Source organism: Cucumis sativus, chromosome 2 (assembly GCF_000004075.3).
Source record: "Cucumis sativus cultivar 9930 chromosome 2, Cucumber_9930_V3, whole genome shotgun sequence".
Taxonomy (NCBI): domain Eukaryota; kingdom Viridiplantae; phylum Streptophyta; class Magnoliopsida; order Cucurbitales; family Cucurbitaceae; genus Cucumis; species Cucumis sativus.
Window position 1 is genome coordinate 4868677 of NC_026656.2, and position 131929 is coordinate 5000605.

The 131929-nt window shown below is 30.6% G+C and overlaps 11 protein-coding genes, 2 long non-coding RNA genes and 3 other non-coding genes across 26 annotated transcripts; 10 read left to right on the top strand and 6 right to left on the bottom strand.

The window, feature by feature from the left end:
- Positions 1 to 7641: 7641 nt before the first annotated feature.
- Positions 7642 to 13998, top strand: HA2 (plasma membrane ATPase 4). The gene is given in 16 exon segments (NM_001305767.1): positions 7642 to 7928; positions 9712 to 9831; positions 9923 to 10159; positions 10251 to 11012; positions 11111 to 11233; positions 11332 to 11436; positions 11530 to 11674; positions 11762 to 11926; positions 12017 to 12255; positions 12366 to 12398; positions 12504 to 12585; positions 12699 to 12859; positions 12949 to 13122; positions 13218 to 13400; positions 13491 to 13672; positions 13767 to 13998. Coding segments are annotated over 16 exon segments (2865 nt in total). The 5' UTR covers positions 7642 to 7871; the 3' UTR covers positions 13864 to 13998.
- Positions 13999 to 17995: 3997 nt separating this feature from the next.
- On the bottom strand, positions 17996 to 18766 carry LOC101204154 (transcription factor bHLH146). Its single transcript, XM_011650633.2, has one exon. The coding sequence runs from the start codon at positions 18603 to 18605 to the stop codon at positions 18048 to 18050; it is 558 nt and encodes a 185-aa protein (XP_011648935.1). The 5' UTR covers positions 18606 to 18766; the 3' UTR covers positions 17996 to 18047.
- A 9039-nt stretch (positions 18767 to 27805) lies between these two features.
- On the top strand, positions 27806 to 29779 carry LOC101221328. The gene is made up of 3 exons (XM_004148277.3): positions 27806 to 28064; positions 28172 to 28345; positions 29325 to 29779. The coding sequence occupies exons 1-3, from the start codon at positions 27913 to 27915 to the stop codon at positions 29569 to 29571; spliced, it is 573 nt and encodes a 190-aa protein (XP_004148325.2). The 5' UTR covers positions 27806 to 27912; the 3' UTR covers positions 29572 to 29779.
- Positions 29780 to 30115: 336 nt separating this feature from the next.
- Positions 30116 to 30187, top strand: TRNAE-UUC. The gene has a single exon. It is a non-coding gene; the product is annotated as a tRNA-Glu (tRNA).
- A 76-nt stretch (positions 30188 to 30263) lies between these two features.
- On the bottom strand, positions 30264 to 32393 carry LOC101221087 (nifU-like protein 3, chloroplastic). Of its 2 annotated transcripts, none has more exons than XM_031881213.1 (4): positions 32094 to 32393; positions 31938 to 32016; positions 30845 to 31143; positions 30264 to 30620 (listed from the first exon to the last, which is right to left on the bottom strand). In XM_031881213.1, the coding sequence occupies exons 1-4, from the start codon at positions 32205 to 32207 to the stop codon at positions 30414 to 30416; spliced, it is 699 nt and encodes a 232-aa protein (XP_031737073.1). In that variant the 5' UTR covers positions 32208 to 32393; the 3' UTR covers positions 30264 to 30413. The 2 variants fall into 2 exon arrangements, with proteins under 2 accessions (XP_031737073.1, XP_004148324.1); XM_004148276.3 differs by having other exon boundaries at positions 30264 to 30605; positions 32094 to 32389.
- A 2057-nt stretch (positions 32394 to 34450) lies between these two features.
- On the bottom strand, positions 34451 to 42050 carry LOC101220852 (putative glucose-6-phosphate 1-epimerase). Of its 2 annotated transcripts, none has more exons than XM_011650634.2 (9): positions 41695 to 42050; positions 40931 to 41005; positions 39609 to 39665; positions 39362 to 39522; positions 39090 to 39230; positions 37153 to 37255; positions 36968 to 37067; positions 35561 to 35811; positions 34451 to 34714 (listed from the first exon to the last, which is right to left on the bottom strand). In XM_011650634.2, the coding sequence occupies exons 1-8, from the start codon at positions 41812 to 41814 to the stop codon at positions 35597 to 35599; spliced, it is 972 nt and encodes a 323-aa protein (XP_011648936.1). In that variant the 5' UTR covers positions 41815 to 42050; the 3' UTR covers positions 34451 to 34714; positions 35561 to 35596. The 2 variants fall into 2 exon arrangements, with proteins under 2 accessions (XP_011648936.1, XP_004148323.1); XM_004148275.3 differs by having other exon boundaries at positions 34451 to 34805.
- A 5118-nt stretch (positions 42051 to 47168) lies between these two features.
- On the bottom strand, positions 47169 to 58915 carry LOC101220614 (villin-4). Of its 5 annotated transcripts, none has more exons than XM_011650638.2 (23): positions 58592 to 58915; positions 56700 to 56814; positions 56436 to 56535; positions 55262 to 55330; positions 54946 to 55182; positions 54682 to 54859; positions 54469 to 54601; positions 54008 to 54170; positions 53772 to 53919; positions 53555 to 53655; positions 52455 to 52610; positions 51409 to 51477; positions 51252 to 51320; positions 51028 to 51165; positions 50639 to 50767; positions 50175 to 50325; positions 50042 to 50052; positions 49496 to 49636; positions 49029 to 49154; positions 48886 to 48951; positions 48247 to 48577; positions 47926 to 48158; positions 47169 to 47834 (listed from the first exon to the last, which is right to left on the bottom strand). In XM_011650638.2, the coding sequence occupies exons 2-23, from the start codon at positions 56753 to 56755 to the stop codon at positions 47721 to 47723; spliced, it is 2919 nt and encodes a 972-aa protein (XP_011648940.1). In that variant the 5' UTR covers positions 56756 to 56814; positions 58592 to 58915; the 3' UTR covers positions 47169 to 47720. The 5 variants fall into 5 exon arrangements, with proteins under 5 accessions (XP_011648940.1, XP_011648941.1, XP_011648938.1 ...); XM_011650639.2 differs by having other exon boundaries at positions 50175 to 50322; positions 58592 to 58914; XM_011650636.2 differs by having other exon boundaries at positions 47926 to 48167; positions 56700 to 56789; positions 58592 to 58844.
- A 3037-nt stretch (positions 58916 to 61952) lies between these two features.
- Positions 61953 to 63241, top strand: LOC101220228 (60S acidic ribosomal protein P3-2). Its single transcript, XM_004148272.3, has 2 exons — positions 61953 to 62271; positions 62848 to 63241. The coding sequence occupies exons 1-2, from the start codon at positions 62074 to 62076 to the stop codon at positions 63013 to 63015; spliced, it is 366 nt and encodes a 121-aa protein (XP_004148320.1). The 5' UTR covers positions 61953 to 62073; the 3' UTR covers positions 63016 to 63241.
- A 2275-nt stretch (positions 63242 to 65516) lies between these two features.
- Positions 65517 to 70360, bottom strand: LOC101219989 (nitrate regulatory gene2 protein). The gene is made up of 5 exons (XM_004148271.3): positions 70137 to 70360; positions 67500 to 68911; positions 67067 to 67281; positions 66633 to 66856; positions 65517 to 66535 (listed from the first exon to the last, which is right to left on the bottom strand). The coding sequence occupies exons 2-5, from the start codon at positions 68785 to 68787 to the stop codon at positions 65821 to 65823; spliced, it is 2442 nt and encodes an 813-aa protein (XP_004148319.3). The 5' UTR covers positions 68788 to 68911; positions 70137 to 70360; the 3' UTR covers positions 65517 to 65820.
- Positions 70361 to 71336: 976 nt separating this feature from the next.
- TRNAV-CAC lies at positions 71337 to 71410 on the top strand. Its single transcript has one exon. It is a non-coding gene; the product is annotated as a tRNA-Val (tRNA).
- Positions 71411 to 80117: 8707 nt separating this feature from the next.
- Positions 80118 to 82751, top strand: LOC101203905 (pentatricopeptide repeat-containing protein At2g34400). Its single transcript, XM_004148290.3, has 2 exons — positions 80118 to 81028; positions 81550 to 82751. The coding sequence occupies exons 1-2, from the start codon at positions 80121 to 80123 to the stop codon at positions 82499 to 82501; spliced, it is 1860 nt and encodes a 619-aa protein (XP_004148338.1). The 5' UTR covers positions 80118 to 80120; the 3' UTR covers positions 82502 to 82751.
- A 2082-nt stretch (positions 82752 to 84833) lies between these two features.
- On the top strand, positions 84834 to 88862 carry LOC101219834. Of its 3 annotated transcripts, XR_180853.3 has the most exons (5): positions 84911 to 85291; positions 85396 to 85862; positions 86328 to 86463; positions 87688 to 88016; positions 88173 to 88862. It is a non-coding gene; the product is annotated as an uncharacterized LOC101219834 (long non-coding RNA). The 3 variants fall into 3 exon arrangements; XR_004214550.1 differs by having other exon boundaries at positions 84834 to 85291; positions 85442 to 85862; positions 86328 to 88016; XR_004214549.1 differs by having other exon boundaries at positions 84843 to 85291; positions 86328 to 88016.
- Positions 88863 to 100334: 11472 nt separating this feature from the next.
- Positions 100335 to 106976, top strand: HMA3 (putative inactive cadmium/zinc-transporting ATPase HMA3). Of its 2 annotated transcripts, XM_031880458.1 has the most exons (10): positions 100335 to 100378; positions 101279 to 101544; positions 101791 to 102048; positions 102254 to 102351; positions 102490 to 102745; positions 103431 to 103568; positions 104329 to 104656; positions 105158 to 105363; positions 105461 to 105675; positions 105778 to 106976. In XM_031880458.1, exons 2-10 carry the CDS (start codon positions 101319 to 101321, stop codon positions 106717 to 106719), a joined length of 2667 nt encoding a protein of 888 aa, XP_031736318.1. In that variant the 5' UTR covers positions 100335 to 100378; positions 101279 to 101318; the 3' UTR covers positions 106720 to 106976. The 2 variants fall into 2 exon arrangements, with proteins under 2 accessions (XP_031736318.1, NP_001292705.1); NM_001305776.1 differs by lacking the exon at positions 100335 to 100378 and having other exon boundaries at positions 101376 to 101544; positions 105778 to 106719.
- A 592-nt stretch (positions 106977 to 107568) lies between these two features.
- Positions 107569 to 109446, top strand: LOC116402214. The gene is made up of 2 exons (XR_004214673.1): positions 107569 to 107987; positions 108700 to 109446. It is a non-coding gene; the product is annotated as an uncharacterized LOC116402214 (long non-coding RNA).
- A 198-nt stretch (positions 109447 to 109644) lies between these two features.
- LOC105434721 lies at positions 109645 to 112144 on the top strand. Its single transcript, XR_004214682.1, has 3 exons — positions 109645 to 110478; positions 111629 to 111855; positions 112007 to 112144. It is a non-coding gene; the product is annotated as an uncharacterized LOC105434721 (transcript).
- A 3429-nt stretch (positions 112145 to 115573) lies between these two features.
- LOC101203419 (defensin-like protein 182) lies at positions 115574 to 118996 on the bottom strand. Of its 2 annotated transcripts, XM_004148288.3 has the most exons (3): positions 118556 to 118996; positions 118386 to 118464; positions 115574 to 116171 (listed from the first exon to the last, which is right to left on the bottom strand). In XM_004148288.3, exons 2-3 carry the CDS (start codon positions 118426 to 118428, stop codon positions 115819 to 115821), a joined length of 396 nt encoding a protein of 131 aa, XP_004148336.2. In that variant the 5' UTR covers positions 118429 to 118464; positions 118556 to 118996; the 3' UTR covers positions 115574 to 115818. The 2 variants fall into 2 exon arrangements, with proteins under 2 accessions (XP_004148336.2, XP_031736571.1); XM_031880711.1 differs by lacking the exon at positions 118556 to 118996 and having other exon boundaries at positions 118386 to 118506.
- Between the last annotated feature and the right edge of the window lie 12933 nt (positions 118997 to 131929).

Sequence of the window (131929 nt, forward strand, 5' to 3'; positions counted from 1 at the left end):
TATTGACAAATTAAGTTGGTTTTTAAAAATTAGTGTACATTTTGTACACAACTTACCTACCACTTTTTATTCCCCCTTTTCTCATCATACCTAACCCCTTTTGTCTTCACACATTTTCTTTTTTAATCTTTTCTCAATTGCAATAGTTTTTTTTTCTTCCCTTTTTTCTTTTTATCTTCATACTTTGAAGGTGGTTTCTGAGGAGATTTATGAATTTTATAAATGTTGAATAAGTGGATAAATTTGAAAAGGGATGGATTTATTGGAGATTTTTTTAATTGATTGGAGGGGTAAATGTAAGCATTTAGAATGTTGAAAGAAGTGATTTTGTGTGTGTGTGTGTGTGTGTAGCTTTTTGAGATCTCAACCTCTTCCTAATTGTCGTTAAACATCGTTTTTGGTTTCTTTAGACTTTTCATGGGAATATGCTGACCAATTTCACATGCAAACTTTTATATTTTATATTATTATGCCTTGGATTTTTATGTTCTTAAAACAAAGTTTTATCTTTTTAATCTTTCAACTCTATACAATTTGTTTGTTGGGTATCTCACTATTTAAACTGATGTTTTAATTAGTTTTTGAAGTAATTATGGATGGATTTGTTAGGAGGTTTTAAGAATATACTTAAAAACTCACCACTATTTAATTTTATCTATTCGGTCTTTTATTTTAATTATACTTCGTTTTTAAAACCCACTTATTAGATCCATATATATTATTATTGAAATTAGGTTATAATTTTTATGGAGACCATTCTTTTTTTTTTTTTTTCCAATAGACGGGTGGTTTTTTTATGAAAAGAAATCATCAAATTTTTCAATGACCTAATTATCAATGGTTAGAATCTAAATTTAATTTGTGTTCCTAACAAAGACTAACAAAACATTGTTTGTGAAAAACCACAACTTTATTTAAGGAAAATTGAAAAAGAGAGAGAGAGAGTATTTATCAAATGACTCTAAAGGTAAAGCCTTATTTATTTATATATATATATTTTATAATAATACAAAGAACTCCAATTCAAAAATCCCAATAACCTTGTTTGATTAGGAAATGTCACAAATTCAAATCTCACTATAGTTTAATGAGAATTGATCGATGATAGTTGGTTTTCCAACCAAATCACCATCGGATCAACCATGATTGATTTAGTAAATATTTAAACGGACTTGACCACGAAGAAGTACAAACAAGTCGTTAGTCGGTTGATCGACCGATTTAGGTCAAAAAATACAAACTAGCCTTTGATTTTTTTAAAAAAAGTTGTTGGTTTAGATTTTTTTCCGAATCGACACTAATTGAACCCTTCTTTAATCTTCGACCAACCATGTTGGATTAAGTTCATCGACTATTATGATCACCCATCACCCCTACTCTCAAACTATTTATTCTTGAAATTCTCTTAAAGAAACCATTTATTCTTAAAACACAATAAATGTTGTTATCATGATGAATGATTGGGGGAAACATCCTTAGAAATAACAATAAGAAACAAAATAAAACATCCATCCTATCAAGCATGAAAATTAAAGCACAAATTTGTCTCAAAAAGATTAATTAATAAAGGAGGAAAAAGAGAAAGCACTTGATAGAAAATTGTCATTAACCTAATTAATTTATTACCCTTTTCTCAATGACACAACACAACTTTAGACTCTTTGCAATCTCATTTACCAACATTACATAATGGAATTTTACATCAATACCAACTTCCATAATTATAAGATTTTTCTTGATTTGTATATAAATTAATCCCCACATAAATTATTTATATCTTTCAAAAAAAAAAAATTATCTCATTCTTAAATTAACTAATTTAACTATGCTTTACAATAATTTATATTTTTGTTCTTTTAACCTTTACCATTGTTTTATTAATTTTAATCCATAAATCCTTTCTATTTTAGTTGATTACATAATTTGATACAAAAATACCATCTTAGTCAATGAGGTAGTGATAGTAAACGAGAAATAATGTCTTAGTAAGTTTTCTAAGCTATATTTAAATTAACCACTTTGGAAAAGACTCAATATGTTTGAGTAGCAATGCATTGCAATTCTATTAATGCTTTTTTTTTTCTTATACAATATCATCATTCTTTTCTAAGGAGAAAGAAAAAACAATGTCCCTTTTAAGGTGAAAAGAAAATCTCATTGATTAAATATAGAATTACTCCCAAGCTATCATCATGCAGAATCAAGGGTAAATCAAGTCTAAAGTGGCATTTTTTTTAATGTCACACTCAAATTAAAGGAAATTAAAGCAATAATTATAAGGTACATAAAAAATCTTTCTTTGTTTATACAATAATGAATCAACATTGTCAAATAAGGAAAAACAAAATATAAAAATATATATATAGAGAGAGAATTGACTGCATAAATGTGTAACAAGCAAAGAATGTGCTTGATTGAATCATTATCAATTAATAAATTCAAACCTATTATAGGAAAAGTATATCTTTTCGAGAGAAGAAAAAAAACCTCAATTTGATCAATTTCATTTAAATTCAGTAAAAAAATAGAAAAATGAATATCTAATTTATGTATATATAAATAATAAACTTCCCAAAAAATTATTATTATTATTATTAGCAACATTAATTGCATATGCATAAGTTTTGGCTTAGATTGTTGGAGGTCACTATTGATTTTAACTAAGGGAAGAAAGAAAAACTTTATTATTATATTTACTAAAATCATTAGTAATTTCTTTTATTTCCATTAGTTTCTATTTAATATTTTGTTGGGGCTAATTTAGGAATTGTGTTTAAATTTTTTAATTTCGTAGCTTTTTGAATTTACAAAAAAAAAAAAAAAAGTATTTTCAATGTTTTCTCTCTTCATGAACTGTCCATTACCATAAAAAAGTTGGGTTATTCTTTCCTTTGAAATTATAAATTTATATAAAAATAGATTCAAAATTTGTTTATTTGTTGACAATTCTTTAAAAAAGAAATAATGACAACATGTTCCCAAACATGGCCTTTTAAATCAAGTTTAATGCATAATTTGTACTAGAAAACATGATTATAAAATTCTCAATATTAATATGCATCTCTAACCCTTTTGTTTATTTTTTATTTTTGGTGCTAAAGCCTTTCATCAAAACATTAAATAAAAGTATAACCTAAAGTTTAAAGACAACTGCTTTTTCAAACACGTCTTCAAAAATACAATATTTGAATAAATTTTATAATTTAGCAAAGTAATTTTGACACTTTTGATACCATTAATATATATAGAGATTTGTTAGTTCATGAACTATCATTTGTGTATATTTAATCGTCAAACCTTAAAGAATGTCCAATGAGTTTTAATTGGCTTTTAATTTTGCATCAAAATAGATATCTAACGCTTCAATTTACACATATATTTATATATAGAAAATAATTAAATTTAATTCTTTTAGTATGTTAAAATATACTATTAGACATAAACTAAACGGTTCCGATAATTTATTGTAAGAAATTCTTAAACAAAAATTTTCAATTTCAATGATATATAATTAGGTAAAAGTTTGAAAGACTTTCGTGAAAGTTTAAAAATTAAATCGACGCTTATAAGTTAACACTACCAAATGTATAATTGGACAACCAATGTATTGATTTTGATTTTCTTCTTTTGTCATTTGGATGAAATTTTGAGTGTGGTTTTTGGATTAGAAAGATGAAATGCAAAATAAAATAAAGTTGAATTGCTTTCTTGAATTAGATTATAGTAAAATTGTAGGGAAGAATATGAGTTGAAAGTACAAAAACTACGAACGATATTTATGAGTAATTATGATTCTAAAGATTAAAACTGCTAAAAATATTTATAAATATAAAAAAGATTAGGTTCTATTCATTATAATTATCGATAGACTTGAAATTTTTCTATATATATTTTTACGTATTTGGATCTATTTTGTTATGTTTGAGAAATGTTATGGTTTTTTTTTTTTTTTTGCAAAAACATTAATATTTATTATGTGCAAGTTTTTATAAAATTCATATTTAACTCTAACTTCTTTTGATAAAATTTATATTGGAAGTTAGATTTTATTGTAATTGATAGTACAATAAAAACTTTACTAAAGAAAAAAAAATTACATTATAAGGTTGAGTATATAACTTTATTTTAAAAAACAAAAAAAAATCGCTACTCTCAATCTATAATAACTCTAATCAAGTGTATTTAAAGAAAATTAGAAAATTGTCAAAAGTAATAAAATCGATGAAATATTTACACTTCATATAAAAAAAACAGACGTATTACATTTAATCACTTTTTAACTAAAGAAAAATTAAGAATAATAATTTCAAATGACAAGTTGAAGATATATTAAACAAAGTAAAATGTACAAGTAATAGATAGTATAGACCTCTACAAGTGTCTGTCGTGAAATTTTGCAATATATATTTACTCATTTTGTTATATTTGAAAATATAAAAATAAAAGTAACTGATAATATATTTTTTTTAAAGGTTTCTCTCACTTTTTTTCTTTAAATAATAATAATAAAAAAAAAAACCTTTACTGAGAAGGCTTTTACTAAAGAGATTCTACATTTCATTTCCCAACCTAAGACCAATTTCTTTTAAAAATTATTCTTCAAAAAGACCTTTATGAAACCACTTTTTATAATAAACATAATAAATAAAAATAAAAATATCATTAAATTTACTAACATATGATATTACAAATACGTTTATTAAGTGAAAAATGAATACAACTAATTCAAAAACTGTGAGATGTTTTGTCTTCATTAAATAGACATTTGTCTTGATAATATAAACGTTAATTAATCGAGCATCTAACTTATACTCTAATTTAAATAAAGATAAAGTTGGACAAAATATAATTTAGTAAATAAGATATCAATTATGATTTGAAAAAAGAGAATTATGGAAAAGGAATAAAAGTAGATGACACGTGTACAATTACAACCCGTCCCATATGAACAAATATAAATGATTAACTGAAAAATACTAAAAACGAAAAAAAGAAAAAAGAAAAAAGTTTAATATTTTCATTATTTAAAATAAGTTTATAGAAAAACTAAAAGACAAATTAAAGAAAGAAAAACTTAATTAAGGACCTCAATTTCCCATAGGCCGTAAAGAGTTGACTACCTTTTAAAGCAATCCAACGGTCATATTGGATTTACCTCTTTCTTTCTTTCTCCATCTCTTATTTTATTTCATTTTTCTTTCATTAATATTCCCAATTTCCCATAGTGCTCTCCCTCTTTTTATTCTTATTTTTAAAAATAAATTTCCACATTTTCTTAATTTTTTTTAAAATTTAGAAACACCATTTGTAGAAACATTACAAGTGAGAAGACTTTGGGGGTACTATTATTGGGGTTCCCACAATCCACTTAATTAATCAAATTTCAATATAAATCAAATAAAAAAATTATTCATAAAGTCAAATCCCCTATTATCTTTTTATTTTCTTTTGCTATTAAACAAACATTTATGTTCTATTATTATTGCTCAATTTTTATTTATTCTCTCTCTCTCTCTCTTTGTAGCTAAAACATTTTTTTAACCCCAAATAATTTGATCCTCCATGTGCTATAATCTTGTTAATTGGGATCATTTTTTTAAAATTTTAGATTCCATTTATTGCTTAATTATCTCTTACTTTATCCTCTCTTATTTTCTATATTCATATATTTGTACCTTATCCATCCTTACCTTACTGTGCCACCTTCATTTTTGTTTTAAATTGAGTTCGTCTTTTACCAAGTCCAGGGCCAAACAAACGGCCTAAATAAAAAACTTAAAAATAGCAAAATTTCATATTTTATCAATGTCACTTCCAAATAGGAGTACAAATTTTACATCGGTGTGCTATATTTTTTGTATTTAAAATTTTTACAAAATGACAATTTAAGTTAAAAAAAACCTTTAAATTTTAATATTTCTTTTAACATAATTCTCTTTTGGTATTGGTTTTATCTAAATATATATTCAAGTTTACTAAGAGGTACACGTCATATTTTACGATTCCGTTTTCCTATTTTAGATATATAAGACTATTTTAAACGAAAGTTAACATCGGAATGAATCTTGATATGGCACGGACCGTATTATATATATTATGAAATAAAAATTTACAGCTACACTTTGTGGTAACCAATGTTGGTTCAAATAGACAAAGGTACAAATCCTAATAATAATTTTGTTGTTACTTATAGAGAGAGATAATAAGATTTTTTTGTCTTGCTTATTGGAAAAAAAAAAGTACAAAACCAAAAATGCAAATGCATGGGTTATATCAATCATAAAAATTTAAACAAACAAAAAAAAAAGGTTTAGACAGATCATTCATTGGTTATAACATAGTGATCATTGGTTATATCACAATAATGATTTCAACTAAACATACAATACATACAAAAAATAAAATAAAGCAAAATAAACGAAAGAGAAATGAATCCATCTCTATGATGATAAAAACTCATCACTTGATGACTGCCACGTGGATTCTCTGAGACCTTTTCTTTAGTGGAACATTAAATCCAACGGCAACTAAGAAATCACCGCCCCCCTCCAAATTAAATTAACTATGGGATGAAAATAATTGTTAGTCCCATTTTAAATTTCAAAATTAATCTGATTAAGTAGTAATTATACTTCATACCTAAGTGAAAGTAGAGTTTTTGTGAAAATGAACAATAGGTGAGTACCATCCGATAAATACTAAATTTAAGATTTGTTAAAAGTATAAGAACTAAAATTAAATGGTCGATTTAAATCCTTTGGTATACAAGAGAGAAATCTATAATCTTGATTATACCTATATATAAATACTAAGTTTCTAAGCAAATGATCATTATGGACCGAACTCATTTTCTATAAATCTATTATCTATTCCATAATAGTTGAATAATTTTCTATGGACCACTTCATCGAACGACAAAAATTGTATGTCACAACGTTTTAAAATTTAATTTCCATAGTTGAATATGTTGTGGGTGAATTTTAGTTCGACAAGACAAGACTTTGCTTGAAATTGCTTTAATTTTCAAAACAATTGTTGGTAATTGTATTTTTAGAAAAATGAGCTGATTCATGTTTTGTAAAATTAAATTAAAAAAAAGAAGGAGCAAATAACAAAAGTTTGACAATATGGCTATTACTTAGTGATTATAGACAATATATTATTATATATTATTTGGTTGAGTTAATTAATTATAATTTTTAAAATCAATTTACAAATGATATAATTTGACTTCTTTAGAAAAAAAACAATAATTGTTATATAAAATTGAAATCAACAAATGTGATTGGAACTGATTGATTTTATGAATAATTTGAAAGAATTAGTTGACATATATATGGTGGAGATTTTTTTGGAGGTGATTTTAGAAAATTAAAATAAGATAAGATAAAGATAGAGTGGTAAAATAAATGAGTTTATAAGATAAAAAGATGATTAAGCATAGGTAAATAAGAAATTTAGAGTTATATAGACTATTATTATGTAGTTGAAGAAGAGGTGAGAGGTCATTGGTAAATCTAGAGAGAGGAGAGAGAGAGGGTGGAGCCCACTTGGACTGCGTGGTAGTCACAATAAGAGTGGGGGGGTAAGCCTTAGGAGTTTTATATAAAAAGCCAATTGCATTTCGACGCCAATTCCTCACTCCTCTCTTTCTCTCTCACACACACACACACCCAAACTCTCTCTTTTCTCCCCTTCCATTTTTCCTTTCTCCCCAAACACCTCTTATTTTCCCGGGAATCTTATTATTTTCTCGGGAAAATCACCCCTCCTTCTTTCAATGCTTCTTCTTCTTCCTTAAAACACCAAACCCACAAAAACAAAGCCCCCCTCTGCTTCCATCTCCTTAAGCTACAACTAAAACAATCAGGATGGGAAACGACACCGCTTTAACTCTCGAAGAGATCAAGAATGAAACTGTTGATTTGGTATTCATTTTCTCTCTCTCTTTCTCTCTCTTTTATTTTTTTCTCGGCAAAATTCCCCCCTCCTTTGAACTTTCTCCTCCCCCAAACACCCTCCCCTGTTTTTACCAAAATTCCACTCCCTCTTTTGTTAATTATTATTGTTATTATCTTGTTTTCCCCCCTGATCATGATTATGATTCTAATAGTTAGATGATTTAATTTTGAACTTTCGGAGTTATAGTATTAACGAATCAAAAATTGATTTATTTTGCTGATTTTTCTCACAAACCAAACATATCTTTTTTTCTCGTTTCAATTATTTTATCATATATGGTTGGCTCCTTAACTGGATCTGAGCATGTGCAATACAGAAAAGAAAATAGGGTGGCTGTTATTAATTTATTTAAAATATAAATTAAGTTTATTCCTTTATTTTTTTAATAAAATTAATTTAATGAAAAGATTGAAAAAAAAAAAGAAAAGAAAAGAAAAGAAAAACTGGGAATTTTTGGTACTTCTCCGTGGTACTTTTGACTTTTCGTTCATATTTTTTTTAAAGGAAAACTCAACGTTTGGGTTTATTTAATTTTGAGTTATGCTAAAAAAAAAGGCTTTTGGTATTCTTCAACGTGTGTGACCCCACCTCTTCACTTAACTGACCCTTCCTTGGATTCAACAATTCGTTTCCAAATACTTTCCTCTTTTACCCTTCTCCGGTGGCGATATTTACGCCGCCACCGCAGGCGCAGTTGGCGCGTGTTTGTAGACGCACCAGTGACCCACCCACCCACCCACGTGGTGGGGTCCATTTGGGAAAATGTTTGTAGTCAACGCGCCTTTCATTAAGGATTTTGTGTTTTCATTTTTCCGTTCCCTCAAAATTTAATTCTCTTGTCGTCTGCTTTCTGAGTCTCTCCCACTCCCTAACTCGGCGGTGACTCGCTTTCTTTTTTCTCTTCTTTTCATTTATTACTTTAAATCAAATATAACCTTTCATCGATTTTTCTTTTTTTTTTTTCTCAAATATACAAAATTCGTTCCTCACTTTTTAAAAGTATATATTACGACTTCATTCCACTTTTCCATATTTGAAAAACGATTTATGCTTCATTTTAGGGTCAAAGGTTTAATATTCATTTTTTACATTACTTTTTTTTAAAAAAAATTATTGCTTATTACTTTTATTGAGCTTCGTGTATTAAAAAATTCATTAATTTTTTTACAATAAAAACTAAATTGTTGGGAATTGTAAAGTATAAGAACCCAACTTTAATTGAAAATAAACATCATTCAATTTTAGGATTAAATTGTTACTTTTGGAAAAGGTTGTTTTTAATATTTTTGTTTAATTTTTTTAATTTCTATGATGGGTAGGTGGGATGTATGTGAATTATTTCTTATTTTTTCGTTTTATTTTGATGGTAATAAGGAAAAGTCTTGGAATCTCATTATCTCATTTAAGGGGAAGTAAATGATTCTTCTAGTTCCCATGTTTGACTTGAACTCATATTTATAGAGTTATTATTATTTTTTTTATTTTTGTCATTGAATGTGTCTAGTATTAATTGATAATTCACCAGGTAAAACAAAATAAAGATTTGGGTAAATTTTAATTAAAACAGCAGAATTTTGGTTTACAAAAGAAAAACTTGATTAAGCAATTGAAGTCATCCAATGAAAACATAGCCTTTGGTTAATAAGATTTAATGAATGGAAACTTTAACCAAGCTCTCATATTCATGAGGAACATTCCCTTATCATATGAATAAACATTTATTTTGTGTCGTTTTTTATTTGATTGCAGGAGAAAATCCCCATTGAGGAAGTGTTTGAGCAGCTGAAATGTACAAGAGAAGGTTTAAGTTCTCAAGAAGGGGAGAATCGTCTCCAAATCTTTGGTCCCAACAAGCTAGAAGAGAAAAAGGTTTGATCCTTTGTTTATGACAAAAACAAAAAGTTTTTTTACTTTAAAATTTTTCTTTTTCTGATATGCATTTGTTACGATATGAAAACAGGAAAGCAAGATCTTGAAGTTTCTTGGGTTTATGTGGAATCCTCTGTCTTGGGTCATGGAAGCTGCAGCTATCATGGCCATTGCCTTGGCCAACGGTGGCAATCGGGGACCGGATTGGCAGGATTTCGTTGGTATCGTCTGTCTTTTGGTTATCAACTCCACCATTAGTTTCATTGAAGAGAACAATGCTGGTAATGCAGCTGCTGCTCTTATGGCTGGTCTTGCACCTAAAACCAAGGTAACTTGAACTTGTTCATATTCATTCCCTAAATTTGCTTTAAAATGTGTTATAAGTACAGATGTAAAGTTTTTTGTGTGATGGTGTTTAGGTTCTGAGGGATGGAAAATGGTGTGAACAAGATGCATCAATTCTAGTACCAGGAGATGTGATCAGTGTGAAATTGGGAGATATCATCCCAGCCGATGCTCGTCTTCTCGAAGGTGATCCTTTAAAGGTTGATCAATCTGCCTTGACCGGAGAATCACTTCCCGTGACCAAGAATCCAGGGGATGAAGTTTTCTCTGGTTCCACTTGCAAACAAGGAGAAATCGAGGCTATTGTTATTGCTACTGGTGTGCACACTTTCTTTGGTAAAGCAGCTCATCTTGTTGATAGTACTAACCAAGTTGGACACTTCCAAAAGGTTCTCACTGCCATTGGAAACTTTTGTATTTGCTCCATTGCCATTGGTATGTTGATTGAGATCCTCGTTATGTACCCGATCCAACACCGTGCCTATAGAGATGGTATCGACAACCTTTTGGTTCTCTTGATTGGAGGCATTCCAATTGCTATGCCTACTGTCTTGTCAGTGACTATGGCTATTGGTTCTCACAAGCTGTCTCAACAAGGTGCTATTACCAAGAGAATGACTGCTATCGAAGAAATGGCCGGTATGGACGTACTTTGCAGTGACAAAACTGGAACTCTGACTCTTAACAAGTTGAGTGTTGACAAGAACTTGATTGAGGTGTTTGTCAAGGGTGTTGACAAAGAACATGTCATTCTGCTTGCTGCAAGGGCATCTAGGACTGAAAACCAGGATGCAATTGATGCTGCCATGGTTGGAATGCTCGCTGACCCGAAAGAGGTACAGTTATCTTTGATTATTCTTCGCTATTCATTATGCTGAGAAAGCCCTGAATCAAAATTCTGACTATCGAGTGGTTTAAATATTTTGTAATGTAGGCAAGAGCTGGAATTAGAGAAATTCACTTCTTCCCATTTAATCCTGTGGATAAGAGAACTGCTTTGACTTACATTGATTCTAATGGAAACTGGCACCGTGCTAGCAAAGGTGCTCCTGAACAGGTAAATATCTTATTCGTATTCAAATGAGATGTAAGGACCGAGCAATATCGTAATGGTTGTTGATTATCAATGCCTTATAAAATGATCTTTGTGAACAGATCTTGACTCTTTGCAACTGCAAAGAGGACTTCAAGAGGAAGGTGTTTTCTGTAATTGACAAGTTTGCCGAGCGTGGACTTCGATCTTTGGCTGTTTCTAGACAGGTTTGAATCCTGACACTCATAACATAGTTTGTACTTTGAACTTTGATGATTGAACTGTCCTTGAGATTGTTGTTTTTCATAATATGTTAACAGGAAGTGCCTGAAAAGAATAAGGAAAGTCCCGGTGCTCCATGGCAATTTGTTGGTTTGTTGCCCCTTTTCGATCCTCCTAGACACGATAGTGCTGAAACCATCCGCAGGGCTCTCAACTTGGGTGTGAATGTCAAGATGATTACTGGTATATTTCACACGTGGAAGTTTCTTGTATATTCTTCTCATCCTGTTCGATAGGCTAGCGCTTGACTCCGATTGATATTTATACCAGGTGATCAACTTGCTATTGCAAAGGAAACCGGTCGAAGACTTGGAATGGGAACGAACATGTATCCATCTTCTTCCTTACTCGGTCAGCACAAGGACGAAAGCATTGCTGGCCTTCCAGTTGAGGAGTTGATTGAGAAGGCTGATGGATTTGCTGGAGTGTTTCCAGGTGATTCTCGCCTCTAGTTTATACTTGAGGATCAACATTTTTGTTTTCTGTCCTCTGACATTTTTTATTATATTTTAATCCAATATCTAGAACACAAATACGAAATCGTAAAGAAGTTGCAAGAAAGAAAGCACATTTGTGGAATGACTGGAGATGGTGTGAATGATGCTCCTGCTTTGAAGAAGGCAGACATTGGTATTGCTGTTGCTGATGCTACTGATGCTGCACGAGGTGCATCTGACATTGTTCTTACCGAGCCTGGTTTGAGCGTTATCATTAGTGCCGTGTTGACCAGCAGAGCAATTTTCCAAAGGATGAAGAACTATACTGTAAGTCACCGTACTCCCCTCATAAATAGCTAACTCAAGTTTATGTGTAATTGGGAAACCGCTAGCTAACCTTTTCTCCTCTCTTTTCTCCTCTCTTTTCTCTTCTACAGATTTATGCAGTCTCCATCACTATTCGTATTGTGGTACGTGTGCAGTCAATGGTTAAAACTTGATTTGATCATTGCGATCGTCTGTTCTTTAAATGTCCTAATCATACTCTGTTTTCCATGTGATTCCTTTTTTTGCAGTTTGGTTTCATGTTGATTGCTCTCATTTGGAAATTTGATTTCTCTCCCTTCATGGTTTTGATTATTGCTATCTTGAACGATGGTGAGTTTCTGATAAATTATGAATTAGTAGTTATATTCTTCTTGTCTCCTTGATAGCTCCACAAAAGCAAAACAATCAAATATTGATGGGCCTGCATTGTTGTTTCGTTACAGGTACAATTATGACCATCTCAAAGGACAGGGTGAAGCCATCTCCATTACCTGACAGTTGGAAACTAAAGGAGATTTTCGCAACCGGAATAGTACTTGGTGGGTACTTGGCTTTGATGACGGTTATATTCTTTTGGTTAATGGACGGAACAAATTTCTTTTCGGTATGTTCCTTGCACACTAGCCTATACTTCTCAGGATCAGTTGAAAGATAGTTTGATCCAACAACTTACGTTCTTGCTTGTTCATGCAGGATAAATTCGGTGTTAGATCCATCCGTCATAATGAAGATGAGATGATGGCTGCTTTGTACCTGCAAGTCAGTATTGTCAGCCAGGCTTTGATTTTTGTAACAAGGTCGCGTGGCTGGTCGTACGCTGAGCGACCTGGACTTCTATTGGTCGGCGCTTTCTTCATTGCACAGCTGGTAAGAATGAAGCAGAATAGTTTTCTCTAAATGTATTGAAAATGATCTTGTGAACCAAAGTCTGAAAAGCTAAAATGTTACTCGTGTCATCTCAGGTTGCAACCTTGATCGCAGTATATGCGAACTGGGGATTTGCAAAGATCAAGGGAATCGGATGGGGATGGGCCGGTGTCATCTGGCTTTACAGCATTGTTTTCTATATTCCACTCGATGTCATGAAGTTCGCTATTCGATACATATTGAGCGGAAAGGCATGGCTCAACTTGTTAGAAAACAAGGTACGCTTTCTTTTCAGTATTTTGACAAAATGAATGAACAAAATTAGTTATTTAGTGAACTCTTATTAAACTACATTGTTATTGCAACAGACCGCTTTCACCACCAAGAAAGACTATGGAAAAGAGGAAAGAGAAGCACAATGGGCACTTGCTCAAAGAACATTACATGGACTTCAACCACCCGAGTCGACAAACATCTTCTCCGAAAAGAGCAGCTACAGAGAACTCTCTGAGATCGCCGAGCAAGCTAAGAGACGTGCCGAGATTGCAAGGTGTGTAAACATGAAATGAATTAGTAGTGACTTACAAAACGAATGAAATATTATTAATCCATCATTCTGAAATTCTTTTCCATCGTCGTTACAGGCTCCGAGAGCTGAACACACTCAAGGGACACGTCGAGTCTGTGGTGAAGTTGAAGGGACTCGACATCGACACCATTCAGCAGCACTACACAGTGTGAGAAAAGTATTATTGCTTCCTCATATAAAATGAGAGATTTTAATGAAATTGTGATTTCACTTTGCTGTGCCAAGGAAAGAAAAAGAGAAAATGTTTGAGAAAGAGACAACAAAACAAACATTTAAAAAAAAAAAAAGAAGGAAGTTGCTAATTTGCCAAACCTTTCCAACATACAGAGAGATTGTGTGGTGCCTTTGCCTTGTAATTTTTCCTAGTTTTTTGCTTACTATTTTTCTTCCATATGTATTTGCAATGTTAGTAAGATAAAAGAATTGTGTTTGGCTTTGACAAACTCCTAGTCCTCACCATCATCATAATGCAATTTTTAAGCATTCAAATCAAATTTTAATACTCTCCTCTTTGATCATTAATATTCAAATATTCAATCATGTTTCTCATATGGCTTATAGATCACAGGCCAGCAATAATGGCTTCAATGAAATCAACCCCCCTTTCTCTTAAACAAAATCCTCCACTAAATAAAAAGCAAATGCCATCAAAATATTGCTGGCCAGTGCTTGTGATGTTGGTTGGTGCCAAATTATTGCCACTTCCAACTTAACAACTGCCTCTTTTTATATTATTCTTTCAACGCTCTCATTTTTATATATATATTTTTAAGAATCTTATGTTACTTTTTCTATTCTCAACCAAACCAACGTAGGGCTTGTAGTTTTCAATTTTGAGATTAGAAATTTGATTCTTTACATATACCCTTATTATTCCTTTAATTGATAAATATGGAAATGGATGAATGAGAATACGGTTCCCATATGATTCTAATTGCATGTGACTATACGCTTAATCAACCATAAGGGTAGGAATGATGTATCATGTCAACGCTAAGTCTAACTTAATTCTCACATCTTGTTTAAAATGACTAAAGGTTACAAGACAATATTCCCCAACTTTTATAAAAAGTAACATTTAAATTATTCTTCTACTTTTATGTTTGGAATAGCACGATGGTAGTTGTAATGACATGCCATAGTTTTAGTTATGAAGATTGAACCATTAAAGTTATATTTGAGTTTTTAATTGTATCAAACTCATAAACAGTGGTAGGAATTGGACGATTTTTTCAATTATTCCAGTTTGCATTTTTAATAGCAGCACAAATTTGATGGCTCAATTTTTATGGTGAGAGTATAATTGCAAAAACCATTATTTCAACTATCACCCAAAAAAATTTGAGATATAAAAGGAAAGGTATCTATTCTTATTCTCAAATCTATGGGCCTCACAAACGTATGTATGTAATTTTTTATTTTTTTTGTAATTGATTAATTTAATACTTTTATTTAGATTGATTTTCATTTAGAATCTTTGTTAACAAAATAAATTGTAATGTATCGCTTTTGTTAATTCTTATTCCAAAGTAATATTTTCCATATGAACTTTGATTTGGAATCTGTTATTTGTTTTTATGATAATTGGTTTAATTTCCATGGAGATTCTTAATGAAAATGACTAATATATACATAATAATAATAATGATAATTTATTTTTCCCATTTCATGGTCAACCAAAAAGAGTACATCACTAATAAGTAATAATGGGTAATAGGGAGAATTTGTGTGGCTTTAAAGTAATTTTTAAAAAGAGAATCATAATTCATTAGTAATTAGTCAATGATTTATAACATAAGATTTGATGTTGTCAATTAAGAGTTTAGTTTAAATCAAGTGCATTTTAATTTTTTTAATATAGTATTAATTTGGTTGAATTACAGTCAAGTTTGGTCCAACATTCATGCACAATTACTGGTGGTACATTTTATTATTTTATTGATATATTTATAAATAGTTGGGTTGCATTTTAGTCCTAAGTTTTTTTTTCAATTTGGTCAATATTGTTTAAGAGTATTAATTTTTGGTCACTTATGTTTGAAAAAAATGTTAAGATTGTTTAACAATTGGTATAGTATATAAATGGCTGAAAATAGAGTCGTGTGAAATACATTATACTACGTTAAGCTAAATTTTTGTTGATTTATCTCTGCTATTTGGTAACAATATTACTTTGGTACACGGTTGTCAATCTGCATTTTAATTAATAACACTGGTAGACAATTTAAATGATCAAAATTTATAAAATTCAATGGATTATAAAAAATATTATAGACAAACAAGTGCACCATCAATTCTAAACCAAAATAAAAATACTTTTTAAAACGTATGAATATTAGAGTTTTTCTTTTTGTTAAGAATTAATTGCAAATATTGGATCATGTTATAAGAAAAATACTGTGACAAAATTGTTGAAAATATTTACAAAATAATAACAAAATTTGAGATTATTAGTCTCAATCATTTATAGAATTTGAAATGGAGAATTTTCAAAAATAGCAAATTTTACAAAATATTTACAAACTATAACAAATTTTATAACTGATAGTCATTGATATGCTATAGTGATAGAAGACTATTAGTGATAGAATCTAAAATTTTGTTATAACTGGTAAATATTTTAGTTTATTTTGCTATTTTTAAAAATGTCTCATTAGAAAACGTGATTCGATATATTAATTATTTGTCAATTTGATGACCTTCAATTTTATCATGATTTTCTTTTTCTTTTTTGGAACTCTTACAAAATTACCAAACAAGGGGTAAAGGAAAGGTAAAAGGGAGAGAATCAACACATAAATTTATACATAGTTTATCAACAGTGAGTTAGTTGTTATATAAATATAATATAATAAAGAAACTAAATTAGAAAGTATAGAACCTAGCTAGAATATATATCAAATAAAAGTTGAGTCCAATAAATTCACGACGTCTCCTTAAGACAATTTTACTCATTCTCGTGCTTAAGTTTGATAAGTAATTGAGAACAAATTAACTTTCTCATTAAAACAACACATTGTCCACGAGATCCAACAAACTATACTCTTTAGAAATAAACCCAAACTCGAATAAGTTTACAAAAGAAATTGAGAAATATATTTTATGAGGTTGAAAAATAATGGTGAAAAAGTTCTTCATAGTAGCATGAAGAAAATGGGTATTTATATATTATTTGTGTCAGTCAAATAGTTCTTTTTCTTGTTCAAGTTAGTTATTTTCTAAAAAATACAATATGTTATCATTTATAAAACAATGCAACTCCATATGAATGATCCCATACCATTTATTCTAACATTAGCTATGTTTATAAAGGAGAGAGATAATAATTATTTTTATTAGAAAGAATGTTACAAAATTACGTAACGATGACATGGCTACTCGATATTCAAACATTTCAATATGATTTGAAGGGTTGATTTTTGTATGTTATAACAAAGACGTGGATATTGGTTGAAATATTGAATAAGAATAATGAAGATGGTGGGTGTATATATATATATAATTTGGCACTATTTAAAAAGTCTAATTTCTAAAGAGAAAAAGTCTGTTAATTAGTTTATAAAATTATTTAGACATATTTGTGATTGGTGAGTAAATGAGGTGGACAAGAGAGAATCCAACCACACACACATATTCTTTATACAATTGTCAAAGGGGTTGACTTGAATATCATATTTTGGTGAACACTAAACCCTTCCAATTTTGTGGTTCATAACTCATTGGAATCCAAACTATTCTTTTTATAATAATCTTCCAAACACCTTTAAATACCCTAATATATAAATAAATAAATAAAATAGACTTACTATTAAAAATAATATACATTGTATTGAAACATAACTATTAGTTTATTTTTTCTAACATTTAATCTACAAAGAAATGTCGGTTGCTTGATTGAATTCAAATTTGAGAGTATGAATTTATATTCATAAATCGTATATAAATCTAAAAGTAATAATAATATAGAATGAAGAACAAATGTATTGGTAGTTTAATTCGAAAATTGGACTCACGTAATAAAAAATATTCAACCTAGAGACTAATGAAAGAAGTGGGTATGACAATGGTACAAGAATTATTTTCATTATACTCGCTTCTTATTCTCGTTTGAGTATTACTTCTAGTTGTTGAGAATATAATACATGTTAATTGCTATTACATTATCTTATATCATTTTAACTATGATGTAAGTTAAATTCAAATGTTCGTAATAATCATTATTATTAAATTTAGTTGAGTGAGAAGATAAAAAGAAAATTTGATAGATGAAAATTCATATATATATATATAAATTATATGGCTAAAAAAATGTTTCAATTTTCCACAAATTTAAAAATTAAAAAAAAGTGTTTGTTTCAACCAAACCTCTAAGAACATTGACTTGCAACTCAAGACATTTTACATAACTTTCAGTTTGTTTCAACAAATCATCTTCTTCATCCAAATTACCTCCAATACTAAAATTATCACCACCTGGAATAATTTTCCTCAGCTTCATCAACCCATTTTCCATTTCTTCCTCTTCTTCTTCTTCTTCTTCATGATGATGATCTTCTTCTTCATTTCCTAAATTTTCTTGAGAAGTTTTCTTCACTGTTTGAACAGAAAAGTCAAAACCATTTTCATTGCCATTGCCAAGGACTTGTTGATCTCTTTGAAGAAGCTTCTTTTTTAGAGCAATTCCCCAACTAAATTCACTTGCTGATTGAGCCATTGCCATGTCAACTTCAAACTTCACAAGTTTCCGAAAATTTTGTTGTTGTTGTTGATGAGAAATTTTGACTAAAGATGTCATCAAATGTTTCACATAGTTTCTTTCAAACATGGTGTATGCAACTTTGCTTGGTTCTATGGAAAATACCCTTCTTCCTTTCCTCACCATTTTCCTTACCATTTCTTCACACAAAATTTGAAGAAATAGCAAGAAATTAAAGAAAAACTATATCGATGGGTTTTGGAGAAGAGAATAAGGAGTACTCTCTTGTTATGTTACAAAAAAAAAAAAAAATTGAAGCATATAAAAGGAGAGACTTTGAAAGAGAATTTCAAACAAATAGAAAAGAGTGGTGGTTGATATAGTTGGAAAAAAAGTGAAAAATCTTATCCAAAAAAAAAGAAAGAAAGAAAACAGTAAACAATAGAAAATCCACACACAATTAATTTAGTAATTTGTTAGCAACGTCGACGTAAAAAGGTAGAATGATCTATTATGAGAGAATAATCGATACCTTCTAAAGTTAACAAAATTTATATAATGCACTTCTCTAAACACTAAAGTTAAAATTTAATACTTTTAAAACATATTCAAACAAAATTTCCATACTTGATCAATGGAAAAGTGTCGTCATATTTTAGATTCAAGACATTGAAACAATTTCCTCTAGAAAATATGTAAAATAAGTCACTATAGGAACTTATAAAATTAAGAAAATAAATAGTATTTAAACGAATTAATATAATTAATTTGATGGAGAAAATGTTGTGAAAGAAAATACAGAAACATGTTATATATTTTAGAAGAATTTTATTTTATAATAATAAAAAAGAATTCCCTTTTTAATATGGAAAGAGTTTCACATGGCTTCACATGCATGGCTTTTCCTTAGGGTTCTTAAACCTACCTGAAGAGGGACCCTTTGGCCATGTGCATAACCAAACAAAAACACCATTACCCCACTTTAAATGCCATCACATGATTCTCTCAATATCATCAATTCTTCGTTTTTCTAAAAACACAAACTAAACTTCTATTTTTACGATATTTTGAATCATGAATATCGAATCTCTAACTTTGAAATTGATACTACAACACTTACGTCGGTTCAAGTATATAACATATCTATAGCTTTTAAATATATATATATATATATTTTTTGTTTACTCTTTCAACCATGATTTTCTCTCTCTCCTTACTCATTTCAAATCAAAACAACTCATTTATGCTATTTATTTATGCTATTTCATACTCTTTTTTTTTTTACCACAGATTATATGTATATATCTTCTCTTTCTCTTTTTCTTTCAAATTCTTTTCACTAAACTTTGGTTTTGGGTTTTTCTCATTTTGTGGACTTATTTGTTTGTCCTCAATCAACACTTTTGCAAAAGGGGTTTGGTCCCGACTTTAGATTGTTTGATTACAATTTTCGTTTCTATGAAACGTTTTCTTTGTTTTGTAGTCTTTGTATTGAGTTCGTTGTAATGATTTTGTTTTTTAGTTTTTTTCCTTACATTTGTTAAAGGTATCTTACATTGAAAAAGTTAAAGCTGCTTTCATACTTTTTATATGATATATATGAGTCATTTCTCTTATTGTCGATTAGTTTTAAAATGAAACGATATGTTATCTAATAGATATCAAAGTCTAAAAAGTTGAAAGAGATTTTCTATTCATTTTTAAAAATTGGGTTTCGATTTAAGAATGGTGAACATAAAAAAAAAACCATTTTAAGAGGCATATTTTGCATTTTTTTTAATACGAAGGATGTGAGTTATTTCTTTCGTTGCTAAATTAGTTTTTAGGATGAAACTAACGCTAATTATGAGTAACAAATGTCAAGGAATATAAGAAATTAAAGAAGGAAAAAAAATATTTGATTTTATTACTATTATTAGTATTACTTTCTTGATGAAAAAAAATGAGATAGAAGTAAAATTGTTATCGAAGTTGGCAAAAATATTAATGAAACACCAAACCTTGCTAGGTACTTTTTTTAAAAAAATAGAATTTGTTGTTTCTTCCTTCTTTTTTTTCTTTATTTTAACAACTTCAAACTTCGTGTTTGAAAATACAAATTTTTTGAATCAAGCTCAGTATTACAATAAAATACATCAAAGTTTAAGTTCTTACCATATTATATAATATATAGATTTAAAAATATGCCAAACATATTCGTTTAATTATAAGAGAGTGAGACTCAACATATCTCATATAATCTTCTTTTTTAAACATTATTATTTTTAATTAAATTGCCGTGTTAAAATTTAAAAGATTTTGAAAAGATCGTGACTAAAAGTAATTCTTTTTTTTTTTTAATCTTTTAGTATTAAAATGTTAAAAGATAGATATATGTGTTTAAAAAAATTTAAATTATGAAGTCATGATCATCTACCAATATATTTAAACGTGATTAACATAATTTATACGTTGAACTCTTCAATAGTGATTCTTTTTATGTTTTAAGTAGCCATTTTAATTAGTAGCTATTTTCCAAACAGAGGTGATACGGTCTTGAAGTGGGTTGTAGTCTAGTAATAATATAGCATAAATTTAGCGTTCGGGCATGTGTTAAACTAATAAAGACTAAGGTTATTTTAACCCATATACTATCTCTCTTCAATGAGTCTAATATAACTGATAACACATTCCATTAGTGACCAATTGTGATGTACACTTTTGACAATCAACTCTGATAATCACCTTTAACAACTAACTTTGCACAACTACCTCTGGTGTACACAAATTAAGAAATGAGTATGGTCATTAGTGATGTAGTTGACAAAATTATCGATCATAGTTTAGTCTTTACTCAAAACGTAAATTATTATAATCTCATACTAATAACCAACTCATCTCCCTTAACAGTCCTTTAATATTTGATCCACCAACTTGAAATGTTGATGGAGTTGGGTGGGTTATTTTAAACTACTCTACCCAACTCGTCTCTTATTTACCTAAACTTGGCTCAACTCTCTCTCACTCCAATGTACGTAATTTCTAATAATTATATCAATTGATCACCACGGGCGGCCATAGTCGCTTGCTCTGTGACATACCTCAACAACCACCTTCAAGAAATCAATTTTGAGGACCACCTCCGATATATGACAACTCTAGTAAATAACGCATCTAATTATCAACCCTCGTGCGGTGAACTTTGACCAACCAATATATGTAATTCAATTTGGTCATTATACTTGATTTGTGGCTATAAAAATACTTGCAATGAGTTTTAAAATGTTGTTGTATTATGTATAACTATTTCAATTGTATTTAACCATTTCAACATCCAAAATTAGCATAATTTAATTGGTTAAAAGACTAGTACTATCCATCTCAAGGTCAAAAGTTTGATTTTTTCTCATATTATATATAAAAAGACTACTACAACACTTTCACAAATAACGACATTGCAACTTAATTGTTGTAGCACCACTCTTTTGTAGCGATTAACAAAAGTGTATGTGAATATGTCTATTCACAATCATTAATAAATATGTTGCTAAAAAATAATTTGTAATTTTACATAGAAACACAACCATTACAAAAAAAAAAATAAATGAAAGGAATAAAATTTCTACAGCCATACAAATAGAATTCAATTTGAAAAAACTATACAAAATACAAATAATACATAAAAAAAAGCTTAAAAACAAATTAAACCTATTAGCATACTTTTCTAGAAAGGAAAGAAAAAAAAACAAACCTACATATAGATTTTTCTATTTTCATGTAAATCACTCCCAAAATGAAGACAACCAACACTGGATTCTTCTTCATTATTCTCGTGGTGTGAATCACATAGAAGTGTGAGCTTTATGTGATTTTGTTCTGGGGAAGGCTAAAAAATCTTCCTATTTCTTTTACAGAGATTTTGCAAATCATTATTTTCATATAGATCTTTCAAAACGTACAATATTATTTTCTATCTATACATCTTAACAATTGTAAGAAGGATTGAGGAGGGAAGTTATCAAATAACCCATTTTCTCCATTAACGTGAAAATAACTCCAACCCAATTATTCCATTAACTAAATTTATATTAATTAATATATAAATTTAAACTATATATTATATCATCTAATATAACTTATGGTTTAGTTATCTTATGACTTATAGTTTTAATATAATATGAATCAAATTCATATTAATTTTAACCTATAGTTTATCTATGAATCTTATTCATTTTATTATTATTATTTTAATTATATTCAAGTATTAATTTCTTTTGTAAAAACTTTATATCATAATATATCGAATTTATTATACTAATTATTGGATCATATACAAAGCTATTCTCGTTAATTAATTTGAACAATTCAAATTGAACCAAAATAAATTTGATTCTCATTTATTCTTATTATAAGCGAACAAGGGGATCTTATTGATCTACATATTTAAGTTCTAATGATACAAGCTTAATTAATTAAACTCTTTAATTAAATTAATCTCATTCATTAATTATAAGTCTTTCCATTATTAAAGACTAATAGTTGCACTCTTCATATTTTAAATATTTTTCTCTTTCTATTAGATGTAACCAATCAACAGTTCAATGACCCTTCAAAAATCGCTCGTAAGTACAACTAGACCAAAATTACTATTTTGCCCTTGTAGTTACATCTAACTCCTTAAGTACCACTGATCCCTCTAATGAATAGTAAGTTATAGTCCCAGTATAACTAAACTCCTCATGAGCCAAGGGAGGATATGGCGTCACATTCTTAAACCCCTCAAATCAACCCTTAAAAGAGCTCTACTTATTCTATCATTTAGAAAAAAAATGAATTTCTTCTTGTGTAGATGTGTTCTCAACTCTTCAATTAAATGAATCCTCCAAAATGGTAGAAATATATTGAATCGGTAACATAGGTCACTCTTACCCATGCATATCAAAGGATTGCCTTCATAAACAAGAGTTCACAACTTACTTAGGATTCAGGTCAAGTCACCGCCTATATGGTCATCCTAGTGAAATGTAATCTCTTCTAGTAAACGGTGTTAATAAGAGAGACTATTCATTTCATGGTATGAGCTTATACAAACTTTTTGTATAGAATACCTATGCTCTGATATATCGACAAGAATGATCAGTATCATATCATTTGTATTACTAATTTAGAACAATTGTAACAACTACAAAATGGGTCGTATTCATAGTCTTATCCTATCTACTATAGACTATTTAGGTTATCATTTAAACAAGATTCACATGTATATATGTCTCCACATATATGTTTATGTTACAAAAGATAACATTGGATATTAGTTTATTGCTTTTATGGGTTAATACGACTAAATGTCAAATAAAATAAAGCACTTTAATTTTATTAGATAAATAAAACGTTTGTACAATAAAATCATTGCAATACATAGATCTATAGTAGTTTTATAACATTACTAGAAACCAATATTGACATAAAAAAATAATCACTATAGACGTACTTTTAGTCTGCACTATAATTTTAATTGTTGGAATACCTTGAATTTGTTATGTGATGCTACAAAGAACGAAGTACGATGGTCTCGTTTGTATTCTGGAAACATTATGTAACTGGGCTAGTGGTGTCATTTGAAGTCAGAAAACATTCTCTAATGATATAGTTCTCTAGCTTCTCCATGGACATAACTAACACTATTAGTGAACGACATATATTTGTATATATGTTGATCTCTATATATTTTTTTATTCCTTAATTGTTGATTTCATAACATTAAACCATTATAATTTAATCTAAATTGTATGATAAAACTTCACAATCAAATAGTCTATGAAAGTTTGATAAAATCGTGGTAGCAAGAATAAAAATATATTGTTAGAGGAAGAGGTAGGGCAGTGGATAGGCTAACAAGTGTGGCTCGTAAACATTTGAGAATTAAATGGAAGTTTCAATAAAAATATCCCAATGTCTCTTCCACATGGGACCTTTAAAGGGAAGATCCAAGAGAGGAAACAAAATCTTTGAATGATTTGGGGTTAAACAGAGAAATGCATGTGGGTAGTGGTGGCCACTTTTTAGTGTGAAAATAAAAACTAATGCACACAAATACACACATACACCCACAAAAATTCATTGCAATAATGTTACATCCTACCAGCTGCATTCAATTTTTAAGCCTATTTTGGATATGCTATGATTTGGCCCATCTAATATATTTCAATCCAATGGGGTTTCTCTCTTCTCAACCATTATTTCTTGAATTTATTGCATCCTTTCACTTGCACGCGGTTTCCTTTTTGTATGGATCATATTGTGTGTCTCAAAATTATAGACGTGTCTAAGATTCTAGATTGATAATTAGGTATTCTCATTCGTAGATGCTTACTTTATATGGAAAACTTAACTGTCAAGATGGTGTGATCGTGAAACAATTAGAGTAAGCATGTTTTTGCAAGTGAACTTTTTTCCAATCAAAGTTATGAATGTTTGGTAAGCTTATGTGTACTTCGACTAATCTCTCATTCAACACTCCGTTGATTCTATAATATTCGTTAAAAGTATAATATGTTAGAGTTTTTTTTCCTTGTGAATTAGTTGGCATGAGTGATTTTGGAGAAGTACTTAATTAGGACCTCCTTTTAGGATAAGACATGTTTGATTTAGTTGTAAAATTTCCATTGGAGGGGTGTCCTCAAGCGTACCACGTCGTTTCATGAGAATTTTCACCTTGGAAGGGGACATTCAAGGACACATTTCAAAGTCTCTTCACATTCTTTCATATATTAAAACTAATTATATCATTTAATTAAAAGCCAAGAAATATCATATCATATATATATATATAGAAATATAGAAATATGGATTATCCAAATTTATATTAATTAAAAACTCGAGTTCTTGTAAAATTACTATCAAACTAAAATAACAAAAAATATTATGACCTTGTTACCAAATCATTATTGGTTGGTTGATTGTCAAGAGAAATGAGATTTTGAAAAGGTTTTAAGAATTGGCAACTTGGGTACAGAATGATAACAATTTTTGTTCAACTAGTTAGTGATGGTGGCAACCCACACATGTGGAGAAAGATTGTACCCTACCACAAAAGTTACATTTTCCATCCATTACTTAGTGTATTGGAATGCTTTAGTAAATGAGTAATTATGGTTGGATAATAATTTTAGAAGTAATAGTTAAGTATATAGAAACCATTTTTAAAAATTGTAAATACAACAATGTCTATCAATAATATACTTTATAAGAGATTCGCTACACAATCAACTTTTTAAGATGTTGCGTATATACTAATATTTTGAATCTAATTGGTATGTTTGCAACTATATCTAAATATTTTAATCAACTCGAATTCTTCCAATGTGATACAAGCCATTTTTATAATGGGCCAAAAGCCCAAATCTTTCTCAAAAATTAGTTGACTAACAATTCATCTTTAATTCCTCCTGCTAGAACAAATAGAGGTGGAGGATTTGAACTTTTTAATATAAAAGGTGGAGGAATTTGAAACCGAAACATTTTCTATCGTAGGTATACCTTAGATCAATTAAACTCTATTTTGCTAGTACACTAAGAATTCAACAAGTGATCACTAGCAATATTAATTTGGGGGTTATTTTTGTTTCCGTGTCATATTAAATATACTGTCTACTAAATTTAAACTCTATTACTGATAGTCACTTATATGTCATAATAATAGAAGTCTATAAATGACTAACATTGATAAAATCTAAAATTTTGCTATAACTTGTAAATATTTTAATTTATTTTACTATATATTTTAAAAAATGTCCCTAATTGATACGTATTGTTTCTTTCTTTCAAAGTTTGGGCTACCCTCATGTTTTATATTGAAGAAAATGGAATATATCTTTTAAGCCACATTTACCAAAATCATAATGAAAATTGGTGAAATCATAGTTAATGAAATTTGATTGATTAATGAATTTGAATACAAATGTAATTGGATTGCATTCGATCATGTTTACTAATTAAAATTATTACTTTTTTCATATATATGGCTACCTCTACGTCTTAAGGTCAATTGATCACGGAAACAATAATGGTAAAAATGTAAATTGATAATTTTTCAGCTGTAGTAGTAATAATAATGGTAACTTAACAAAAACTATAATGGTAATTGTAACAATATATAACCTAATTGTGATGCGAAATCAGATTGTGTTTTTTCATTACAAATTTTAATACGTAGAGCACAAGTAAATGACACCAAAAGTAATTAGATGTGGCCGAATCTTTTCATTCCCATTTATCCATTGGTGTTTTCACTTGCATAAATTTGATGTCAATTAGAAAGTTTGAATTATAAATATGTATAAAACCAACTAGTCTTATTTAGGTGCACTGATGTCCATTCAATTTTTTTCGTGCTTTTATATTTTTTTGTACTAAAATATATAGGGTTTACAGCCAAATTCATATTTTTGCTAAAAGTTCTACGTTTGCTTTTGGTACTACTCCAAAAGACCTTAAATCAATAGAAATAATTTCTCTTACTTACTTAACCGATGTGGGACTTTGGTCACATTTTTAATAGACCTGTACGTAGGTCTCTATTTTTCGCTCAGAAGTTTGTGAGTTATGAACTAAAATATTTGATTTCTCCATATAGATTTGTTAGTTAAGGAAATGAGTATTTCATATAAAATGATTTTAGTGACTCGATCGACTTAATCCCAACTATAATTTGAGGGAGTTTGTGGTTTGATTTTGAAAGGTAAGAGTGAGTTTTGTAAGTATTGAAATGAGAATTTTAAGTAATCATAAATCACCATATAAATAATATGGTTTGGAGTTAATTATATGTAATCATGTATTTGAAATTGAAATTGTTCTTTCTCCATGCCACTAGATTGAACAAACGAGCTTCAACTTCATCCAATTGGGTCATAATATTTGGGCCTCAAAAACAAACTCCTTTCCTCCAAAAACTAGCCCAACCTAAAGTTGAGTTCTCCTTCACATACATTGTTTAGAAGTTAGAAAGCCCAACATTGAATTAGAAAGAATTTAACAAATATTAGATTTTATTAACTTCTTGAACATTATAGTGAGGGTTGTTCTTGAAGACTAAAGTCTATTGCATATAACAAATAGTATTATAAGATTTGAATTACTTCAAAGCATTCAGGCATTCTTTTTTTCAAGAAAAATGCACGCATTACCAGAAAAAATCAAAGGATGAAAGGTTAGAAACTAAACCACACCATATGAATGGATTTGAAAGCAAATCTTCATACATATATTCACTAAAAGGAGAAAGATGGAGATAAGAATTGAAAGTAATTGAAGAAAGTCTCAATTTAAACATATTTTAAATATGAATGGTATAGAAGAAATATTATAAAATCATAATGAGCAATTGAAATCCTTCCACGTGTAAATCTCACAGTCATGAAATTTTAGAACCAACAAAATCTTCTTCTTCATTCTCCTTCTTCCTCCATTCTCTATATCTCCAAAACCAAAACCCACCCCCAAAAGAAAATCTCTATCCCTCACCATGTCATTACCTTCCTCCCAACTCACCTTTCTCTCCACCGCCTTCTCCTTCTCCTCCTTCTCCCCCCCTCCACGGACCCACAACCTTCGTCTCCTCCATTCCTCCAATCCCCTCATCTCTTGCAAGCTCCCCCCCCCTTCCCATGATCCAAAGTAAGTTCGGTCCTTGCCTCATTTCTTTTATTTCACTTTTCACTCACTTTAGGTTTCTCATTCATTCATTGATTGGTAGATTGTGATTGTGGTGGATTATTGAACAGGGGAAATGAGAATCGGGTCGCGAACCTTGCGATTGTTACTTTAATGGCTGGGGTTCTGACATTGGGATCGGTTCATGATGCTTCCGCCGCCAAGACTGGCGGTCGAGTCGGCGGCCAGGCCTTCCGTTCGGCGGCTCCTCGGCCCTCTTCCCCGAGAATCAACAATAATTCTAGGTAAACAAAGACTTGGTAATTAATATTTTGGCTTTGAATTGTGTTATAGTTGAAGGAACTGACTCCAACTACATACTTTTAAGCTCCTCCATTTAACTTCAGTCTCTATAGTTTCAATATATCTTATATACTTTATCCTAATTTTTAGTGAAACTGGTTAAGTAATATTACTCATTTTTAGACAATGGGATATGATATGCTAACGGGTAAAGAGAAATTAATAGCAAATTAATCCTAAAACACTAAATTTAAAATATATGAAATAAAATTGAACGGATCTCAATTGCATTAACCAAAATAGTATTGGTAAATATTTTCAAACGTCTATTTGAAACAATTACTTTACTAAGAAAAACCTAATAATATTCTTTTTTTTTTTCTTTTTAGATTGGGTTAAATTAATATGTTAGACTTTGTTTTCTTTTATTGATTTGAATTTAGTTTCTTCCACTGATGGACGTAAGGATTTGGACATAAAAGAGCATGAGACAATTTTTATTGAACTAAGTCTATGAAAGTAACTTTCAACCTAGAAACCAAATTGTTATGAATCGAGCCTAAGTTATCTCCGAGCATTTCAAACCCTTGCCAACAATTAACTATTTTCAAATGCAAAAGGACTAGTTTCTTATATAGGTAGGTTGATTGATGTATATGATTTTTATTGAAATGTCTTGAATATGTTATATACCAACTTATAGTCAACAAGTCGAGTCCACGGATAACATGTTGTGGTGGAGGTTGAAGGATGACTCCCTCAAAACCTATTTTGAATATGTATTTACCATATTTATATTATTTACATCTTTTTTTTTCTATGGTTTAAAGAACTGCACTGTTTAAAGTCTATTGCCCTCCCTCTGTCTGTAACGTAATTACTGGCATTATTGTTAGTAAACCAAGTAAATGTCTGCTTGTTTCTCTATTGCTATACATTCTTTGTATTTCTTTATTTATTGATTACTCAACAATTTTACAGGACAAATATATACATAAATCCAAGAGTAGCACCACCATTAGGTGGGTATGGGTATGGATATGGTGTACCATACTATGGTGGTGGATGGGGATGGTCACCATTTTCATTCTTTGCACCTTCCCCAGCAGTTGCTGTTGGCATTGGAGGAGGTCTTGATGTTCTTTTCTTCTTCATATTGCTTGGTACTGTTGCAGCTTTTGTGAGAAGAATCTTTGGAAGAAGGGAAGAAGACGATGATGATTATTAATAACACTCAAAGTCCTTGGATGGAATGTTGGGTTCACACTTTTAAACTTAGCTTCTTAGTGGGAGAGTTTTTCTTCGTCCTATTTGTATTAGAGGAGATGCTATGTAATTAAAAAGCTTAATGTATAAAATGTATAGCCATTTATCAAAAGTACACTCACTAAAAAAATATTCTAAATATTCAAATACCTTCACTTTATTTTTTGTTACCTTTAAATAATTGCTTGTAAAAGTATATTTGAAAATGAAATAAGTTCTTCTTCAATTATTTTATACAATCGTAGATAAAAAAATCTTTGTAATGAGTTTTCCATATAATTTTGATTCCTATGTTTGATAACGTTATCAATTTTACTTTGAAAATTTGTGTTTTGTGTCAATTGGTTCCTAGAGCTCCAAGTTTTTTAGTTTTCACTCCTTTCTATCTCATTTTTTTATCAAACAATTAAATAAAAGTTATCATCAAATTTAGAAAATCGCTTTTGAAGGAAAGTTATGAATCAAATGATAAAAATTGATTGTTTTGCAACAATCAAACAAGAACATCCGTTGTCGTCCAGCGGTTAGGATATCTGGCTTTCACCCAGGAGACCCGGGTTCGATTCCCGGCAACGGAAGAACTTTTTTGTTTTGTTTTTTTTTTTAACACTCTTTCTCTCTCACTGAATGTGATGTAGAAAGTAATGAAACAGAGAATCCCAACAAAACAGAACTCTTCATATATATTAACATTTACTTACCATAACAACAATCTCATTAAAATTGTAAAAAAGATTATGAAGTAAAAGAAAGTGGAGAAGAAGTTACAAGTTTAAACTCAGCATCTACGAATCAAAGCTGATTCTACTCTATAAGCTGTACTGCTGCAATGGCTGGTATTTTCTCTCTCAACTTCTGTGTGAGAGCAACTCGAACTGTCATAACCCCTGCTGCAGGTCCGCTCAGCCGCACCTTAACCACATAATCTTTTATCTCAATAACTTCCAAGATTCCACCTCCTGTTCCTGCTAAGTATGGTCTAATTTCTGAAAGTACCTGATATGTTTCATTCTTTATGACATCAAAAATATGTTGAGAGGTTAAAAATGTAAACGCAACATACAAATTTGGTCCAAGTATCTCCTTGGTCCCTACAGTTTCAAAATGGGCGCTTTTGTTCCTTGAAGTTTGAAAATTGTTTCTTGCAAAAGCAATTCTATGATCATCTATGCAAGTGTTTTAAAATGTAAAAAATTACTTTCTACATAGCAGAACATTGAAAATGAGAAACAAACCTTTTCAACATTTTCCTCGTTGAGTTCAAGTCCTGTTTCAGTGTCCATGATCTGCTCAACTTCCAAAATTTCAGGAATTTTGTCTCTAAGTCTTGTCTCAATTCCCATTTTGAGCGTCATTGTTGAGCTTGGACAAGAACCACATGCTCCTTGAAGCTTCAATATCACAACAAGCCCATCTATCTCATGCAAAGCAACATTCCCTCCATCAGCCATCAACCCTGGCCTTACTTCATCCAAAACTTTCTCCACATTTTCCTCAGTCAATGGAAGAACACAACTGGGTGATACCACATTCCCTTAGCAACAGGAAAACCCGTCAAGTAAAAACTAATCTCATTACACACATTGCAATGTAGTGAATTAAAGAGTTCGTTAGATAGTTTTAGTATCAACTAGTCATGTTTGTTGATAGTTTCGTACTCACAACTTTGATAGGAAAATTGTCAGAAATAATCTCAAAGTGTTTTTGTGCTTCCGGATCAGTACTCCTTTTAGCAATTTGTTATAATACTTTTTCTCGGTCCTTCCTGGTCGATTCAAACTAAAAAAAAAAAAAAATTGGGTTTCTCGGTGGAATCTCGGCCAAAACAAAGATCAGATTGTATGTGATCTTTTTCAAATCTTACATAATCTCAGCCAGATGAGTTTTGATGGGCAAGAGGTTTTACTTTCTGCCATTAATATCGATGAATTGGGGCAATATCTTAAAAGAAAATCAATACAGGAAAAGATTACATACATTCTCAGTCTTTGTCCTGGTCGAGACTCTATCAAGAAAGCCTTAAAAAATCGCGAAGTTGATAGCGGATACAATAAGCCCAAGAAAGAAAGACTATTATAAGGAATTGCCAAAAAGATGGAAATAAGAAAACATTTTAGAGATTTTCAACAATTTCCCATGGATAAGCTCAATTAGAATGGAACAAACCCAATGGGTTAAGATAAAACAAGAATTTACAAGGGAACATAAGTTGCTTCTAACATTTGTTTGCCACATGATCTTTTTAACTCAACTTTTGCATTAGAATCAATCATCTAAAAACTCCAAGAATAAGCCAGATTTCGTAGGAGCAAAATCAAGAAATGCTACCTAAATGACGTATCCGAGTACAACTTGAATTGAAGCGAAGAAAGTGCCGGCTACAAAACTGACCTCTAAAGAACGAACTCTGATTCAAATAATGCCAACCCATCAGTTGAATACTAAAAAATTGGTGAAAATTACAAACAGAACCATGAAACCAACCTTGAAGAAAGATAAATAGGAAGGTGAAGCTGGGTGAGAGGGTGAACGATAGAGAGTTGCAGCTATTGGAGTTGATTTGAAAGGTTGAGCTCGAGTTGAGAAAGTGGCCACCATTGAAATGGAAGTGGAAGGAAAAGAGTTGAGTTAGGCCATGGGGATTTATGTTATGGTTTGCTGAAGGGAAACGCAGCGATTGAGTGATGAAGATGAAGAATGAAGATCATCAATGGTGTATGCCAAAGATTATGTGGATGGAAATTGGGAAGGAGAAACGGAAGAATGTGGATAAAATTAATCATTTTCATTTTTTTTCCCTCTCTCTTCTTGCATTTTTTTTTTTCTTTTTTCTTTTTTGTTTTTTTAAAAACTTTTTTTTTTTTTGTTATTCCCTAATCTCGAACCCTATACTTTTAGTCTTCAAAATTTGAAAAATAGTTCGTTAAAATTACGACTAGTTTATTGATAGAAAATAACACAACAATAACAAGAAGGTCAATCACTTGACCATTGTTAATTTTTGTTAGTAGTGAATTTTAACTCAATGTCATTTTAAACTATTTTTCAAATCTTAAAGATTAAAGTGTGTGGTGTTTTGTAATTTTGATGGTAGAGTAGATACTAAGTTCAAACTTTAATTATTAAAATTGTATTTTGTCCATTTTTTTTACATATAATTAGAATATTGAATTTCAAATGGAATGTCAATAGCCTTTCATTTTGTAGGAAAATAATGCATATAGATTATAGAATGATGCTTCCATCCAGTGGCTTTGCAATGGGCAAATGCAATAGTAAAAAATGCATAGAGTGGGAGATTCAAACTTTTGATTTTGATTACATAGTTGAGAATATATATTTTAAACTAAGTTATATCTTTTTATTAAGAGACAAGTGGAATCATAATGGAATTAGATATAAAAGAAGTTACTAATAATAAAACCTTAAAACTATTCTTGCAAGTAGAACCAACAAATAAGTAAATAATAATAATGTCATATGATGTCTAATTTGAATCTAAAAATGCATGACTTTTGTTTAAAGAAATCAAAGAAGGAATAAAAAAACAGGCATGCATTCTCCCATCCAGACAATTATATTGAGCTATGTATCACATCATAAAATCAAATTAGATCAACCCAACTTAATTCATGCGGTTTGAGTTAGATTATTTACTCATTTGGGTTGGATTGAATTCAAATAAATACGAATTTTATGAGGAGTTGAATTAGTTGGTAGATCTACCCAAATGACTAAACAAAACTAACCCAAACTTTTTATTAATTTTAAACTTAATATTTTTTCACTCATTGTACAAATATATATTATGCCTATATTCATTTTAATTTCATTAAGTTTGATAGATTTTTAATTCTTCATTTTTCAAATTATTAAAATGATTTTTTTGCACTTTACAAAGAAGATATGTCGTATTAAAAAAATTTAACTCAATTTGAATTGATAATCTTATTTCAATATACGAAAATAATTACATCATAGCATTTTACTTCTTTACTTAAAGTAACTAAACTCAAATGTTTCATGGTTAAATTAGATTCATTAAAAGTCATTCGAGTAAATGAAGTTTACAACTCAAACAATTGCGGAAGATCTAAAAGATCTTTCAATCAACCCACAAATACCCCTAATAGGTGAGTTATAATTAACATGCACTCATTCCCTGTTATATTCAAAAATATCAAACTAACAAAATGTAAAATATATAAACTAAACAAATCAACTACATTTGATAAACAATTGAGAAGGAGAACCAATCAAACCATAACCACAACCACAACCACCCAAATCTATCTCATTGCTTATAATATGTTCCTAGAAAGTCTTTTTAATCTATCAGATTTTGTTGTTGGACAAACTTTAGTTAGAATCTCACTGTCAACTTCTCAAGCCAATGTAAATAACAATTGTAAACAGTATTAAACTTAACACTCTAATAACTACAACTTTCTATTTCTTTTATACTTTTTGCATTCACAGACAAAAAACCTTGATAAATCACTTTCTTCTTCTATTTTTTTCTCAACTATATATATATAAAAAAAAAAAAAAACGTACAAACGCTACATGTCAAACACAAACTTACTTACTCCAACCTATTAACCCAACCCCAGACTGGTTAACTTCACTCAGTAGACTTGGGTCAAATATCCAAAATGAAACTAAACCCTAAACTATTAGAACTATGGTGAAACTTTTAATACAGAGACCAAATTGAAACTGTATGACCAAGTAATTTAACCTTTAAAATGATTCAGATTCTCCCTAGGAAAGAAAACATTGCATAACAATTTACATCTACAATAATCTAAAACAGATATACCTCAATAGATACGATATGGTGACTCTAAAGTGGCCAAGTTCAACACTGAATAGAATATTTGCTGATAAAACTAGTGACATAGAAATTTTCACTGAATAGAATGAACAATCGAAGAAAGTGTTCACCAGATAAACTGACTTTATGACAATTGTCAGTAACCATCTATAAGAAAATATACTGATTTGTGTTCAACCACAATGCTAGTTTTCTTTCAACTTATGAAGCCATAGCCATCCAAAAAAAAGCCACATACTGTTGTTCAGTTTACTCTCTTGTCCAAAACCTATCTCCCAATCCAAAATATGGAAAATAAATAAGAATAAGAGAGGGCAAATTGTCTTGCCAAGATCCACTAGTTATTTAAAACAATTTACCTGCATGTCAAAAGAAAAAAAGATCGTTATCATTTAAGTATTCAAAATAGTAAGGAGTCAGGATAGATCTTCAGTGCATAAATAGAATATCAACAGGTCATTGCAAATGAGTTTTCTACTGTAAGACACAGAGAGGATTTGAACAAATATATTAAAGTGAAAAAACTGACGGAAGCTTGGGTGAGAGGTACTTCTATCCACTCCAAAATTTCCAGTGTGGTTAGATAATCATAAGTGGTTTTTTTAAAAAAATTAAATCATGTCATTTAAAAAAAAAATAATCACAAGTGATCCAAAATTTCAGGCATTTTCTTTGTACTATTTCTATTTTTGTTCTCTATTTTAGGGGTTTTTTTCTCTGTTATTTTGAGCTTCGTCTCTTAGAAATTTTTAGAAAAATTGTAACTAAAAGTAGTCAGCTTTTTTATCTCTGATTAAACAAGTAAAGCACTGTCCATAAGGTGTTTAAATCGACTGGATATCAAAGTTAAACAAAAAATCACATTGTGTTACACAGTGGTAACTGGAAATATTTCTTAGATCTTTAAGCCCCATCCTTTATAATGTTAACAAATAATCAACTTTTTGCCCTAAATGTTTGAGGTGAAAATACCCATTTTTCTAATGTTCTGTTCTGTTTAGTTTCATCTTTCTTTTTTCTTGTTGCTGGAGCAAGACTCGCTGAAAATATTCACAGCCATGATAAAGCAAAGAAAGTAAAATACATATTGCAAAGAAGACACTCAGAACAATACCTGATACATGTGAAGTAAAACAGAATGATGAATTTTTCAGATGCCATGGAGGACTTTCTGAGGATCAAGTTGCCCACTACAGTAACTTGAAGGAACAGCAGAAAGTTCCAATCTTCCTCTCCATTCCTCACCTGGTTTCAGCGTAATAGGCTTTTCAATAGCTGCAGCCTCCACACACAGCATATACTTGTACTCTTCATCTCCAAAATCACTTATTGCCTTTGCTCTCTTATCCCAAGGATTCCATACCACTGCATCAATAAAATAACAATATAATAAGATTCAAACATGGAATATCCCATCTGTCTCTAAAAAAAATGTAATATTCTACTACTACTAGAGAAACCCATATTGAGGGACGCAAAATCAGAACAGAAGCCATTAATTCACGTTGATTTTCAGTTAAAGGAACCCCCAAGCAAATATAAATAGCTAAAATCCTTCATAAGTATTTATCCTCAAACTTTGTCGTAAGCTGAAGTCCACATCTATCTCCAAGTTGGACTCATTTGTAAGGAGAATCTACTTAACCCCTCCTCCTCAATGAATAGAACCCGTTGATAAGCTATACTCAAGCAGGACCCGGCCCCATCAGAGGGCTCCTCGGTATTTTACTTGTACTGATTAATTAGTTTAATAAAATTAAGCCCCTCGAGTACAAGATATTCAGTCAGGAAGATTTAGGTTGGACACCCATTAGTACTGCAAGTTCTTGGGTGGGGAAACCCTTTGAAGAAATTGAAATTCCACCTTCCATGTAACTAGCATTTCTAAGTCTCCAGCTTTGGGGAAAATTCAAATATTGGGACATCGATATCTGATCTTAAAGATTTTTTATTTTTTACGTTATTATTTTCAAAAATAGCAGAGCTCAAAGGTGAAAGGCACTTTTAACCTTGTTACTGGGGCTTATGAGTGTGGAAAGTGATTGCTAAAAGGATAAAAATCATATTACACCTTTCACCAGCTCTGCACTTAAATGAGCTTCTGTATGCTAAAAGGATCAAAATCATATTACACCTGCTTCACCAGCTCTCACTTAAATGAGATTTTGTGTGCATGCAGTAGTAGAGATGTCCACAGGACGAGGCCAGGACGGAGATGGCTGCATAAAACTAATCTCCTAGGATCTTTTCTTGAAGTGAATGATAATAAAATTTTACCAATGCACATCTGCTTGAAGAGAGAGTTATGAATTGAAGGGTTTTTAGGATTTTATCTGAAGTGAATCTCTTTCTGGGATATCTATCCTCCCAAATTAAAAACAAAGATTGAGATCCAGAACCCTTTTGGGAAAATCTTGAAAGGGGAACAAAAAACTAAAGAAACTAGATTCAAGGGGAATCGTTTGTCAAAATTACACAGGAAAACAAAAAGAAAAACAAGACAGGCTTGAGAATTTCTTACCCGCATCTGGAAGTCCTTCTTTTCTAACCACAAAAGTCCTCTTCTTCTCATGATCCAGAATTGCTATTTTAGATGGAGTGCTAAGATATATCTTGTCCACCTGTTCGACCCAAACACAAAGGAGATTGTCTTGAATACAATGTAGTGACTAACAGAACATAAAGAAATAGAGTACTTGAACTCACTTCTGATTCAAAAGTTAAAGCGTCCCCCTGTTCAGTAAAACGTGCTCTACTCTGCAAGTTGTCAAGATAGTCCAAGGTCTCCAGACCTTCCACCCGAACTTCACTGGCCATAGGCAAGCATCTCTTTTAGATACAAAATAAAAGAACTTTAAATTACTTTTAACAAATTTTCAAGTTGTGTTCGGCCAAAAATTTAAAATAAAACTCCAAAATAGATCGGATAAAGAAACAGAGGGGGAGAAATCCTTCTTTCTGTAAAATATTAGTAACTTGGTCAGAATTTTATTTATTTGAAAAAAAAAATTAATTCTCCAAAGTCCAAATTAGCAAAATTTTACATGGAAACCTCAACTGGAATATATTAACATCAATATCAATGCTAGTATTTTATGATGAGGAGGAGGAGGGTGACTGATGAATTGGATTCACTTTTATCAACAGAAGCTACCTATGTTTCTTTTGTCTACCGTAGGTAGCTTCTGTTGTTATTTTGGTTGTTACTTTGGTCTTTTCACAACTTTAGTATTTTTCTTGTTCTTTGTGTTTTGGATATGATGAGGGTACTATGGGGTGTCAACCTAGTTGAGATGTTCGGGTGCACCTACCGATTCTCTCTCTCTCTCCCCCTTTTCTTGGCTTCCCTATTATTCTCATTATATAGCTCTCTTGTACTTTGAGTTTATTAGTAATAAAGAAGCTTGTTTCCTTTTCAAAAAATAAAAGTTTTGACCTTTGTGAAAGCTTTTACCCTTAAAGCACTAACATGTGCAAAATGGTTAAATGTTGTACACCAACACGTGCCTGACATGCTATTTTGCATGTCCATTATTTTTTTTATTTTGGATATGTGAGGACACTCATAGGATAAGCTGTCGGAAACTTAGTTACCATGAACATGTGTGATGGTATTTTGAGTTGCTTGCCTTTACTTGGGAAGAAGAAATTTGAGGAAGAAAAGTTGAAGAAAACAAAAAAATAAGGAAGTAGGAGAAGAGAAGGTGGAAAAAGGAAAGGTGGGAGAAGTTTGCCTTCCAAAGCAAGGAATAAAGATAAAACTTAGGGGGAAGCAAGGTTGCACAAAAGATCAAAAACTGAATTAAAAGAAAACCTTCAGAAGAACAAGGGTCCAAAAAGCAAAAATCCCTCTTCCTAGGACTAACTAAAAAAAATCCCTAACCTTGAGATTTACTGCATCAAACATTTCCGTAAGAGAGAAAGGATGTGCAAAAACAAGAGACAGCAAGGAAAGACACTACAACCATGGAAAGCAAGATAGACACCACCAAATTTAACCTCATCAAGGATGAACGATACAATTTAGAAAAATGGATACACAGGCTTGTCACAGACAGTGATCCTACCTGACTAAAGTTCTCGTTCCCAATGTTGGATTTCACAACCTACCCATCCAAAACATTGATTTATAAAAAGGCTTGTTCAACAGCAAAAGAATCCCCAAAATGGTCTTTATTTTCTTCTCTAACTAGATATCACTTAACTTCTCTCTAACCAAATATAGCTCACAACACAGCAAACCAAGATTTCCCCCATAAAAATCTTTTCACCTGAGAAATGCACACAAAATATGATTTGTGCATGAAAAAAACAAAATGACAATCCATCAACAAGTCTCCCCTGCTTCATTTTCAAAAAAAATCAAACTATAGTAAACCAAGAGTTGCATAATTTTAATGGTAAAAACCACACTGATGGCTGGAGAAGACAATTAAGCTTCAACTTGCTTGAAAAATGAGGTAAGATTAAACATTTTCAAAAGTCTGATGATAGAAACTGCACTTATGACCTCTGCTTGTAAGTCTTATTTCTTATAGCACAACTCCTTTTGACTGTATTTATTAGATAAAAGCTGAGCACCTCATGAACAATTTATAAATATTTGGAAAAAACAGGCAAGTATTAGGTCATGTTGCCAGTACCTTATATCCGACACTGAGAAGTAAGTGTGATAAGCAAATGTGAATGAGAAAGGCTTTCCATCTGCATTGGTATTCCTAACACGTGATGTCAACGATAGCTCTCCAGCAGGTCCTAGAGCCACCCTCAGACGATACTCATAACTACAATTTAGTAAAAGAACGATATTATTGACTGAAGCATGGAAATTTTTTCGTAATCGAAATGGCGCTGCTGCATGAACCCTATATGGAATTATCAGAAAACAAATGTGAGTAAACATGTTTCATTTTACCTATGTGGCCAAACCCTTGTATCCTCTTCAGAAGGCTTTAGGATTAGATCAACAAAAGTCTTGCTGGTGGTATTCGTTTGAAGAGGAGGTGGATTATTATCGATGCTCCAAAATTTGTTTCTAGCAAATCCATGTGCCTCAAGTGGACCAAGATTTGAAAACTGCAATGAATGCATAATTGTCATGCAACAGAATGAAATCAACATAAGATCCATTCCATGCATTTAACTTGCAAAGAAGAACATACTTGAGGAAAACATATTGGAATCCCTCCACGAATTGGTTTTGGAGGCTTGAAGATAGCCTGCACAGCAACAACAAATTTTATTGATCATTTTGATAAAGCAACCTGAAATTACAAGAAACTTAAGGGTCAAAGATAAACTAAGGGCAGCAACAGCAATATGAATGTCAAAGAAAAATCAGGTTTGAAATTAACAGAAATTTCAAACTCACTCTTAGCAGAATTTTATGATTTTAGTAGAATAAATTGTACACCATAAGTAAAAAGATTGAAACATAAGGTTTAACATGATTTTTTTTCTACAAAAGACCAACTTTATTTGAACAAAAAAAAAGAGAGTACAGGGGCATTACAAAAAAAAAAAAGCCCACAAAAAGAGTGCTACCCTACAGAGATGGCCTCCGATCCAACAGAATATGATTTAGTGAAGACTAACAAGGTAATAGAGTAGGCCAATGATAATTATGATCGTAAGAATGTTGAAATGGAGAAAACATATAAATAATTTTTTAATGTTCTTTGAACTCCTCTAAATTTTTTTATAAGAAGAACAATTTCAAGGACAACCCAAATAAGTCACAAACTAATGGTCAAGGTAGAGAGACCACCACCAAGTAACACCTCCAACGTCCAACCAAGGTTAATCAAAAGAATATAGTGATTACCAAAGTTTTAGTCCTTTTGGAGAATTATATTACACCACAAACAGGGGCAGGGGAAAATGGGGACTGAATTCCCCACCCAGGAGGGATGAAACTGTAAGGTACCTAGTTAGGGATTTTGGTGTGTTGTTAGTGAGGGGCATATGGATAATTAGACAGAAAGTATATTAGGGTATCTCGATATAAATAGAAGCAGAGGGTTTGAAGGAAGGTAAGAATTTTGTGGAGTAATCTAAGGCTTGGGTTAGCAGTTAGCGTACTCAAGAGGGGTGGTTCTAAGTGCCTTGATACTCAGTTTATAACAAGATACCCTAACTAAGTCTCTATCTAATTACCCTTGTGCCCCTTACTAATATACTAATATCCCTAACCGGGTACATTACAGAAACACTGCCACCAAGCTAATGAGCTACCTATGAAAGTTCAATTAAAAAAGAATTTACTTTGAAGGGCACTCCAGGAATGTTGGAAAGATAGTTTGTTTTGCTCTTTCTATTGTTCTAACCACGAATTCTTCCATTATGTATCGCATACTCCTTCCGGCAACCAAATATCTTTTATTCCATTTATTGTGATAAATTTAGATGTAAGGGAGCTTATCAAAGAAATGACAATGATTCAGTTGGCTTGAAAAAAAGAACTAAAAAGAAAATTCAATAGCACCTTGCTACTAACAAAAAGCATCTCTTCCCCATGGTCATTCTTCCAAGATGTCACATGGGCCCCATATAAATAGACCTGGAGAGAACAAACATTAATCATTAGCCACAAAGAAACAAAATTATTCTGCGAAAATCTAAACAACACTATGGAAAAATGAAATTCAAGAAGTCAGTAGAATGATAAGCAATGAGTCATTGAGTAATAAACAGTCTAGGATTCAGAATTAACAGGAGTTAATGGTCTTTCAAAGTCACAGGATTGTTTTCCCTTCATCCCCCCCACCCCCCTTCTGAAGGAGGAAATATTGTCAAGCAATATCCAGTTCCTGGAATTCATTACAGTAACTAAAACCTTGGATGCACGTGAAAATAAGAGATCAGAAATGTCATACACGTAAAACGAGAAGCCGATGTAGGATTAAAGTTTACATATATTCCACACAAACACACATAGCTGGAAAATGGCAGAGCCCAAGAACCTCATGACAGGCACAAATATAAAAACAAGAGCAGATCAAAAAATTCCAAACCGAAAGAACATACAAACAATTCAATCCAGGAATCCAAAAAACGAATCAAAGCAAACAAAGAAATTAAGATCCCAACCAACTCCACACCCTCGATTAAAATCGAAAGAAACCGAAGACCCACAGTCCAAAATCAGATCAATTCCACATTTCAACAAAGCCCTCAAAAACAAATTCACAAGATAACGGAAACTGTAAAATTAAATTCAAGGCATGATCTCAAATCCTAAAGCAATACCTCAGCAGAACTACCACGTGGGTCGCGAAGAAGGACTTTATCGAGACCATTGATGCCCTTAACAACATCTACAGAACCAGAAGAAGGTCCGGAGGATGCCGCAACCTTTTCGCCGCTCATTTGGAAGGCCTTTGTTGTTCGAATTTGGATTATTGTTGTTGATTCAGATCGGAAATCAGAGCGTTGTTAATATTAATCCATAGCCTTGGAGCTAGAGAAGTTGTTGGGTTTATATTGTTGTTGTTGGCATTTTGATTAGAAGGAAGTCGATAACAGAACAGTCATCATCAAGTCAGTGCAAATCTCGGAATCTCGTGAAACTCCTTTCTATGGATTGCCTTTTGCTTTTCTTTATTATTTCTTTCTTTCTTTCTTTCTTTCTTTCTTTCTTTTTTGTCTTTACATTCAATTTTGTTAATTTTTCAAAAAAAATACAAATGTTAAATACTAGGATTGAAATATTCCATAAATTGGAAGTTTTTTTTTTAATCTAACGCCACTTCCGGTTGATAATACATATTTAACGTTAATTAAGTTTTAGAAAGTTTTGATGTTAGTAATAATAGAAATGCTCTAAATTTTTACTCAATGTTATCATGACATAAAAAGTAATGGAATTGAAAAACTTAACGTCACTATAATTAAATATGTCACAATTAGGCTTTCTTTTCGCATTATTACAAAAAATTAAAAAAAAATGGACAAAATTAATAATAAAAATTATGACTTAGTTTTTGAGGTAAATATTTTATATTTTCTTTTAATTTATATAGGTTTTGAACCAATTAAAATGATAGAATTGATGTAAATAGTTCTAGCTTTTTATAATATTTAACATATATGTAAAATGAAAATCTCCACCCCAACTTTTAATCTTTGGTTAAATATATCATTTTGGTATTTGTATTTTTTAATTTCATTCTATTTTAGCTTTCTACTTTCATATCTTCATTCATACACTTTTAGTTCTACAAATAAACGATGCCTAATGTTTAATTTTGAGTTTTTTAGGAAAAAAAAGATTGGTTGTCATTCCTTCTATAAATTTAGAGGATATAGTGTCACATTGTGTCTTTTTCATACATGTAAATTATTATTGTTATTTAACAAATTTAAAGTTTAAATTAATCATGATATGGTACACCTACGATTTATAAAATATATATAATCTAAATTTAGATAAATGAACGCGCGTGATCGACTAAAAATAAATATAAGACACAAAGTACTTGTTAAGATTTTAATACAATTTATGTTATTTGTATATACAAACTAATTTCCTAATTTTTATTAGATAGCATTTAATCATAGGTTCGTCAATCTAAACATATCACAACCCTCAAACATAAGTGATAGAGATTGCTTTCATTTGGTCGAAAGTTCAAATCAATATATCCAATTTGTCAACTTTATTCTATTTATGTTATTTGAAGTTTTGTTTGGATTTAGTCGACAATAAAATCTCATCACAATTAAGTGTCAACATTTTTAAATACAATAAAACTAAATAATTCAAAATCATAGATATTTATATGTTAGTTAAGGTAGACTTATTTTGACAAATTATGAATGTAGGTAAGTTAATTAAACGTGTTCCAAACAAAATATTTGATATCTAATTAATTTATTGATCATGTAGTTAAGAAAATATTAAATTGTTATAAAAGTTATACTTTAGGTACTAAGACTACATTATTATCCAAAGGTTTTGATTGATTAAGACCTCAGAAAATAAAATAAAAAAAGTAAAGAAGTATTGAATTGATATATTAAATAAATTTATTCTGTTTTGGTTTTATTTGCCTCGCTGTTACGCTACGCTACTTCAATTGCGTTTTTTTTTTCTTTTTTCTATTTTGTCTCTTTCTAATTTATTCATAGTTCAATTTAATTACTTAAAAACATATATTACCAATAAAAATGTTATGCGTTACAAAAAAAAATATGTATCAAGTTAATTCCACCTTAATTGTACACAATGTAACGAATTTTCAAATATTATTAAGTCATTTTTTAAAAGAAAAAATATTTATAAATTATAGTAAATTTGATTGCATTTAAGAGTTTTTTATTAGAAATAATTTAATTTCTTTATTCATAAGAATTTCTATCATTTTTATTATTGTTTTAAATACTAACTTGTTATTTTATAGTCAAAATATTATTTAATAATTAGAAAATTATTAAAAATGTTTTAGTAAAATTTCATATTATATCGTTCTATTAATGTATATTGTTATTGTTGATTGATATGGATAGAATCTATTAGTGTCTACCATTTATATATATGTATATATATAATTTTGTTACACTTTATAGATATTTTTGTTTATTTTGTTATATTTGAAAACATCTATAATAATAATAATTAATTACTCATAAATCATTAATTTATTTTCAAGAATAAAAATGTAATTTTGTTTCGGGACAAAAAATATTGTTTGACTCAAAATTAACCTAAATAAATACTATATGTATACACACCGATGTTATTAAAGTCACTTGGGTCCATGAATTTAACAATTTAGTGCATGTTTGTTTCGGTATAGTTTAGTATTTAATTTATTGGGTGTATTTATGGTTTATTAAAAAGAAATATACACGTTTATTTTTTCATTTACCTTTTGCTCATCAAAGTTTAATAAAGCATAGGATAACTAATTAAGAAATTACTTTACTAAAAGTCGGTTCAAGTTCCCATCTTAATTATTAATTAATTAATTAACAAATATACACAAAAAAAAAAATTGAGGTTCAATTTGAAAGTTATGTGAAAATTAATTTAGTAGTTTTGGATGAGTTTTTTTTTTTTTTTTTTTATCTATTAATAATTTAATTGAGTTAAATTCGTCCCCAATTTTAATTTTATTTTAATTTGTATATTTGTTAGAGTTATTATTCTATGAAAGGAATTACTTGTTTCTTTCTAATTATGCTCTCCTTCTTTCTTTCTCTTTTATCTTGAGTTGAGTTAAGAGTAAATATCGAAGAATTATGTCATATTGTTTCAAATTGTTATGTTTTTTTTAATGAATATTGTTATTTGAAATAATGTTGGCAACTTGGGTAGATACTAGATAGGATTTCATCAACTCTTTCAAACGTGTTTAGATTAGCTAGCGATGTTTTATTCTATATTTTGTATTATTTATCCTTCTAGAAATATAAATATAATTTGATGTACACATAAAGTCTAATTTATAATTTAAAGTGGATAAACCAATTATATTAAAATTATGTACCAAATAAGGATATATTAGAAGAAAATAAAAAAGTCAAACGTAAATGGGTATATAAAGAATCATCATGTAACTTTTCACAAAAATAAAAAAGAAAAATAAAGATAAAAAGCCTCATCTCATATGCCACTGAGATGCTTTATTAAACTCTAAAACAATTAATAACTAAAATATCAAACATATATGATATCTTGACCAATAGTACAATATTTTAACCGACTAAGCACTCATCAACTTGGCACACCCTATCATACACTATACTGTGTATATATATGTGTATGTTTTAGTGTCTTGAAATATGTAAAAGTTTATATGTTAATTAATTAAGTCAACACTAAGCTATAATGTTTATTGGAATTATAATTTTGGTTGACAAGACTTTTGTTATCGAGTAAAAATAATAGGTTAGAAGTCATATATTTTCCTATACATATCATTAAGTGTAAGAATCGTTTAAAGTTAGAGTAAATTGGTTGGTGATAAATTTGTAAATATTTTAGTTAAAATATTACTATATTTTCATACAACTCATGTTACTATCCTGAGCAATTTTAAATATGTAAAATATAGTAAATTTTAAATCCTAATGGAACGTTAATTTCTATCCCTATTAATATCTATCATTAATAAAATATAAACTTTTGCTACGTATTTTTAGCAATTTTGTCATTCATAGTAATTTAATTTACTATTATTTGATGAGAATTTAAATATTCAACCTCGTGTAAAAGGATCAAAAACTTATTATCCTTTACTATCTAATTGAGTTTTACCCAACAAAAGAGCCTTTCTAGGAATTTTTTTTTATCTATATGTTTTGGATGTAGTTTCTATTTAGTCAATTAGTTTGCAAAATATTACGCATTTAGTATTTAAATTTTGAGTTTAATTTGAATCTAGTATGTTTGAAAATGGTACAAATATATCATTAGAATGTGATATTTATTTCAATTTGATTTTTATATTTAAAGATTAACACATTTACACTATTTTATTTGAGTGCAAGATATTACGAATAGTGTTAAATATTTAAATGATTTATAAAAACATTATTTACCCACGTTAGGATTTTTTTGACTTTCTTCCTTCTCTGTTTATTATAAACTTATATTTGTTTATTTATTATATTATTAATGAAACAAATATTAAAATGATTATTTATTACAAATAAAATACGAAATTAAGATGATTATTTATTACAGAGAACATATGAGAGAGGTGAGAAGTTTTTCTTCATTATTTTTTTAAAAATGATAAATTTAATATTGACATTAATACAAAAAGAATGACCAGACATTCTTATAAATTAAAAAAAAAAACATTAATACGAATAATATTGTAAATTTAGAATTTGGCAAGTGATAGAATCATACAAATAAAAAAAATTATCTTAACCATAGGAAAAGAGTAAAAAAAAATTTAGAATTTGGTAAGGATAGAATAGTCTAAAAATGGTTTTTTTCAATAATTTTTAATATATTGAAGATAAGAATTTAATTATTGTAAATTAATTAATATACAGTGAATGTAGAAACAGATAAAATTGTAACATAAAAATGAGATCCAATGTACCAAAAAAGTTTTAATTGAATTAAATTTAGGTAGTTCCATTTCGTTTTTGTTAATTTTATTAATATTGGATTCTCACATCAATTTGAGGATCTTCTCCGTTTAACAACGTCCAGAAGTTTCCATTTTCTTTCACTATCATATTAATTGATTTTCACTTTCTCAAAAGAAAGAAAAGCGTCGAATATTATACCCTCAACGAGATCACACAACACAACCATTAATTTGATCTCACGCTTAAATTCATGGCCGATATTTATTCTCACCTTAAATTTTTTTTCATCTCTCTCTACAATCTATATCACTTTTTCTCGATTCTTATTTCACAATCACAAACAATTTCAAACCCTCTCTTCCTTTTCACGCTAAACCTACGTCTTCCCTACCGCTGCTCCTTCATTCAGTTAAGTTTCTCATTTTTCCATTCATACTATTATTCTGTTTTTTTCAGTTTTTAAATTTTTTATTGAATGATGAATGAATTGGTTTGAGTTTACAGCTGAATCTTCTTTTGCTCACGAGTTCTTCTTCGTATGATCAACGAATCTGCTAAAATTAGCTTTTAATGTAGTTTTATCAATCAAATCTTAGGAAGTTTTGTGTTGGATTCAATCCTTGCGCAATAGTTTAAGACAACGTGTGCAGAAGAATTTAGAGGGAAGGAGATAATAAAAATCACACTTTATATAAGTTTATTGTTATCTAAAATATTACACTCTGCTGTACACACGGTTGTACTTCCTCAAGAAATGCAAATCAAAGAAGGAAAACTAAAAATGCAGACCAACTAATTTTTTCTTTCCTGAAAAAAATTGAATGAAAAAATAAAACTGAAAACTAAACATGTGCTCAAAAAAGGGGGAAAAAAATGCAAGCTCACAACATAGCTTTAACTTTAAAATGGACACCAAATGCTTAATAAAGGGAGAAAAAAAAAATCAAAGATCTTTGCAGTGGGCTGCAAGCAAAATACAAAAAAAAAAGGAAAAAACAAAACTCGAATTTGTCCATCAATCACGAACACAAGTCTCTGGGCAACAGAAGCAGCTAAAAATGCACTGAAGCTGTCCCTTCCACTCCTTACCGGTTGAGTCCAGCCAGTTGAGAAGGCTCCTTAGATCTAACAAGATGTAGACTTGAAACCCATGCTTCCTCCACTGGTAATATATTACTGCAGGAAATTGAATGATATGATCAAAGGAAACTGTAGGAGAAAGGTTAGAACAGTTGAAGGGCCATTTTATGCTTATTCTGTTTCCATTTTGGCAACTTATAAAATGCCTCCTTTGTCATTCCAAACTTCTGCCTGAATTCTTCTGATGAGAGGTAAGTCTGCAGAGTAGCAAATTTAAACATCTTAGCAAAATATCATACTAAAAGTCAATAGATTCTAGTTGAAGCATAAGAACTGTTTTAACATCACCTCTCGTTTTGTCACATCAATGTCCGAAACGGGGTCGGTTGACGTGGTTTTTAGGCGCTCATATGGATAAGTTGTGAGACCATCATCATCTTCAGCCTCACCTTCTTTCACATCCTCTTGTATTGTGAGAGTTTCAATTCTGACTGTCTTTGCGTTCTCCTTCTCCTTATCATTAGTCTCTGGTTTATCATTATTATTAGTCTCTGGTTTAGGCTTGGGAGGCTCTGGAGTCACTGGTGTCACTTCGCCCAATAAGGTAATTATATGTCAGTTATGAATGCCATGAAAATAACCTCCATAGATCTAGAAATTGAAGCATACCTTTTATTGAACGCGGTATAATAGCTTCTCGAGCAGGTGGTGGCTGTTCAAAGCTAGCACTAAGACTTGCTATTGATGTCGATTTTGCAGAAACTAATTTTGCTGAATCAGGGCTCATTGATTTTGGATAGATCTTTCTAACAACTGGGGGTGGAGTAGAAAGGTTTCTTGCATTGGGGTTCTCGAAGTTAGCAGCCAATGCATTGAAAGCAGGAGACCTCCCCCTTACACGAACCCTTTCAGGGCTAAAAGACATGCTTCTAGAGCGCTGTGATTTGTCTGGCACTGCAGATCTCCCACCATATGATACTGGTGTTCTTCGCTTTGGTTTCTAAGTAGTAGTGAAGTCACTTCTTAATAAAGATCCATACGAAATCAATAAAGACAAGGAAACTAGGAAAAGAGTGTGAAGAGCAGAAAAGGGTAGTTGATGTTCATGTGAAGGGTTAAAGTGTATTATAGACTTGGAATATGTTTCATGAAGTACAGTAATAGCTTAGCAAACAAACAATGCTGGCCACTAAGCGTCTCCCAAAGAAATGATAATGGAAATAACGTAATGCAGATTAAGAAAATCAATGGACTGTGTTTGTGTGGCTGTTGATTGGGGTTAAGAAGTGACTAGGGAAGAAGCCTTACATCTACAGTAGGAGTGCCCCCGCTTTTAACTATTGTAAGTTTCCTTTGGAACGAGTTTCCGTGCATCTGTTTACGAATGAAAATATAAATCACTTGAAGATATTTTATAGGCACGTGTTCCAAAATAAATGTCGAATACTTACCGAAGACTTTGCTGAGTCCCATTTAAAAAATCGTGTGAAGAAAGGGGGTTCACTTCCTTCCGTGATAATGTACACTGGAGCTTTAGAAGATAGATTTTCCAATAGGAAATCATGTTCTAGAAATTTCTGTTGCAGCCAAAAGAGGATTACCAACAAAGAAAATACAGTTTGTTAACAAGTTTGACAAGAAATTCTCAAAGGCAACGATGAATGAACAAACTGGAAACTTTTAGTATTAGACTCCCAAGATATGGAATAGATATAGACATGATGACATCGATATATTATCAACTTAGAAATCACACTGGTGAGGAAGAGAGACAGAATGCCATAGAATTCCTTCCCAATTGAATAGCAGATATGATACAGCAAGGAAACGAGAAAAAGTATCCAGGAAATACATGTGAAGTTGGCAGCCTTGAGCTTACAAGATTGACTAAACTATCCAGGAAATACATTTTTCGTACCTCGCCAATAGTTAAAGCATGCAATCTACTCTTGGCGTCAACTTGTTGCCCGATCCATACATATATCTCTGAGTGATTATCCAGAATGTATATGTCTTCAGTCATCAGATCATCTTGATCAAAGTTATGTACTTCCACCACCTGCAAAACTTCACGTCAACTAACCTTCTAGGGAAAGAAAAGTCATTTACGCTTGTTATTTTATTTTTATTATTCTACAAGAAACCGAACTTTCATTGAGCCAAAAAAGAATACCAGGGCACTAAAAAAATTCAACCCTACTAAAAGACATCTCGTTTTCAATTAAGAAAAATTAAAAACGCAATTTCAAGAAAACTTCAAATATTGAAATACTCCAAGGTTTTGGCTGTTAGTAAGATTGAGCCATGATCATAATGCAAGGTAAGATATTTCTGCTTACTCTGGCTATAGGAAAAGGGAATCAAACTGAAGTGAAAATAGGAAATCATAAAAATGCATTCATTTTCCCAACAATAGTAAATACAGAATGAAATAGATTATGGCCAGAACAAGAAAAGAACATACCTTCAAATTTCCTGCAAGTTCATCATGGCCATCGCAAGTTCACAGGAAAGGGGATCAGATTTAGAATTAGAAGTATAGCAAAGTTTACAAGATAAAAGCATACAATTTTCACTAGTGGAGGAATTATACAGACCTCTTGAGAAGGTACAAGAAAATAGGTGAGGATCACTCTCAGCATCTCGACTGATTTTTTGGCTAGGATATTCAGATTTGCCTCCCAGCAAATTCCAAAATTGTTCAGATTCTGAGCCTTCCTTTTGTGATCTAGATTGCACATTGGGCTGCTGACAATTGAAACTTAAGTTAGAACGCAATCAGAGAATGTAACAAGGTAAAACAATAAGTAAATGTGAACCATTTTGTTAAAGAGCCAGTTTAAAATGAGTTCTGGCCAGTCTGGCTAAACAATACTTGAACTCACATGAGCGAGACTTCTTTTGCCAAAGTAAGATTTTTTATAACTAACCAAAGAATGGCATATGGATGTGCAGAGATGCAATAAATTTATGCAACCAGGTTTAGTTCGTACAGAACATATTTGTCAAGAATGTTAAGAAGCCAAACTCTGTGCCCAAGGTGAGAAAAAATTAAGCAAACCTTTATCAAATCCAACAACCGCTCAACAAGTTCTTGATTATCTGAGTTTGTAAGGCTTCCAGACCATGTAAAGACACTGGAGCTACTGTTCAATATGTAGCAGTAGGAGGAATTCAAAGACGACGCAACCTGACAGGGGAGAAAAAATAATAGAGAAAGGTAAGAAAATATATATAAATATAAATATGTCTATCGATTTAAACTTTCAGGTTCGATGGTGATTAACATGATACCAATGTAGCTTTTGAGTTACATTTAGTTGTGGTTTATCATGATATCAGATCAGAAGAATTTTCTGCATTCATTTCACTAAAGACATGTTTGCCATGTGTGTGTGCATGATTAAAGAATAGAACTGAAAGTAGAACAAATTCAGGAAAAGTAAGTACCGGGTCTACTTGTATTGCTTGCATATTTTCAGGTCCAGAGCCCTGGACTCTAAATAATGCAACCCCATCTTCTTGGTAAGTTTCATCTTGAATTTCCTTCTCCGCAACATAATTCTTGTATCCCTTACTTAGGCCTCCCTGAAATGTATTTCATCACATTATCTAATTAGTCAGTCAAAATGAAGATATAGAATAAGGAAAAAAAAATCTCCAACTTAACCAACCTTGAAAACTACAAAGCTCTGGAAAATTGAATAAAATTGTATTGGTTCACTCCCTTCATAAATGCGTGCCTACAGGACAACGAGTTGAATCAGAAAGAAGATAATAGGGAAATCAATGTACATCAATTCACAATCACCACCCAAGTGATGAATCTACCTGGACTGGGAGAAATTTTAATGACTCAACCATCTTGTTTACCAGTGATAATGCTGAAGCTCTTTCTTCCTGGAGAAGATGAGCAAAAATAATAAGGCCTCAGATCAGGATGTATTCATGCAGTACAAAAATTAGATAGTAGGAAGAAAATGTGTGGTAAAAAACTAAGATACACAAAAGTCAAAACCCTACTTTTGATTTTCTATTACAATTTCAAATCTATTAGCCAGAATTGTATTAGAAAGTAAACTATTGTTTTTTTTATAAGAAACAGACATATTCAAAGAGCAAAAGAGAGCAGCCTAAGGACAAGGGACAAGAGGGCCTTCCCCGAAAGTGTTTGGTGTATTTTGTACTTCACCAAGAAGCTGTGTGTTGAAACACAGTCCAAAAAGAACCAAAAGAATTGTAGTTGTCTTAAAAAATTCTACTATTCCTCTCTTTTCAAATACGACAAGGGACACTAGAATGATAATCTATGTCCTTTGTATTTGATCATTAGAATACAAGGGAGATTGAAATCTAAAATGGAAGATCTATGAATGAATAACAGAACATGTTGGAAGTCCTAAAGTCAAATTAGTAAAGGATAATCTATGTCTCAAACTCTTGATCAAGGTCAAATGGCAAGGAGGATAAAGGTATACTAAGACTTATGGTACAGGCATGGATTTATCCAAACACAACAAATTATAGATAGAGCATTGCTTCCCAAATTATAGTTTCCAAAAATACTTAAAACTTAGGGTGCGATCATGCACTAATGCATCAGATCCAATAGAAAAATTGAATATATTTATAAATTCAAGTTCTCCCATGGTGATCATGTTAAAGTGTACGCATTGAATGCTTTAATGAAGGATACGTAACTTTAAATTTCGCTGTGATGTATATATATACATATAAAAGAAACTAAGCTTTCACTGAAAAAGATGAAAGGTACAGAAGACATAAAAGAAATGAACCCAAGAACAGAACAACCCCATGTACCCATTACTGAAAGCTTCAGGTTGAGGGAAACCAGAAGCTTTTAGAGTATTTATTACCTCCACACTTTGCTTCCCAAACCATGTTCCGATAAGATATTCATCTTTATCATCTCCAGAATACGAATATTGGAAGATGTAGCAATCTCCACTGTAAAATTTTGACTGATCAGAGGCAGGAATGAGAATCTTTTCATTGCCACTGACTCGCCAAACCTGTCATGAAGAAACAGAAGCAGTTGACTATAAGAAAAAGTAGTCAGCTAAATTTACAAATAAATTCTGAAACTGGATGGTTCCATACTACATCTTGCTTCTATATAGAAGAGCAAACAATGAGAACTCATAAAAAACAAAGTTCCAGAATGCCTAAAATGTAAATGACTTAGGGTGCTCTTGGGAGTGATAGTTGGAGTAGTGGTTTTAGAAAAAAAGTTTAGGTACAATTGATTTTGTAAAATTGATTTCTAAACAATCAAATTTATGCTTGGTAACAAACTCTTAAAATTGATTTTCAATCCTTATGTTTGATACCAAAAGTGGATTTTAAACTATCAAATTACTAAAAAAAATGGTATTTAGGTATTTAAAAAACTATATAAAATAAGGTGGTGATTCTCAGTTAATCACTTTTCAACGATCACTAGAGAGGTGATGCTTCAAAAATCAATTTTGAGTGATTTCTTGTTTTTTAAAATCACTTTCTTTAGGTTGCCATGCAATAACGATTTTGGCTACAAAATCACTACCAAACACACTATGATTTTACAGTAGCAATTGCTGATTAATATAGTTGACAGATATCAGATGTTCCATAAATTTCAAACCAATAAACGCCTATTGGTGTTGGATTCATTCTTTTATTTCATTCATCAACGAACTGTTTCTATTACGAAAACAAAAATTCTGCTTGTCCTCTGTGTAGACCATCCCCTTCAATTATATTTAAGTCAATTCTACCAAATGAGGAAGTAAATACTATCAGAACAGAATTTCACCAGGTCCATATTGGTTAAAGTCATGTTACTTCTGGGCATCCTAAAGACAGGTAAACCAAAAACCGGTTTTCCCTACATAGTCCATGTCAATTATCTGAAATTGGCTTTTAGATGAACTAAAAGACAGACGCATTTCCTATAGTCAATTGCAAGAGCTGTCACCTGCAAGTTCCCAGTGCAATCAATGTATGGTTGGGGTTCTTCTTTTACAGGATCGGCTTTTAGAAGACCCTTGACATTAACTCCTTGACGCTTCAAAAGAGCTAAAAGAAATACCAAAGAATCAACATACAAGGAGTGAAGCCGGTGAAGCAATATAGATAAAACTGTTATTTGGACAATACCAATGGAAAAGATTTCTAATTTTTTACTTTCTAACCTGCAACCTTTCCTCTACCATCCTCCGACACAACTACATTGGCAACTTGAGGCCATGAATCAAATTTAGACCGGAATGTTGCAGTCTCAAAACCTTCAATCACAAAAGTTATTTGTGATTTTGGTCTATCAGGTCCATGCACCAGTTGCTGTTCACTTAACAACACAAATTAATAAGAAATTCTACAATATCATATTGCACAAGTTAAATGGATTTCAGGTACATGATGAGCTGACCTCAGCAGCTGCAGTCGCCTTCTTGCGGTCATCAAGAGAGGTATTTCTTCCCATCCATGCAAATACTTCAAACCCACAATCTAGAATATAGCATTTATTTGTTTCTAGCAGGTCCCTTGTCAAAGATCCATCACCATGAGGTTCCAGCTGCCCCTTCTCAATTCTTTAAAAGCAAACATATAGCTTTCAGAACTACAGAGAGGTTTAGAACTGCTAGAATAATGGTTACCAACTTACCATCTTACATGGAAGTCCAGTGTATTTAGTTTCAGGATTTGTTAGTGGTCATTGGTTATTACACTATTAGTTGAAGATAATTCTAGCTAATGATAGAACAAACAACAATTCTACTCATAAACCTTGAAACTTTTTAAAGAGAACAGAGAAATCCACATGCGAATCACAGATATATCAGAAGGGTCACAGGAGAAGAAAATAAAAAAAATGAGATAATATATTACCGAAATAGCTTAGTTGGATGAGAATCAACAGGCCTATCCTCATCACTTGTTGTTTTCCTTGGAAGTGGAGCAAAACCACCAAAAAAGCTCCAAAACTCTCCAGTTTCAGGATCAGCCATCAACTTTCCATCCTCTACAAAAAGTCAACTCACAAACTGATATTCCTCAACGTTCATCTTTCACTTCCAACTCACATATCAATCGTTAACTTACCAATGGCAGCTATCTCACATTTTCCATTGTGATATGTATCTTTAACATATTGAACAACTTCCAATGCTTTTGCTCTCTCTTGAATAGACGAATTCGAACCGTTAAATTGGAAAATTTTTGACTTGGTATCTAGAACAAAAATGTCATCGTGATTGAGTGAAGATCGACTGAAAGGAACCTATTGCCACCACAATCCCAGAAAACTCAGCATTTATAGAAGGCTAAAGAATATCAACCGATACCTAAACAAAAACAAGAACTTGCCTCTTTAACATGGACAACACGTTTTCCTTTACACACAAACAACCGAGTTTTATGTTCCTCAGCCTCAGCATGTTTGAACCCAGAAGCAAATCCACCTTCTTGAGGTATAATACATGGTTTGAAACAGGACAGGAATTTCTCAGTCTCGTGACCTTGAACCTCACGATATTGCACCGCACGTCCACCTAGAGCTGCATCTAGTTCAATTGTCTTGATGGCAGCAGTACCAGCTTCATCCTGTGTATTAAGTTGCTGAATCCAAACTGTGCAAAAAATGGACCTTGAAAAGGACATTATTGATTTTAGAAGCATTTACCTGAGTGGTATCTCTACCAAGCCAGTAATGAATATCATGTCGCAAGGAGCCACTCTTTAAGGAGGTTGTCTGCACAGAAAGGATTAAAACATGAAAAGCGTTTTTAATTTCTGGGAACTCCAAGTCAGTTAAAAACATGTGTTTGGTTAACTAATTCCCGGAAGTTATCTTCTCTCAATTTTTTAGTTTGATGATGATCTGTATTCTAGAACAAGGGAACTATGAGTTTGTGTAAATATGTTTGTTTTATGAATTTGTGATTCATAAATGATCTATGGAATTAGCAAATTGAACGCTTGGGACAAGCAAATTCCGTGCATCATATGTAAAGGTCAGTCTCCAACTTTATGCAACACCTTCCAACTTTTCTAAAGCCAACTTGAACCTAACTTAACCAGTTAAAACATGTGGTTTTGACCCGTTTAAATCCTCTCTTTATTGAACTCAAAAAAAAATTATAACAATAAATAATTAACTCTAAAGGATCATTTTCAAATATAGTAAAATAAATTAAAATATAACAAAATTTTAAATCTGTCAGGGTCTATCAGTGAAAACAAAAGACGCTAATAAAAGTAGAAAACAAAAGACGCTAATAAAAGTTTTGCTATTAAAATTTTTGTAAATATTTTTAAACAGTTTTGCTATTGAGATTTTGTTATATTTTGTAAATATTTTCAAACAGTTTTCCTATTTACAACAATTTCTCCACCAATCAAATAAATAACTTGCTCAAACAATTTGTCAAGTGTGGCATTTCATTTTTGTCATGGGCATTATTATTATTATTTCTTTTAGAATAGTGTATCATGATAACCACTTCAAGTGGTACAAAATTGGAATTCTCAAATAATACAGCACAACTCCTGTAATTTATTCAGAGTTTCCCACAACCTCAATCCATCTGTCCTCCCATGTCTAATTTTTGTAGCAAAATATAGCTACTTGTGGCAATTGAAAACTAATATACTAACAAGACAAGTTAAAATGGCATTCAACAAGTTGAGCATATAATCTTTGTCTGTCACAATAATTCCAAAACACATGCAGGAGACTAGAGGCATATAAATGCTTCTTAGGCAGAAAAGTATGCATACAGAACTAATCTTTCGCATATCTTGGAAATGTACGTATACATGTGCTTCAATTTAGAGAATTAAAATCCACCCCTTACCTTAAGAACGATGTAGGAGTCACCAGTAAAGAACTTTCCATAAGAAGGCTTTGGAACAGGAACAGGATTAAAATTTTCGATGCGCCATATTTCAAGTCCACTTTTAGAGCGTCAAGGAGAAAAATGTAAAGTCATAGAGGAAATTAATAAATATTTAGTTGAATGGAAATCCAACCTTTCAACTAAAACTTCAAAATCTAAAGTCGATTGAATGCTTTCGTCATCCAACACAGAAAAATTCAAAATCTTATGCATAAAGGATACGCCTTTTGTCCTGCCCCCTGGAAAGCTGGGTCCAAATCTCTCATGGAGACAGCCATATTGTTCTTGCACCGCTAGTTCTAGACCACTAGTCTGCAAGAAATACAGCAATTCCACCCTGAATGATAAAATAAATAACAACAGAATGAACCTATTTGGAATAACTTTTAAGAACGTAGAAAATCAATTAGACCCTTTAAGACATGGTAGAAGTAGCCTAGGAACAAATCAGCAGATTATGTAGATAGATGAGAAATTAGACTCTTACTGTATTAAATCATTGACCGATCAAGAGTTTGAGTTGACAGGTGAAGATAAATTAAATATTATACAAACACTTACACTCTCTCCTACTTCTAGGTTTGTAAATATGTAGAACGCAATCAGTAGAAATCAATATTAGTTGAGAAGGAAATGACCTTGTAGAGGTTTAAAATGCAAGACCAACAAGACCTCATGCTCTTATAGCAACTTAAATTTAGGAAAGAATGTTACTGTATTTCTTTTTGCTTGTCTAAAACAACTACAGGGGCTTTTTATATAGGGAAAGACCACCAACCAATAATGAAAGGAATATTACAAATATAAATAATAAATATATACAGAATACACAATAAATACCACACATATATGTAAGGACATCCAACGTAGCGTATGGAAAGAACCCTCCATCAGTCCATAATGGAGCGAAGAAGAATTGCCACCTTTTTTTTTCTTTGATAAGAAACAGAACACCTAATTTATCTTAAATTAAAATAATAAAATTTCAAAAGTTACATCCAATCTGCCCCAAATCAATTCTTAAAAGTGAAAGGTTATACAAAAAATTAAAACCTAAAGTTCTATCCATTCATGGATCCAACCCTGTCTATCTCCATCATTTATCAACACTTGAAAATTACTCTCTCATAGATTTAAAAACTTCTCCAAGAGAACTCTCAAACTCAATCTAAACCTTAATGTGGCAATTGGCAAACAACATTTACAAACAAAAGAACCTCAAAATAATCTTGCAGGCAAAGTTCAGCAAAATAATTGAAGAATTAGGACATCAAACAAACAAAAGACAAGCCAAAGTCTTGAGAGATGAAGGAAATGCAATTGAATTCACCCCGATATACAAACATAAATCATAAATGTATATCTAATATAACGTATGAGGTCTCCTAGAATTTTCAATGCCAGTCGTTGATCAAAATCAAAGCTTCTTCTTCAGTACAACAGCTAAAAGCCTCCATTTCAAAAGACAAATTATCAATTAACTATAGTAACCAAAATAATTCCACCGAAAAATAACCATTTGGTTTTTGGATTCGGAAAATTAAGTTTATTGACACAACAAATCAAAGTCAAGTTGAAGTAGATTTTAAAGACTGGTTTTTCAATTTTAGAATTTGACCAATAATTCAAATTTTTACTCTACTTAAAACAAGCACAATTTTGAAAAACCAAATGATTATCAAGCTTTCCTAAACTAATAACCATACTCTCAAACTCGCTAAAACAATCCATACTTCTCAGAATGAAACAAATCAAATTCAGTTTGTATAGAATTCAGCTAAACCAAGCCACAGAACATGCTCAACATCACCAATCGATAAATAAAACCAATCCCAGAAGACCCATTACTCGATTAGATCAAAATATTCAACACCCAGCAAAAAAAAAAAAAAAAAAAAAAAAAGAACAATTCAAGTTTCAACCAAAAGCAAAACACAGAAATCTGAAACTTCACAAATTCCCACAACACCACCCGAAAAACAAAGAACAACCCATGTTCCAGAAGTAGCTAAGCAAGTAGAATTCAAACCCCAAACCTGAAACCAAAAGAAGAAGAAGAAAAGGAAGGATTAAAGAGCAAAAACGAAAAGAACCAGAGATTGAATTACGAGTACCTGAGGGCGATTAGACAATCAGGAAAGGAAAATCGAAGAAGAGAAAGCAACCAGATCCAGTCCCAGGATCAGAATCATACAAACAATAGTGTTTTCCACTTTTCACAGCGCATAAGAGAGAGAGAGAGTGAGGGAAGAAGGAGGAGAGAGAAAGTAAAGTGTTTTGAGGAGAAGAAGAAAAAGGAGAAATGGAAAAACAAGTAGAAATTTAGAGAGAGAAAGAAGACCCAAAAAAGTATTTTGTATTTTGTAGAGAATCTGAATAATAAGAGAGAAGAAGAAAAAGGAGAATGATGAAGGCGAAGGCGAAGGCGTGCTAATCACTAACTGCAAACACAAGAACGAACCCACACACAACAACAAGCACAAATGAACTGTAATCTTCAATTTAATAATCAATTAATTCAATTATTTTTCTTTGGGATTGTAGTATGTCACACATCCATTTATTATGGATTACTTCTTTTAAACACTCTAAAATCTTAAATTTACTCCTCACTTGTACCTTTAATCTTTCCTCTACTTTCTCTTTTATTCATTTTGCTTTTTGCTTTTTGTATTTTCCCTTTATTTTCATCTATGCTTCATTTTGAGTGATCATAACAACAATCACCATTTAAAAATTCAATAATGAAAATGAATTAAAGTTCAAATTTTAATAATCAAAACAACATTTGAAGAGTATATGAACAAAAAAAAACCTTACTAAAACTTCACAAATAATTTTTGTGTTATAAATTATAAAGTATGTTAACTTTTTTAATTATTATTTAGGAATAACGGTATAAAGACTAAGTTTAAGATTTATTGAAAGTATTTATTCTAAATTTGAATATTTAAAAATAAAACACTCAAAAACTAAAGATGATATTTAAACCGATTAAATCCAAAAGCTTGCTTTAAATGAATCATTCACCAACTTTTAGCCAAGAAGAAGTTGTTTCCATTATTCATGGATCATTTTCACACAACCCTCTTTGTGTAATTGAATTTAAAGTTCATGGTTGATTTCTTTTTTCTTTTTTCTTTTTTGTTTGGAGAGTCCTACCAAATCTCTATGTTTGGTCGGTCGGATATAATTATCTATTTTCCCAAATTAAGATTTAAGTTTGGTTTTAAACTATACAAAGAGGCACCGAAAATTAGAAATAAAGAAAATTATTTTCTATTTCTTCACCTTTCATTTGCATTTAGGTTCGGAAAATCAAGGATTACATTGTAAATTTATTTGTGTGATTGATAAGTAAATAAGTTCACCTTCACAAACATAAAAGATATCGAAAAAAAATTGGATGGTAAAAAAAAAAAAGGATATTTTAGCATGATCGATTAATAGATTCTTCCTACAAGCATAATTAATTAAAAAAAAAAAATTAAACCTGTCGTTAGTATTTTAATCATTAATTTCAAGCAAATTGTATTTTTTGATATTAATATCAACATAAAATTTTAAAATTATAGATCATCCTCTGAGAAAGTCAAGGTATGCATGAAAGGTACATATTTTTTTTTAATAATCTATATTTAAAATAAAATTAGCATAATATATTTTACGTATTTGAGACATTATAGTATTGTGCTCTCATTAAATAAATTGCTTATAATATAGATTGAATTAAAATATACAAATGCAATTGAACAATCATATCGATTTGATAAATCAATTTAAAATAAGTAGATTTTTAAAAACTTTGTAATTGAGATGTGAAATTAAATAATTAGAATGGGTTGTCATTTATATAACATATGAATGCAATGAATGAATAATAGTAGAGAATCAAATAGTGTTTATTATTATTATTATTATAATTATTAGTAGGTGAGTTTAGAACTAAATAAAAAAAAGTAATTAATTGTTTTATTATTATTATTATTATTATTATTGAAAATGATGGATGGGCAATTAAGCAAAAAATGGGGCCAAATTTGAGTTACTTTTGTGAGGATCCAATTCTTGAAAAAGAAATGAATAAAGAAAGAGAGAATGGTTAATCAACCTCAATCATGCATCCTCTTAACAGCTCAAATTGTTTGCTTCATGTCCTACCCCTTCCTTCTTCTTATTATTCATTAAATTGATTTTGAAACAAGTTCTCCATTTTTCTGGGGATTTGGTTATATAGCCATATAGAATGTTGATGCTTTATTTCCATTACCAATTTTTATATTTTGAAATTGGCTACACATTTGAATATATATTAATTAATCGAGTTAAAGCTTAAATTGAATTATCTTTTTAAAACTTTGTGGGAAAAAAAATACTATTATTCTATTTTGAACCATATTATTGAACTGAGTTGTAAAAATAAATTTAAAAAAAAAAAGCTTTTAAACTCGTTTTAGTATTTTATTTGAAAGAACTATCAAATTGTTTTTATATTTTTGTATGCATGTCCATTTGACAAAATCAAAATTTTAAATGTAAGACAAATTCTTAAGTTTTTCTCAAAATATATGTTTGTCTTTGGTATATGTCAATCACGCACATTCATTTTATGTTGTTTAACAACATAAGATATCAGGTTAAATTTTTAATTCAAAATATATATACTTTGGCTCATAACACGTATGTGTTATGTTAGACATATGAATTTTATTTTATAAAGTACGTAAGAAAAAAAAAGTTTAGATTCTAATTAGTTAATGAAATAGTATTTTATATTGACTTAATTAGATAAATATTATGTTACTAAATGTATATCAAATATATACGTGTTGGCGTTTTGGGTAAATGATTTATTTGATTTTATTTCTATTACCATAACTAATTAGGAGTGTTCAAGCTTTTTGTATTACTTTTGTAACTTACTATATCTAATATTTACATAACTTGATTTTCTATAATATTTGATTTCTATCTAGATTTCGGACCATATGAATCCAACCACGTCAACGAATACTAACTTTTGTTAAATTAAAAGGCATTTTTGTTATAGATTTAGTAGATTTCGATTATTAGTAAGTACGTACAAGTTCTTATATCTTTGATAATTCTCTTAATTTTAACACTTAAGCCGTCAATCATCAAAAACCTAATAATAACAGTTTATTGTATTGTAAGTTCTTAAGCAACACAATGATTTTGTTTCGGAATGTGAAAATAACATAAAGTCGATTATGAAGATATTAAAGATTGTGTTTTCAGGATCGTAACTTTATTTTTTAAAATGAAAAATTATATCAATTAAAACTTAGTTTGAGAGGTGAGGGTTTGAGATGTGTTGTATTAGAATGAACGTATTGATTTAGCATAAACAAAGTTTTAGAAATCCCAAAAGGGTAAGGGATTAATCAAAATGAAAGTAAGTATAGGAGGGTAAATCAGTCATTTAACAAAAGCAAACCCTCGTTTTCATCTCTCGCTAGGGTTTCATCTGCCAACATAAAAACCAAACACAATCCGTAGAAGAGAGCCGTCCACTCCAAACTCACTCCTTCATTCTCTTCAACCCAAATCCCCCATTCCATCATCAAACCAAACAATGGGAGTTTTCACCTTCGTCTGTCGGAGCTCCGGTGGTAAGTGGACCGCCAATCAGTATTCCGGTGACCTTGAAGGCTCCGCTGACTCCACCTACGAGCTCCAGAGGAAACTCGTTCAATCTGCTCTCTCCGTCGATTCCTCTGGTGGCGTTCAGTCCTCCTTCTCCTTCATTACTCCTTCCTCCGCCGTTTTTCAGGTATCCGTCGTTTTCTCTGTTACTTTGGCTTTTCATTCCTCTTGATCTGATCCGTTTACTCTTCAATCTCTAACTATAAAACTCGCCTTCTCAGTGTTTGTTTGATTATTTAGTCTGTTTAGTAGTGTTTTTGTATGTATGAATATGTATTTTTTTCCCCCTTTTATTCGTGTATTGGGGGTCTATTGTTTTTCTAGTTGGGCATATGTTTGATGTTGGTGTCTTAACAATTGGGATTATGGGTTTTAGGTACGTGATCGTTTAAGCAACTATTGATTATGGGAATTTGCTAAATATATGGACATCTGATGAGTTAAAGCATTTTTTGTGATCATTTTAGTATGTTTATCCATGAGTTCCTTGATTGGTGTATGTCTTATCTGCATTCACTCATTGAATTTTAAGAAGATCTATAACATGTTTCAAGTAAAAATGTGTAATTCCCTGTCATAGTTCTTCTGAGATTGAGGTTTTTATTTAAGCTATATTTATGATTTTTGACATCTCCCCAAGTATCCTCCTTGCTTGTCTGTTGTTGTCTGTTGTGTTTGCATGGTTTAAACATTCGTATTTCAGGTGATTGTTGGCGGTGGAAGTGGTGGCGGTTTCAGTGCTGGTGGTGGAGCTGCAGCTGCCCCTGCTGGAGGAGCTGCTCCAGCTGCTGCAGAAGCCCCAGCTGAGAAGAAGGAAGAGGTGAAGGAAGAGAGTGATGATGAAGATCTTGGCCTATCACTTTTTGATTAGATTGGTATTTTAATTACTCGTTATTGTTTTTTTTCAACCTAAGAGTTTGTAGCACTAAGGTTTTCTTTTCTGGAAATTATGTCTATGCATTTACTTGAATTTGCAAGTTCAGTTGATGTTCTTGTTTAAGGACGTAAATTTTGTTACTGACCCTTGTCAAATGGTTGAGAATTAGATATGTTATTTTGTTATTTCGTTTGGGAAGTTACTTCTGATTTCACCATCATAGATTTTATCTATTTGTTGTTAGAGGAGATTCTAGGCCATGGTGGTTAATTGTTTTTCTTTCTAACTATGAGTAGAGAATGAGAATTTGAACCTTAATTTGTCCTTTTGATCTTTTAACTCTACATATTGATTGATGGAAAAGAAACAAATCTGGTTAAAACTTTTTTCATGGTTGTCAATGACTGTTATCTAATCAATTACAACTACTTGATGAGGTAGCACTTTTATTCTTCAAATGGAACGAACCAATTTCCAATTCTGTGTGCTTGGTTTTTTCACATCTATTCTTCGACTTGAATGGTGTTTTTGTTTTCCACAAAAATAGGCTTAGCTTCTAAAGATTGGTTTTAGGGTCTTTTGAGGGTTAGGGGGTGGATCCATAGGAAGAAATGCTTTTTTTCGTTTTTCTATAATTTAAGATAAGATTGTCCAAACCACTCAAGTTGTTGAGAATGGTTGGGCAAACAAATTCGTGCTGACCAATTTTCTTATACCAAAATAGATATCTAATATTTTCTGTCATCATGATTTGTAATATCTGATACATTGTTCTTTTATCTTCAAAGGAATAATGGCTTTACCAAAATCGATTATTTGCAAACATAGTTTGCTAATGAGAGAATGATTCCCCTTGCTTAATCAATGAAATTGAGTTGATCAGTTTGTTTTCCTCATCGTCTTCCTCGTTTCAACTTATGTTCACTGTGTCTCGTCTACAACATTTTGAAAATCTCACCAAATTCATTGGTCTTTATTTGTTTTTAAAGTATAAAATTCTTAAATGACATTCAATGTAGTTGAGAGTACACTAGACTTGGTTTTATTTATGGGTGAGCATGATACACCGAAAAATTAAGTCAACTAATCAAACTAAAGTTTGTCGGTCGGAAAATAAGAGGGGTTGGTTTTAGAAAGTTTTATATCGAAAATTTCTAAAAAGCATTTTTAAGTGAAAATTTCTAAAAAGTATTTCTAGGTGAAAATTTCCAAAAAGTATTTCTTAGTGTTAAACTAAACTGACCGATCGACTGATCCTACTCATCGATATTGGAACTGGTTTGAACATTCACTAAACTGATCAAATCGACTATAGTCAGTTTGCTACTGATTTTTATCAGAAAAATCAACCAACGATCACTTTTAGTTTTATCACATCATATATTGGCTGATTTGGATAATGCTTTCTTCAAGAATCGATTTAAGGATTTAAAATTAGGGTTAAGACTTAATGTCATATGAAGATATTTTGCTCTCTTTATTGATTACTACTGTGGACATAAAGCTAAAATTGCCTAAATTGTTGTAAAGCTTGAAAAGCTTCTAGGACCGTTTGAGGCAAAGATCATCTAAGACTATAATAATATCACCTCTTCTACCATAAAGACAATTTAAAAGTCTCTAATTACCTACACTAAACATTATTTTAAAACTTCCAATTTACTACTCTTACTATTTGACATTCATTATTTCTTTATTTTTTGTTACAACGTCTATTATTTTCTTATCAAACTAAAATAATCTCCAAACACATGTTATTGTAATCCAAACTAAAATAATCTACATTTCAAACACAAAGTATTAATCAAATTATAACAACCTAAGATTATGATAACTCACTTCGTACTCCAAACGCACACAAAGTATTAATCAAATTATAACAACCTAAGATTATGATAACTCACTTCGTACTCCAAACGCTCCTAGTAGAAAAACATATGAGGTTAGAGTTATTTACATCAAGAAGGTCACTAAGCTACACGATCCATCGTTTCTTTTTCTTTTCTTTTCTTCTCTCTTTTTTTTTTTTAAAGTTGTAGGAAAGAATATTTTTGGGATGCAAAATAAAATGTTAACGCATTTAAATTTTAAAAGTATAAAATGAAAGAGAGAACAAATTGTTTTTGGTTTTTAAAGATTTTAATTTGGTAGCATTTTGGTCTTTTAGTATTCAAACTCAGATATTGTAGTATTTAAAATTTTGCCTTAGTTGTGTTTTGGTTCCTACATTAGTTTTTGGTCAATGATAATGTTTCTCTAATGAACTTTTTTTCTTTTTTCTTTTTTTTTTTCTATAAAAAAAAAAAAGAAAAATAAATAAATAAATAAGCACCTTTTAAATAGAAAAACATCCCCACATCAACTTCCCTTTAATTCACACACAAAAACCAACACCAAATGCAAAAATGCTATCAAACCCAACCTCCTCAAGAGCTAACAAGTCAATCAAAACTTCGTGTCCAAAATGCTACCAAAACTCAAACTATATTTTTTTCAAATAAAAAATAGTATGTCACCTTCATTTGAATATTTCTAGACAGGTTGTTCTCGGTTTTTATTGATATCAACTTCAGCATCGATTCAGTCAAACAACTAACTCACACCCCAAAAGAGTTAGAGAGGGAGTAACAAAAATTACATTCAGGCTACTTTCATATAAATCTAAGTTAGATTCCAACTAAATACATCTGAAGCCATTTTCTAACCATTGTAAACCCAACCAAAAAAAATCAAAATAAAATAAATTCTAAGCTACAAATAAAGCATTTGTAATTACATTCCAATCCCACCTTGAGAAGGCTATTGTGTCATCTGGCCATTGTCTCCCTTTGGCATTTGCTTAAGAAGTTCACCATATCCATCAGCAGAACTGATAGCAAATTCAGTCAGTGAGCTCATAGCAAAAGACAACCCAGCACACAGCACTCTTATGGCTACTTCAGCCATTTTTTCTGCAGTCATTGCCTCTTCAGCCTTCCCAAACTCTACCATCTCCATATTCCCACTCGATTCTTCATACCTCTGTGACCCAACTTGAATCCGGTGAGGGTCGTCTCTTTGCTGTTGTTGTGCGTGGAGTGATCCCATTCCAGCAGCAAAGAAGTCAAGCCCATCTAGCACTGCCTTCTCTTGGATATCATCCAGGAACCTTTTCCATTGGATGCAAAGTCCAAATATTGGCAATGCAGATGCATTCGACCTGCGTGGTGAAAATGGAGGCTTTGTAGTGTCGGAGGAATCGGAATTTACGCAACGGAGGAGCCATCCGGTTATCGCGTGCATATAGGATCGCTGAGAAGTGATCCATGACTCGAAACAGCTTCGCCAGTTCCTGAGCTCTGTCTCTAGATTGGCCGATGCACGCGCTAACCAGTTTGGTTCGATGACTGGAGCTGAAGAAAGCTTCCTAGCATCCAACTTCGATGGTATACCCGCGAGTAGAAGCTTTGCTTCATCTAAAGCCCGTTTCTGTAATTGATGACATCCTGCCATTACTTTCCACATCCTTGCTAACCTATGTAATCATCAGAAGTATGGTAGTTAATTATCTCAGAACAACCTGGTTCGAGATACAACGATAAATATGTTGTCCACAAGAGAGACTTACTTACCCTTGAACCAATTCTAGAAGTTGAGGCTGCAACTCTTCGTCTCTTAACGTTTCGATTCTTTTTGCCACAGCTTCAACAGAGTGAATTGAAACCTTTATCTGAGTATGGAGATCTCTCATGGCAGATCTTGTTTTTTCTACTGAAGATGGATCTTCACCTTTTACATCTTGGTTTCTGAGTTGATTACATTTTTTCTCGTATGCAATTCGAACCTTTTCTCCAGACTGTTTAACAAGAAGGAAATTATAACGATCAATTGTCTCGATGCCTATTCCTTAAAAAAAAGTTATAAATATATATTTAGAACTTGAGTTGAAGCCACAGAATCGTCTCTTTATCAAGATGGAAGAGTCGGTCATACGATGAAAGAAACACAAAACGCAACAGAAAGTTCCACAGATCATTCAAGCAAGTAGAGGATTTGAGCTACACACCCTCACTTCCTGGTAGAGCTTTTTCTCCCAAGCATATAATCTATCCAATGTCGATTGATGACCAGGTGAAAATGAGCTGGATTCTTCCGCTACATCGCCACTGCTCTCATAACCACTTTCATCCTTAGTCACTGAAGAGCTTATTAGAAATCTTGACGAGGAAGAGCGAGATGAAGCTGAGCGGAATAAAGCTACTGGGTTCAACATTTTCATGGCTGCAAGGAAGAATAAGATTTCTTGGATTGATATAGAGAATATGAGAGCGAGAGAAGTTGCAAATGCATTCCACAATTTGTCCTTTTACTTTATTTGCTAAATCCAAAATCATAATGTCTTTGATTTCTCAAACATAATAACATCGACCAAAGATTAGATTATGGTCAGTCAATATGCAGCATGCCAATGAAGTATATTTATGTATGATGCATCTAACCTGTAAGTTCATTTGAAGTGGCCATGTATGGAGCTTTTTTAGCCTCTAACAGTGCTGAGACCTCATTTGCTGAATTGCAAACTGTTATAAACTGAGCTTCCAGTTCTTTAATGACCTCTGACATGCTTGTTGGCTTTCGGTTCACATAAACAGTAAAGCCCGGTGTTTCTTCCTTGGATTCAGGATGAGCCACCCCCGATTCTTGGCTTGTACTTGCAATAGTTCCGGCATTCTGGACCCTTGATACATCAATCTTCCCATTACGACGAGAATGTATGCCTTTTGGTTCAAGTTCTATCTCACTTCCATGGTTTGTTTCCTCCTCATCCTCATCCTCGTCCTCGTCCTCGTCCTCATCTTCATCCTCGTCATCTTCATCTTCATCCTCGTCCTCATCCACATCTTCAACAACAACTTCCTCTCTACAACAACTTTGGCCAGTACGTGTTCTTTCATCAGTGGCATTTACTCTATTGCTGTTGTCTACTCTCCTATCGCTGTTGTCTACTCTCCTATCGCTGTTGTCCACTCTCCTATTGCTGTTGTCTACTCTCCTATTGCTGTTGTCTACTCTCCTATTGCTGTTGTCTTCCTGCTCAGTTTCATCATCTTCAAGTTCAGGAATCCCTTCTTCTTCTCTAACCTGTCTTAGCCCTCTGATCTCATCATCAATTGCCATGTGATCGAAACCATTGTGCGAGGGGTAGCCATAGTTATCCAATGATGAAAACGGATTCCAGAAGAAGTCCCATTGCGAACTTTCGGGTGATGGGGGAGGGATATTTGGTCTGTTGTAAGGAGAATAAGAAAAGAATGAGGTATTCACTGGGGGGGATTGCATTGGGAAGTAGCCATCAAATCCATACTGATGCATTGGTGAATAAGATTGAACTCTCACAGTTTCTGGTGACTGAGGTCTCTCTTCTACAGAAACTGCTCCATTCCCACCTGATCTCAGGTAATTTACTCTCACTACTGTATTTGGTTTAGATTGAATAGGAAGTTGCGAGAAGGAATTCGGCGTTATGGATATAAAACTAGGACTTGTTTTCTTTACAGGAGGTGTGAAAGAGGGAGTAATGAATGAATCTAACAACAATTCGCGAGGCTCGTATCCATTGACATACTCACGAAGAGCAGCAGATACTCGTTTCAATGACTGAATGTAGGCTAGATGTCCACAAGCGAATCGTCTCCTCTGCTCAACAGCTTGTTTGATAAAACTCTTCCGATCTTTACAAAGTTTAACTGCCTCTTCATCTTCCAGCTTTGACATGGAACATCCCATATCTCAATTTGTCCCCCTTTCTTTGAAACTTTGAAAAACTAAGAATTCGTCAAGCTCGAATCAAAACCGAAATCACAAGGATATTGCTGTGTGTTTCTTGCCAGACTCATAAGGTTTCTCTGGGCTGTTCAGGCAAAAGCAAGAGACAACTTCAAGCCTTGAATTACTTGAGCATTTTAAAAAAGTATCCCAAATGCAAATACAAAAATATGAAACGGGAAGAAAAACATGGAAGCATGAAAGATCCTAATTTCAAATCAAAATCAACAGAAATGGAGGCTTCACCATCAGATTTGAGGACAGAGAGAAGGAGGGTTTAGAGGATTAATGCTTTTCTTAATTTTGAAGTTACACGACACAAAAAAAGAACAAAAGAATCTATGAAGGAGTTGTCAAAGATCTCTCCTGAAACAACAGGAGCCTCCCATCCTTAACTTGCCAGAATTCAAAAGGAAACTAACCAAATTTTATATTACGAAGCAAAAAACAAAAGAGACACACTCTTAAAAAAAAAAAAAAAACAAAGACCAAAAAGACAGCAATATAAAATTACAAAATAGAGAAAAGAAGGTCAAAAACAGGCAAAATGAAAATGATGACTGTCATATTTCGAGCTTAGCAAATCACAAGAAAAGAAGATAAAGGAATCAAAGTAAACAAAGAAGAACAACCCATTTGCAGACTTCACATGGAGAAACCTGATCAAACATCAAATTACAAATAAACCCCTCTCTCTTTTTCTCTCTCTACAAACAGGTCTGAGACATTCACTGAGAAGAAGAGAGAAAGAAAGAAAGAAAAAAAAAATTCACAGATCAACAAGAAATATAGAAACAATTTTCTCATTTCCCCAGTAGACAATAGCAACCCAGAAGTGGAAATGTAGCGAAAAAGCATCACACTTCTTACAAAATTACAGTTTCACACGAAATACTGTGATTCCCACAGAAAACAATAGCAACCTAGGGGAAAAAATGTTTGAGAAAAATCACATAACCCCTGAAAAATCAAAGTTCAACAAGAAACATTTCAGCAGCGATGCGATTCCCACAAAAGAAAAAAAAAAACAAAACAAAACCAGCCCAGAAGAGGAAATGCCGAGAAAAATCAGATAATCCCTGAAAGATTACAATTAATCAAGAAATATTGTGATCCCCACAGAAAAGCAAGACAACCCAGAAGAAGAAAGGTGGAGAAAAACCACAGTTGAACTTTGGAAAGCAATGCTGTGATTTGAAGAGAAAAGAAGAGCAACCGAGAAGAAGAAAACCACAAAATCCCATAAAATTCAGAGTTAAACAAGAAAAGCATAAGAAGGCAGAAGAGGAAACAGTAAATCAATGAAGTACCTGGAGGGATGAATCTTGGGCGGGGGGAAGGAAGAGAGAAGAGTGTAATCTTGGGCGGTGGTTTGATTAGCGAGAGAGTGTAAGAGTGAGAGAGAGAGAAAGGATTATGGAGGTAGAGAGAGAAAGTAGAGAGAGAGAGAGAGAGAGAAGGGTTTATAGAAGAAAAGCAACGGTCAAAAAACCCAGAATGGAGGAAGAAGAAAATGATGAAAGAACAAAAATAAAAGATTCATTCACGTCGGGTAGCTCATTAAAGAAAAGCTCAGATAGAGAGAAAGAGCAGTAAAGGAGAGAATAGGACCAATCCAATTTTTTTGACCTTTCTACTCTTTTTTATTTCAATAATGCCATTCTCTCCGTTTCTCTTCTTTTCTTAACCCTAAACATTATTAAACTATTTACCCTTAATTTAAAAAATACAAACAAGAGGATTTTCCACGTCTTATACATTTTTGTTTTTTTCTTTTCTTTCTTAATTCCAAATCTTTATCATATCATAACTTTTTTTTGTTAAAATTTAAGTTTATGGATTAACCCTCTCTTTTACCCATATTATAACACTTTTCTTTCAAGTATTATAAGTCACATTAACAACATATATATTCAAACGACCATATTGAAAGTTAAACTAATCAACTCAACACTTCAAACAGTCACACAACCTCACTTGAGATGTCCATGAGGTCTCTCTCCCTACCCTCGCTCCCAATCGATGGTGAAATTTTCCAGAAGAATCCAAACACGAATTCTTCACAAGAAATTTGTGAGGATTAGGTTTATCATAAGAAAATTTGTTGCCGTTAGCTTTTTTTTAAAATGTATTCATTACATTGACAAGTAAACAATTGAATTTGACATTTAAATGTAATACATATATAATAATAACACAATATTAAATAACTATACTAAATAATTAAATAGAGGCTTATCAAGGTGGGTATGAGAACCAAGGTGGGTATAATAACACAATATTATATTCTCTTTTGTTATTGATTCTATAATTTAAGACTAAATTTTTCTTCACAAATCTCTTTTGTTTTCTTGAAAATCAAGTAGGTCACAATCTTTAAAGGCCTTAAATTGTAAATGTGGATATAAGATGCTAACATTTTTAAATAAATAAGTTTTTTTTCTTCTTTTTCTTTTAAGATTTGTAATGTCTTTCATTGTGTTAGACTACAAATTAATAAAGGACAACTAGTTTGGATGGTGTAGTTGGTTATCACGCTAGTCTCACACACTAGAGGTCCCCGGTTCGAACCCGGGTTCAAACATTTTTAATAAATAAAATAATCTTCACATGAAATTGATATTTTAAAATTCTATTAAAATAATGTATAGCGTCAATGTGACATTTTTCGATGAACTCATATCGTAGTGCAACCTAAACTTTTCAATTCTCCTACACTTATGCCCACACCTCATTTTCATTTTTCGTTGAGACTATAGGCACAACGTCTTATTCCACTTATTTCATTAGATCAAGCAAACACAAATTGACCTTGTCAAAAGAAAAGAAAAAGAAAATATTAATTCCACCTAAGCTTTTTTTTTTTTTATTCAATCTTCACATTCTACAATAGTGTTAAAGTACATGGTAGTTTTAAACCCATCAAATTTCAAGGTAGATGGATAACAAGTAATTCTCTTTCCATTGAATTAGGAGAAAATTGTAAGATTTAAACAACCAACTATTAAAAAAGAAAACCCCACTCTATAATTGATTATAATTGATAAGACAGTGTTTGCTATAAATCTTATAAAAATTTGGTTGTTTTGAGAATCCTCCCAAATACAACTCTAAAAACTGCTATACATATGGGTGTATGAAATTGGGGGAGTGGGGATGCAGATTCTGGATTTTGATATGAAAATGGCAAAAGAATATGCTCATCATTTACCGAAAGTGAGAAACAAAGATGAGAAACATTTTTGTTTTTATGACCTCATTTCCATTATTCTTTTATATCTTTCTCAATATATTCCAAATTCCCATCTTTGTTTATTAACAAACAAACATATACCAACTATAATTTTTAAATTAATCTATAATTTTCATCCAATTCTCTTATTCATCCACAAAAATGATAAGCTAGCTTTATTGAAAAGAAAGATGATGTATAAGTACATAATGGACGAATAAATGACTTTTTATTTTCTATATTTACGAAGAAATAATATTTTTTGTTCCAAGTTTACAAAAATAGATATATTAGTACATTTTCAATTACGTACCTATCGTATTGACTTATAATAAACTACTAATGTACAAATTCTTTAAAATATGCCTCAAAATCTCCTTATGCTCCAATGTATTCTCTTTATTCTTATTAGAGTCAATATAACTCATTGAAGTATGCAATTTTATTGATTTATTTACCTATATTGAAGCAATGACATGAGAAAAAAAGAAAGAAATTAAAAAAGTAAGATGGTATTAACAGTGGTGCATAACAATGAGAATATTTTTTTGACTTTTTTTTAATTGTAACAACATTTTCAAAACTTTTTAAAACTTTTAAAAATTTAAAAGAAGTATTTTAAAAATTTATGAGAAAAAGAAAGTAGAAAAATAAAAAAGTAAGATGCTATTAATAGCTTGTCCTATATAACAACAAATTTTTTTTTTTAAATCTTTGTTTTAGGTGTAATGGTATTTTTAAACTTTGGAAAGATTTTGAAATTTTAAAAAAAATTAAGAAGAAACTTTATTTTATAATTTTGGGAGATTTTATGTTTTAACTAATTTTTTTGTTTTCAATTTTTTATAGTGAGAAAATTGACTTTTTAAAGTTTACGAGTATTTAAGTCTATATATCATTGACCCAATAATATATGAATGCAAAATTGAAGTTTTTTTTATTTAACCTTACAAAAAAAAGAAAAAAAACTAGAAAGTTTTCTAAAACAAATAAATGTTTTAAAATCTAACTTTCAAACAAAGTGTTTCAAATTTACTGTCATTGGGTGAGGAAAAAATAACAGGTTGTAATTAAACTTTCAGATTTTCAAATTGTAAAGAATTGAGTTCTAAAAATTATAAGATTGTTAAAATTAAACCTTCAAATTTATATAATCGTAGAAACGGCAACGATTGTATAATTTTGAGGGATCGATTTTTATCAATTTGAGATTTAATTTCTACTGCATTGTAATTTAAGGTTTCAATTTTTATAATTGAAAGTATAATGATGCAATTGGCTTTAGTTTTTTTTTTTTAAATCTCTAGACATATGTTGACTCTTTGAAAGGATGGATCATCTTATCATCCATAAAGCAACTTTTTAACCATTAAACGATAATTATTTTACTGAAGTAGGGTCAAATTATTAAGATGATACATCTTTCTTATATAGTCAATTGCACAATCAAGTAAGGACAAATAAAATTAATTTAAATAAAACTATAGTATATGTGAAAAAAAGATTTTGGAGGATGAAAAGAAGCACAGAAATAGAAAACAATATGAAAAAATATTTCTAAAAAGACAATACTATATATATGATTAAGTTAATCCCCAAAAGCATCTCCTTTAGAATTTTCCAACACAATCATTGAAAATTTCAATTCCTCCAATTGTCCACATTGTATAAAGAAACACTACAAAAATGGCCATGGGGTTAGGGCAGAAAAAGAAAACTTTTTATGATCCCAATGCAAAACTTGAAAGAAAGTGAGTACATTTGTTTCAAAAACTATATATTTTTCTTAATTTATTTCTTTTAGTTGTTGGAAAGTAGTATTCTTTTTCATTTGTATTTTTCCATTAACAAAATTAATACACAATTGTATTTTCTTATTTTAGATATGTGTTATTTTATTAAAATTAGTACGTCCAAGTCTTCTTATATGTCTCACCTTGAGTTTTTGGTATGGACTTAAGGGTGTCGATGTTTTAGGTATAGGAAGACATATAAATGTGGATGTATTGATATTTCATACGGTGTTGTAAGTTGGGAGATAATAATATTATATTTTTAATTAAAAATTCATTTATTTATTATTAAATTTTATGAAATGAACGAAATGATTTTTTAATTTACGATTTTTTATTTAATAAATTTGACTGTTTTTTGAGTCATTCAATTGTTACAAACTCGATTTTTGAATTGTTATCATATTTGATTTTTTAAGGGTCTTCTTGGATTAATTTAAAAAAACTATATTTCAAAAAGTTTTCTCCATTTAAATATACTTGATAAAAACTATTTTAACATAAAAGTAATATATATATATTTGTTAATGTTATTCAAATTAGATAAAGATTGACCCTTATAAACTCAAAATCATTTTTTTTTCAAAATACATTTTAAATGAATATCTAACACTTGCCTTTTCTTCTTCTTTAATAACTTATATATTAAATTAAACACCAAAAAATTATTCCAAAATACGCCTAAGATTCCCGCACATATTTATTTAAAATTGAGTTTTGAAATTAAAAAAAAGAAAAAGAAATTGATAGCTCAAAAATAAAATTTCCTCCCTAAAGAAAATAGTGTAGCCTGCGGCACGTGTGAAAATTTGGTGACGAAAGAAGCAATCAGCTAAGATTGTATACGATCCGTGTGGGACCGGGGGAAACGCCAATTAAAAGTGAAAGAGATCATAAGCCGTTGGATGAGTTAAAAGGGCAAGGGGAACGGCGATGGAGAAGGTCAAATCGTCACCGGACCGTCAGATTCCAATCATGACACGTGTAGGAGGAGAGATCAGGGGAGATTGGTTTGTTGGTAATTAAGAGGAAGAGGGGGGGAGAGAAAGGTAAAAGGGGATAATTATTAATAAGAAGAATTAGAGAAAAGCAAAATAAAGTGAAAACAAAAAACAAAAAAAAAAGTAAAAAAGAAAGGGAAGGGGGTCCCACGTAAAAGAGGAGCCTCAGCCTTAGCCTCGTGGATTCCTCGGTTTTGGTATTTTAGAAAAATGCCCCCATTTTCATCCCAAATATCCAATATGCCCCTCCAAATCTGGAGAATATTGACACATTTTTTAGGAGAAAACTAACCATTTATCATTTAAACAAAATATAGTGATATTTGTGTGCTTATTTCAATGTTTCATCCACTTTTTCATATTGAAATTATGTAAATATAGATTTACTCTAGGGGAACTAATATGTGGATAAAAACTAAATACCATCAAATCAATATGGAATTGTAGTGATAGTATAGTGTATTGCATTTGCCAAGCTTTGGGACTTGTTTAAGCTACTTACATAATTGTTCTGTTTTTATTACTTTCTTTTAAGTTATGCTATAAACATGCTTTTCTCATCTATGGATAAACTAAATTAAAAAAAAATCACAAACATGTATTTATTTTTAGATTTAAATAACAACTCAATTCTTGAACTTAACAAATATGTAAATCATTATAAGAAATCGAAAGAAAATGACTTTAGTTTTGATAAACAAAAACCCACCAACAAATTTGTAACCTAATTGGACCTTACTAATCCATTTTCTATTAATATTTTTTAGTATATGAGTTCATATATTTAAACTACATATCTCTTATATTGTATGCTAATTAATTTATGTTTGCTTTTACTATTTTTTTTTATTGTTAAATGATTTGTTTTATAAACATAGGTAGTTGTCTATTTAATGTCGATCTCTTTTTTTTCTTTTCGTGTGTGTTTTTCAAATCATGTTTCATTTTGTAACTCGTTTGTTATGCTCACTATCTTTATTTTAAACTATTGTTAATGTCATACAACACATTTCACTTGCACATGCAACAATGTTAAGTTTGTTTGGCGGGGGAAGATACTACTTGCGAAATAGGAAAACTTGTGCATTGAAAGTGTTTATGAGTGAATAATGGACTTACTTTTCTTGGAAAATTTGCCCTACATTTATACTGTTTATTGCCCTAAACCTATTCTAGGAGGGGGTTTCAATTTTTTTTAAATAGTTATCCACCTTTCTTTAATTTGAGTAGATCTTCCATGCATTTTTCTTTTTGTTTTGGCCATGTCTAAAGTTGAGCAACAAATTCTCTTAGTCATATTTTAGGTTTAAGATAATCTATTAGGTTGGGGCATGCACGAAGCATGAGCCATCCGGTCGTATTTGTGGGCTCGACCTAAACCTTGATCAAGGCAAAACAATTTGTTGTTTTGGTCTAAGCCCCAAGCCAATTCATTGTTTTTAGACTCGTTTTTAACCCTAAATTGTCATTGGTGTAAGTATTACTTACAATAATTTTTTTCAAAAATAGAAAAAATTGACAAATTATTTACACTTATTTCTAGAACAAAAACTACTAAAAACATAAATTTTATTACACTATAGAAAAATTTTATTACACTTAGTTTTTCTATGAATTGTAAATATTTTGTCAAATGATCTATTTTTGACAAATTTTTTATTACAGTCTTCTTTACTGCATTATTTCTGTTTTTTTGCTTGATGTGGATTGTGTTTTTTAGGTGAAAATCACCCCAACAACTACTATAATTTAGAATAGCTCTCTTTTAACACGAATAACTTTAATAATTAATACTTAGAATTGGACTTTTTTTTAAAAAAAGTTATTACTATCACAAGGCTATTTACTATATTCTGTCCACCATACATGATGATATACCGTTACTATCAAACCACAATTATGTTTAAGCATGAATAGTTTTTAATATGATAATTGGTATTTATCCTTTTCATACATGTTTTATTTTGATTAGAAGCTATTTGGAATATTTAGAACATTTTTAATCAGAAATATCATGATCATGATGTGTGATTCTAATTAGAAATAAAATAAAATTCTTCTTTCTCTTGACCATTTATTTCTAACTTTGGGAAAGAACTAAGAACAGATATGATGTGTATGTACCTTTATTTTGGTCTAAAAACAGAAAACAAAAAAGAAGTTAACAAACACATGTCAATTTTAATTTTCTTAGAGAAATTAATGAAAGAGACCATATGAAGAGATTGCTTTATCGCATTTTCTTCTCATGGACTTTGATTTTTTCCTCTCTCACTTGCACTAATGTGTGGGTCCAATAGCATATGGAATTCATAAATCTTTTGTAGTCCAAGACCCAAATGAGGGTATAAAATTCTCATAACTTAACAAGTTATAACTGTATACAAAGTTTGATGACTTTATTTATACTTACTTAAAACATCGATCATACCATTACAATAATCATTATTAGTACTTGAATTTGTTATAAAACACAAGAGGAAACAAATAATAGCAAACCAAAGTATTTATAAAATATAATACTATTTTAGATTTTATCAACTATAAAACACTAATAGATATTGATAGTAGGGATATAATCGGGTTGAGTTGGGTTGGAGACATTCTTAACCTAAATCATATTTTCGGGTTATTTGGATTGACAACCCGAATAACCCGAATTACGTTTTCAACCCAACCCAACCCATAAAATATGAGTTGGGTTGGATTGAGTTTTCGGATTGTGTGTGTGTGTGTTTTTTTTTTTTTTTTTTTGTTTTTTAGTTCTAATAGCTGGAGGTGAAGAGACGGAGAAAGAAGATAACCGTCAAAAGTTGAGACTGAAATATGTCAAATGGTAAAGATGATGAAGAAGACGAATTGAAATCTAAGATCTGAGCTAGAGATACGGCATGGGGTGGAGAAGGTAAACGTGAAGTCGTGAATGGAGAAGAAATGATAGGAAAGGGAAAACATGAATGGAGAAGGAGAAAAGAGGAAAGAAAAAACGCAATTGCCTCTTCAGGCTTCACTTCTTAACCTAATTACTCGTATTTTATATATAAAATAAAAAATATATATTAATATGAGTTGGGTTAGTCCGGATTGTCTGGTTACCCAGTTATTCTTATCCTTCTAATTGATAGTGTAGTGTACTAATTATATTTGAATATATAAACAATTTAGTCCATAAATTCAAGTAAATATAAGTGGTTGGATATCTATTCATGAAATAGATAGTTTTTCTAATTGGATTGAATTGTTGATTATTTTATTTATAATTAATTAAACTAAAAATAATGTAGAGTTAAGTGTAATTTAGTTTTTAATATTTAAAGTGAATAGAATAATTAATTTTCATTTATAAAAATAACATTGGAAAAAAAATAAGGTGTGCATTTGAAAACAATAGGTTTGGACCCAAGTAGGTCACCAAACTGCTACCTCTCTTTCTTCTTTATGATTTTGAATTAATTGTTCTACATTTGATTCCGAGGAAATGGAATGAATTTTTAATACAAAATGTATATTTGTCGGGACTTCATCACCATTAACTATTTAAATCTTAAACGATTTTACTACTTCTCCTTATTTATAATTTTCTTTTTAATTAAACAAACCATATCTACCAACCCACGTAAAAATAAAATAAAATAAATAAAAATATCATTAGCAAACCATTGAAGTTGAGAATAATGTGGAGAACCGAACAAATTTTGCTCAAATAATATGATATCGTCTATTTTGGATATTCACCCTCGTGACTTTGCTTTTGGATACTATCACAAAAAGTGTCATACCAAGAAAATATATTTGTCCTCACTTATATACCCATGATCATTCTGTTATCTAACCAACGTGGGACTTTGGTTGCATTACATTCATTACACATAAAGACTCAACTAACTTACCCAATATTTGAGTCTCTCATTATAATAACTCATACTTAGCTACATTAAAATTATTTGAAGTCATTCATTTATCTACCATATCTACTATTTTTTTCGATTACCATAACCCATACGACAAAATTATTTGAAACCCTCCATGCCTTCAAGTACTCTTAAAATTAAGACATTTAATGAATTTTGAACTTTTTCACTCATTAAATATATTATTTTAAGTTGGATGCATTCGTTGTTTTTTTTTTTAAAAAAAATCATACAATACTTTTCTCCTAGTTTTTACATGGTTAATTAATAATGAAATTATTCTATTACAATTCTTGATATTAGTCTTTAATTAAGAATAGTCAACATGTGTTTCCTTAGTCTTTAATGATTATAGTAAAAGACAAAAAATATTAAATAAAAAATTAACTAATAATATTAAGTTTGACAATATTAAGATATGATAAGAAGATTGGAAGAAGCAATGCATATCTCACATATAAAACAAATGGACATTATTAATGTTTGGCAATATGTAACATATTTTATATATTCTTAGGATCTAATTAACTATTCTATCATTTTTAATGTTTAGAGAGATAAAAAAAAGTGATCTCACACTATCAAATAATGTTGATCTATTTATTTGTTTGCTAGCGTTTGTAATCCATTATTATTATATTGTTCACTTTATTATATATATAATACACAGATAAGGTAATGTAATAACATTTACTTGGAGTACAAGGTCGTGATGCCTTCTTCCTCTTATATCATAACTAACACTCAAGTTTATGGTACATTTTTCCTAATAATACTAAATAAATAAATAAATAAAATTATTTATATATAAGTACTTTGGGTTTTATTCAATTTTAGTATTTTGTGTTTTTTTATTGAATCTAAAAATTAGTTGCTACTACATCGAGGTTTTATTTGGTCCCTGTGACTTATTTTTAATTTTATGGTTAATGTCTATTAGTTAACTTAAAATAATTATGAAAGTGAAAATTGAAAATAAATTTAATGCAGATGGAAAAAATAGCAAAACTTAAATAATTACAATTGCTTTAGTTCTTTTAAATTAATTAATAGAGATGAACATCAAAAAGTGATTATTTAGTAAAAATTGAACGTTTAAATATAACATCCTAAAATTAAAGGGCACTCAAATCCATTATTGATCTTTGATAATTATTTTAAATAAACTTAAAATTTAAATATTGAAAGGTGTAAATGGAAACAAAATTTAAATTGAATACTTTGAAAAATGTGAACTTGGGCCTCAAAAGATCATTAATCAATGGGCCTCAAATAGTCAAGGCCCAAAAACACAAGAGACATAAATTTTGTTTATATAATAATTCCATTTCCCTCTCAATTAAGCCTTGGTTAAGGAATGCTGAGAACAAAAGCTTCTCCACATCTTATTTCCCGCTATCTCAATCTCCAAAAACCACATTCAAAACCAAATCCCAATCGTCAAGCTCTTTCCGATAAGTTCAATTCCTTATTGCAACAATGTTTAAGTATCAAACAACTGAAACAAATCCACGCCCAGTTGCTTACAAATTCAATTCACAAACCCAATTCATTTCTCTACAAAATCGCCGACCTCAAAGATTTCGCTTATGCCTCGGTTTTCTTCTCCAACATTCTCGACCCAACCGAGTATTCTTTCAATGTCATGATTCGTGGTCTCTCGACGGCTTGGAATAAGTCTTCTCTTGCCCTTGAGTTCTATTCTCGGATGAAATTTCTGGGTTTGAAACCCAATAATCTCACTTACCCATTTCTGTTTATTGCGTGTTCGAATCTTTTGGCTGTTGAAAATGGGCGGATGGGTCATTGTTCTGTGATTAGACGTGGGTTGGACGAGGATGGTCATGTGAGTCATTCTTTGATTACGATGTATGCGCGGTGTGGGAAAATGGGTGATGCACGGAAGGTGTTTGATGAAATTTCTCAGAAGGATTTGGTTTCCTGGAACTCTATGATTTCGGGTTATTCGAAGATGAGGCATGCTGGTGAAGCTGTGGGTTTGTTTAGAGAGATGATGGAAGCTGGGTTTCAGCCCAATGAAATGAGTTTAGTTAGTGTCTTGGGGGCGTGTGGAGAGCTGGGGGATTTGAAACTTGGTACTTGGGTGGAGGAGTTTGTGGTGGAGAATAAGATGACGTTAAATTATTTTATGGGTTCTGCATTGATCCATATGTATGGAAAGTGTGGTGATTTAGTATCAGCCAGGAGGATTTTTGACTCTATGAAGAAGAAAGATAAAGTTACTTGGAATGCCATGATTACAGGGCAAGTGAACGATAACCTTCTCTTTGAACCAATACTTTGCAGTATTGTTAATAGATGTTTGGTTAAATATATGTTATATTCTCTGTAGTTTAAAAAGTTCCAATTTAGTACCTCACATATAAACAATTTTCAAGAACACCATCTTGTTAGTTGATGTTAAATGTAGCCCATGATTAGCTTAAGTGCATATGATACTAAGTGAATTTGCACAAGAACTTGGAGGAGGAATTGAGCCACTAAAGAGAAGAAAAGTAGAAACTTTTTGAAAATTTCTGCTCTTTGGTGGTCTAATTCTTCATTAAGTATTATGTTACTAAGTCTACCTTTAGCTAGATTTTATTTCTGTTGGTGGAAATTTAAACACAAGGGACTAAATTGAAACTATTTAAACGATGGGACTAACTGAAAAAAATGCTCAAACATTAATGACTAAAACATGTATTTAGTCTAAATAATAATGCCTCTGTTCCAAATTTATGAAATCTTACTTTTTTTCTTGTCCTCCAATCAATCAATTGCAGATATGCGCAAAATGGGATGTCAGAGGAAGCTATTAAATTGTTTCAAGACATGAGAATGAGCAGTACAGCTCCAGATCAAATCACATTGATAGGAATACTTTCTGCCTGTGCCTCCATTGGAGCCCTTGACTTAGGGAAGCAAGTAGAGATTTATGCCTCAGAAAGAGGCTTCCAAGACGATGTTTATGTTGGTACTGCGTTAGTTGACATGTACGCAAAATGTGGAAGCTTAGACAATGCATTTAGAGTTTTTTATGGCATGCCTAACAAAAATGAGGTCTCTTGGAATGCTATGATATCTGCTCTTGCTTTCCACGGCCAAGCTCAAGAAGCCTTGGCATTGTTCAAATCCATGATGAATGAGGGTGGAACTGTTTCCCCCAATGACATCACATTTGTAGGAGTACTTTCTGCTTGTGTGCACGCAGGATTAGTTGATGAAGGACGTCGGTTGTTTCACATGATGAGCTCGTCATTTGGATTAGTGCCGAAAATTGAGCATTACTCTTGTATGGTCGACCTTTTTTCACGAGCAGGACATCTAGAAGAAGCTTGGGACTTCGTCATGACGATGCCTGAAAAACCAGATGAAGTCATTCTTGGAGCACTGCTTGGTGCTTGTCAAAAGCGCAAGAACATCGACATTAGTGAGCGTGTAATGAAGCTACTCCTCGAGTTGGAACCTTCAAATTCTGGAAATTACGTAATCTCATCGAAATTATATGCAAATTTGAGAAGATGGGATGACTCTGCCAGGATGAGAATGTTGATGAAGCAAAAGGGTGTTTCTAAGACTCCTGGTTGCAGCTGGATTGACATCAATTCACAACTTCACGAGTTTCATGCTGGTGATGTTTTGCACCAAGAGTGGATCGAAATCCATCAAATCCTAGACTTGTTGATCGATGATTTGAGGAGGGAAGGTTATATTCCTAATGCCAATCTTCTTTAGCTAGACTAACTTTCATTCATCCTCACTGTTTTGTTCCAAAAGATGAAGTCCAAACACAATTTTTACAACAAATTAATTTTAGATAAATTGTACAACAAATTTTAGAAAATAAATCAAAACATTCTTTTAGTCTTAGATAAATTGTACAACAAATTTAACTGTGCATGTTGACCGAGAAAAAAAATATTGTCTAAAAAATGCCTATCTTCATAGTTCTTAATAAAAGTTGTTCCATTTTTTTTCGAGTGTTTCTCCCCTCTTTGTGGCAATTACTTCAACAAATAGAACACTCTTGTAACATTCTGTACAAATCCATTTTCCCTAGATTTTTAAGTTTTTTTTTAACCATCATTACCAACTATAATGCTTTTAAGTTTAGATTATTTGAATTCAAATTTCTAGTTTTCACATTCCATTTAATACCATACATACGTGTCTAAAATTGAATACCATACATACGTGTCTAAAATTGATTCTAGGAGTGAAGACTATTTTTACAAATCAATCTAAGTCTTTTTAAAATGTTTTATCCTTACTAAAAATTCTCATGAAGTCATTCGACTCCAATGTAAAACTGTTGAAAGCTATGCATGTTTTAACTTTAAAATTAATTTAATAAAAGAATAAAGTATTTGAGTGAGTTTAAATATTAATTTAGCTCATAAATCTAATAAAATAAAAAACGTAAAAGAGATAAAATATGATATAATATCTATAGATCACATTAATAATATTATATTTAAAAATAAATCTAACATTCGAGAGATCTCTCCTCCCTACTTCATTAGCAGAAAAGGGAAGTTAGTATGAGATAACGTCTAAGAAATTGTGACGAATTGAGTTCTGTGTAATCTCTCATAAAAAAAAACTCTATCGATCTTTTTTCCAAATCCAAAATTTACTTCCCACAAGCCATCAACCTCAGTCATTCATAGGATAGTAAGATTTTCGAGTGGTGGTGTTCTTCGAGTTGAAGTTTTGTAGAAGTTAAAGATGACATTGAAGGTAAGTTTTCTATCTCTACAATTCTAATTCTAAATTTTTGTATCAACCATGCTTAACTACCGATAATTAACTTTCTATAGTAAATTTGTTTTCGTGTTTTTTTTGTGAATGTACTGATTTTTCTAACTTCCAATGTAAAGGAGAATTCCTTGCGTGAGGGCTCTTATCCCTTCACATACGTATATTTGTGTTTGTATGTATAAAAGGTTTGTTCTATTCTCCACATATTTCATTTCCATTATTTTCTTTCATCTAATTGTTCTTTCAATTTTTAACGATCGGACGCATTTTAATTTTCTTTTTCCTAAGTTCGGTATGTTTTTTAAGTTCAGTATTATTGTTCGTGAATGATGATCCATTTGACTTCTTGAAACTAGTTCAACAATGGGCCCAAACACATGTAATGACACTCGTATCTGTGTGTTATACTCAACATAAAAGCCAAGTAATTATACCGATGCACATTTTGTTTAATTATCAAGTAATTTCAGAAAGTTACTATCTTCTTCCATATATTTTAATTCATGTGTTTTTCCCCTTTTTTAAGCATTTTAAGCATTTTAAGCATTTTTGGTTTTGTTTTAAGTTGGTGCAATTGAATCACAACTAATAAAATATTGATCGAATGAAATACATAAAAATATTCATTGAAAAATATGAATTCATAAAAGTGCATTATTAACTCTGTAAACTATATAAAAGTGGTAGGAGAGTAGAGCACTCAAATTCTAGGTAGTATGTATTAACTATCATAGTCTGTCCTGAAGAACCATTCAGAAACAGGTTTGGTTTCTGAATTTAATGATAAAAAGAACCCCAGCTCAAAATTTGATGGATTATCTACTTAATCAGTAATCTATCTATTCCTTTTTGATCTGAATAATTGCATGACAGCTTGGTAAAGATTTAAATGGGAGACAACAATTTGGAAACATTATGACCTGTTGTTAAAAATGGAAATACTTACTTCCCATGGTCCAGGTGACATCCTAAAATAGCATAATGTCCATAACTGCTATTTCAAAGATGTATATATATATATATATAGCATCCGCAGGGACCATCACACAATGCTTTGTATATACAATTCTTGAATAAAGCCTCAGTACTCTTGTTGTAATATTGAATGCCACAAAAAACTAGAAGACATGCAGGAAGTTGGAGCATTATTGTATACTTAGTTCTTCATAAAAAAAAAGAAGTGTGTGAGACCAAACAAGGAGAATCGTAAAGATGGATCACGTGAAAGTGTTGTATAAGAAGTGGTTAGAAATGGGTTCTGTTGATACCTATCAACATATGAGATGCTGCCACGAGTGCAATGCACTAGAATGGTGTGAATTATTAAAGTCATCCTTCCATTGTTTTTTATCTCAAAAATTGAAATTTTATGGGTATAAAAGTATTCCATTGATTGCAAGAAGAAAATGCAAGGAAATTTAAATCAAATTGTCTTCTTTGTGTAATTCAATTTTCCTTTTTGGCGAAACTTCTTCTCTTCACGCCGACGAAGAAACCCAGCCAAAGCCATCACTGCCACCGTATCTCCGTCGTCCAGTGTACATTACACTAGATCTGGAAAGGCCGCCTTTTGCACCAGCCGCTGTGTGCGGTTACTCGGCGGAGATCAAGTCAGCCGCTGGTGTCCATTTTTCTTTTAGATCCACAGCTCTCGGTTGAAAAAAATAAACTCGGATCTTTGATGTCGGATTTAAAGGGCCATTATATGAAGCTTTAATGTCGGTTTTAATTTGACATTAAAACAGGATGTGAGCTATTAACCAAGTCAGTTGCTAATTTTTTACTCTTTTTTAGACTATTAAGTTCCATTATTTTCTCTCCTTGACATTAAACTTTACAAAATATTTGTTTTTATCTGTCTTCACAAGTAGAGTGCGTGACATTTTTACCGATCCTTTGTTTTAAAACCAACAGTGGAGGTCGGGTGGCGGTCATGGCTGTGGACGCCGTCGTGTTAGCCGCCGTGATGAAGAGGAGAAGTGGGTTCCAGTCACCAAGCTATTCGTGGCCGTGGAGAAGTGGCTTCCAGTCGTGCTGGTCGCCGTGACTAAGAGGAGACTATGGACGCGGCTGCTATTCGTGGCTTGATTATTTTGTCTAAGTTGTCGGTGATCCCTGTTAGGAGGGGATATTGAGGTAACAAGATTGGCAGTCGTGCGAGCCACGTATAATCCCTGTTATTCCGGTGACCTCGCCGTCCGTATGGTTCCTGCTCCTCGTGGTGCTGGTATTGTTGCTGCTGGGGTTCCCAAGAAGGTGCTTCAATTCGCTGGTATTGAGAATGTTTCCACTTCCTCAAAGGGGATCCACTAAGGCGCTTGGAAACTTTGTGAAGGTATATAATTGTAATATGATGCAATATCAATATCATATGTCCACTGACATTTATTGTGTATAATATCAGTATAATGTGTTGTGCTATGTCATTTGGGGCATTCTGAATTCAGATTTGTACTTAGGCTCGGCTTGTAAAATTTTGAATAGCCGTCTATTCGTGGTTGATTATGCATATTGGGCTTTGTTTCTTCTGGATTTTTCTGTTTGTGTGTACATCCATTTTGTGGAATTGATTTATGTTTTGTTTTTTGGAACATGGACCCTCCATTCCTATGATCTGTAGCATTTTCTATACGATATTAAAAATGCTCCAAGTTCTTTTAATTTGAGTATGCCACACATGTACGTGTAGGTGGACTCTTACTAGTATGTATAAATTATCACTAATGTCATGCTTTCAAAAATCTGAACTTAATTTTGATCTGAAACCTGTTTTTTGTTTACTATCCATTCGGATTTGAAGGTGATGTTCGTAAGAAGATGCAAGTAGTGTAGTGGAGTCTACTTTCAATAATCTTGGTAGTCTGGACATTCTTGTAGCAGCTTGGGAACTTTTTGGTATCAACAGAAGATTTGTCTACGAAATGGATTTCGAACAGGTTCTGTTCTATTGCTACTTTCAATAATCATGGTAGCCTTGCTTTTACTTGATACAAGTCCATAGTGATCAAGCAAAAAAGTAAAATATAAAAATATACGTTGGAAGCATTTTATGGTTGTTGGATGCTCCTGGCATGTTCTTTATCTTCAACCTTTTCTTTTTAACTTGGGAACTATACTAATTTAAATGCACACTCACTCTAGAAATTAATGACTTATTGATTCCATCTATCATAACTCATCTAATTTTTATTGCACTAAAAGGAGAACATAGAAATAGAAATAGAAAGTCTCGCATGTTATAAATACGGTATTATTAAAGTTTAAATCTCGGGCTTGATGATATTGTTTAAGGGACTTTTACCCATTTTGTCCATCTTACTTCTTATTTTCTACGATACACAAAGTTGAAAGTGTAACATACCTTGTGTTTGTCTTTCAAAGTAAATCAAATTATCTGACTGGCAACCTTTTTCTATTAGCTGTAAATTCTTTTTTTTTTTTTGTTTTTGCATTCTTGTGAGTGGTGACTGATAATGTTTGGACATTACAATGGCATGAAATTCTCTAGAACTCTTTTTCTTGAGAGAGAGATGAAAAGAGAGTGAAAGAAAGGAAAAGGACCCGTGAAGTGATTATTAATGGGTTGACAGAAAAGGACTTGTGAAGTGATTATTAATGGGTTGACAGGGTGGTTGTTTGGAATAAGTTGCATTATTGAGCTTGATGTTAAAATCTTTACACAAATTAGAGAATAAAATGGGCCATAACAAAATCAAAAGATAATAATGACACATAGCTATTATATGAAAAAAAAAAACATTCTATATGATCTGCCAAACTAATACTCTCTCTAAACCCCTCATTTAGAGTTCATATGTCACAATAAATTAATGATTAATTAGTGTTTATTGTTTAATGAATAAGTTTTTTTTTTCTTTTTTTCTTTTTGTGGTTTGGTAAAGGTAAAAAATTAAGAGAATGACATGAAAAAATGAATAAGAATATTTTCTTGTTACCTACAGTTGGTTCGACTCCTTTTATTTACACATGGTATTGTGACTTAAGATTTGAGTTGTGAAGTTTTGAATGTGTTAGTATGTTGTCCAGTCAGAGTTAAGGTTCAATTAGTAAATTTTCGATGAGTATTGAGATTTCGATCCCTTTTGAGTTTATTGTTGCTGTGGTTTTGGGTCTAAACTTCAAAATTTTGTTGTGTTTAGGTTGTTTCAGACATCCTTCTCATGGACAATACGTTGTCTCTTAGTTCAACACATAACTTATATTTTCTAAGTATTCCATCAACAAACATCCCTTTCATGGTGTGAAAGACTGCAGTAGACAAATATCCATTTTCTTTGAAAAACTCTAAAAAGTCCTTGCATGATTCTCAATATAACCTAATACCGAGAAAGCAAAATGGATAGACACAGTTATGAATTGTGAAGTTCCTCTTATATCAAAGAAGAAGAAATGTATTGTGCAATGTCATTAGAGTGCATGGTGGATGTCGCAATCATGAAGATGGGGAAGGAGGTTACTCAATGATCAGGTATAAACAATATTTCGATATATTCTAGTTTTAATATATAAATAAAACCACAAGTAAATTGGTAAATATGTTTTCTATTTTTTTTTATTAAATGATAATGATGATTTATGGTGAAATCCTATCCCTATTTAGTTTGACATATAGTTCTTTTTTCAGTTACAAGCCAATATAAATTTTGGTTGGTGACCATTGCTAGGGAGGGCTTTATATACCTAAAAGGACAATTACCAAATCATTGAGGAAGAAAATGACAGATTGCAAGCTGCTCACGGTTTCACTTTGAGATATTTGAAAGAAAAATGTTCATGATCCCAACCAGAGGTGTTGTGGTTTGGTCCTTTTCCCGATCGTAATGGTAATAAACACGACGTATGGGTATGTTTGCTTGTGAGAAAGAAGGTTGTTTACCATCAACTTCTCCACTATCGTCGAAACTTGTGAATACTCGGTTTATTCCTATAGTTGATAGTGTCGTAACCTCCTTCTCCATCTTCATGATTCGGACATCCACCACGGACTCTAATGAGGTTGCACAATACCTTTCTTCTATCCATCAGTATTGAGTTTTATCGAGAATCTGGCAAGGACTTTTGAGAGTTTATCAAATAGAAGGGATATTTGTCTACTGCATTCTTTCACACCAAGAAAGGGGTGTTTGTTGATAAAATACTTAGAAAATATAGGTTATGTGTTGAACTAAGAGACAACAAAATTGAGATTATAATAAAATGAAGAGAAAAAGAATTATTTTGTATTGTTTGGTTAGGTGTTTAATACGATGTGGAAAGACTATTGGTTGAGTGATAATGAAAATGAGGATGAGGTGGTTTGAAGGTTTTTGGAAAATGATTGTCTATGACCATATTATGTTTCTACCTCATTAATTATAGGTTTGAAATGCATTTCTTCTTCCCATTGCAATAGCAAATCAAATTTGGCAAAATCAATCTCCTACATCAAAGAATATAATAGCTAGCCAATTTTTGTGATAATTGATTTTTGTCATATTTAGAAGGATTGTGTTCCAAAGTTCCACTAATTTTACTTTTATACACTTTGTGTACATAGTCTATGAAAGAATGAGAAGAGAACATCTCATTTAATTTACTCGGTTTTTTTAATAAATTTACTGTATTTCTCGTTCTTTTGCGATTCAACTACTCCCTAATGTACATGAGATGAGCTCGGTGAAAAACACTTCTAGAATATATAGTATTAGTATTTTAGGCATCACTATGTACAACATGATAGTCTTCTACTTTGATGTCAGTATAATTTGACAATTATCATCTACTCAGTACTCAGTAATTAGTTGATAAGACAATATATGATCTCGTCCTATGATCGGAGATCCCCTCAGATGTAGATGATTTTTCATTGAACTGAGTCATCAATTCTATGTGCTATGATTATTTCTTTTACTGTTTGTTACTTATGTTGGTGCCTCAGTTATTAGTCTGAGTGTTATCTTAAGCCATCAAGTTAATGGTGCCTTCTTTTTCAAATACAAATATATAAGTAAATCAATAACAAAAAATTCAACCGTATTCCATATAATTGATGGGAGAAGAATATGCAATAACCAATTCATGTTTTAAGATGCGTTTATATTGACTTTGTTTATAAATATTTTTTTCTTCCGCTTATAAACACATTTTTAAACACTTCGAAAATGAATCCGAACATGCCTTTAATCTCATATAAATTGTACAACAAATTTAACCGTGCATGTTGACAGGGTGAAAATATATTTATATCTAAAAAAATGCCCATCTTCATAATTTGTAGTAATAGTTGTTCTTTCTTTTCTTTTTTTGGCCCGAGTGTTTGTCTCTCTTCTTTTTGTGGCAATTACTTCAACAAATAGGACACTCTTGTAACATTATGTACAAATCCATTTTTCCTAGATTTTTAAGTATTTTTATAACCATCACATCTTGTGTTCTGATATCAACTATAATGCTTAATTAAGTTTAGATTATTTGAATTCAAATTTCGAGTTTTGATATTCCACTGAACACCATTCTTACGTGTCTAAAATTAATTTTAGGACTGAAAACCATCTCCACAAATCAATCTAAGTCCTTTTAAAATGTTTTGTCTTCGCTATTGTGTTTCTTAGAAAAAGTTCTTAAGAACTCATCCAACATAAAACTGTCAAAGCTATGCCTGCTTAACTTTAAATTCTTTTATAATTAATTCACTAAAAAGGAAGATGTATGCCTCTTACTCGTATATAGATAATTATAATCAATTTCTTAAAAGAATTTAAAGTTACATGTAGTATATAGATATTTCTTATTTAAATGTAGTATCGATTCATTTATGTACTTTTTAAAATTTGAACGTTACATGAAATACGTCTTACAAACAATACGGTGACACCTAGCTAGTATGCTTTAATTTTAGAAGGATATAACTAGCAAAAGATCTTCTCATCATTGTTTTTTTCCACACCACAATACAAATTCTATCCTTTGTGTAATTACTTGAATTTCCATTCCAGAATGCCTTTAACCTACTTTATGCTATAAAAACGTATTTGGAATCCAAATCATTTTTAAGTATTTGATTTTAAAAAATAAGGGTTATTTGGTAAATAATTCAAAGTTGCGTTTTATATTTTCAGATTCACCAAATTCAGCCGACATTCTGTTTGACCGACAATCTAGATTATGTTTCTAAATAATCAAACACATTTTGAAAACAACATTTTTACTTTTATTTTGAATTTTATATTTTAAAAAATAGAATTATATTCAATACATATAAAAATATTTAGAAATACAATAAGTTATAAACTCATTTTATACTTTTAATATAATATGTATTATGTAATGTATTGTAAATTATATAATAATACAAAATGATAATTATAAATTTTAGGTTAAAGTATAAATTTGGTCCTTGTGATTTTAAAAGAATAGAATTTAGTCTCTATTGTTTATAGCTAGAATTTAGACGTTTTGGTTTGATAAAATCGATCATAGTAAATAGTCTTGTTCATATATAGGGACTATTTATGAAAGTTGTTAAATCATAAGGACTATATGAGGTTTTATCACACTATAGTAAACTCTAACTTTCTCCAAACAATTGAGACTAAAATAGTAAATTAACCAATTTTTTTAACATAAATTATATTCATAAATAAATTAATAATAGCTTATTGTCAACTAAAACTTGGTGAAAATGTAAGATTAGTTTTATGATTTTAAATACTACGAGACCCTGATCGCATTCTGAACTTCACGTTAAGAATACACACTACAAGAATGAGTTATGCGATGAGATGGTGTGCAATAGGAGCTGATGATTGGTAAGTTTTGCAAGTACTCTGCTTATCACGTTTAGTCTAGGCGATGCAAAGGATCCATGTGTTGAACTAGAAGGCGATGTGAGCTTCCTTCACCTGGATGTAGTTGACATCATCCCTATGTAAGAAAGTAAGTGAGCTTATTTGACTTTGCTGTCTAGTTGAATTCAGGATAAGATGGGACAAGTGACAGGTGGCGTTTTGATGTTTGATGATTCTCATCGCCGGACAGAGGTAATCATTTCGGAATGGATAATCTCACTGAAAAAATCTATAAATAAAAGAATTTTGGCAAGATTAAGAGCTTGATTTACCTGATAATTACCTAAAGAGTTGAAGAACGTACCAATTGATTTCAAAGTGTCCCGAGCTTGGATTTTGGTAAGAAATTTACAAGCAATTGCAAGAGAGTTTTCTCGTTTAACTCATTGTGAGTGGTTTCTTCTTAAAATGTTTTCAAACTAGCTAAAAGAATTTCTACTATGTTTGAATCCTTATAAATATTTCTTTATTGAATTTTGGAATTCGACGACTTCTCTTATATCCCCAAATTCTTAAAATAGGTTTGGTTGGCAAATGATTTGAAATTGAAAGGAAATGGAATGTTGAGATAAAATGATCTTTGGTACCCTATGAAATGATAAATATTCCTCACATTTGTTGTGTGTGATCTAGGATATGATGTCCTATTTCTTGTTGTGTGATCTGAAATATGATGCCTCATACTTGCTGTGTAATATGGTATGTGATGCCATTTTCTTGCTTTGTGATCTGACATAGGAAGACGCGATATGCGTAATGGAATTGATGGAGACTTGTTGTTGCATTGAGACCACTCCGCACAATCGCAACTCAGCAACAGAGTGTGGTAATTGCTTGTGCTGAGGAATGATACAAAGATGTAATAAAGCATGCAAAATGATTGTGCAAGGATGTATAATGTATTATTGAGTAGTGTGTTCCTACCCGAAATGAACATTTACGAATGATTTGAAATGGAATAATTTTTATATGATTTATACATATTGTTGATGATACTTGAATTACGTAAATCCCCTAATGTGTTAGGTTGATTTGAATTGCTATCGAAATGCATCTGTTTTTATATCGCATCATTTTGCAAAGAGAGTTGCAACGCGTTATGGTTGAAATGTTTTCCATAAATGTGTTGGTGAAAAATCTAACTCACTAGATGTTTATGTCTAATTTTTGAAATGTTTTGTTTTATCTCCATTTCCCCATAGGTAGTGAAGGACATCTAGCATTCGACATGCCAAATTAAACGCTTGACGTGCTATAATTACGTCGCATCAACTTGTTAGTATTTTAGTATGTCCGCGTAACATGAAATGTCTTAGGCGAGATGATCAAGATTTTATGGTTTCAAGACTTGAATATTTTTAGTTTTAAAGAAACTCTTTGTACTTGTTAAAGATGTACTCTTTATTTGAAATCAACGAAGTCTTTTGTTATTTCAAAAATAAGTTCTCATGCATTCTTGCATTAAGTTTGATGTTTGTTTTATGCTTACTAGGCAATTTTGTGTGCTATCTCGCAAATAGATTCACGTGGAATGTCTAAGCGGTCATGCTCTCACATGGTCGCAAGAAATAATTTTGGGGCAGACCGTGACAAATACATAGTATAAAATACATTTAAACGTTCTTTTAAAATTAGAATCCAATTTTTGAATTTTCACTAAACACATATATATGAAAACTTAAAATACAATTTTATTTTCATTAGATTCTCTTGTTTTAAAATTTTCTACCAAATTGACTCTGAGTTATTTTAGAAATACTTCGAGAACAAAAAAATTAAACAAAAAACTGAGTTTTTTAAAGTATTTTTTTCTTAAAGTTAATTCAAATGGACCCTGACTATGACATTTAGGTAGGTCGAGATTTACACAAATTCAAGATAAAAAGCATATTTTTATTTAAAACCAATTTGAACTTTCAATTTCTTCATCACCTCTAATATATAAAATCAGTTAAGTTTTGAAGTATAAAATCATTATATACATTGGAAAATTAAAAAGGTATGTGTGTATTTAAGAACTATAGTTGTTTAGTGTGAAATTTAGAACCATTAAAAAGAGAAGATAAAAGTTTATCAATAAATTAAATACGTTAATTCTAATAATATAAACAGTGAGAGGGTCCAATTATTTAACACCAACATATAAAAGAGTGTAAGAGAAGTAATGAATGATATAAAACTTCATTGGAGTGCTTTTGACCACGAGTGTGCAAACATTAAGAATATTGTTAGTGGATTTGGACTTGGAATCCAACTTCGAAATAGATTCCCCTCTCCTCCTCCAAAGCTCACTTGCAAATCTATTGTTAGAAAATTAAAAGGATGTGAGAGTGGGATTAGAGATGCTAAATATGGAAGAAATGATAATTAATATGACAAAACAATATGGATATCTATCTAAAGTTCTTTAGGATTCATTATGAATATATTGTTAATTAGTGCCTTAATTTATCCTTTAATTATTGAACGAATAGTGGATAGAATTGGGTTTTTATTCAAATACACTTAACATGGATTATTAATTTTTTATAAAAAAACTCAACTATAATAATCTATCAACTTCAAATATCCTATAGCTTTTAATTGGTTGGGTTTTTTTAAATATTTTTTCTCTCAAAAATTAAACTTAAACTTAGGTATTACTAATTTGTAATGTTTCAAACCAAATCAAGAATTTGTTCCAAACTATTTCAAAATTTTAGTTAGATTAGATCAAGTCTTGTTCCTAACTAGAATTTGACTTAGGAAATGTTTAGATTGTAGATTTCAATCGATAAATTAAATTCATCGAATTTTATTATTACATATGTTTATCTATCGAAAACATAATTAAATGTTGTATAACTAGTAATCGATCTGATCTGGTTATCTTTAATTGTAATATAAAATAAAACATAACAAAGAAAGGTAGGTTGATTTGTTTATTAAAAAAGTTCAAATTTGTTCCACTGCCTGCCACTATACAAACCATGGAGCCTTTGGTCTTTGAAATCTTTGTGATATCTATTTTAATGTCTACTTTTTCTTATTAATTCCATTAGAACTATTTAAATAATGAAAAAACTGTTCAATTAAATTTAAAATATAAGTAATTTCACACTCATGTATGATATAAACTTGAATTGTTTAAATTATTTTCTTTTTAAAGTTTGTAATCAATAATAAAATATGAAAAGAAGGATATTGATCAATAATATATATATATATATATCTTAAGCTTTTGGTTTAAAATTCTATTTTATGCTCCCATACAGCTTTCATATTATTACTTTTTCATTTTTAAAATTCCAAAGGTTCTATTTAAGGGAAATTGTCTTGAATGGTAAGATTTCTTGAAAAAATAAAATATAACATAAAAAGAAAAGAAAGTCATTTCAATACATTAAAAACATTTTGCCATTTCCTTATATATAAAAACAACCAAAATTATTAATTAGTCTTTATCATTTATTTGTTTAAAATTGTTTAAAATAACTAATAATGTGTTTCTTTCATTTTAAACTGTATGTTATGATTTAAAAGTTAAGCTCCGAACACAATGTGCACAAGTTCAATTGACATAAATTAAATTTATATGATTAAGAGGAGTTAAAAGTTCCATATAATAAAATCAACACTTTTCATGAAAAAAGCAATCAACCAATAATTAACGACAAATGTGCTTAAATGGGTTTCACACAAACCACCTATGGTATCAATTATCTCGAGATGTTTTCTCATGTGGTTAAACTCCAAAAAGTTTCATACGAGTCATTCAATTAGCTTTTCACATTGTTTGTTTGTTTTTTTTTAGATTATAGCAGAACATGATGAGTGTGTAGTCAAGTGAGTAAACACATATCATTCATGTAATATACAACTTTAAATATTTGATATCTTTCTCTTTGAACTGAGATCTCAATTCCAACTCATTTGATATCTTTCCATAAATTTTTTTTTTCAATCCAGTTCCTCCACCACTGTGAACCCCAATTAGATTCAAGTAAGCTATATACATTTTTGTTATTGGGAGAATCCAATATTTTTATTCAATGCTGAAGGATTAAATAGAAATGAGTTTTAAAAGTATAAGGATAAAAAATAAATAATTAAATCTATAATAATATATGATTGGAGGTGGGTATATAGTATAATGAGTAGAAGATATTTAATAATTTGTAGAGCAGCACTAGAACACATAATAATTGGAAGAATATATATATATATGAGAAAGATTTGAAAAAGTAGTGATGGGTTGGGTTGTCCAATAATCATGTAAAGATGTGTAGAGGTTGCAAATAATCATAAAGCATAGTGGAAATTTTATCAATATGCATTTAGAGTGTGACAAAGGGAGGTAAGAAATGATCTTTTGAAAAATCATACAAAGGCATGCCTTTTATTAAAAGGGCATGCTAACTTTGGCTCTTTATCAATTATTTGTTACAATAATTGCCCAACTAGGGTTTACATATATAGAATAAAAAAGTTTGAATCAAATCCAGCTACATATACAATTATTAATTTTAGATATTGAACATGAATTAATCAAAGTAAATGAAAAACGTAATTAACATGCTTTAGTTTCTTTGTTTGATTAAAAAAAATCTAATATCAGTACCTTATAAGAAATTTTACTTTTAATGACACTCATAACATCTATGAATTAAGAAATAAATAACAGCATGAAACAAGGTCACTCTTATAAAACTTCACCGACGTGTGTCACTAAAACACACACTAAAGAAATGGTTTTAGCGACATGTATGGTCAACACCACTGAAATCTATGACCTATGTGACAACAACGGACTTGTAGAGACTCTTTTTAACTTTCAATGACTTTTTTCGCATGCACGTCGGAAAACATATTTTCTCTCTCTCTTGGCGATATTTTCTAGTGTGAAACTTTGTTTGTATTTTCTTATGCATGTGATTTTTCACATTTTTGTATTTTTATCTCATATAACCTTTGTTTTTTAATTCAATAATTGCATCATAAGACTTCGAGTTATATCGACTTTTAAGATGATAATTTGTAGCGTTTATCTACTAAACAACTCTCAACTTTATAACCTAAAAGAACGTATTACTCTTTATAAATTTATAAGACGCCATAGTTTTAAATTTTAAATATTGAAAATTGAAACTTTGAATGAGCTATAAAAAAGCGTTGTATGAAGAATTAAAAGAAGAATAATAATAAAAAAACAGTTATCAAACAATATTCTTTTTAAGAATTAATTAAAAAAAAGAGTGAAATTTGCACTTTTATTGAAAAGTGCTAATTTGGACAGTAAGCGATGGATCAAACAAGAATGAAGTAAACATATGCTCATAATGTTGTAATTTAAAATATTCCGATTGGATATGACAATATGGAGTATAACATTTTTAATTGCAAAAAGGTATATCCAAACTATTGGCCAAATTCCAACTACCCCAAATTTTAGTTTTTAATATATTGTATACTACTTATATGTTAGTCTTAATGTTTTTATTATTAAAATTTATTCCTTCAAAAATGTGTTTTTATGGATTTTTTTTTTAAAAAAATATATAATATTTATTAAAGTATTTTCAAATATAAATCAATTTCACACCATTCATTACTTTATCAGATTTTTAAGGAAAAAAGGAAAAAAAAGAAAGACAAAGCTGATGGAGAGAAAAACAATAAAGTTATAAAATAAAATAAATAGAGGGAAGAAAAAAGAAAGAAATTAAAACTAATCAATTTTAGTACTCATTCTTTTGAAATATTCTTGTTTTTTCTTTAAGAAGAATTTAATTTAATTAAATTACTTAACATATAAGTATGCATAAATATTTAAAATCACGTATAGAAAATTAGATTTCAAATACAATTAACCTTTCCACTTTACAAAGGAATCAACAAAAAAAAAAAAAAAAAGATGCTAAATTCCACACTAACTATGGTCTATAATTCTGACATTGATTACCTAAAAAGAAAAAGAAGAGGCAAAAAAAGAAAAAACAAATAAAAACAAAAACAAGATTCCTTCATCAAAAGTTTAAAAGCACCAAATTTAAATCCCAATAATATGATTTAATGTTCTCTTTAATTTTGTTGAATGGCTTTTATTTTTTTAAAAAAATTTCTTTGCTTCACTCATTTTTATTAAAGGCCCTTTGATGCTTTTTAATTTTATGTTGAAGGGCTCTTTTCAGGGTTTAGGCTTTTTTTGTCTGCCCTTTCACTTTATGATAATTTTTGGCCCTTTTGTATGAGATTTAAAACAAAAAATTCATGTAAATATATATATAGGCTAATTTATACCATATGTTTTATACTTATATATTTTCAATTATTTCTTCAATTCTTTTAACTCGATCGTTTTCAAAAATAACAAAATATTAAAATTATGTACAAAATATAATAAAATTAATTAAATATTTTTTTATACAATCCTAAATATTTTCGCATTTTGTTATATATATTTAAATTAACTTTTTGATTTCTTTTCTAAAATATTTGCTCTTATTTTTTTCACTCTAATTTTGATTTAGTTTTCAAACTTGGATATAATTTGTGATAATTTGAATTATATAGCCAACAATGCTTATAGATAACGGTTTGAGCTAAGTCACACATTATCTATAGATCACACACGTAACATTTGGATGATATGGACTAAAATTTAACAAAAGCTGAAAGATTCACATTCAGATTTTTTTGACAATCTGAAACAAAAAAGAAAAGTAAAACTTTAAAGACCCAAAATCAAACTATAAAATAATTTTCAGAAGACCAAATACAAATTTATAAAAGTAGTACGACAAATAAATTTGAGTAGTAGTTAAATTAAGATAAATTAATTAAGTTTTGGATCTACTTTGTAAAGTTTTGTTCGGTAAAGATCATAAAATCATAATTTTGTTTTATGTTTTACTCATTCACGTTAGAAAAAAATGTGTTTGGTAGACAACCCAAATTCTATTTCTGAAAACTGTTTTTGAATTCTTTGATCCAAACAATCTAAAATGTAAAAACATTTTTAAGTTTTCAGTATATCAAGAATTTAAATTTATAATTAATTCAGAATTATATTAAATACGTGTAAAATCATTTTGATTTAGAATATATCATGTTATAAACTCGTTTATTTGGTTCCTATGAATTTAAAGAAAATAGAATGAGTCCTTTTGGTTTGCCATGGAAATTTAGTCTCCATGGTTTAATAACATGGTAAAATATAGTTTCACAATTATTTTTGAAGGATTTTCAAATCATAAGAACTATATATGAGGTTTTATCCGACTATAAAAGCTAAACTGTAATTTTTTAAAATATTAAATTTATTCATAAATAAATTAATAATAGTTTATTGTCAACTAGATTTATAAGTTGATAAAGCAAGAATAGTTTTATAATTTATAAATATATAGTATCAAACTTATTTAGACGTTTTTTAAAATTAGAAATCAATACGCAAATCTACCATCAAACATAAAAATATAAAATATAACTCCGATTTTTTTGTAAGGAATCTCTTGTTTTCAAATTCTCTCGCAATCAAACCCTAAATTTGTTTTTATTATTTTATTTTTATTTTTATTTATTTATTATTATTTTTTGTTCATGTTGGTCTACCAATCAAACCACAAATTTTCTAGACATCCAAATATTGTAGAGTTAAATGAGTTGTCTCATGAAGATTAGTCCAAATTGACTCGAACATTCGTGTATATAAAATAATAATAATAAAAAAACAACAACAACAATAAGTTTTAACTATCCGTCATAATTTTCAATGACTAGCTAAAGAAGTCACTAAAAGTAAGATATCTCGTTTGATAGATATGATTATTTCTCTAGTTTTTAAGTTTTGAAAAATATGTGTCTTTGGTATCTAAGTTTGAATTACGTACCTTTTTAGTTTTCAAGTTAATAAAAATAGGCCTATTTGTTCATTGAGTTTCAAAGGTATATTTTTATCCCATGAGTTTTTTAAATAGGTTTAAAATATATTAAAATTATTTTTTGTTTAATTTTTTAAAAATGATTATATGATATTTAAAATTAGAAAAAATAGTTTATAGAGGAAATATGATTTTTAGAAATTATTTTTCTAATTTAAAATATCAAATAATCATTTAAAATAAAAGTACAAAGTTAATCGAGGATCTTTGTAAATCTCTTTTACAAAACTTTAGGGACTAAAAGGTGTATTTTAAAACTTCGAAGACCAAATGAGTCTACTCTTATAAAGATGAGGACGGGAAAGATGTATTTTTAAAACTAAGAGACCAAACACACATATTCTTCGAGATTGGAGGACTAAAAAGGTAATTTTCCCTCTTTTAGTAATTTACATATTTTTCTAAATTTTTTGACTCATTCATTCTGAATTAACACACATTTTGAGAGTATTTTTGATATATAACAAAACAAACAAAATGATGAGTAGTTGCAAGGTTTAATAAACCTATATTTTTTATAAAAAAGAAAAAAAAACATGAAATGCCAAAATAATCACCGTAAAAAAGGAACATTTTTTCTTCTTATTAAACTCATATTTGGACATATACATATTAATGAATTTGAAGCCTACATATGTCTAACCATAAGGATTAATTAAGAAAAACACAAGATCAATTTAATTAATTAAGAAGGTGGAATCCTATGTGGTTTCCAAATTTTCTTTTGGTAGAAATGATATGGGTTTCCCACTAATCTCTGTCTCACCCAATTCCAAATTTGAAACTTCATACAAAAATAAAATAAAATTATATTCAATTCAAAGATAGAATCATTGAAAGTTAAAAGCTTATGATTTTATATTATATTACATTATTCTTTGGCATTGTATTCCTTTGAATATACTTCCAATAATATATTATTATTCTTTATAATTAATAATAATAATTTGTGTGTGTGTGTGTGAATGATTCCCTAATGAAGTCCCCCACCATTGATTCCTTCTTCTACTTAAGGGTCTTGTGAGGTTTGTTCTTCTCTTGCAAACACCACTAGCTACCTCTTACACAACCATTTTTTTTTTGTAAGCTTTGCTTCACATTCTCTTCTGTTCCAAATACTTTTCTACTTATATATGAATTTGACAGTCATTTTGATTTTTTTTTTGGGTCTTGGGCTTCCCAAAATCTTGCACAAAATGTTATTTCAATTGTGTTAGAACTTAGATGCTTATTTCTTTTACATTCCCATTAACTATTTTTCTTTTTTAACAGTATCCAAAATCAGTGCTCACATCATTTCTTGTTTTTCAATACTATTTCTCTCTCTGTTCTCTCAACCGATTCAACTGTTTTTTAATACTATAGAAAGTGATTCAAACTGTTTACTAGTTTTGATGAAGTGAGTTTGGTTTAATGACATTTTTTTAATAATTTCTAGAAATGACGTGCATATCAAATGTCATATTGAACGATCTCTACCTAAGTTTCACCATGCTAGCAGCCTTTTAAATACATTGTAAAATCTATTTCATTGTTGATATTATGTTTTGTTGTTCAAATAAAGAAAGCTTTCTCTCTCTCATTTGCACAGTGGCCATAGATCACTTCCTTCTTTAATTGTCCTCTTCCTCTTCACTTTTTCTTTTATACAAAATTTAACTATACATTTGACAAATTTTTATTGGGTAACGATCTGAGCTGCACAAAAGTAGGTGAAGCCGATGCAGCATCTAAGTTTTTTTCTCGTTTTATTATAATTTTCTTCTTCAATTGAGAGTCCACTTTAATTCATGATGATTGACATGTTATTACTAATTCTTGCCAATAAAAAACATGCAACTTTTGAAACTACGTTGACCCTAGTATTTAATCATTTATTTTCAATTTATCAAACAGTAACTAGACATGATATATATGAGTTATTCATTCCATTTGTCAATTAATTATTTAAAAACGATGAAACATGTATGTTTATTTTGCAGAAAAATTAATTTGCGAGGAAGATAATATAATTAATCCGTCATGAGTGAGGAGGCAACCGAGAAGATGAATAAGAAAGTAATAAAAGAAAACAAAAAAATGGAAAGAAGCCATTTTGATGTGTTGGGAATTTGCTGTTCTTCAGAAATCCCTTTGATTGAAAACATCCTCAAACCCCTCCAAGGAATCAAACAAATCACTGTCATTGTCCCTACAAGAACACTCATTGTTGTTCATGATTCGCTTCTCATTTCCCAACTTCAAATTGGTATATATCTTTTTCTTCTTAATTTCGTGTTCTAGATCATTTAGTAATTATTTTATTTTTTGACTTTTTTTTGAAAATTTATAGAACTATTTTCCCTCCATATCATATACCATTGTTTACATCTATCTTTCTTAAATATGACCCTTTTTTTTCTAGGTCGTTTCAGTTTAGGATTCAATGATTAATAAACACACTAATTAATTTATAACAAAAAAATTAAACAGTTATATTGTTACTACTTGATAGTGAAAGCTCTAAATGAAGCAAGATTGGAGGCAAATATACAATTAAAAGGAAAGGGAATTATGAAGAAGAAATGGCCAAGTCCTTATGCAATAGCCAGTGGGTTGCTTCTAACTGCGTCGTTTTTGAAGTATGTCTACCACCCATTGCGGTGGCTTGCCGTTGCAGCCGTTGCCGCCGGCATCTTTCCCATTCTTCTAAAAGCCATTTCTGCCATTCGCCACCTCAGAGTTGATGTCAACATTCTTGCTATTATTGCAGGTAAATTGAACTTCCCTGTTTGATATATATATATATATTGAAAAATTATCGAAACGGTTAATTAAAATATTTACCAATAAAGCAAGTGTTTATAATTATTTTCATAAAAATTAACCATTTGCTATTCATGATAATTTATACAACCCTTAATAATTGATTTTTTTTTTTTTATAACAAAGTTACAATTGATCGTTAATTTTGGCAGTTGTGGGGACAATTGCAATGGATGATTATATGGAAGCTGGGAGTATAGTGTTTTTGTTTTCCATTGCCGAATGGCTTGAGTCAAGAGCAAGCCACAAGGTCAGCCCAAATAATCATAGTATAGAATTTTTTTTAACACTATTGTGTATAGACATAATTTTCAAAAACAAAAATTTCAACCTAATTAATTATTACCAAACACTTAATTTAAATTTGGGTGGTGATCTCAATGTTTAGGCGAATGGTGCAATGTGTTCACTAATGAGGTTAGCTCCCCAGAAAGCCACAATAGCTGAAAGTGGAGAGGTTGTGGATGTAAGAGATGTGAAATTGAAGAGTGTGTTAGGTGTGAAAGCTGGAGAAGTTATTCCGATTGATGGGATTGTTGTTGAAGGCAATTGTGAAGTTGATGAGAAAACTTTGAGTGGAGAAACTTTCCCTGTTACCAAACAAAAAGATTCTCTTGTTTGGGCTGGTACCATCAACTTAAATGGTAATTAATTACACATTACTATAGTCTATAGATAGTACTCCAACTTCTTATTGGAAAGGCTCATTTAACTTTTTGTTTGTATTTTTGGTCTTTTCTACATTGAACCAACACCTGTTAATCATTTTCGTCCTTTTCAAATGAAATAGACAAAAACCCTTTTAACATTTTACAATTTTAGAAACCAATCAACCAACCTTTGTCAAAATATATAAAAATATTTTGAGAGTTTAAAGTAAAAATGATTGCAAATAGCAAATTTGTGAAAATATTTATCATATATAACAAATTTATTTAAATTTTATTAATAGATATTGATAGAAGTTGAATCTAAAATTGTTTTCATTTTTCTTTATTTGAAAATATTTCATGAAAGTACGTAGATCAGAATGCATTAAAACTATTTGTATTTAAGTAATTTTGAAAATGGTTCAAATTATAATTCTGATTACATCAATTATATTTGGAGCTTGATTGAACAACAGTGTGAAAGTGATTTAGAATGAAATTAAAATTGAAATAGTTGTTTCAAGTATACTTATATTTCTATATCCAAATAATATTATTAAAAAAATTAGTACTTTTAGAACGCATGGATGAAAGTGTTGATTAATTTAAGGTGTTTGATATAATAATATTTGGGCACTCAAAAACTGTTTGTTTATTTTGATTAACTTGATACATGTAGGTTACATAAGTGTTCAAACAACAGTTGTAGCTGAGGATTGTGTGGTAGCAAAAATGGCTGAGCTTGTAGAAGAAGCTCAAAATAACAAATCAAAAACTCAAACATTCATTGATGAATGTGCCAAATATTACACCCCAGGTAATTAACATTTTATATATCAACGTTTCATCCATAGAACGTTAAAAACCTCACCATCTTTGTAAATATTTTTCCTTTTCACATTATCCATTGATTTTTACAATGAGACTCTATGTTTATTTAAATATTCTATTACATTAAAATATTATTTCTCAAAACTCCATCTAAGAACCATAGATAGAGTTATAACCCTAAACCCAAAAGAAAAAGAAAAGAAAAGTTAAAATAGAATTCCTTATTTTTTCTTGTACATTTGAGTTCCATTTCATTTGGTTAATGTGAATTTTTTCTCATGTATTTTCAATAAATTATTTCAAGTTTACTACTTCAAAGTTAATTTTTTTAACCAAGGTTGGTTAAATAACAATACTACTTTTTTTTTATATACAAAACAAAAGAATACATGGAAAATATATTTTCAATAGTTTATAAGGAAAATGCAAACAAGGACCATTTAAAAAAACAAATCACCCATAAGCTAACTATATATATTGACTAGTTTTAAGATATATGGAAAGAAGATAAATATTTGAAAGTACAAGAACTAAAGTACATCCAACAAAAACCCACCAAATAGGATAAAAATGAAATTTTAAGAACCTTTCCCCAACTTTCTCATCCTTTTACCATCTTATCCATCTTCTTTTGCAGCCTAATAAGGATCAAAATAATCCAAAACCAATCACTTTAGCATATTCAAATTACTAATCACCTTTTGTTGTTTCTTCTTGCATTTTTTTTTTCTTTTTTTGTTTTGCAGCTGTTGTTATCATCTCAGCTTGTCTAGCAGCCATTCCAGCTGCATTGCGAGTTCATAATCTCAGGCATTGGCTTCACTTAGCTTTGGTGGTTTTAGTGAGTGCATGTCCTTGTGCCTTAATCCTCTCCACCCCGGTCGCCGCATTTTGTGCTCTTACGAAGGCAGCCATGGCCGGAGTTTTGATCAAAGGCGGCAACCACCTTGAAGTTCTTGCAAAGATTAAGGTTATGGCCTTTGATAAAACTGGCACGATCACTAGAGGTGAATTTGTTGTAACACATTTTCAAGCTCTAAGAGATGATATTAACTTCCACACCTTGCTCCAATGGTAATTATTATTCCGCTAAAACTTTTTCCTCTATATATTTTCTAATAATGTTTGTGTGATAATCATAACTTTCAATTTCCTCTCTTTAATTTTCCAAAAAAATTCATTTTATTTAAATCAGCAGTAAGATTATTTTGAATTGCAATCAAGGACTAAGATTATTTTGAATTGCAATCAAGAACACATTGAAGAACACATTGCTGTATGTTGGTTTTTGAAAATTAAGCTTATAAACACATTTTCACAATTATGATTTTTTTTTTTAATTTTCCAAAGCATTTATTAATTAGCAGAAAGTTGATATATATATATACTTACTGTCTAGAGAAAACACTTATAGATGGTAGTGAATGTTTATAAACATAGTTTTCATAAATAAAAAACCAAATGATTATCAAGGAACCTAAGAGGTTTTGAAAAAGTAGTTTTTAAAGCTTTGACTAGAAATGAGAGGAAACAAAGCTAATGAAAGTGTTATGAATATTGAACTCTATAAATTAGGGTTTCAAGCATTGAGAGCAAATCAAGCCATCCAATGGCAACTGCCCTTGTCAACTACGGAAAGCTGCATTCTATCGATCTTAAGCCGGAAAACGTAGAGGAATTTGAAAATTTTCTAGGAGAAGGTGTTCGTGGGAAGATAGATGGTAATGATATTTACATTGGAAGCAAAAAAATTGCTGCCAGAGCTGGCTACGACATACCAGGTTTACGATTAAACAAATTTGATTTATCTAAACATGTGTATATACTCAAACATTTTAAGATGTTTAGGATCTTAACTTTTCGATCTAAATAATTTAGTTTCTTCAAAATTGAACAACTTTGACGATGAAACGAGACAAGAGCAAACCCTTGGATATGTATTTTGTGGGGGGATGATGATTGGATCTTTCGGTTTATTGGATTCGTGTCGTTCCGGAGTTAAAGAGGCAATCGAGGAGATCAAAAGTTTTGGAATTAAAACTGCTATGCTCACAGGAGATTGTAGGGCAGCTGCCATGCATGTCCAAGAACAGGTTTTACGTACTTCATATGAACTTCTATATAAAATGACCTATTTGTTTTAGTTCATATATGAAACTTGGATGTTTACATAGAGATCGATGTGTTGTTTGTAGCTCGGGAATACGCTTGACGTAATCCATTCAGAACTTCTACCAAAGGAGAAGGCAAATATCATAAAAGAATTTAAAAATAATGATGGAGCAATTGCCATGGTTGGAGATGGCTTAAATGATACCCCAGCATTAGCTACCGCTGATATTGGCATGTCAATGGGTATTTCAGGTTCAGCATTGGCCACTGAAACTGGGAATGTGATTTTAATGTCAAATGACATGAGAAAGATTCCAAAAGCCATCAAACTAGCAAAGACATTCCACACAAAAGTAGTTCAAAATGTCATTTTGTCAATCGGTACAAAGACTGCCATCCTAGGCTTGGCATTTGCTGGACATCCCCTCATTTGGGCAGCCGTTCTTGCTGATGTCGGTACTTGTCTATTGGTCATCTTGAACAGCATGCTCCTTTTGAGAGGAATGGATCACAAACATGGAAAGAAAAAATGTTGCAAATCTTCCAAACCATGCTTAACGAAACATGGACAACTGTGCGATGGTGCTAGATCTTCTCATCATCACAGCCATCATCATGATCATGATCATGATCATGATCACCATAATCATCGATGCCATGTCGTCGATGATCAATCAGCTAGTCAAGAGAATAATCATGTCCATAAGCATTGTTGTTGTGAGGAAAAGGATCACAAGATGCAACTTTCACAAGATCACAATAAAGAAACATGTGGAGTACTGAACCAAGAGAAGAATAATCATGAATGTGGAGAGCATGAGTGTGAGGAAACTAATGTGCATCATAAAAAAGAAGATAAATTTCATCATAACTATTCAAATCAATGTGAGAAAACCCCACTTGAGAGAGAGATTAGGGGAAATTCTTCAAAGAGAGTGGGTAAATCAGATTGTAATTGCCACTCACATCATGTTACAATTGACATTCATGAAAGTAATGAGTGTGAGAGAGTAGATCATAATTAGCGAAGTCTCTTAATTATGAGGAACTAATGGTTGGTATGGAGTTTAAAGGGAAAGAGATAATACAAATGTATGAAGAAATGCAAAAAAGGCCATTGGAATTGATATATATGTACACTTCTTTTTTACTTTCCCTTTAAGCTCCAGAGTCTAGACAAAGGCTAGTTATTCACAAATAATGTTTTTTCTGTACCATTTTTACCCTTGTAAATGTTATTCCATGAATATAAATATTAAATATCTAAAATTTAAATCTCTTACCCATGATTAATATCTTGAGGTGTTTGGAAGTTAAAAGTATTTGTCTTCAAATTAATAATTTGTATATTTGAAACTAAAATTAAATATATAATAATTAATGTAAGAGATCAATTAAATTTACCATTAATTTATTGTTACACTAAATAATTATTTAATAAATAAAATAGAAATTACTTAGTATATAAGGAGAGTGGTTGTAAATGAAAAAATTGTTAAAATATATATCACTAATAGACACTAATAAAAATCTATTCGGGTATAAATGTAAGAATTTGTTAGATCCAATATTTTGGTTAATTTCAGTATATCTTAAAATGTTTCTTAAATTAATCATTAAAAATAGTTAAACTAATATGTATTAATTAGAATATTGATAATTAACAACAAAAATTTATATTACATCACTATTAAGAAAAATACCACCGCACAAAATACATGTTAAAAGTGGTTGGAGTGTGCATCAATCCATTAATTTAAAGTGTAATACTACTTCAAGTGTGTGCGCTCATAGATAGTACTTAGTAGGTAGTCAATACAATTTAAAGCTATTTTAGTTTTTGTGCACACATCTTATGGTGGAAGAAACTTTGGGTATCTGCCTACGCAATATATGTGAGTTGCAACAAACCCACATTTTAGTTTTCCCTACAATTTGTAAGAAATTCTACACTCTTTAGTTTCTCCTACACTTTCCAAACACTCCGCCCTTTTCTTTTCCCTTTATTTTTGCCTCTTTCTAAAAACACTCCCACTATTCTCTCTATATTTTCTTCTACTATCATGCTCCATCATACCCCAATATGAAGAGAGCATCATATCCTTCCATTGCACACAGCCTGCTTGCCCACCATTATCACAAACCGCTCCTCTGCCAATTGCACGCACCTACTCGCACATCGCCACCGGATCCAAATTAGCTGTTGTTATCTCTTTATTAGCTGTTATTATCTCTTTATGTTGCACGTCTACCTATTCGCTGCCGGTTTAGTGATTTTAACTCTTTATCCAAGGTATTGTTTCAATCCTCACTGTAACTTTCTTTAGTATTTGTTCATATATAATATGCTGATGAACCCCTAAATCAACTTCCTTTTTTATATTTAGGAGATAAAGAAGGTAAATGGTTTGCTTTTAGATTTTCACTACAAAAAATGAGAGTTTTTCGACGTAGAAAAAATCGTTGGAAAACATGACGTCGTCAGAAGTCGATGTTTTCCGACGCATCTTGGTGCACGTCGGGGGAATGCATTCCCCTCGACGCAGACACATGAACGTCAAAATTGGCTGGAATTGTTTAGTGTTCCTTCGACGTGGTGTCAGGTATGTCAGGAAATGGACCATATTTCCGACGTAAAAAGTGTAGCGTCGGAAGAGGTTTTGCCTTCATCTGACGTTGTGTCTGAAGAGGTTTTGACAAAACAAGTCCCTCGTGTTACACTGTTTGTAAACAAGAGGGACATAATCGACGAAAATGTTCCAAACGAGGTGGAAACGAGACATAGTTAATGTAGAAATACGAGGATTAACTGTAATATTTTTATATTTCACTTCAATATAACCTCGATTCAATATAACCTCGATGTAATTTTTATTCTTATTTGAATGACTATATATGCACAAAATTAATTTTATTCTTAATTTCTAATGGTTTGTCCCCTTGGAGTTTTAAATATGATTATTTACTGTAGTATCTAACTATTGATTTTATTTCAACGACGTTAGGTGGACGATGACATAAGTACATGACCGTATGATCATTCAATTCTACACCTCTGAAGTAGCCATTGATCACAGGCCGTATGGGAGGATGAGCACGTTGATGCTATACACGATAGGCGTTGAGAGGCGGTTCTTTGATGACAAGAAGATCCAAATCAACGTGTTTTTGACTATTTACGTGCATCTAGTTTCTATGAAGTTGCACGTATTAAATTTTTGCACTTGATTGGCACCTCATCATCACATTAGTAGAGCGATAGCATCAAGAGACACACACCTTCCATATGTTGCATGGAGAGTGTACAATCACCTTACAAGACGTAGCTATCCAGTTCAAGCTTTCCATTACCAGACGAGCACTTACTGGATCACTTAACTATGATTGGGCCAGTTGTGTTACGATCTGCTAGGAGTAAAGACAAACGATAATATTCTTAAGGGCGATCGTCTTAGCTTGCCATGGTTGGCACATCAGTTTGACGATTTTGTCCATCATTTTTACAATGCTATTGAAAACCAAATACTGCAGTATACTCGTGCTTATATCCTCACACTTATCGGTGGATTGGTATTTCCTGATAAATCCAATAGTCGGATGCACTTGATGTACCTCCCTCTACGGGAAGATCTTAACATAACTGAGACATATAGTTGGAGAGCTAGATGTCTTGCATGGTTGTATAGACAATTGTGCAACGCAATGGTTATTGATGGGAAGAACATTGTAAGCTCTCTTCTATTGCTAAAAAATTGAATTTATTTACAGAAAATAAATAAAACAAAAATAAAAGTTAATAATTAAGAATTGATTAAATAATAATGTAAAATTAGAAAAAAGAAAAGAAAAAATTGACAGGTGTACTCCAACTTGGAAGTATGGTTGAGAATCATTTAAACTCGGTCGAGCGTGTTGGGAGGTATATAGATTTAGCTTCGGAAAAACCATCAGTTATAGAGAGTAATCGGCCGCCCACGGGATGGCCTTCGTCTGGAGTTATAAAATTTGATACTGTTGTGTTACGCTATAGAACTGAGCTCCCCACCCGTCTTGCATGGGATCTCTTTTAGTGTTTTTTCTAATGAAAAAGTTGGAATAATTGGACGGACTGGGGCTGGAAAATCAAGCATACTTAATGCATTATTTCGTATTGTTGAACTAGAAACAGGAAGAATATTCATTGATGGTTTGGATATAGCAAAATTTGGATTCTGGGATTTGAGAGAAGTTGTTGGGATTATACCACAATCACCCGTTCTTTTTGCAGGTAAAGGATTTGATCATATTTAAAATCATCTTGGTTTCCTAGGTCCCATTTGGTAAGCCTGATTGGTTTTGTAAATTTAGGTTGTTTAATACCTCTTTCACCCGAGAATATCTGGCTTACATATGTTCTTTTTACTGATGTTTAAAAAAATCAGCAGAAGTTTTGAAAATTAAAATAAAAAGGTGGTTTTTAAAGTTCGCTTATGTTTTTAGAACCATGGCTAAAAATAATTCAATTAGTGTACTTAAGAAAAATAAAGGTCATGGTAAGACATAGAAGAAATGGACTTAATCTTCAAAAACCAAAAACTAAAAAAAGTTAACAAACCGGGTTATAGTTATATAGTTATAGCGTTTTCTTTTTATTTTCTCATTGTGGTGTCTTGTTTTATGCAGGAAGTGTTAGGTTTAATCTAGATCCATTCCAAGAACACGCCGACGTTGAACTTTGGGAAGTTCTTGAGAGGGCACATTTAAAGGATGTCATAGGGAGGAATACATTGGGCTTGGATGCTGAGGTATGTTTCATTCCAATCGTCTATTGTGAGAAATAATTTATGTGTGTGGAATTTGATAGTAGTTTAAGTCAAACGATTCTTTATTTAAATTCTTTGGTCAATTTGATAGTTTAGCTTTTCCAGAAGATTGCTTTGGATTTTTGTTTGTTTGCAACTTTTGAAAGATGAATTTAAAACAATAAATTGATTTGCTTGAAACTTTGCTCAATTTTGTTGGTTTCCTTGTATTGATTTCTTATTATTAGGAATATATATACACACGAAACTTTGTAACTAAAAATATTAGAGCTGGGGTTATAATTTCTTCCCCATTTTCTCCTCTCAAACTGTCGTAGTGATTCAACTAATTGATTGTAGCTCGGCCTTTGATAGCATTGCTATTCATAATTCTCTGCATTTTCTCCCTAAGCCTCTTGCTAAGTGAAACACACTTTAGTCGTGTCAAATACATTTGAATAATTTCTTTAGATACTTATCAAGATCATGACTATCGTTCTTTAGGCTCAGCCCCACTTTAAATTAGAAACAAATTAAAAGAAAGTGTGCATACAAGATAAAAGATACATCTCTCTTATAGGTGAAGCCATTGTGCATGACACCTAAGTTTTGCTAGCATGTTTGTGTTCAACACTCCTACACTTGTTGGGTCACCGTATCAAGCACTTAGCCTTTTTTGTCAACAAGAAATACCTTCTCATGATATAATTATAATAAATAGGAATATAAATACACAAATGATACAAACTTCAAAAGGAAGAAAATAAGAAAATAATACAAACAAAACAAATACAACCAATAGATCAGATTAGATAGGAGGAACACTTTTAGAGAACACAATAGATATTAGACAATAATTATATAAAGTCAATATAGGTCAATATAATGTTTGTCCTACACATATTAATATACTAGTTAAGTATATTAAAACAAACTTATTTTATAGAGTTGGCATATGAACGCACGAACTTGTTGACTGTGAAATGCTTGTATAAATATGATATATATTTTTAATAAATGTGTTCTTTGTGTGTGGTACCATGTCCTAAAATAGTTATTAAGAAACGATCCGCATGTACCACACCATGTTCCTATCGTGCCATATCCATCTCTATTAAGAATTATTTATGTTAACTTATTTAAGTTTTTATAGGTTTTAGAGTTGGGCAGAATTTTAGTGTTAACCTTGCTAGAGCACTTCTTCGACGATCAAAAATACTTGTTCTTGATGAAGCGACTGCAGCGGTTGATGTTCAAACAGATGCCTTAATTCAGAAAACCATTAAGGAAGAGTTTAAATCTTGTACAATGCTCACTATTGCACACAGATTAAATACCATCATAGACTGTGATCGAATTCTTCTACTTGAATTTGGTCAGGTAAAGTTTTTCTTACTTTCAATAATATCATTCAATCTATGCACTTAATTACCCATATTAACATTCTAGTTCTATTTGAGTTGCAGTATATCTTTTTCTATCTTTCTACTACAAGCATTAGTCTCTTATTGTTTGCTTTTTTACATAATAGGTGTTGGAGTACGACACTCCAAAACAACTTTTATCGAATGAAGAAAGTGATTTTTCAAAGATGGTTCAAAGTACAGGAGTTGCCAATGCTCAATACTTGCACAAATTAGTATTTGAAGGTCAAGACAACATAGGAATAAGCAAGGAAATGTGAACATATATTATATATAATAATGTAACTAAAATCTTCTTAATTAGAACCGAATTAAAGTATTTTCCTTTTATTTATATATATTTTTAGAATATAATTACCATCTTTATCCTATGGTTAGACGTTGTTATAAGTCTTTAATTAATTCATAGCATGAGATACAAGTTTAATTATGTGTTTTTTAATTTAGCAGGAAACAAAACCAAAAAACCTCAAATAAAAAGCATTGCTACTAGGATGAGAGGTTGGAGTTTGGCCCTTTAGTCTAGCAATGCTCTATAATTTAGAGAAATAGTGACAAAGTCATAATCTTTTACAAGAGTTGTGTGCCTGTTTTACCATAAACCAATCAACATGTTAATATCTTCCCAAATATTCATATTACTTCTTTTGGCTTCTCTGAAAATTTCGTTGTTTCTTTCCATTGAGATCATCCAAAGGAGGGTTGCTTCTGTGTTAAATCTAAATGACATCTTTCCTTTTCTCAAAGTCCTTTTGAAATTCGACACTCCATAAAAGGATGATCTATATCTTCATTGTCGGAATAGCAGAGAGCACAACGGTTTGGTTTAAGCATGAGTTTGGGAGTTTCTTCTTAATGACATCCAAAGTATTTATTTTTTCATGGATGGCTGGTCCAATGAAAGACTTACATTTTTTGGGCACAACAGACTTGCAAAGATTCTTGAATATTATTTGATTGTCAACCTGCAAACCATAGCTCTGTGTGAGACTTGTACCTAAAGTAAGAAGGCTAAAATGTGACTAAGAATTTGAAGGAGGCATTTTCAATAGAACTGGGCGATAAGAAGCTGGTGTTAAGATAGTTTGCAAGAAAATAAGGTGATGCAATAGGACTTTTGGTGTTAAGTGTCGTTAGGGGCTTGAAGTTCTTCTCGAGAATAAAGAGAAGACATAAATGTGAAAATATCTCGATTTCTTTAAAATAAAGTGGTAGTGCAATTATATCCTCAAACTTTCAAATCTATCCTTAATTGTATAAATTATTGTAGTAGAAGTTAGATAGTTCAATTTTATAATAACAAGTCCATTTTTTTTTTTTTTTGGAAATGATACTTTTGGGTTCGTAGATGCACTCGGACATCTTCACTAAGTGGACACCCCCTTAGCACCCTTATTATTCCCACAAAGACAAATCAGTACAGGAAGTGAGAGAGTACAAGGGCTAGAGAATAGCCCTGAAATTCTACAAAAGCGTTAATATTTAGAGCAATGGTGCTAGCGAGATTAGATCTACTAGTCCATAAGCCTGAGAGGTTTTTGACATCTTCCCAAATCTCTCGAGAGATTGAATCTACTAGTCCATAAGCCTGAGAGGTTTTTGACATCTTCCCAAATCTCTCGAGTAGTTATGTTTCTGTTTTGGAAAATCTTGTTGTTCCTCTCCAACCATATGATCCATAATGCAACAACATTCAAGTTGAAAGCGATGATGCCTTTTTTGCTTTTGTGATAAGCGTTGCATATATTTTGATTCAATGTTGATGCGTTTGTGGAAAGGTTGTGTCAGTTGGTCGAAATTTTTACTTTGTCCCAGATCTCCTTCGCAACATCACACTGAATGAAATTGTGATTTGTCTTCGGAATTCTTTTTACATAGGTAGCACTAGTTTGGACTTGGGCAGTAATTTGGTAGTCTTCTTTGGATCTTCTCAACAGTGTTGATACAATTATGCATAATTGTTCATAAGAAAAACTTACACTTCTTTGGAACTCCAGACTTCCACATATATTTTAAGGTTCTTGGGTTGATGTTGTTTTCGTCTTTCTCATCCATATTATGGATAACTTTTTTTATGGAAGCAATCGTGAACTGCCCATCTTTGTTTAGCTTCCATTTTGGCATATTTGTGCCTTGAGATGGGTTTAAAGAAGGAAGCATGAGTTTCAAATCAGACCACTATTGTGTTTTAATACTCCTTAGAGGTCTTCTAGGATGAAAGTCCCAATCTTGAAGCTGGCTATTCCACATATCTTTCACACTACCATTTTGAAGATTTGAGAGAGCAAATAGGCGTGGCTTGTAAAGGGAGAGCAGTGATTTTTCATTCCATGAACCATACCAGAAAGAAATTTTTTCCCCATTGTTGAGCTGTCATTTAACATTTGCCGGAAACCAGTCAATTCCTTTAATAAACGATCTCCATGACGCCCTTAAACTGCTGAATTTTTCTTTTGTAGGGAAGCCACTATTTGAATCCTTTGTGTATTTGGCAGAAATTAGTTTTTTCCAAAGAGGTTGATTTTGGGTGATTAAACGCCAAAGCCATTTGCTTAGCAAAACAAAGTTTGTGTCGGTAATTTTATTGATACGCAGTCCTCCTTTGTCTTTGGGAGATATAACTTTAGCCCATTTTATGAGGTGTGAATTGTTATCTTCTTTGGAATTTTCCACAAGAAATTTCTCTAGATTTTCTCAATGTTTTTGCACATTCCATTGGGAGCCTTGAAGATAGATAGCTGATATGTGGGAAGACTTTCAAGGGAAGCATTGATGAGGGTCATTTTGCCACATTTGGAGATATAAGAATATTTCCAGTTGCTACGTTTTTTATCGATTTTTCCAGTAACATTGTCCCAGACATGTATAGATGTTGGCTTACCTCCCAAGGGAACCCCCAAGTAATTTATAGGCATATGTTAAACTTTGATGCTCCAGTGGATAGCAACCATTTCGGCTCTGTTTAGATCATTGATAGGGGATATAGTGGATTTATTCATATTGATGTTGAGACCAGTAGCAGCTTCAAAGGCGTGTAGGACATATCTGAGGTTAGAAAGATATTTATCGTTGTCTTCAATAAAGAATAATATGTCGTCTGCAACAAGTAAGTGAGTAAGATTGAAATTCTCTCCGAGATTTTGACCCCTTTGATTTTGTTTTGTTTCTCCATATTTGTAAGGAGTCTGCTGAGATAATCCATGGCTAGTACAAATATGAAAGGTCAGATCGCGTCGCCTCGTCTGAGACCTCTGCTGGGAACAATTTTTCCTCTTGGTCTCCCATTGATGAGGATGGAATACTGAACGTTGGAGATACACGCTTTTACCCATTTTCTCCATGTTGCAGGGTAGTTTTTCTTTATAAGCATGAAATCGATGAATCTCCAACTTATTTTGTCAAAAGCTTTCTCCACATTGAGCTTAATAATGAATCCTTTACTCTTTTTACTCCTCCAAGTCCAATTTTGAGAATTACTTTGACATTGAGGGTCCAATTTTAACACTTGTAGAAGTTTAAGGATCCAAAATTTACCATTGAGAGTTTGAGAGTGTAGTTACAACTGACCATCCTTTTTGCAATTTTTTAAAAGAAATAAATTTTAGCTTTTATTATGACAATTTGTTATATCTCACCTTAATTGGCCACACTCTGGTAACATGAAGATCCAGATATTTTCTTGATTAACACTTATTAAGATTGAAATTAAACATTACATGGCAAAGATAAGATACTCTCATAAAAAGAACTTTCACTAAAAGCACAAGCACAACAACAAAACAAAACACATGCCGTTTAAAGTAGATAACGATAACATGCAGACAATTCTAAAAATACTGTTACAAAAATCAATTGCCCATACCCCGTGCATTTACAATGCACACATTTTGATTTTCACGATTACACAATATTGTGTTAATTAGCAAGGATGGCTGCATTGGCACAAAGAAACTCCAACGTTTGTGTCACAAAACCCCTCTCCTCCTTTGTACTGCTGCCCACATTTAGCATTACAACAATCGCTCTTGCATTGTGCAGTGCACAACCCTAGTCCGGAGATGCAGTTTAGTGGTGGCTTCGGCATCGGCGTCGACCTGTCACAACTGTAAAGGCAATTACACAACGATATGCTGCTACCGATTTGATCACAGCTACCCTGAGGGTTCTCGTTAGGGCTATGCTGAGCTTTGCACCTTGCATCGCAGTTGGTTCCACATGGTCCTAACCCTTCGGTGCATATGTCCTTATTTCCCACCACTGGAGTCATTGAGCCTGTTGTCCATCACCATGAAATTTATAAGATTATGAAATTAAAAATGAATTAAACAATTTTATTTTATTGTCTCTCTTTTTATTTCATAAATCTAAATTATTAACAATATTTGATTAGTAATCTGTAAAATCAAATTTATAATTCATAAACAATTCAAACATCGCTATCACAATCCATCGAAATGGGTTATAAAAATAGATTATATGTGAATTATTTTTGAAATAAAAATGAACCCACCTCTTAAAATTAAGAAAAATCCCACAGCAGATTTTTTTTTTGAAAGAAAGGTTCAAGTGTTGCGAGTAATGATAACAATACACATATAACTCAAGAAAATAAAAACAAGGGAAGAGATCATGTTAATCTGAGAATATTTTCTTAATAACCAAGTCTAGGATTTGTATCCGGTCGAACCTTTGATACTCACTTTTATAATTGTTGAACTCAAGAAAAAAAAAATATTGTTTTTTAACAAAATTCTAGAGGTAGAGAAATGAAATCGAGAAAAATAAGATTTGTCAGGAGGCCAATTTAAACATAATTAAATGAATAAGTTGATGAAGAACACCTATTTCTTTTTTTTCTTCTCAAAACCAAAGATTCCATCTAAAATTTGTTGAAATGAAAAAGAAATTAATCCATGACACTTACTTGTTTCTATAAAAAGAAGAGATAGAAGGCAAAAAGGTAGAAAAATCTTGGACATTTTAAATTCTGAAATGCAAAATGGCTAAGATTATAAATAAGAACAAAGTTTGAATGTTTTATTAGGGTTCGTGGAGAAGACTAGTATATATAGATAAAACAAGGTAACCATTTCTGGATGGTTGTAAATGCAAATTTAGTTACAAAAATATTGTCATTAAGAAAATTTTAATGATGAAAATTAATGACATGTTATTTGGAGGAGTTGATTGATTGTTATTTTTTTCAAAGTTAGAATTTCTTTAATTGTATCTAATTATAGAAATTTATTTGATTGATTACTTTGTGGAAAGGTATTTCTTTAGAACAAAGTTGGAATGGATAATAAATGTGTTTAATTAAGAGAAAAATCAAAATAATAAAACTGAAAATTATTATCAAAATTTAACTGAAAAATCTTAAAAGTCTTCACTGATACATAATTCCATGATGGTTATAACTTTTTTTTCTTTTTAATCTAATTATGGAAATTTATTGATAATCATGCATAATTAATAATTAACAAAAAAAAAAATCTCATTAAATTCAAATATAGAATACTAAATATATATTTAATACAAATTTTAAATAAAGACAAATATGATAACTCTAAACGAAAAATATTAAAATTTCATAAATTAAGGAATAGAAAAGAGTCAAACTTTGCCAAAAAAAAAAGGAAATTGTTATGATTATTTTATTAAAATATATGTAATTCAAGTTGGGTTGGGTCAATCCAAATATCTTTTCACCAAACCACAGCTTAACTCGACAAAAGTAGAAAATGTTTAACTCATCTAATTTACCAACAAAAACTATAACTCAACTAAGTCTTTATATTTTGGGTCGAGTAGTCCAAATGATAGATTATTTGATCAGGTAGAATTTCCATAATAGTAAAATTTATAAAATGTAAGAGAATTTAGAAGGCAAAAAAAAAAAAAATAGAAATGTGACCTAATAAGACAAAAAAATCAACCCCATTTTCTTCAAATATTTTTCTTATCAACCCTACTTTTATACGTACTTGATCCACTGCATCAAATTCACATCCTTTACCACACCATGAATATTCTAAGTTAAGTTTGGTGCAACTTGCAAAGGTTGCCACTTCAAGTTCAAATCATCTCTCCTAACAAGAACAAGGGATCTTCTAACCTACTTTTTTTTGCTTCCATTTGTGCATGGATAATAAAAATTGCAAGGTGAGGTAAATATGTAAGTATATAGTCTCCCTCGATTTATCAAAAAACAAACAAATACAATACTCCCTCTGGTTGAAGCATTAAAAGGTATTTTGGTATACACAACACCTATATCCACCAATTCTATATAACATTTTACTGGTAGTAAGAGTGAATAACAGTTTTAAAGATAGTAATTAATTGCTATATTTGCAACTTTTCCTACTACATAATATTTTACTTGAGCCCAAGATTTGAAAATGAAAATGAAATTTGAACTTCACATCTTAATTGACCACAAACATGTCTGAATTAGTTGTAAGTTAGATTCAAGTTGATACTTACCCTCTACCTTTACATGGGAGGTAAAAATATGATCTCTAACCATGCATATACTCTAGCTTTATTCCATCGACCATTACACCTGGATTAAAAAAAAAACAAAACTATGCAATATTAGTTATTATTTTTCTTAAGAACAAACTAAAAATTAAAAGAAGGATTAATAAGTGTACCTAAATATTTTAGTGAAGGATAAACTGTGCAACGTTGTTAATTAATCATCTCCAACACCCCTATAGGGTTAACTAAATTCCTCCTTTTATACCTTGGTAAACCATGCACATATCCTCATGTGTTTCATACGGTTCTTGAACATATATATATATTGAAGGCTCTCGAAACACAATGAAAAAAGAACCAACAAATTGAAACTATATATATGTATCCCTCCTCCGGCGACTACCCAATCGACCATCATAGTCTTGAGCATGACATGAGAGAAAGAAAGCCACACTTAGCCAAGAATGGAATTGCCGGCTACAAAGAAGAAGAAGCTGTCTATACATTATTATATCATAAAAATAAGATCAGATATATACTGATCCATCGCCGGCAATTCATCCTTGGCTTAGTAGTCCTCTCTTCCATTTCATGCAATGCCTTTAAACCATATTTTACATTACTATAAAACACAATCAAGTGCTGAAGTTTTTTGTACACAAAAATGAACCTATTTATAGTGATGTTGAAGTGAAAGGTAAGGGACCTTATAATAAAAATTAATGATAGACATATATTATATTCTTATTCGATTTAGACCATTGTCACTCCTCCAAAAGAAAGAGCACTTTGGGCACTAAATTAATAATCTTTTAGAGATTTGGTCAGCCCACACTTTTGGACCCAAAACCAAGCAAGATTCTGAATGAAGAATAAAAACAAGAGAAAAAGGGAAAGAAGAGAGAGTGGGACGGGTGAGGGCAGAGGGTGCTTCATGTCTGGTATATAATTAAATTATAAGGCTATGGTTAACATTAACCCTAAAAAGATGACAGAGATTTAATCTTGTTATTAGTAGGGTACTTGACCTACCGACGATATTTCTATCAATGATATGATATTATCTATTTCGAGCACACACTCTTACGATTTTTCTTTTGGTTGTACCAAAAAAAATATCATATACCACCCGTGGAGATAGTTGTTCTTCCCTTATAATCTCATTATGATTATTTCTTATATGGTCCATGTGAGGCTTTGATTGTATTTTTAACTATCTACCCATCAAACAAAGGAGCATTATCGAGCCTCCCCTAAAAAATAGTCATCTCCCCAAAGTTACACTTGAGCGCACTACATGTTTGAAGGCTCAACCATGGACGGAATCTACAATGATTTCATTCGTGACTTGCCATTTTTTTCCGACTCCTAAGGATTTAAATATGACTGTCAAAATCTACTGTGATAGCAATTTGTTTAGAAATCGACAAATAAATAAACAAACAAAATGAAAATAGTAGAGAAAGTGATCTAGAGATTTATGTGATTTAAAACCGTGTAATTATGTTCAAGGGTATAAAGATAAAATTTTATTAAAGAAAAAAAATTGAGTACAAATTCAGAGGCGTGAGTTGAGCTAGATAGTTTATTCAATACACTTCTCTCAACGCCTATGAAAAAATCGTAAGTAACTAAATAGTATAAATATGAATATCAATTAGGTTTTGAGGATGTTATCCCTTAGAGTTTCCATTCAAGACCCATGTGCTTTTGGAAGTGTCAAATAATAGATTCAAGGTCGTCCTAATAATTTATTTAGCTATACAAAGTAAATATGTTTGATTTATAGATGTTGAAGTGTTGTGATATGATTAAATTTATCATTAACACATCAACTTAAAATTTTGGATTAATCAATAAGTCATTTAACATAGTACTAGAGCAATCATATGTTCCAATCAAGTAATGTCATTCTTTCTCAATTAATATTGATTTTCATTTGTTTGATCTTTTACAAATTTGCAAAGCCTATATGTGAGAGTAAGTGTGAAGAGTTGATATAATAAAATTTATCTTAATTTTATAAGCTTAAGTTTTTGGGATAATCAATCATTTAGAAAAAGAAATTTTTAGGGTATTTATATATTTGTTGTAACTGAATAACAAAAAAATAATAATTAAACTCTTAAGAGTTATTTTTTTCAAAAGTTATAATATTACTTATTACCTTTTATTTAGATTTCCTAAACATTTTACTAAACATAAGAGTTGGGATGAGAATTGAAACATTTTACAAAACACAAGTTGGAATGAGAATTGAAACATTTTACTCAACACAAGTTGAAATGAGAATTGAAACATTTTACTCAACACAAGTTGAAATGAGAATTGAAACATATTTTACCAACACAAGTTGAAATGAGAATTGAAACATTTTACTCAACACAAGTTGGAATGAGAAAAACATTTTACTCAACACAAGTTGGAATGAGAATTGAAACTCAAACACATGTTGGGTACCATTCTAGATTATGATCATATCTATTTTTAGGTTCTAAGTTTTATGCTAAATTTTATTGAATTTCTACTCTGATGTAGCTTTGATAGAATAGGGTTTGCTTTTCCTCTATTTTTCTATTTTTAGTAATTTAACATGTTATTTTTAAATGTCAGCAAACTCTACCAAACTATTTGTATAAATATATCAAAATATTACTAATATATGCTAATAAACATTGATAGAATATTATTATCTATCACTCATATATATGATAGACACGGTATAAAAACGTGGTTAATAACTATAAAATTTTGTTATATAATTTATAAATATTTTCAATAATTTTACTATTTAAAACAAATTTTCTTTAAATTTTGTGTTTTCATTTTGATTAATCTTTATTTTGATGCTGTCCTTTCAATTTTCAATCAGCCAAATACACCCCACATTCCCAAAAAGGGTAATGGAAAAAAGGTAGATATTCATATTCCACCAAAATGGGAATGTAATTCTAGAAAAGTCGAAAGATTTGGCAAGTCATGGGCTGTGGTTGTATGCATTCAAAAATTTTCTGCTATTGTTTCTTTCTTTTTCATTTCAATCGCTTCATCTCTTCCATTCATAGCTTTCTTTTTCTTTTATCGATCTATTTACTGTCCATAACTTTTTTCCCTCTCCTTTGTCTTTTTTGTTTATTTCAAATGTACAGTCCTAAACTGACTTAAATTATTTAGAAATCTTGAATACATAATGTATTGTACTATTACCCTATATATACAAAAGGAAAGGAGAAAGATAGGACTCAAATAGTTAAAATACAAGCATTTACGTATACCTTTCCATTTGTATGTTTAGTATATTAGACCTTTTAAGCTCTAAACAATAACTTCAAGTTAGTTTGGATGAAAGTAGACATATGTGTACATGACTATTTGAGGGTAAGTTTATCTCGTTTGTTTAAGAAAGAATTGTTAGAATGTACTGATCAAAGTCTCACATCTTATTGATAACATGAAGATACATGGTAAAAGATGTACATCTAGATATACATATGTTATATATATATGTGTATGTTTGTACACATGCACACATACATATATAGATATGTATGTATTATATACATATAATTTATGTTTCGAATAATAAAAGTGGGTCTAGGTTAAGTGTACACCAGCAAATATATATAACTAATATTCGAAAAGACGATTGATGGTTCTAATTTGTTCAAGAAAAATATTGTTGAAGATGTGACTAAACTTTGATGTAGTCAATTCCTTTGGCACGTAGAGGATGGAATACAAGGGCTTATTTATATAAAACAAAAAGTGAATTATAAAATATCATATTATGAAAATGGGTAGAGATGGAGTTGTTAATACAAACACATTTAGGTCAATATTTCCTATTTACCTTATATTAATTTTTTAAAAAACGAAAAAAAGAAAAAGAATAGTTATGTTAGTTTTTCTAATAATAAATAAAAGGTGTGAATCACTAGAAATTGTAATAAGTTTTTTATAATATTAGTAAATTGAAGAATGAAAGATGAGTAAGTATACCAGATCAATTCTAACCAACCAAGTAACTCAACTAGTCAAAAAGTGTTGTTTGCTCTGTAGCATGGTGTTTGAGTATCTAAATTATCTCATATATTATAAGCTTGCAAGTCCATCAGACCTAAATTTACTGTCAATAGTTTGAGACATATAATTTGGAAATATCAATTTAGTACTTGAACTTTTATAAAGTATATCAATTTAAACTATAAACTTGCATAACTATTTGTTGTATTAATTGAAATTCTTAATATATCTTATTTAAATACAACTATGAAAGTTAAGAGTTTAAATTGACACATTTAATCAATAATACAATTAGTTTGAGATTTAAATTGAAATGCAATTTAAATTGATATAATTACACTATTTTAGAATTTAAATTGGTATAATCTCGAATTGAAAGGTATATAAGAAAAAACATGGTGGGTTGGTATGGAATGTTGATGATTAATAGTAGCAAGTTGAATATAAATAGACAAACATGAGATTTTGGACACAAACCAAGAAATCTTCTTTTTCCTTCTCATTGAAAATTACCTAAAAGAATTGCCAACCTAATGGAAAAATAACAATACTCTTTATAAATTAAAAAAAAAAATTGCTACCATAAAGATAATAATAATAACAAAAAAGTAATTTTCAAAATTTTAGCTTTTACACATGTTTTGTTGAACTAAAAATCATGAGAGAGAGAGAGGGGGGGAGACAAATATTTCCTTAATTAGAAGCCTTAAGAAAAAAAAATATTACCATTTTAAGGAAAGATTTGGAATGAAAAAGGTTGATATATGCTCCTAAATATATAAAAAGATGCTGAATTAAAGTAAGGGTATTTTATGGTTAAAATATTAATATAATTACCTTTTTATTAGTGTACCTTTAATTGCCATTAGAGATTTTAAGCTATTTGCAATCAATCTATTTGTTTTCCAATTAAGTTTTAAGCTATTTGACTAGATTGATTGCAAATTGTTTGAGGTAAGAGCCCTCTCATATTTAGCATAATTATTAGGTGAGAGTATAGAAAATATATTTTTACTTAAAATAGTTTGAAATTATAATGAAAGAAACTTGTTTAAAAAAAATTAATCTCCAACTCATCGACTCTGTGAAATAGAAACTTCGATAAATTATAATGACTATACTCAAATACAAAATTAAAAGTATATGAACTAAATCATTATAAACTCACCGGAGTAAAAATCAAATAAATATAATATTACAATTACATAAATAGTTGAAGGTGTTTGGTGCCATTGCATTTCTTTTAAGCATAGTTTTTCCATTTTTTGGAAAGAGAAATTTGGAACTACTTTTTGTTTTTTCAAATAATAAGAATAATGATAAAGGGACAAAATCAGGTTTATTTTAATAGATTTTAATTAAATTATTATGCTCTCTTGATATTTTCTAAGCTTTTATATATTATACTCATATACTCCCCTATTATTAAATTATTTTTTACTTTACTTTTGACTTGTATCATAAAAATAGAGAATAATGTTAAAGCAATTGTTGGAATAGAGAATTTATTACACACTAGAGAGTGTAGGGAATGTTTAGTAGGTTGAACCACAAAAGAATATGCTTTTTCATAGACCATTTTTTTTTTAATGTATACATAGTTTATTAACATTAAACATGATTGGTTGTTTGACTAATCCAGAGATTATCTGTGTCAAAATTTGATTTGTGAAGCCTTATAATATAGATATAATAAGCATTAAGATGGTCAAGGTTAGATTATTGTATTAACCTTTTTATCCTAATTTTTCCTTTAATTTCAATAATTTTAGTACTTCTTTCTTTTCTTTTTTTAACTTTATAAAAGTTTTTATTCTCATGTCACAACTATCAACCACTAGTGAAGTCCAAGACAATCTCTAAATAGCACCAACTTTTCTACCCATCACTCTTTTTACTTCTATATATCAAAAATAATATTTCAAAACTCATATACTTTAATTAACTATTTAGGTGATTTGTCCGTTCATTAACCTTAAACAAAATATAAAATTAAGAGGTTAGTTACAAAAATAGCAAAAAAATAAAAATTATGATAATATATCTCATCTCACTATATTTTTTAAACTGTAAAAGTAGCAAATTTAAAAGTCGATAACCCTCTAATAGTCCTCCGATAATCGTTTGATAGCCCTAATTACTTGTTATATTTATCATATTCGCAATATGAAGAAAAAAAAGTGACATGACAATTTTTTTCTAAATGTTTTTGTCATATGATATAATTTTTCTAAAATTAACACGATTTGAGTTATATCTTTTAGATGTAAAGGTTTTTTTTTTTAATCTTTGAACTAAGAATTTAGTTTTTGAAAATGTCTTTTCGACTCTTTGTTCCTTTTTTTTTATTATAGGAGATGGTCACCCTTGGTTATATGAAGGTAGACTCTATCTCTTTAAATAGTTTAGTTTGATGACTACTTTAAATGTGAATAGTCCCCTTGTAGGTAGGTGTGCAATTTCCTCTATCTATGTGGGATTTGGTCGATCTCTTTGCTCTTATATTTTTAGGGAGCTTGTTCAATTTTTGGAGTTAGTATAGTTTATATTGCTTGAGGTAGAGAGGAAGGATCATGTAACCTGGCTCTCTAGTCATTCTGAAATATTTTAAATTACTAGTGCTTATTTGTGCCCTTACGTCTTAGTCATATTTCTGGTTTTTGGTATGACCTCCTTCCAATATACACTTTTATTGTCTGACGTACTATTAGCTTGTAATCTGACACAGAAGTTTCATTGTATTGTCCTATGGTATCGTATGGAAGTGGTTGTAGTATCATTTTTGTTATAACTTTCAAAAGATTGTATGACATTTATATTCATGGAGCTTTCCTAAACATGACCTTCCCAAGTGGCTACCTGGCTAGATTTTACATGTCATCAAATGTTTTTCTTTTTATTTGTTCAAAGTTGCTCTAGACTTCTACTAAGGGATTAACGTGAGCTGATCCTTAATTCACTTAAACCCATATTTCCCTTGAGTTGTGTGAGTTTTTCCACGTAGTGGTTTACTTTGTTTTTGTCATTGTTCGTCTATATCTTCTTATTGTATTTTGATTGTCTTATCTTAGGTGATAAAGCTTCTACTCATTAATTGTTGCAATGCAAAAAGAAAATAATTATTTTATCAATAAAGAACCGTTGAAAAGGTAAAGCAAAGAACTCCTTTTTGGTAGAGGGGTTGCTTTTATTTTATTTTATTTTTTTTCTTGTAGATTTCCTATTGTTTATGTGACACAACATTATTGCATAAATGATATTTCTGCAGTTGGGCTCCTCTATCAAGCAAAAATCTACTTATTATTCATGACACAGTTTATCTTGATGATTATCATATATATAGGGTTTACCATTAGAAAAAAAAAAAAAAACTTTTTACGTTCGTTTAGATGCATTACATTTCAAATACAGTCTAATAAAACTATCTTATATGATAATTTCATTTTTTAAAAATTATTTTCCTTAATTTAATTTTTGTGTAGTAGAGAAGTAGGGAGATCTTTCCGACACCACACTATATACGTCGAAATATCCTTTTCCGACAATTTTAGGTATGCCAATGCTTGATGCGTCGAGAGACCTCAATTTCCTTGTAGTGAGTAAAACCCACCGAAAAGAAATCTCAACTATATTATCAAAATACTCACAAAAACACAGTGGATTGATCCTCCAAAATATTCAGAACTAGAAAAACACAAAGATCTTAGCTTCCCATAGTGGTGAAAAAGATAGAAACTTGCATCTTTTTTTTTTATTACAAAGATAAGATGAAAGAAAACCTAAAACCTAATGACGTGGATGGATAAAAGAGATTAGAAAAATGAAGAAAACAAATGGGTACGTCTTACGCCTAAAACGACCACCCAGATCAACAGATATGACCTAAATTACTAAAGCTATACGAATTTATACCCGCACAATGGGGCTGTGGCACTCGACAGCGCCCAACACCACGGCTCTATCACAAAAAAACTATATTTATGTATACTCTTTGAGTGGAAGTTTCATAATTGTTTTTTTCCTACATACTTTGGGTTAGGGCTCTAAATTGGTCCATTTTAGTTTCATTTTCTTTGTAATGCTTGATTCTACCTCTTTCATGTTTGAAGCCTATAAAATAATCAAATAAATACATAAATAATATGAACAAATAAATTAAGTGGAGATAGATAATAGATTTTTACGCTACCAAATAGGATATGAAAACCATTACAAATTAATATACTTAATTATTATAATTAATGTTCATTCATAGTGGATGAATAAGTAGGAGAGTAGACATAATCTAGTTAGTAGTTAATAAATTTTTATGCGTATATATTGATTGAACACTAGTCTTGACACGATACTCATAATTGTTTTGATTCTTTCATCCATTAGCTTTTAAAATATATTTTATCTTCCTTTCTTCAACTTTGCAAAAAATATATATTTGTATGTTATGATACTATTAATTATTGGGTGATAAGTTGACACTTTAAGACTTGTTTATTCTCTCTCAAATACATTTTAAGACTGTTTAACAAATTTATATGTATAGGGGTTGTTCATGAGAAAGGAATAGGACGAAGACGAAAACTGTTTTGTGTTTTCCAAACCCTTTTTCAATTGTCATATTTGTAAAAAAAGAAAAATTAATTAAATTTTGCATGCATTGTATTTATTGTATTTTTTTTCTCCAAATCTTAAGTTCAACTAAATAGTTTTTTCAAAACTTTCTATGTTTAAATTAGCACTTCCAACGCAATTTTGATTTAAATAAAAAATATTATAAAATTGCTTAATGATAACATTAGTATTCCACTGGGCAAAATAATCTCACCATCTCTGAAAAAAAAGTTAAAAATTGAAATATTACAACACAATATTCACAAGTTAAATTAAGTACCAAAAGAATTCGTAGATGTCTCTCCCTACTCCCTTATCATTGTAGTTAAAGTTTTCTCATCTTATCGAAGGCGGGTCTCTAAAAGACCACAAATCCGTGGTTAAAAGAAAAAATAATCTCTACACATATATTATATTCACTTAGTAAAAAGAAAATCTACATGAACGTTCTACATACCCGAAATTATTTATTTCGTCTTGAATTCTTATATGTTAAGTGATTAGCTAAAATAAAGATAACTACCAACCCTACGTGAAGTTGAGATTTCAAATTTTTTAGTCAATAATATATAATATGTTTATTCTTTTGAAAGTTTTTGAAAGTTTGAGAAAAAGAACCTATCAACATCTTTTTTGAAAGAAAAAAAAAGGAAAAAATATAGGATGAGATTTTCTAATTATATGAATCATAATCCAAATAGATATGATAGCTAAAAGTTCAAAATAAAAAATTCAAAACATGTAATATTTCTAATTTCTAATGATAGAGACCATAAATTCAAATTACAGGCAATCGATCAAAATAAAATCTAAATTTAATTAAATAAACAAGTCAAATTAAATCATCAAAGGAGTGTAAGTACATTAATTAACCTTTCTAATTATAGAGACCATAGAGACCATAAACTAAAACAAATATAAAAGGTGAAAGATATCAAAATAAAATATAGATTTAATTAACCTCATGGATACCACTACTAAGCTGTCTAAGCTCTCCCATGGTGCTCTTAGGTCCTCTCCTAAGTTGCTCTCAGTTTCTCTTGAGCCTATATCATGAGTCACGTGGGAGCTGTTCAAACTCTTCCTAGCTCATGTTTATTTCTGTTGAGTTTTTTTTAGACTACGAGCTTCTCTTGAACTCACCTTATGAGTCCAGCGGGCTCTCACTGAACTCGTTTAGGCTCATTTCATAGGTCCATCAAGCTCGTATTAGATTCACTTAAGCTTACCTCATGTGATCACTAAACTCTAATTAAGCTCCCATATGCTCTCTCATAGGTTCTCTTTAGTACCCGACAACTTTTTCTAATTACAAAGACCATAAACTAAAATAAACTTACATTTTATTTTGTTTGAATCAAAAGTTTAAATCTTTTTACTCTATTTGATCTCGAGAATTTACCTTATTATTATGGGTCGGATGAGATAACTCAAACCAACGCCGTCTTAAATAAGAAAAGACACGAAGTATTTGACGTTTAAAAGCTATTTTAAAATAAATATGACAATGATATAAAAGGTTTAGGATGACTTTCTTAATTACATATAGAAATCAGTAAATATATATTCTGACCTTATTCATAATCAGCACAATGAATGGGAATTAATTCTGTGTATCCATTTTGCAATTTTATTTGACATTCTTTTCTAAGTGTCTACATAACGAATAAGAGAACAATAAAAAATCCTTTCAGAAAAAAAAAAGGACAATAAAAATTAAAGAGGAAAAAGGAAAATGATAGGGACATATATACATAAATATTAGTTTAATCCAATAAGAATTTTATTCTATTCTTAAAAAAAAAATGTGAATCAAATTCCAACAAATATATTTATTCAGCCTTTTTTTTCTCAATAGAATTAGTAATTTTTTTTAATATTTGTATCCTTAATTAATTGTACATTATGATTGTTCTTGATTTTTCCTATGTTATGTACCATCAACCCTTTTATATTAATTAATTATGAGATTCTTTCCATTATATTCTTTTGCTTTCAAAAGGAGTGAGAGAAAAAACGAAAACTAACAAATCTTTCCATAAAAAAAAATCTTTTGATCACATCCTTTTGAAACAATCTTTACAAGTTGAGACGATCAGGTGTACTATTTGAAATGTATAACATCAAAATTAAAGCAAAAGATTGCAATGCAAGTTCTTTTTTCATGCATTCATGCTGGTGTTTTGTGCTCTCCTTTAGTTATTTATGCATGATATCGTTAGTTACACGACCATTGTTCAATAGATAAAACATATTTTATTTTCTTCAAAGTTAACAATGATTAGATTCTTAGTTTCATTACTAAGCTCTAAAACGACAAAGTGAGTTTAGTTCTATAATAATGAGATCGAAGGTTTCAACTTTCACTCCAACAATTTTTGTAATCCTCGGATCTTGAAGCTGAAGGTTCAAGACCTTTTCCTAACAAATTTGTTATATATTCCTAACTTCAATAATAGTATTTAGCACTACAACAAAAGTGAGCTACCATGGCACATTTCTACAAGCAAATGGATAGGAGAGAAGAAGAAATTTGGGGATAAAACAACATAAATTTTCAGATTTTCGCTAATTTATGACATTTTTAACGGTCATAAAACATAATGATTAATTAGGGGATGCAATTGACAAATTGGAAGAGCAAATTAATTCCCTTGATTCAGTTAATAGCAACCAAAGAATGACTCTCAAAGTTGATCTCAACCATATCTGTCTCAAGGAAGCTCAATTTTGGGCTCAGCGAGCAAAGAAGTTATGGACCAAGGATAGGGATGAAAACACAACCTTCTTTCACAAAGTGTGCACAGCAAATTAAAGCAAAGAAGAAACTAATTTATCTCAGAGATCATAGACGACAATGGCACCTCATATAACTCTAATGTGATCATAGCAGAGAGCTTTATTAGCCAGTACTTCAAAAATTTATTCAACAGGAGCAACAAAGACAATCATTTTATTGAAAATCTGAAGTGGTGTCCAATTGCAAATTCCTACCATCCTTCTCTGTGTGCACCATTTCATGAAGCGGAAATCAAAAAGTAATATTCTCATTCGAAAACAGCAAAGCTCCTAGCCCATATAGATTTCCTATCCAATTCTACAAAAGATTCTGACAGCCCAAAAGACTGACATCCTTGAAGTGCTTAGGGACTTCTACAGCAAAGGCATCATAAACAAAAATGTGAACAACATACCCATTGGGTTGATTGTCATTGTTAAATTGGCCCAATAAAACTCTTATATTAGATAGTTTAACAATACATGATTATTGTTCATCAAATAATTCGATAAATATAATCATATATTGCATGCTTATAAAATATTTGACTAATTCACTTTCCAGGTCAGTTTCAGGTAGGGATGTTCCATTACCGTCAACTTAAGTACCCCAGCCTAGACAAATGTTCCTTACAAATATTTTATAAGTTTTATCTTTTATTGATATCATTTTAATACTATTGAAACAATAAAAAATTAATCCTATTTATTATCTAATTAGAAATATTGTCCATTAAAGTCTATGTGAATTAATTTTAAACCATTTAAAACTAATTGTAACGTTATATATTAGCATGCAACTCTTTATCATATATTTTAATTCTAAATTCATAAACTTAGAACACTTATAAGAAAATGAAACAATTAAAACCTATAAATATGCATTTATAATGTCATTTAATAAAAATAATAATTATATTCATTAAGTAATGACATGCTCAATGCATTTCCATTTTCATCACACAATATAACAATTATATTAATGCCATGAAAATAAAAACATCCATCAATCAAACTATATAATACAACAATTTAAAATATAGTATGATGCATGAAATTATTAATGATACATGCTATCGTATAATATAACAATTATATTAAATATGATGCATGAACATACTTAGAAAATCATGCAACTAAAATATAACACTTATATATATTTAAGAATGATGCATGACAACCATAATCCTAAGGTGAGATTTTAAACTATATGACATACATTATACATATAAAAGAAAAAGGAAGACTACAAGTTTTGGAACTTGAACCCACCAACCTCCTACATCGATTGAGGATGATACAGCCACTGCACCAAAAATGCATAGATGGTATCCTAAAAGCGCGCATAGATGGTATCCTAAAAGCGCGCATAGACAATATACTTGCTTTGATTTTTTTAACAAACGCTGCTTCAATTGCAACTCTGTACAGAATACGGATCTGGAAAAAAATTCTTCGAAAAATGCATCTTCACAACCACGTCTTACAAACTCGATTGCAAAATAGAAATGTCTAAAACACCAGGCCCTAACATCAATTAAATTAATGAAAAAAATGCAATCTAAGGTACCAAAATTGAAAACATCTATTTTGCAAACTCATATACATAATGTAGAGGGAAGAAAAATATTGACATTTTTTTAGAATTTTGTTTCAAAAAATTGAAAAACAATTGCAAAACCTAGCTCTGATACTAATTGTAGAAAAATATCAATATGGATTCGATTCATCTTAGAATTATAGATCATATGAGAAGATCTAAACCATTGGTTATATTATATATGATATAATATAAAGTTAATATTATATAAGATATAATATAGTTTAAATTTATATTAATATAATTTTAAATAAAAGAATAACTCTCAAGGGAGTTATTCTACGTGATGGAGAGGGAGAAAGTTATTTTCATAACTTCCCCTTCATCTCTCTTCAATCTCTTCTCTATGCTTTTTTTTTTACGATCTACTTGTTCCAAATAGAAATAACAAGGAAGATTTCGTGGTGTTCTTTGGGAGGTTCAAAAATTATGAGAGATTCTATACAAAGGTTAGTTTTATTTTCTTCTTTTCCTCCATAGAAGCACGCTTAAATGTTTTGTCTGAATTTATTTTGCACGACGTTCACACGCTTCTATA

Excerpts from the sequence above, each read along its gene's own strand:
- LOC101203905 (XM_004148290.3), top strand. The coding sequence starts at position 80,121 with ATGCTGAGAACAAAAGCTTCTCCACATCTTATTTCCCGCTATCTCAAT. Across the intron at positions 81,029-81,549 it reads TGGAATGCCATGATTACAGG|ATATGCGCAAAATGGGATGT; the intron begins GCAAGTGAACGA and ends AATCAATTGCAG.
- LOC101221328 (XM_004148277.3), top strand. The coding sequence starts at position 27,913 with ATGTCATTACCTTCCTCCCAACTCACCTTTCTCTCCACCGCCTTCTCC. Across the intron at positions 28,065-28,171 it reads CCCCCTTCCCATGATCCAAA|GGGAAATGAGAATCGGGTCG; the intron begins GTAAGTTCGGTC and ends ATTATTGAACAG. Across the intron at positions 28,346-29,324 it reads AGAATCAACAATAATTCTAG|GACAAATATATACATAAATC; the intron begins GTAAACAAAGAC and ends ACAATTTTACAG.
- LOC101220228 (XM_004148272.3), top strand. The coding sequence starts at position 62,074 with ATGGGAGTTTTCACCTTCGTCTGTCGGAGCTCCGGTGGTAAGTGGACC. Across the intron at positions 62,272-62,847 it reads CTTCCTCCGCCGTTTTTCAG|GTGATTGTTGGCGGTGGAAG; the intron begins GTATCCGTCGTT and ends TTCGTATTTCAG.
- LOC101219989 (XM_004148271.3), bottom strand. The coding sequence starts at position 68,787 with ATGGGATGTTCCATGTCAAAGCTGGAAGATGAAGAGGCAGTTAAACTT. Across the intron at positions 66,857-67,066 it reads AGCTCTACCAGGAAGTGAGG|TCTGGAGAAAAGGTTCGAAT; the intron begins GTGTGTAGCTCA and ends CTTGTTAAACAG. Across the intron at positions 66,536-66,632 it reads CTTCTAGAATTGGTTCAAGG|GTTAGCAAGGATGTGGAAAG; the intron begins GTAAGTAAGTCT and ends ATGATTACATAG.
- LOC101204154 (XM_011650633.2), bottom strand. The coding sequence starts at position 18,605 with ATGGTAAGGAAAATGGTGAGGAAAGGAAGAAGGGTATTTTCCATAGAA.
- LOC101203419 (XM_004148288.3), bottom strand. The coding sequence starts at position 118,428 with ATGGTTAGAGATCATATTTTTACCTCCCATGTAAAGGTAGAGG. Across the intron at positions 116,172-118,385 it reads CTCCCATGTAAAGGTAGAGG|GCTCAATGACTCCAGTGGTG; the intron begins GTAAGTATCAAC and ends GATGGACAACAG.
- LOC101221087 (XM_031881213.1), bottom strand. The coding sequence starts at position 32,207 with ATGGTGGCCACTTTCTCAACTCGAGCTCAACCTTTCAAATCAACTCCA. Across the intron at positions 32,017-32,093 it reads CCTATTTATCTTTCTTCAAG|AGTTCGTTCTTTAGAGGTCA; the intron begins GTTGGTTTCATG and ends TATTTGAATCAG. Across the intron at positions 31,144-31,937 it reads TACTCGGATACGTCATTTAG|GGAATGTGGTATCACCCAGT; the intron begins GTAGCATTTCTT and ends CCTGTTGCTAAG.
- LOC101220852 (XM_011650634.2), bottom strand. The coding sequence starts at position 41,814 with ATGAGCGGCGAAAAGGTTGCGGCATCCTCCGGACCTTCTTCTGGTTCT. Across the intron at positions 39,523-39,608 it reads TTCCAATATGTTTTCCTCAA|TTTTCAAATCTTGGTCCACT; the intron begins GTATGTTCTTCT and ends CATTCATTGCAG. Across the intron at positions 37,068-37,152 it reads CTTTAACTTTTGAATCAGAA|GTGGACAAGATATATCTTAG; the intron begins GTGAGTTCAAGT and ends TGGGTCGAACAG.
- HMA3 (XM_031880458.1), top strand. The coding sequence starts at position 101,319 with ATGAGTGAGGAGGCAACCGAGAAGATGAATAAGAAAGTAATAAAAGAA. Across the intron at positions 103,569-104,328 it reads TGCCAAATATTACACCCCAG|CTGTTGTTATCATCTCAGCT; the intron begins GTAATTAACATT and ends TTTGTTTTGCAG. Across the intron at positions 105,676-105,777 it reads CCATGCATGTCCAAGAACAG|CTCGGGAATACGCTTGACGT; the intron begins GTTTTACGTACT and ends TGTTGTTTGTAG.
- LOC101220614 (XM_011650636.2), bottom strand. The coding sequence starts at position 56,755 with ATGGCTGTCTCCATGAGAGATTTGGACCCAGCTTTCCAGGGGGCAGGA. Across the intron at positions 55,331-56,435 it reads ACTCCTACATCGTTCTTAAG|ACAACCTCCTTAAAGAGTGG; the intron begins GTAAGGGGTGGA and ends CTTTCTGTGCAG. Across the intron at positions 51,321-51,408 it reads TAAAATTTCTCCCAGTCCAG|GCACGCATTTATGAAGGGAG; the intron begins GTAGATTCATCA and ends GTTGTCCTGTAG.